The 144,179-nt window shown below is 32.5% G+C and overlaps 10 protein-coding genes across 10 annotated transcripts; 7 read left to right on the top strand and 3 right to left on the bottom strand.

Annotated features, from left to right (window-relative positions):
- Positions 1–3,539: 3,539 nt before the first annotated feature.
- LOTGIDRAFT_220842 (hypothetical protein) lies at positions 3,540–8,759 on the bottom strand (the record flags this gene model as incomplete). Its single annotated transcript, XM_009064880.1, has 10 exons — positions 8,654–8,759; positions 7,819–7,928; positions 7,230–7,308; positions 6,745–6,798; positions 5,989–6,079; positions 5,642–5,679; positions 5,372–5,417; positions 4,593–4,724; positions 4,305–4,352; positions 3,540–3,692 (listed from the first exon to the last, which is right to left on the bottom strand). The coding sequence occupies exons 2-10, from the start codon at positions 7,907–7,909 to the stop codon at positions 3,540–3,542; spliced, it is 732 nt and encodes a 243-aa protein (XP_009063128.1). The 5' UTR covers positions 7,910–7,928; positions 8,654–8,759.
- A 1,381-nt stretch (positions 8,760–10,140) lies between these two features.
- LOTGIDRAFT_129673 (hypothetical protein) lies at positions 10,141–11,962 on the top strand (the record flags this gene model as incomplete). Its single annotated transcript, XM_009064879.1, has 5 exons — positions 10,141–10,331; positions 10,586–10,649; positions 11,057–11,160; positions 11,536–11,630; positions 11,886–11,962. Coding segments are annotated over 5 exons (531 nt in total), but the record flags the coding sequence as incomplete, so codon positions are not given.
- Positions 11,963–13,872: 1,910 nt separating this feature from the next.
- LOTGIDRAFT_129614 (hypothetical protein) lies at positions 13,873–14,463 on the bottom strand (the record flags this gene model as incomplete). Its single annotated transcript, XM_009064878.1, has 2 exons — positions 13,873–13,999; positions 14,060–14,463. 2 exons carry the CDS (start codon positions 14,461–14,463, stop codon positions 13,873–13,875), a joined length of 531 nt encoding a protein of 176 aa, XP_009063126.1.
- A 14,653-nt stretch (positions 14,464–29,116) lies between these two features.
- LOTGIDRAFT_195282 (hypothetical protein) lies at positions 29,117–33,061 on the top strand. The gene is made up of 10 exons (XM_009064877.1): positions 29,117–29,240; positions 29,787–29,819; positions 29,989–30,042; positions 30,290–30,387; positions 30,544–30,604; positions 30,974–31,050; positions 31,388–31,438; positions 31,594–31,666; positions 32,025–32,082; positions 32,357–33,061. Exons 1-10 carry the CDS (start codon positions 29,181–29,183, stop codon positions 32,434–32,436), a joined length of 645 nt encoding a protein of 214 aa, XP_009063125.1. The 5' UTR covers positions 29,117–29,180; the 3' UTR covers positions 32,437–33,061.
- Positions 33,062–33,677: 616 nt separating this feature from the next.
- On the top strand, positions 33,678–40,710 carry LOTGIDRAFT_220834 (hypothetical protein; the record flags this gene model as incomplete). Its single annotated transcript, XM_009064876.1, has 13 exons — positions 33,678–33,882; positions 34,115–34,217; positions 34,595–34,708; positions 35,127–35,184; positions 37,169–37,214; positions 37,365–37,426; positions 37,572–37,653; positions 38,206–38,329; positions 38,744–38,898; positions 39,313–39,437; positions 39,707–39,804; positions 40,055–40,204; positions 40,661–40,710. The coding sequence occupies exons 1-13, from the start codon at positions 33,700–33,702 to the stop codon at positions 40,708–40,710; spliced, it is 1,350 nt and encodes a 449-aa protein (XP_009063124.1). The 5' UTR covers positions 33,678–33,699.
- Positions 40,711–47,023: 6,313 nt separating this feature from the next.
- On the top strand, positions 47,024–54,871 carry LOTGIDRAFT_167395 (hypothetical protein; the record flags this gene model as incomplete). Its single annotated transcript, XM_009064875.1, has 10 exons — positions 47,024–47,270; positions 49,114–49,664; positions 51,147–51,368; positions 51,864–51,989; positions 52,547–52,681; positions 52,959–53,082; positions 53,317–53,444; positions 54,233–54,313; positions 54,564–54,734; positions 54,845–54,871. The coding sequence occupies 10 exons, from the start codon at positions 47,024–47,026 to the stop codon at positions 54,869–54,871; spliced, it is 1,812 nt and encodes a 603-aa protein (XP_009063123.1).
- Positions 54,872–61,538: 6,667 nt separating this feature from the next.
- Positions 61,539–64,873, top strand: LOTGIDRAFT_129677 (hypothetical protein; the record flags this gene model as incomplete). The annotated part of the gene is made up of 8 exons (XM_009064874.1): positions 61,539–61,651; positions 61,990–62,087; positions 62,389–62,646; positions 62,913–63,032; positions 63,257–63,426; positions 63,609–63,749; positions 63,987–64,239; positions 64,398–64,873. 8 exons carry the CDS (start codon positions 61,539–61,541, stop codon positions 64,871–64,873), a joined length of 1,629 nt encoding a protein of 542 aa, XP_009063122.1.
- A 3,298-nt stretch (positions 64,874–68,171) lies between these two features.
- On the top strand, positions 68,172–75,983 carry LOTGIDRAFT_167393 (hypothetical protein; the record flags this gene model as incomplete). The annotated part of the gene is made up of 5 exons (XM_009064873.1): positions 68,172–68,282; positions 74,189–74,391; positions 74,807–74,962; positions 75,452–75,554; positions 75,855–75,983. The coding sequence occupies 5 exons, from the start codon at positions 68,172–68,174 to the stop codon at positions 75,981–75,983; spliced, it is 702 nt and encodes a 233-aa protein (XP_009063121.1).
- Positions 75,984–77,793: 1,810 nt separating this feature from the next.
- Positions 77,794–81,609, top strand: LOTGIDRAFT_235530 (hypothetical protein). Its single transcript, XM_009064872.1, has 5 exons — positions 77,794–77,940; positions 79,395–79,567; positions 80,020–80,166; positions 80,845–80,923; positions 81,381–81,609. The coding sequence occupies exons 1-5, from the start codon at positions 77,833–77,835 to the stop codon at positions 81,519–81,521; spliced, it is 648 nt and encodes a 215-aa protein (XP_009063120.1). The 5' UTR covers positions 77,794–77,832; the 3' UTR covers positions 81,522–81,609.
- A 5,282-nt stretch (positions 81,610–86,891) lies between these two features.
- LOTGIDRAFT_129690 (hypothetical protein) lies at positions 86,892–102,089 on the bottom strand (the record flags this gene model as incomplete). The annotated part of the gene is made up of 22 exons (XM_009064871.1): positions 86,892–87,127; positions 89,757–89,851; positions 90,211–90,449; positions 90,910–91,239; positions 91,393–91,595; positions 91,906–92,020; positions 92,245–92,417; positions 92,754–92,964; positions 93,705–93,902; positions 94,072–94,392; positions 94,680–94,827; positions 95,060–95,247; positions 95,703–95,865; positions 96,220–96,386; positions 97,547–97,861; positions 98,054–98,374; positions 98,786–99,112; positions 99,316–99,948; positions 100,178–100,364; positions 100,632–100,765; positions 101,163–101,495; positions 101,751–102,089. Coding segments are annotated over 22 exons (5,376 nt in total), but the record flags the coding sequence as incomplete, so codon positions are not given.
- Between the last annotated feature and the right edge of the window lie 42,090 nt (positions 102,090–144,179).

The raw sequence follows: 144,179 nt of genomic DNA, 5'->3' as shown, positions 1-144,179 counted from the left end.
CAGCTTCACAATAACAAATGTCCAACAAGATATTGATGGTGTTGAAAATCGTTCAGTGTGAGCTTGGCTTAACATATTTTTTTTTAATAATTCCTTTCCAACCACGAATCAAACTGTATCTGGTTTAATTTCTACACAGAAAACAATACAAACAGAAAAACAATAGATTGTTAATTGTTACCTTTGATTAATTTTTAGCTTTAATTGACGTGAAATCCAATAAGATGCCAATGTTAAGACAATAGAATTATCCTGGAAATATTCCACAATTCATGTCTGTTAAATGATCAATTTATGTTTTGTCTTGAAATATTGCAATAATTAGCACCCCGTTGACATTGTCTTGGAAAACGATTCAATTGACAGAAACTCTAATAGAAAACTTATTAATTAAAATATTGACGTATCTCAAAGGGTGCGTAGCCTATATCAAAGAAAAATTCAATTTTTTATTCGTTGTAAAACTTTGCTTTAGAGCGCCTCTACCGCTTTTATAACACGGTTTCCTGCTAAAATTTCTAGTTCAGAATGTGAAAGAAGTAAAGGGAGCGAATAATGAAACAATTTAATCCGTCTGCTTTTAAGAGATTCAATTGGATTGTAGAGAAATATAGACACAAAGACTGCTAACACTATGGCTTATCGTTTACAGACTTTCTGTCAAAGACTCTGATTTACAAACTTCTTTAATCAAGAAAGGTGGCTATTAGAAGCAGTTTGCAATAGCTTTAGGCAATTGAATTTTGTCACTAGGGTTGAAACAAGGATCAACCTTGCCATTGACGGCTATGAGAAATGAAAATATCCTAGTTTTTTATTCACCTATTTTTTTTTTACAATTTTAAAAAGTCAGATTTAATTCAATTTTTATTGCATTAAATAGCATAAACTAAAACAATTAACAGATCATAATATAATATTAAATGGAGATGACAAGAGAGTATAGTACAATGGTATTGGAGGATCAAAATTAAATTACAACCACCAAAAAACACAATTAAAATATTTGAATTAATTACATCTCTAATCATGTATTATGAAATACATAAATAATAATGAAAATTTTGCAATTATTTTACAGTGTAAGCACAAGGAAATACAGTCCAATTAATGTCATAGCAATGAATTGCATAGATCAAATCATAAATCACTATAATTCCACTTTCAGTGATGAATTTCTTATGAATGTTCTTTTTCTATAGATCATTTTTTTCCGCAGAATATTTAGTTAGAATATAAGTTATCCCATTAAACAGATCATTTCATCAATTCATAATCAATTTAGTAAAAGGGTAAAATAATATGTTTACAAGTTTTTAACAATTGACTAAGTTTTGGGGAAAAATAACCTGGAAAATAATTACTGCTGCAATTACAATTCTATTTTAATTGTAAAAGAGCTACATATCTGACTTACAATTTTAAATATGATATGTATTGCAGAAATTATACAAAAAATACCTTTAAAGTGACAGTATACGCCATTTTTTGACTAATCATACTTTAGTCTCAGAAAGGGGAATTTTTTACCTAAGCCAATCAGTAATACTGTTCACAGCTCACTGTTGAAATTTGAGCCTTTAAATCCATGTGTGTCCAGAATTATCTTAAGACACTGCCATATATAGAAAAGGCATCTATAGAAATAGGAAAATAAATCTTTGTTTGAGATATTTAGGAATTATGCGATATTTGTACATTTCCAGTATTTCTGAAGACTATTTACATATATTGAAGACTAAATCACCCCCTCAAAAATGGCGAATCATGTCCCTTTAAGACTTCATTTAGTTTATAGTGTTATCAGATCTATATTAACATATAAGGTTTTCTTAGTTATATATTAGCACTAAAATCAAGCACTTGTGATAGAGCTATAGACCAGATTTAATATGGAATCAATACAACAAACAACAAAAATATAGTTAACAACAATAAAACATTAAGTACCATAAACATCAATCAAAAATATCATATCTAAATTCTAGAATCTTTAGAAAGTTAAAAAATTCCTCAAAACAATAAAATTAAAGGGACAGATGCACCAATTTATTGACGAATCATACTTTAATCTCGGAAATGGGAATTTTTTAGCTAAACCAATCAATCAATAATTAATTTGTCAACATTGTTTTCGTTCCGAGTCTTTTTGAACTTTTCTTCATACCCCTTTAAACAAAACCCAAACCAAACAGTGATTCTTTAGCGAGTCTGTAAAAAAATGTTTGAAAACTGTCTAGATTTCTCTTTCCCTTGTGGAACTTATAGATAAATAGAATTGGAGGTTTTATTGTATTATAAGTATTCTATAAGGGTACACCCATATTTACATAATCATAACCCTAAGGTAAAAAATAATATTGTGAAAAGCTTAAAAATATAGAAAAATATGAAATTACTAGATCTATTTCTATCTAAAGATATCAAGAATTACATGTATTTCAATTCAGTGTAATCTAGAACTATTCCATTTCAAGAAACCAATAACTATTTTGCTTGCGGAGAAATGAAGAACAATTTCCATGTAATGAAATCAAGATCTTTTCCATTTAGAGAAAATCACGAACAATTTCCATTTAGAGAAATTAAGATCTTTCACCTTTTAGAGAAATTAAAATCTTTTACCTTTTAGAGAAATTAAAATCTTTTACCTTTTAGAGAAATTAAAAACTTTTACCTTTTAGAGAAATTAAAATCTTTTACCTTTTAGAGAAATTAAAATCTTTTACCTTTCTTGAAGAGAAAAAGATTCTGCATAAAAGCTGAGACATACCAGATCTCTGAGCATAATAAATCATGTGAGCAAAAAAGCTGTCATAACAAAACACACTTAAGACTGATGGAATGCGTTATGTCAGTTTGACACAAAAGTTAAGAACATTGCAACAAATTAATAAATATCAGAATATCAATGTAAAATATCAGCTGAGTTTAAGAAAACAGCTTTGATAGTTATAGAAATAGCAGTTATGTTTTAGAGAGTAAAGATCAAATGTTATGGTGAGGTTGATAATATAAGAGTTACTTCCCTTAATTGCATTAGCAAACAGAATAATTTGTACATAATTAAGGACTTTGAATGGCATTTAGCAATTGTGAGTACGATATATAGACACATTGTACATAATTATTCCTCCTTTAATTAAAAGGATTATAAAGAGGTTTTCTTAATTTTTTATGTGTAGAGCATTGATTTGCACCATTCCAATTCTCAGTTAGATTTCTTTGGTTCTTGCAATTATACTAATACTAAGTGATTTAAGACATCAATATTACAATAACTTCTATTGGTATATGGGGACCTTTGTGATAGTGAATGGTGTAAATGAATGCTAATTGCAAATCAAGTTTCCAAAGTCCCCTTTTATAAATTGCATTCTTTTTCAATTACAGAAGTACCTGAAGTTTGAATTAAAGTCTAAAAAGCACTACAGAAGGCTGAAATAATGTTATTTATACCTGATAAAGTTGATTTCTTAGGTGACACTATCCCTTAAATAAGTCTCAAATAACTAACCCAAAATGATTCCAGTTCTAATCTAGCGCCTTACATTACCCACAATGGATAAGATAAACAAAAAGAGGTTCACAACGTCTAGGTACAGATTAAGAGCTGCAAAGATATATTCTTCAGGTGATAACGAATACTTGTGTTTTCCTCCTAACATTAACTGTGTGTCAAAGACCAAATACTGAAAATAATAAAAAACTCACCAAATTAGATCTATTATCAGTAAGAAATTGCTAATATGAAAATAAAATCTGATTTCAAGTTGGCCTTATTGAGATAATGAAAATATTAGAGAGCTTGCCTGAGGAATAAAGAAACTGGTATCATTGGAATAAGTAGCTTTTAGGACAACAGACTCCAAGTCAAATCATTCTATAGCCCAACATTCCTGATAATACAAAATCTACATTTCTGGACTAACTACTTAAAGATAGCTTGACAGGCAAGGTAACATACGCCCACTACCAACCGATCTAAATCTTTACTGGCTTTATAATGAATTTTCAATTCCAATTTGCATCAAAACCTCAAAAACAGTCCATCCAATTATAATCTAATTCAAACATGAACAAAGTTCCATCAATGTAAAGATAAAGACTGAGATCTCATCAAGAAGATGAAGATAAAAACTGTAGTCTCTATCATGCCTACAAGACAAATTAGACAGTTGGAAATTAAAAACAAGTAGACCAATGCCTGACCAAAATTTCCCTCCTTGCACACTGCATGACGTTGTCAGTTTTCATTAACATAAAGGATGTAAAACTGAATTCATTTCATTTCAAATACTTACAAATGAGAAGAGAAGAGCACCAAGACATGAATAGACCATATTCACAATCTGAAATAATAACAAGTAGACTATAATAACTTGATAAAATTGGCAAGACAGATGTGGGAACTTTTCACTCAAAGGTAAAATATTGCTTGTGTGCAACTTCAAAAATACAATATGCATCTACCTGATCAACCTGAATTTGCTTCAAAAGGGTTAATAAAAGTGTTTAGTAAAATCAGACAACAATTATATAACATACCAAGTTTGGTTGAGTTGGCACTCTTTCACAATATCAAGACTTACTTTATTCTGGAAGATTAATGCCAGGATTCCAAAACAGAACAAAACTATCAGGAACACAAATAAAATTCCTCCCCACATGGTAAAATCCCATTTGGTTTGAAAAGCAAATATTGTTAAGCCAAGCACTACAATCTACAATAAGAAGACACATGTGTTAATACTCCACTGAATACTGACCATAGTGGTCTACCATCAGCCAAGCACAGTTCTCTATACTTCCTTGCCACTATAATGCATTTCAGATTTTCTGTGTATTTTTCTGGTATTGCAGCATTCAGTAATCCACAGCAGTTTCTGTAAAGCTGAATCTGTCTCTATACTAAATGGTAGATTTCATGGTGTCTTCTGGAGTGAGAGCTTTTACTTCTGGCAATTTGCAATGATTTGTCAAGTGACAGTTAATATCGTGACCTAAGTATAGTCCATAACTGTAGAGCCTTTTAGGGATTAAACTTCTATCAGTTGGCCACTGATACATTATATTATCAGTTTGAATCCATTTATTATGAATATTTTGTTTTCATTGTCTTTGTAGTCTAGAACGATCAGCCTCTGATGTATGAACTACCAGAATCATGAGATCACAAGACAACATAGAACTAGTTCAGGCAAACTATTGCTGCCACATTATCATTATGTTGAAGTGTGCCAGAGGAACTTTCATGGCAGACTGTCTTGTATTGTAGGTGGCTTTCATGTCACAGTTTGCCAGCCAGCTAGTAGGACAATATAGTTTCATATCTTCCCAAGAATACATATACAAAAAAAACACTACTTACTGCTGTAACCCCTACTGCAATTATAACTTCTACAGCTTCATAATGACTGTAAATATAAAGAATAAATCAATTTTGTTGTATGTGAAATTTGTGGTAAATATTGAGAAAAATTTCTCCTTAGAAATCAAAATTTAACATCATACTCATTTTTTTGATTGGGCTTTCAAAGACAGTGTGCAATAAGGGGAAATTTTCAAGGAAGGCAGTCAAGACAAATTATGGTAGGTAATAGGCAAGACTATGATAGCAATAGGAAACAAGACAACTTACCTAGCAACAGCTCCCAGTAATACACCTTCACAACATGTCTGCAACATAAAACATTAGTGAAATGTATCTAAACTGTAGAATAAAATAACTCAGTGAAAATAACAGGCTGAATACACAAGTTTTAGAATATGGCTAGCAAGTAGGTTTCTAATAAAAAATTAAATTCGTCTTTATCTTCAAATATGACAGGAACATTTCTGCCACTCTAAATTCACAAACTTCCGAAGAGTTTTTGTTTAAGTTAGCAGCACCTTTCTTCTAATTTTAACACTGCATGCTAAAATTTTATAAGGCAGCCCTTAACAATATTTTGAATAGGCAATAAACCAATCATGACTTATACTTACAAAAGCTCCAAGTAGTATCATATTAAGTGGATATTGCCTTCTGACATCAGAGCAACAAGCCAATACTATCAATATTATTATAGTTAATACCCTACATAATAAAAGTTTATTGAACAAAAGATTTTCTTTAATAATAGGGATAAACCTTTCAACATGTTTCATAATAAATCAATAACTTAAAAAAAATGTGTGGAGTTTCATAATATATTTAGGGGTGTCAATTGTCAATAAATTAAAAAATTTGGAAGTTTAGATCACTCTTATTTATTATGTGTTGTTGAATAAAAGGCAAACACATATCAGATTGTAATTATGAAAAGTAATACAGGTAGGTGAAATTCATCTTATACAACTGTCAAGGTGTTTCGAACTTTGTCATATACCTTGACTACAATGGCCACTGTTCTTGTATCATAGAACGCAATGATTTGATTGGATCGTATGCCAGAAAATACAACCAATTAGAGCCATCGACAGATAGACTGTATACATTTTAGCTTATTATTAACAGATGTACTGTCAAGGTCTGTATTTACTAGCAAACAATCCAATCCGATCACTGCAATTACAAACCTCTGTACAAGAAAGGTGGCTATTATAATCAAAGTATAAGACAAAGTTTGTCATAGCTTGACATTGTGAATATTGGTGAAAAATTGGGCTCTGTCATCCTCTATCAAAAGGCTTTTTGGAAAATCTCTCAATTAGTTCTGCACACAATATTTCCAACTGACTAAATATTTTGTAAAAACTTACATGGCAAGGTACCAGATCCAGGGATTGTGTTGAGAATAAATTCTGACGGGATCACTGTAATATAGAAGTCATTCATAATAACTACCCTTAGTCCAAACAATATAATATGGAACATTTCATACCTTTATTAATAAAACTTCAAATAAACATCAGATACCAGAATTTCAGGCTGTAAGTTTTAAGAGCCCAAGAATCTTTACATATAGTAGCTTGAATAGAGCAAATAGTGGCTGTGGGTTCTAATCTCAGTGAGCATGCAAAAGTCTGAACAGATATTATACATATTCAAGATTTCATTCCATTACACACAATTTTTAAGTACAGTTACAGTTACAAGTATTTGTTAATAATTTTCTTTAAATGTGAAATGACTTCCAAGGCCCACTGGTACTGGTCCTACTTATGAGAACAGTATTTATTATACTTCTATAATTTCTAAAAATGAGTTTTTCAAGTGAAACTGAAATTAATATAAGCTTACTTACATAAAAAGAAACAGAGACATAATACACATAGTTACACATAACTGAATACATAATATAGCATAGACTTTACGTATAAAACCTGCAATAACAACAATATACAAATATATAATTTAAAATTAAACATAATAATTTGCCAAAGAAAGGGTTTGTACACTACAGAAATAAAAAAGTTTGACATATTCTTTATAATTTTCATTGATAGTCTGTGAAAAATCATATAATAATAATGGCGCAGAACAAAAAGATTTGTCATGACCATATTCAATATTTCGGAGTTTCTGTTAGACAAGAGTGGCTAATACAAGGAAACTAATGGCCCAGGCCTTAAGTGAACTATACCTTAAATATATTTCCATATATATATATATATGGTCATTACTGATAGTGATATTAATGTGTTATCAGTTAAATCTGCCTGAGAAAATACTAATACCGGTAGGCGGTAAGTAATGACAATCTAAATTTTCAAAGAATATTTCTAGTTAATTTTAAGATTCCATACAGATAGCTTAAATAAACCTGTAATGGCTTAAATAGCAAATTTAAATATGATGCCTTTATCCTTCCATTATAAATAATTTCTACTTACCCAGCCGAACATTTTTATCATCAAATGCATTTAGATCAACAAAATCATTGGACTGTCCTCCTGTCTCTTCATCACCCTGTGCGTCATACATCTTGTACGTTCTCCTTTAACTAAAGAAAAATAGTTTTCCATTCTCACTAAAATAATTCAAGCTCATAGTTTGCCATTTTCAGAAGTACTAGAAATGCCATATTATAGCGATAATTGCACGATTCCTTCCAAAATACTTCAAACTAGGAATTTTACTTTCTGTTTTTATTCTCAACAGATACTTCTGGACACACAATGAATTAGAAGCTAAAGTTTTGACTGAGAGCTGTGAACACTATATTCTTACTTGTTTAGCAAAAAAAAATCATGTTTCTGAGACTAAAGAACATTTGATCAAATGGCTGACAAGTTTGTCCCTTAAGTCAGTGGGCAATAGGCCTATCTAGGGGCAACATTGGAAGGCTAGTTACATAATAAATTTGCTATTTGATTCAAACAAAGATACACATTTGATAAATTTGATCACCAGAAAACATTCAACATGCTGTTCTGATCAAATTACCAGGACCTAGTTGAAATTTTCATTGATTACAAATTCAGCAGTATTTGAGCAAGTTATCTATATCTTTCAAAAGATTAATATGACCATCAAATAATCCAAAAGATTTAATATTTAATTGAATTATTGCTATAAATTACTTGACGTGAGAATTTTCCAGAAAATGTAAACGTTGACTCAGATACACATCTGTCGACTTGTGAGTGTGACTTTTACCGTCACTGTCACGAATTGAATATTTGAACTGTATATTGAAAGGGGACCTAACATTAATAATTAATTAACCTGATTACTTATCAACCCCACAGTGAACCAAATTAACTCAAGAAAAAATACGGCTGACACTGATTCCACTAAGCTACCAAGTTCCTTATTTTAATTTCAAGAAGCGCCACCTCTGTCAATGAAACTGAAAGAATCACGAAATCACGGAAGAAATAGCCGTAATTCTATTTTTAAATATAGGCCTAGAAAGATAAGTGACGTCTTGTCATTTCATTTTCTTGTCAAAATCTCATCTTCATATTCTTATATGTTCAAAATGCCTTGTCGCATGAGCTTACAATGAGAATTGAAGAAATAATATGTCGATCACAATATTTCGTTTACTTGTTATAAGAATCCTGAAATTTAGTCAACTTCTGAACATGCTTAAGAAAGCGCATTCCTCTTAAGAAAAAAAGAATAAAATTAATAAAAGCAACTCATAGCATTCAAAATCAAACCTTTTCATTGGTGAATCTTTCTAATTTGTTTTATGCAAATATCAGTCGACAATTAAGTATCGGTCTTGTAGCCTCTATTCTTTAGGTTACGTTTATTCATTATGGTTACGTTTCTGTTAAACACGGCGAAAATAACAAAACAAGTGAAACTGTTGTAAATTGGAATTCGCTTGCATGTCGTAGATTATCAATGTTTCTGTATTTAAAATGATTTTAGCAATAATTTCATTCAATTTATATTCATAACCAGTTCATGGACCCATGCCCATAAATCAAAATTATTCTTTCATGCCTTTACGATATAAGTTCATTATAACGTAAGGCTAAAGCAAATATAACAAAACAATGGATGGGGGATTTCCATCTTTTGGAACCGGTATGACTCCGCAGCAGGTAAAGTATACATTATGTCGCTTGTTGATACACTTTCAACTTATTCGTATTATGTTGGCGATAATATAATTGATAATGATACAGTCATTTAGAAAACGATGGTCTGGGCTTAATGGAAGAGGATCAGCCGAGAGACTATATTCATGGAAGACATAATGTAGCAATTACCACCCAATGTCGCAATGACTTCTTAGATTTCAGAAGGTAAAGCCTTTATGTGTGTGACATCTCTCTGAAAATAAATTAAATTAAATAAAAGATGATCTGCTTTTTTTCAGAGTCCTTTGATGTCACCATCTTTGAGTACATTCATCGGTACGCCTAATCCTATACTTCCCCAGTCTAATGCTAGTATATATCCTCAGACCCCAACTCCTGGTGGACCCTTAACACCTTTCTCTCCAGCCACACCAGCATCAGAAGGTTCTGGTATTAAACCACAATTACAGTAAGTACTTTATCTATGTCTTCATATGACCGTATGTATATGAAATCTGTGCATATCTTGATGTTTTGTTTGGTGTTTTTCTATAGGTGACCCCATTTGACGAAACATTTAAATCAGAATGGTTAAAATGCCTCTAATTCAGTAAACTAATTAGTAAAAGGGTACTTGAGTTTTTGAAAGATTTTCATGCTTTTGTATACATTTTTTTGTCTTTCAGAAATATAGTATGTACTGTCAATTTAAATTGTAAATTAGATTTAAAGAAAATAGCTTTACATGCTAGAAATGCAGAATACAATCCTAAACGTTTTGCTGCGGTTATTATGAGAATTCGAGATCCCAGAACAACAGCTCTTATATTTAGTTCTGGTAAAATGGTCTGCACTGGTGCCAAAAGGTATGTATTTGTGATTGTATATGGGGGGTTAAAATTTTGTAAACCTTATGGAAAATTTTACAGTACAAAAACTGTTTTTGATCTCCATTACTATGATTTTTGACCTTAATGCAAGACAAGGAAATAAAATGGAAATGTCAACTTGTCATCAAAAAATAATTATTAAAATTTTTGTGATCTTGCAAGCCATATTCTATTCATTATGCCTGCTACTATTTAGCTTAAATGAATTTCTATAATCATTGTCATTTCAGTGAAGATCAAGCCAAGCTAGCAGCACGTAAATATGCCAGAATTGTACAGAAATTAGGTTTTCCTGTAAGTTAAGTCTTCTGTTGTTCTTATAATAACATACTAACAAAAAAAGTTCAAATGTTAAAATTATGTTTTTTTAACATTTACATCCATCACTCAGATTTTCATTCTTAGCTTGCTCTGAAAAAGAGCTGTACACATAATTGTCGAAAATTTGCATGACTGCTAGTGCTCAATTAAAATATAGCATTTGTTAGAATTTAAACCTAGCCCATGGATTGCCTTCAATTCAACAGAAACACACTGTTGATCTTAAGACTCTCATCATACCCCACAGGGAAATGTTATAACAACCAGGCATTCTAAACGTCCTCATTTTGTGGAAAAATAAAGACAAATTTGACATTAAACCATTGTAAAGAACTGCCTACATTTGAAATTAAAGTTTAATAAGTTTGTTAACCTTTCAGGCCAAATTTTTAGATTTTAAGATTCAGAATATGGTGGGAAGTTGTGATGTTAAATTTCCCATTAGATTAGAAGGTTTAGTTTTAACACATAGTCAGTTTTCAAGGTATGTGCAGTTTGTCATGACAAATTTCCTTTTTGAATTTATCTACCTGCAATGCATTAACAATGCTTTTACAATGCAGGAGATGATTTTTGAAATATATGAACAAAATATGTTCAATGAAAAAAAGCCTACATGTCCATTTTATTTATCATGATTGAATTGACACTATGGTTTGAAATGATTTCAACTTGTCCAATTTACTTACAATCATAGCAAAAATTTAATTTCTTAACCTAACTGTTGTTGAAAATATAGATGATTCATGTTTTGGTTGTCATTATACTCATCTGTAGTAAGCCATATCTGTAAACATATTTTTTTCGTACTTTATGGATGCAAATTTGAGTTCTGACACCATGATTTTGTATTTTTCAGTTATGAACCAGAGTTATTCCCTGGTTTAATATATAGAATGGTGAAACCTAAAATAGTCTTATTAATATTTGTTTCTGGTAAAGTTGTATTAACAGGTAATACTTTGAATCAAATTACAATATTCAAAAGTCTAGGATGGGATAAAATAACGAAGTGAAATTGACCAAAGATAAGGCTCAACCTTCTTTTCTTGCAATATTTCCTCCATTATTCACTGCATGGAATAGTGTGTTGTTGCCAAATAGGAAAAAATAGAGTTGGAAAATTCGTTTATAATTCTAAAATTTTCTGGGTTTTTTTCAATTGCTTATAGTTTTTATTTTAAGTCAAATTATGCAATTCATTTTCAGGAGCAAAGGTCAGAACAGAAATTTATGAAGCTTTTGATAATATTTACCCCATTTTGAAAGGTTTTAGGAAGACTTGAGTACTTCCAGATCAGTTGTAATCAAAATTGAGCTCAAAATGACAGAATATATGTGACAAGTCAATATTTTATGGCAAGGATCACAAAAATCATGTTGAAAAGTGCTGGAATTGATAGTGATTGTGCTATTAGTGTCTCAAAAATCCATTTTATTTTTTTATAAATCTTGAGTAAAATGTTAAAACTCATTGTTTGGATATAAAATCCTATGTAAAGCAAGTAAGGATGTATGAACTCTCAAGACAGTGAATAAGTTCTTAGTTTTGAAGTGCTACAAGACACTTTACTATAGCTTGTGAGTTATTTGGTTGTATTTGTCATGAAATGTAAGTGTTAATCAGACAGTGACTGATGACCAAAAGAACAATTCAAATCAAAATAGGCCGTGAAGATTTGAGGATCCATTTTTTTCTAGAAGAATATGGTATTAAAATCTTCAAGATAAGATGAGTTTCTGTGGATATTTGTTACCAAAGTTGGCATGGATAAGTGTTACCAAAATCGAAATTGATAAATGTATTTGAATTTGATATCAATTATTGATATTCAAATTTTCCAATCGGAATATTTTGAACAGAACTTTAATGCAAAATGGCTTCTATTTAAATGGCATAGCTATTAAAGTATGTTACCAAAAACAACCTGAGATGATAAAGGCTGATATTTGTTCAAGCAATACGGAGTAAAATCACCCAAATAAAAATGAAATATATTCATATAGGTTTTCCATTATGCAAAGACTTGTCTTGTGATTAACATAGTATTTGTATAGCTCTGTTCACTACCTTTTTGTTCATTGTTCATTCATACTGTATCATTCATGTTCAATTTGTATAGAAACTGTTAATAAAAAGTAAAGTCGTGTTCAGTATTATTATTTTTATTCAAACTAACAAATAAGTAGCACCATGTTATAAAAAAAACTGCAATAGAAAACTTAAATGTTTTCATGTAAAGTTACCATTTTTGCTACCAATTATTTATCATCCAATTTCACTTTTACACAAGATTTAGTACATAATAAAATTGTAATACTTAAATTAGCCCAAATTATACGTTTTTCTAATATGATATTTGACCAGATTTCTTTATGTGAATTAGAATATCAACTTCAACATAGTTATAACTTTTCACATATAGGCAACTGTTTTAGATGTATTATTTTTACATAAAGGCAAAATATTGGGAAATTCTTCAAAGCGAAGGGTGATTATTATCCAATGTAAGGAAATTTTATATCTCTACTAACACAATTTCATTCTAAGACTACCAATAGTATTTTGAATTTAAATTTAATTTCAAAAAGCAAAAGCAGTTGAGCGAGTTCAAATTGAGCTCTTTCAGCTGATTATTTAATTACACGACTAAATCATTATAAATACAGGTAAACAACAATACAGAATAAATTGTATTGCTCCACACACAGTTAACAAAAATAATTAGACAACTAGCATTCCACATCAAAATTTTTAAAAAATACGTGTCACTAGCAGTTCAGCTCAGTATTATTACTGCCAAACAATCATGCAAAAAATGACATTTACCTTGCTTGAAGGCTTGGTAGATAATAATACAGAACTTGCATTAATAAATTAACAATGTTATATCTATTTACATGTGAGTTAGGCAATAGTCAATACCTCAAAGACTTGTCAGATACCGAATGGTAATAAGTAAAGGCATCGCCCTTGTTTGAGAACTTGATCCCTTGGAAGAAATCAGTAGCTGTAAATTGAGTAAGTTCAGCAGTAAAGCCATATTATATCATGAAAAGTTTCACTATGCCATGCACCCATTGTAACAAATTTAGTGGACTCACACAACGAAAAAATGATACAATCATAAATTTGCAGGAAATCACACTTAAGTAACAGTCAAAAAAGGGACAATTCTTGAGTTGTAAAGGGGAATCAAAATAAAACATCCAGAATAATTTTCAAAATGCCAATTAATATGGTCATCCAGGGAGACTCATTTTCATCATTATCATTATTATAATTATTACTGTAGGTATTTTTATTTCGGGTATTATATTGTCTATCAGAACTACCTGCAGATCCATCTGACTCACTACTCCCAAATGGTTCATATTTTGACACATAAGATTCATAACTATTTTCTTCTTCAAAAATCATATGGTAAATATTCAGTTGAAAAGTAGAGTTTTCATAATTTGGGTGACCATAAATCCCAATGTACAAAGGTCGTTGAAAAGAACTGGGCACATCAACACTGTCCGTACCACATGTTGTGGATTTTAAGTCATAATTTTCAAAGTCTGGATATGTTGTTTTGTCAGATACATACAAATCTGCATCTCCTGTCAGGGACACAACATCAATCCTGTGACTTCCTGGTTTTGAAATTTGGAAGTAAGTGTAATTTTCAGCACCTATCACAGACTTTGAGGTGTGCCATAAAATACTAGATGTTACAAACTGGACACAATGGATGAAGACAAACAAGGAAGGGATGAGCTGGGAATTGGCAAGTTGACGCATTGATCTGAATAGTAACGTTAAACTGAAATGTAGAACAAAATTAATAATAAGATAAGAAATCAAAGATTAAGCTTATAAAACTTTTTACATATAGAGTGCAGGTTCAGATCAAAACTAGCACATTAGACCTTAGTTTTTATCTATATTATTTTTGTTGTATATCATGACATTCATGATTTTTGTGTTATGAAAACATCATTTTACATTAATAGTGCCTATAGCATTGTTGAATAAACAATACTAACATCTTGATCTAATATTGAATACTTTAGAATCTACTCATGGTCAGATACATGCTGATTCTCAATCTGCTATACTGACAGTTCTGAACATACAAAAAATATTTACCTGGCTGTATAAAAGTTAATAATCTCTTAAGATGGATTTGTCTGGAAAATTTTTCCACTTCAGATAAATAAAATTGGACTTCCGTGAGGAAAACGTCATCAGTACCGTGAACTCTAGCTGACACATCGGACATTCAAAGCAAACCATTTCGTAAGTTAAACGATAAATCGCCCAAACTAATGGATATTTTTTGCTTGAATCTGATATAACATTACAGAAAAAAACGGTAATGTGGGAAATTCAATAAAATTCAAGTTATACCCGAAAAGGAACCGGGCTGAACTTAGCATGTACATTCAACTAGCATACAGATTAGGGTAGAATCGGGTCGAATCGTCTCGGCATACACATTCGCGGCAAATCGACCCGATATGAAATCTGAATTATTTCTTACTTAAATATTGTTTAAATAACTTAATTTTTCCGCAAACACCTATATGTCTAACCCTCTTAGTCTTTGTACTGTGGCCCATTTAAAAGATAATTTTTTTTTTATGGAAGCTGAAAATTACCAAAGTTAAACAGCAAATTAAAAGGTTTAGCTCTTGATAACTTTTTGAAATTCATGTACCATACTATCTCACACTTGTCATTATTCGAAATATCAAATCACCAAATTGCTGTCTCCCTTACTTTTTGGGAGCCGCAGTGGCTCAGTGAGTTCTAAGACGCTTGCTCGCTAACCTGAAGGTCCAGGGTTCAATCCCTGCATAGGTCGAGATAATACCTTCGGATTTTTCAACCGGTTTCCCCCTGTCAGTGATGCAGGTAAGAGGGGCTGACATGGAAAAAGCGTCTAGTCGTTCGGATGGGACAAAAAAAACCGAGGCCCCGTGTGCTACAGGCTGTGCACGTTAAAGATCCCTCGACAGTTGGAAATCGAAAAAGAGCAGGCTAATGCCGCTGTCCTGGCAAAACTTCCCTCATGGCACCCTGCATGGCCTTGCCCGTCTTCATTAGCCCACAAGGTGCAGAAGAGTAGGACGTAAAACTCCATTCATTTAATTTCTCCCTTACTTTTTGTACGGAGGCCCATTGAAGACATGCACTAATTTAAATTACCATAATCAAATTTGATTTGATACCGGTACAGGATAAATGGTTTTTAGACCAAATCGAATCAGATTAACCCGGGATAAATTCGACTCTAAATCCTTCTGTGGTTACGTAAATCGTCTGATTGTCGTAGAAATCGTTTAGTCGTTCTCCCCGTGAAAGAAACTGAGCTTACAGAGAATTAATTTCTTCATTTCATCTCGATAGCCTATGCGAAAGTAACCAAATGACGTTTCGTGTCATGTCTTTTTCATTGCCTTTTGGATTTTCTCATTAGTGCGTATGTTGTCATTTTCATTGGTGAAAATAGCATAAAACTGTTGTATTTTAAGAAATAATATTTGTATTCAACGTTTCAACAATTTACATGGTCATTAATGGCGACAAGGTTAATTGTTAAAGCGCTATTAAATAAAACACATGGGTAGTAGGCCTATACCATAATATTGTGTTCAGTTATTTAATGTGATCTTACCCCAAAGTGTCGTTTGAGGATAATGTTTGGAAAAGTGTATCACCTAATACAACCCCTTCACCAAGCTCTTGAGCATTCCCCACGTTCTTCCTATGACGCTTCAAATGTGTCTGTTTTGCCAAATTTAATGTTTTGTACATCGGAAAATAAGGGTATTCAATTAATCTAGAGGGGAGAGAGATATCAAGACAACCTTTGTCTTTGTATTAATTTGTAAACCATTGTGGTGCAGCATGGACTAGATAGACACCTTAGTTGGCTCGACAGGCAATAATGAATAACATCTCATCGAGATCTGATGGGTGTAAAATTCCGAACTGTCCGAATTGGGTCAGAAAGACATAAAACGAGACTCAATTCTGTCAAAGGCCGTGCACAAATTTGGGAATGGCGACGAATGAATAATTCGAAACAATTTTGTATATCGTGTAGGGTCATTTTATTAAATGGGCGTAACCGAGATTTGGAAAAGGGACACAGAGCCCTCAATTGAAGTCTGGGCCTAAAATGTCGGTTTTTTGCTTTGAAAAGATAATACAGTAATACCCAAATCATTATTTTCCACATTGTTCCAATTTCGCTAACGTTGCAACCAGTCTAAACTACCACAGAGACTTCCCTTTGCATTTAGTTAAGCCAACTGAATATGGCTGTATGAAAACCTAACGGCCTAACACTGAGCCTGTAGTAAGATGCCTCTTGTTGAATGGCAAGCTACACAATTACAAAAGCCGTGGAGTAGGGGCGGGGGAATGGGTGAGGAATCCTGATAATGGGAACTGATAGAACTTCTAATATTGCTCTCACATCAATTGATTTTGCAGTGTTATTATAACTTAAAATTTGACGTCACCCTTTGATCTCGATGTACCATTATCCAACATTTAGTTCACTAACATAATTTACACTAATAAACATAAATATTATAAATGTGTTCTAAAATATTTGAGTCATTCTGCCCCTTAGCCTATTTATACCACTCGTCTCGATCGTAGCAAAATTTCGTGCAAACAACCCCCACGACCCCCTCCCCCCTCCCTTCCAACCCCCAAATAGGTCTTGAGCCCGTACGCCTATGTTGAAATTGGTATAGCTCTTTCAGTTTTCAAACGATTTTCGGAATTTTCGATTTTCGTACGACTTTGTATGTAGGCAGGCCTAAATGATCTAACAATGAGGATCTGGTTTCACCAACCGTATACCGAATATGGCCATATTTGAACCACTATCTTTAAATTTCCTGTGGTTTAATCTCTTCTATTGCAATCATATTTGTATCTTTTGCACTTTTTCGTCCCAGAATTTATTGCCACATTTATGTAGTCACAAAGTCAAAGCTTTTCAGTAAATTTTCTAATTATCTTCTTTGAGGGTAGCCTGATTTAGGCCTAAAACTTGAACAATGGTGAATTTTATTCTAACAGTAACGCTATATCCCTTTAAATTTCGGGGTAATATTTGGCGCGAATCTAGTCATCATGTTATTTGTTCTGTCAAGAATTAAAGGTCCCCTTCCGTGTAATTTTCCTCACAAACATGTGAATTTGGCAATTTTTTCTCTCGGTAACTTAACGAAATATACTTTATTCGTTGATCCAAAGAGTTTTGAACAGGTTTTAGACTTTACAAAGGATTTTTAAGTCCAGTACCTCTATTCAAAATTCTTTCAACCAGCCACTCTGAAATATTGGTGGATCTTTACCTTTAATAATTTATCAACTTTCACCAAATTGACGAGAAGGTGACAGATTAAAACCATCAGAAACCCAAAACAATTTTTTGGCGGAAAGAGTTGACACGTAGAGCACGTGGATGCAGAATTTTGGCTGCTGATTGGCTGAAATTCAAATTGTCAGTCAAAAAGTGGGAGGAGTTTAACGTAAAATCATCTTTTGCATATCCAAGGGTGCGCATTTCCGAGCGGGATTTCCGTCTTATCAGTTGTGACTTAAGACTTATGATATATTCTGTATTGGATTCTGGATGGTTTTGAATTATTTCTCAATATTCAGTGCTAAATCTTTGACTAATATCTGTGGATTTGGGTTTATTTGATACTATCTGTATTATTCTGGATGATTTTAGATTATTTTGTGATTTTTCTATAAAATAATGGATTCAACGATGACACTTTTGGAAGGAGTGACAAATATTGGACACTTATTCACAAGGTAAGCCATTTTCTTCATTCAAATTTTGATTGGAAACTTGTAAGAAATATAAACTGGTTTTCTAGAAATAGGGACACCGATAGCATCGATTTGTACCATTCCAATTTTCCGATTCCACTAAAATTAGACTTTTTATTACGTCACTATTGCCGAATCTGATAATAATATCTACAGTCTTTGTGAAATTGACCTTATCAAACGCACAGTTTTACTTCAGTGGAATTGCACAAAAACAGTTTATCAGAAGCATGAATACCTTGAATAGCTCATTTCATTTAGTTTTACCAAACGTTTTGTTAAAGAGATTGTAGAGAGATTTTCTAAATTTTTTATGTGTATAAGGAAAGGACACATTCCAATTTTCATTCAGACGTATATGACTCATGCAATTCCACTAAAACTCTATAATACTCGAGGTTTAAATATTATCGGTTAGTTTGGACTTTTCTCAATCTAGATTCTTACGCGCGTGACCTTGAAAATTTAGACTCTATGTCACGAGAATAAATATGACAAATATGAGATATTTCATGACTTCAAAATTAACATGGAATATATCAGGAGTATCATTATGGCCAACTTTTGTTTGTTTTTATATTTTGCACTGGTATTTAAATTACAATTCAAGAATCATTTAGTTTAATGATACTCTTCAGAACTTTTACATACCGTACTTCATACGTTAGAAAGTGCTATACAAAATTTTTAACTGCCGTGCAATTTAGGCCCATAAAGCAAAAGACTTATGCAAATAAAAAAAAGTAATTTGTACCCTTCAGAGATGAGGGTAGTCTGGTTTAGGATTAGGGGGTGGAGGTATTAAAAAGATGGTTGCTTATATTTGTTGTTTTAGAATATGGTATTAAGGTAGAGATGAGGATAGACAGGTTCACAATTAGGGGTTTGGTGTATGGTGTCCTATAATTGTTAGTTTATAATGAGAAATTAAGGTAGAGATGAGGGTAGACAGGTTTAGAATTAGGAGGTGGGGGTGTTAAAGGGATGGTGTCCTATAATTGTTAGTTTAGTGACATTAAGGTAGGGATGAGGGTAGACAGGTTTAGAAATAGGGGGCTGGGGGTATTAAAGGGATGGTGTCCTATAATTGTTAGTTTAGATCAAGATATTAAGGTAGGGGTGAGGGTAGACAGGTTTCGAATTAGGAGGTGGGGATGGTTAATAGGTCATATCTATGCAAGCTTCCTATTGTGAGAATTCCCATTTTTGTCTTGTGATTTATGAGAAAAGTCTGACAGCCCCATAAATACTTTCAATTTTACTTTTTGAAACAATTCACAACACAATGTTGTTAGTATTCTAAAAATTATTATTATTTTTACAGTGATGGCAGTTCAGACAAGTTATTAGTATGCAAAGTTTTAAATCACTTTTGACAAATAGATCTTGTTTTATATATGGTGAGTTTTTTTTATAATTAATTTTCTGGTTTTTCTGAAAACTACTTGAATTATTTCTCAGGTATTCCAACTGTTAGGCCTAGGTTTAAACAAGGGGGAATCTTGTGAATTTTTGTGAGGGGACTTTCTGTTACTGAAGGGATGTAGTCCGTTAATTGTTATATTCAGAGTCTGGTGCAAGTGAAAAAAAACTTTTTGACATGATTCAAATGCAGATGTTAATGTTAAGTTTCTTTTTTCTGCAGGTGAATCCACTAACCCTGATTTAACAAACTTCATCTATATTTGGTGATTGTGTTTAGAATGAATGACCATCCAGAGTTGTCACAATTTATGCTAACCAATCCAAAGTATTTTAAAAATTGTAAGACACTACATCTACTAGTCCATTTAAAACAATAGATACACTGCAATTCCTGACATACAGCAAGGAAATCTTATATGGTACACAATATTTGATACATACATTACCTACTGTGTATTAGTGGGTTGAATACTAAATGGCCCAGAACAGGGCATGAATAACAAATTTGTCAGATCTTGTATGCTAAGTGGAGTCACTTGCATAAAATAATTGGAAACATCCCTGCTTTTGCTATTTAATTTGAATAAATGATTTATTATAGGTATAAAATCTTCTCATCAGTTAGAAACTTGTTGGTCTATATATATTAAATTATGTTCCAGTGAGCTGCTAAATGGTGAGTCTTCTTTATTATTCAACAAACTACCTTGCCCTCCAAGATTTATAAGTGACCCTTTCTTTATTCGTGCCACCTTAAGGGATGACCCTTATGCCACAGGTTGTGCTCGCTTATTGAGGAAATTAACAATGAGGAAGCTAATGCTTCAATCGTCAAAAATTGCCCACATTGTACACTGCATACTGTGTTTGTTAACCCAATCAGGTACAGAAAAGTATGACTTAAAACCCCATTTCATATTATATATATATATACATACTGAAAGAGATGCAGTTCTATAATGGTTTTGTAGCGAAATATCCCTTTATTTTTTTTTAATTTAGTAAATTTTACATTCATTTTCTATTTCAGGTATTGAATGTTGTCAGTTTAATTATTGAAATACAACATTTGTTTCAACATCTTGATAATTGGTGAGTTTCTCTTAATTAAGTTGATATTTTTGTAAAATATTCCATTTGGAACAGACTCGCTGACAGTAACACCAATATTTTTACTTGTAAACACTAATTTTGTAGAGCTGAGCTCTTTATTCGGAATAGTGATAGGAATAGTTGACATTGATCTCTATCAGCTGGTTTAACAAATAGTTAGACAACTTGATCTTTTTAAAACATTTAACGTTCGCTACTATTGTCTGACACGTCTTGAGTCTCAAGAGTCATTTGTACGCATGATATTACCTCAAGATTTCACTTATTATTGCAGGTAGATCAATTCATGGCCTAGTTAGAGCAACCAGAAAACACAGACGGAGCTTTAAAAGTTATGTAAGTTATATTTTATTCTTGTGCATCATCCCATGTAGCAGGTAATGAAATTTGGTGTGATTTATATTAATGAGGTCTTGTTCAAGTTTGAAATTGACTATTTTGTGTTATTGCCCTTGACTTTGGAAAATGCGTCGAAATTCGTTTGTGAACATAATAGAGACTACGGTTTTTATCTGATTTTAATGAAATTTGGTGTGATCATTTATATTGATGAGATCTTGGTCTGGTTTGAATTTGACAATTTTTCGATGTTATTGCCATTTATTCGGCAATTTGTTTGTAAACATAAGAGAGACAACAGTTTTTCACTGATTTTCATGAAATTTGGTGTGATCATTAATATTGATGAGGTTTCGGTTAAGTTAAAATTTGACGATTTTTCAATGAACAGTTTTTGACCTAGGAAAAACTTGTTTGTGAACACAATAGAGAATATGGTTTTAATCTGATTTGAATGAAATTTAGTGTGATCATGTATATTGATGAGATCTTGGACAAGTTGAAATAGGAGAATCTTTCGATGATTGGATTTTGTGTTATTAAACTTGACTTACGAAAGATGTATGAAAATTTGTTCGTGAACGTAATACAGACTACAATTTGGTGTGACCATGTATATTGATCAGATCTTGGACAAGTTGGAATTTGACGATATTTCGATGATTGGTTTTTCAGTTATTAAACTTGACTTAGGAAAAATGCATCAAAATTTGTTCATGAACACAATAGAGACTACAGTTTTTACCTGTCAGGATAATTTATATTGATGAGGTCTTGCAAAAGCTGGAATCTGACGAATGGTTTTTGAGTTATTGCCCTTAACTTAAGAGAAATGCATCATAATTTGTTGTGAACTCTCTAGAGACTACAGTTTTCATCGTATTTAAATTAAATTTGGTGTGATCATCTATAACAGAGATTTTTCAATAAACTTAACTTGAGTTATTGCCGTTGACTTGGTAAAAATGCATGCAAAAATTGTTGGCTTCTGAACAAGATAGAGTTAACAGTTTATGTCAGAATTTTATCTGTTCGTCTAAAACTACAATATCTAGACAAGTTAGATTTTTGGAAGGATTTGACAGATTGGCGAACACCCTTGATATAATGAAAATATGGGCGTATCTTGCTAGAAATGTTATCCATTTTTTGACATACAAGCTAAGATTGTTGTTGTCAAAAGCAATGTTTGCTGGCTTGCTGTCTACCACATTTGTCATACTGAATTGCATCTGTTGGATGTTGAACCTTTTGCTGGGTATAAACCACATCTGTAGAAATGCCACTTTTGAAGATCATATCCAAATTTGTCACAGAGAGCCACCCCATATGCTGCATCTGTAGAAATGCCATATTTTGCTAATCATAGGCACATTCGTCGCACAGATACATTCGATGGGGTACCATGTTTGTTGGATGTTGGACACAAGCAGAAATAGAAGGACAGGGCCACTCTTTCTGGGAGTATGACACATTTTTCGACACAGCCATGCCTGATTGGCTTTTGATGGATAGTCACTTTTGTTGAGCATAAACCACAGTTGTTGAATTTTTCACATAAGTGTTAATTTTTAGGAAATCTCCCTTTCACAGTAGGGATAAATTGGGTATTGCCATTTGCTAAATTGGATGGTCGGTCAGTGTGGCACTCTGGAAGTGGTCATGCAGTAGGTGAGGGGACCACTTTGCTGCATGATCCTCGAAGGTGGTGTCATGTGTCCTACGGCAAATATTAGAAATGAAATATATCTGACATTATTCATTTTGTCAATACCTTGAGAGGGTTCAAATTTGATGAAAACATGACATGGTTGCTGAATTCGGGACAACATCTGTAGGCCATATGCTGCATCTGTAGAAATGCCATATTTTGCTAATCATAGGCACATTCGTAGCACAGCTACATTCGATGGGGTACCATGTTTGTTGGACGTTGGACACAAGCGGAAATAGGACAGGGCCACTCTTTCTGGGAGTATGACACCTTTTTCGACACAGCCATGCCTGATTGGCTTTTGATGGATAGTCACTTTTGTTGAGCATAAACCACAGTTGTTGAATTTTTCACATAAGTGTTAATTTTTAGGAAATCTCCCTTTCACAGTAGGGATAAATTGGGTATAGCCATTTGCTAAATTGGATGGTCGGTCAGTGTGGCACTCTGGAAGTGGTCATGCAGTAGGTGAGGGTACCACTTTGCTGCATGATCCTCGAAGGTGGTGTCATGTGTCCTACGGCAAATATTTGAAATGAAATATATCTGACATTATTCATTTTGTCAATACCTTGAGAGGGTTCAAATTTGATGAAAACATGACATGGTTGCTGAATTCGGGACAACATCTGTAGGCCATATGCTGCATCTGTAGAAATGCCATATTTTGCTAATCATAGGCACATTCGTAGCACAGCTACATTCGATGGGGTACCATGTTTGTTGGACACAAGTGGATATAGAAGGACAGGGCCACTCTTTCTGGGAGTAAGTCACATTGTTCAGACATAGTCATGTCCGATTGGCATTTTATGTAGTACCATTTATGTACCAAATCTTAAAAAATGACTCATTATAATCACACTCTATAGGAGAGACAAAGTAATGCTTTTTTGTAAATTGTAAACAAAGTAAAGAAATTTAAGTTGTGTGTATGGTTGTAAGTTTATTTCATCTGTGTTTATCAGGCCACTAATCTCTAATTTTCTTTTAACTAATTTTATCAGTTTCATTCTCTTTCAGGAATGATATTGTGATGACATTTGTATCTGAAATTGATGGTCTACTTTAGCTTTTTGCTATTTCAAGTAGCCTACTAGGTATTTTTCAACTGGTTGACATATCTTTTTTGATTGGCCACAATTTGATACAAATGTTAGTCCCGATATGGTCTTTGCGCGGTTTCTATAGGTACCAGACTACCAGTATGATGGTGCAATGGATGAGAGATGGTGGAGCAAAGACCGCTTTGACTATTTTGTGGCAGGTTTTTTTTATACTTCCTGTCCAATTTCGTCATTGTGGTTTATGCTTTTTTTTTTACAACGTTTTCAGCAGTAGTAGTAAAATCACAGACTGAGTTCAAATTGTGTTTTGGGAAAGTTCTGATTATCCTCTTTCAATATGGTTTATGTTTTTGGATGATCTTCACCAGTTTCAAAAGGCATGGTTCAACTGGTTAAAAGCTTTTAGATTGCAAGCAGAGTCCTATCCTTTGCAGGTTGGATACATTCACGACCAATTTGACTGTTTTGTGGTATATTTTTGTAATAATCTTATGCCCAATTTAGTCAAAGTGGTTACTCTATTATTTCTACAAGTTATTCAAAAGCTATAGACAGAGAGAGCAGTGGTAATAAGTTTTTTTGGCACTAGGATTGAAATATTCATCTATTTAGCAGTATCATTCACAAATTTCGAGTGTTTAGAAGTGGGGAGTTGTTGCTATTGTAAAGTTGTATATTTATAAAATCTTGTCTAAAATGAAAACAGGCAAATGATCTGTATGCTATGATTCTGTATAGAACTTTCTAAAACTTGAGTTGACCAAACGACCAAAGAAAACATGAAACGACAAGGAAACTACCAAAGAAATTGGGAAACGACCAAGAGCCAAGTCGAAATAAAATGGCCAGGAAACAACCTCAAACTATTTTGTAATGAATTCTAAGCATGCTAATCAGGCCAAATATGTACTTCATTTTTCAAAATCATACATAGTAGTCATCAAACACAGTTTTAGTGGAATTTCAGGAACAACAGACATCTGATTGAATGTTAAAACTTTGAAGATAAAATGTTACACTTTGTCTATTACACAGTTTTGCGATAGCATACTGTTGCCCTTGTGTTATGATACAAGTCTTAAAGTGGAATGATTGCCAAGCAGTGTAATATAATTGAGCACTAGATCACATTCTAAGGAGAGTTAGAGCCACAGACGTCTAAGGCCCATCTACACAGTAAAACAGGTTGTATACAACTTTTGTAATATATTCCTTGTAAGTTTACACAGTATATAAAGTTGCATGAATCACTCCCAATTTGTTTACATAAATTGCTGCCAAAATTGAGAATGACCTTTTAAGATTTAAACTTGTGCTCCCATTCGTCAGATATAAAAGTTGGATACAGCTTGCTGTACAGAATAGAACATGTGAAATATACTACTCCTGGAAGCTGTATTAATACTTGTACAGACAACACCCACACAAGGGTCACACTTGTCTATATGTTTTCATAATAATAATTTTTATTAGAATCATAGTTTCTTTGTCCAATATGACAATTTGACCTTAACATGTGTTTTAGGTAATGCTGCACATCAAGGTTTATGACCCTCGTTTAAGATCCTCAAAATCTTGATGCATGGAAGTAAAGGTAGGTTTATTCGAATCATCTGTCACCCTCTAGCAGTTTTGAATACACAGTGCTATGGAAAAAGTGCAGGCTAATGCTGCTGTCCTGACAAAATTTCCCTCATTGTACCCTGCATGGCATTGCCCGTGTTCAGTAGCCCAGATGGTGCAGAAAAGTAGGATGTAAAACCCCATTCATTTAATAAAATTCTGCTAATCACTGAATTATTTACATGCCTCAAACTACAAACAATTGGTAAGACTATGATTGTAAGGCTGAAAACATTGGTTGGAAAAACGCTCATATTATAATGAAAACCTTGTCTGTCCGTTCGCATTTTTATCCAATCTTGATGAAACTTGATATGGATGTATATATTGATGAGATCTCAGTTAATTTCCAAAATGGGTGATAATCAGATGAAAGGTTTCAGAGTCATTGTCGTTGTGTGTACAATGATGGGACTTTGTTCATGATTGAATTTGATTATAATTTGGATGAACTGTTTTTGAGGTTTTGCCTTGACTTTAAAATATTTTAAAGATTATTTGAAAATTCATTATAAATTCACTAATGACTTAGTTATCATTTCTGACAGCTGGTAGTGGGCGTATGTTTTGTAAATGTGACAGTTATGGACTATTTAATTGAGAAGATCGTCATGTTGTACTTCGTATTTGTTTTGCAGGTATTGGATACATTGCTACCAGAGAAATAGCTCGTATGGGAGGTCATGTTATTATATGGGTAAAGCCGATGCGGTAAGATTATTTTTTTGAGGGTACAGCCGCCCACCCTCGCAGCCCCAAAAGCAAGTTTTTTGGCAAAAATCTCTCAAATAGGTTAGAGATTCGGACGTAAACCTAGCTCTGCCACTGGTTCAGACGACTAAAGTTAAGGCATTTTAACTATCAGCAGGTCTTTTATTCGTCTGAACGCGAATGGTTAAACTTAATCTGCCTTAACTTGCTGTAGGATATTTTGACCTCCTATAGACCACTTTACAGATAGAGCGCGCCTGGTGGTTCGCGCATAAAATTGCGTTGCATTGTGGGATAGTAAGCGTCCTTAGAGTTCCGCCATAATGTAAACATAATACATAGAGTAGAGTAGAATAATGCAATAATGAGCGATAAGAAAGACGTAGCTGTGTTGAGCGAGATGAATTGGACGTTTTTCTTAAAGACCGGGGAATCCATTATGCCAGTAGAAATAAGGAAGATAGACATGTGCTAGCATCTATTGCCTAGAGCAGAAATATTCCGCTTAAAACTCCTGTTGAAGATGATCTCCAGAAAGTGATAGAAGAAAGAAAGAGTAAACTTATTTTGGAAGATGGTTTGATTAAGCTTCCCGATCCTGTAAAAATATTAGCTGGGTGGGAGAAAAACTACATAAATTTTCTGAATACATCAGTCTCAGATGTAGAAGATTATATAAAACAGTGTAAGTATTTATTACTATAGTAGGCCTACTGATATCAGACTCTGGAGACTGAGCCTAATTTCACAACCTTAAACCTAAACCTAAGATAAAATTGTTCCACTTCTATTCCTTCTGTATCCAGTATTATTATTTGATTCTATTCAATTAGAATAGACTTCACAATTATTTATATTTAAGTGAAAACAAAATGTATGAACTGGCAATTAACAAAACGTGTGTTGCTCCAAAGAGCACTCATGTGAGTTACATGATGCCTACAGTGTTTTGCTTACCTGATTAACATGATTGGGGACTGGGGTATTAAGCAATCAATCACTTCGGTAGATTGATTCACCTCGTATAAATAGGTCCCGCCTCTTGGCTTGTCTTGTGTGCAAACATATAAATAAAGAACAAAGCAGGTGTGTCTAGTTTACACTCATGCAAGTTCGTGATTTATTTCCTCAATAAACTACTCTAAGATGTATTATAGATGTATATGTATAAGCTGAATTAATTTTACAGGTGCTGAGAACCATAATGTTCCGACGAAAGGATCAAAATCAACAGGAGAAAGTTTATACTTATCTGGACATGTTACTGGAGTTGAATACCATCGAATCAGTCCAATTATATCTTACTGCTATGTAAAGGCTATTGTTGCTCGACAAAAGGCACACCATATAGTGTATGGACAGTCCTTCAGAAGAGAACGGGAAAAGTGGAAAGAGCTAACTGCAATTGTCCAGCAGGTCTACGAGGGTATTGCAAACATTGCGTTATCTTGTTGCACTTTATTGTTAGGCAAATAGAGTCGGGATGCAAGCATGTACATCCCAAACAAACCACATGTTCAAGGAAAAAGGGTTACACAACCTGACTTAAGAAACCTTGTTGTGAAAAAGGTTACAGGTAGGTTTGATACTTCACAAGAAGATTTTCAAACTCGTGGATAAAAGTCTCGCTTCACATTTGAACCCAGAGCATTCTGCTACTGCTAACACTATTAATATGTATTAATTGACTCATAGTTATAAAACATTATATAGGGTTGGTCAGGTAGGGTTGTGTTTTAATACCTCTAACTTTATATATATATATACAGTTGATTTTAAAGATGATAAATACATGCAAGTCAAAAATAGAAAAGTCAAATACATGTGTATATACTTTTGATTTTTACTTTATGCACTGTTGATGAAATTTGAAAATAAAATAGGTTTGTAGTTATATTATGTACATATAAAATTTATTATATTGTATTACCATATTCATTTCAACAGGTATATTAATATCTTATTCTAATTTCAAATTGATTCTTCTTGGTTTAGATTTAATTGATATTGTTTTAAATTGTACTTATTTTGTACTTTTGTGTCATTTAGTTGCAATATTGATGTCAATAAGATATGTTAAAAAAAAAGTAAGGGAGACAGCAATTTGGTGATTTGATATTTCGAATAATGACAAGTGTGAGATAGTATGGTACATGAATTTCAAAAAGTTCCTATGACGGTTAAGCCTTTTAATTTGCTGTTTAACTTTGGTAAGTTTCAGCTTCCATAAAAAAAAGTTATATTTTAAATGGGCCACAGTACAAAGACTAAGAGAGTTGGACACATAGGTGTTTGCGAAATTGAAAGAATTCTTATGTGTATTTGACATAAAAAAAAATTAAGTTATTTTAACAATATTTCAGTTAGAAATAATTCAGATTTCATATCGGGTCGATTTGCCCGGTCGAAAAGGATTACAAAATCGGATTTAAATAGTACACAATAACGCGATTTAGCTCTAGTAAATTAATGCTCGGGTGTCCTTATGATGTGGTCTACGTCATCAATTTTGATCTTTGTCTTTGATTATCCAGATAAATATTCTCGATTAAAAAGAAGTCAACTTTCAAGAATGGTCAGAAGTGAACAAAATATTTCACCTGACAAAAAGTTTCCAAAGAGAAATTAAAAAGCACATAGTCTTTGAAAAGAATCAAATGAAATTGATGGAATCCATAAGCTTTCCACCTATGCCAGACAATAATGATCAGTCGACGGTAGCAATCTTTTGTTTGCACACTTTGACTTTACAAGTTTACTTTTCCTGATGATGACTGATGTCGATGTGATAGTTCATACTGGTAGCCAACTTACTAGGCTAACTGAACTGGCATCTGTTTTGTTCTTCCTTCATGCCTGTCGTTTATCAGCATTAAACTGTTTCTTTATCCAAAGGCTCATAACTCCTGTTTCTGCTACAAAAAAAAAACTGTCATTGTGCCTATTAAGACATTGGTAAAGTGTAATTTCACTGTTCCTTGACTTCAAGACTTTACATTATTGGCAGCAATTACCATTATTGTCACACAACCTTTTAAGAGTTGATATTGAATTTGTCGGTGTTACCATGAAATGTTGACCCTTTGAGATGCTTTTTGACTTGTCCTATGACGGTACCAAAATGGGATGAAATAGATTAGGACCATTGCCATACATAGTAGAAATCATAATGAAAATGGACAGGTATCGCTCCTGCCTAATAGCCTTTGCTTACACTTTGAAAGCCATTTGATTTTGAATAAGCTTATTATTTTATTTTGTAGGACTGGGCCTATGCTATGAGAAGGGATATGCAGGTATGTTAACAGTTGGTACCAAGAACTATTTTTCATTTTTAAAGTAAACGTACTTAGTAATGTGCGTTATCTATTTCGAGTGTGCATATACTAGAAAACTATTTCAAATGAACTCTGATGTCTGCTTTATTAGATTTCAAATAATTATACTTGCAATTGATATTTTTAGGAAATAATTCCAGGGTTATATTTGGGACCATATAGTGCTGCTATGAAATCAAAGGCAAGTGGAAAACTCACAATAAGCTTATACATGTACCTTTCCTGCTATATGTACATGATTCTGTCTTTTGGCAAATGCATAGACATGTGAATGAAGTGACCAGAGATCTATTTTACAAGCAGACTTAATGTTTATGCAGACATAGTTATATGATTATTCATAATTTCAAATTTATAAAACTTTTGTTCAGTTCCTTTTCAGAGCTCTTTTCACAATTAAAGTTAATTTTTCTTTTGAAATATTTTAGCTTGGTGTTCTAATCAGTAAAAGAATAACACACATTGTTTGTATCAGACAAAATATCGAGGCACATTTTGTCCGTCCAAACTTTCTTGAACATTTTAGGTAAGTTATAGAATATTAGAACAGCAATCTCATAGCAAATTTAGGATAAAAATTTGGATTTCTTGACAAGTTGATTTGATTAAAATACAGTTCTCTTTATGTCGTTTTGTGTTTTTTCTTAGGGCTACTTCATTTGTAATCTAATTCACTTTTCAGGTATTTAGTGTTAGATATAGCTGATCTAGTGACAGAGAATATTATTCAACATTTTCCAAAGGTACAAGTTGAATCATTAAAAGTTGATCAGTATTATCATGGTTTCAATTATTAAATGGATCAAGAATCTTGCTTTTACATAAAACGTAACTAGAACAAATATGATATGATAGAAGTTGTCGGGCCAATGAAGCACTGAAGTTTACGATATGACCTGCATTGATGGGGAAAAAGGGATTAAAGCACCAAAGGCACTAAAACAATTTCTTCCAGAATTAAAGCCAGAACATAATGAGATAATGAGCAACAGGGCTTTGAACTAATGAAATTGTAATTATACCAGGATCAAAACCTGAACTGTTTAATTAATAAGCCACTCATCTCCCATCCAAAGAAATTGTTAAGATTGAATATGAATTTCATTTTTAAGGTTAAAGAATTTATAGATGACTGTTTACAAAATGGTGGTCAGGTTCTTGTACATGGAAATGCAGGCATTTCTAGAAGGTCAGTAATTAATTTGAGAATTTTTTCGAATTTGAGTGCATTGCAGCTATTAGAACAGTTGTTGCCCTTGTCTCAGAATACTTAAAATCTTTACTTGCTGAGGTTGATTTATCCTGTAACAGACAGTAAGCAAGTAGAAAAACTAGATGATTAATTTTGATTTTGAAAAGTGATACAGGTAGATTAATTCAAATCTTATAAGCTGTTGACATAAGTTATCTATTTAATATTGTCAAAAAACAAACACAAGGCATGACCCAATCCAGTCAAATTAACATCTTAGAGTAACTGCCTTTTTTCTGTCTTTCACACAATCTGTTTGACTTTATTATTTTAGTGCATCATTAGTCATAGCTTATATCATGGAAAAGTTTGGTGTAAATTATAGGTATGTATAGTATTTTATCATTTGAATAATCGTATACTGATCTAAATTATAAATTTTGGAATATTTGGGCCCATAACATTACAACTTTTTAATGTGCACAAAATTATAAAAGTTCTTCTGGAAACCAAACAACAATACTACCGTTATATTTTCAGAGAAGCATTTTTATTTGTTCAACAAAGAAGATTTTGCATTAATCCAAATGAAGGTTTTGCTCAACAATTAATTGTAAGTTTGCTTCATATATTTTAATCAGTTGTCACTATATTATAAAATGATATGTATACCAGTATAGTAACCTATGCCTTATTCATCAGTGAGTCTCATACACCACAACCCCATGATTTGAAGCAAAGATTAAAAGGTTGTCTTGTGTTACTATTGGAAATGACTGAGTTATTTTGGTTAAGTAGCCCAGGCCATTTTTTAGGTATTGCACAAAGGGTTAGCAGTTATCTATGTAACTGTCCCTCGCCTACATTTCACAATTTGTTATCCAGGATCTGTGTGTGTGAGAGCAGATATGTAAATGAGAGAATATTGAAACCAATTATATATAACAAAATTATCAAATGATTTTTTCCAGGAATATGAACCTATATATAAAGCTAAGTTATTTTTACCAAATGGATATAACAATATGGGTAAGCCACTTGTTTCAGATCCAATCTTTCATTAGTAACACAACTCTGATCTCAGATACATGTCCTTCTCAGAACTTTGAAAAGATCAAATGATGAGTACATTTGGTGGCCCCCAAAAATGATAACACTTTGAAAAAGCAGTATTTTTAAATTCATGGTCAACAAATGCAAAACCTAAAGTAATTATAGAATGGTGTAAGTGATAACTATGAGATGAGCATCCCTGATATTTATCAAATACTTCTATTTCATGCCTATAATTCTAATATTTCAGGAACATGTAAGAGGAAGTCAAGAGATGATGAGGAAGGTGAATCAATGTTAGCACCATGTCCTAAATACTTTCCAACTTGAAACATATCAAATCACCTCCTGATAGTTTGTAACTAGTGAAGTGACCACCGGTCACTGTGTGATGAATCAAATCAAAACCTGTTTATTTTGACTGTTTATTATTCTTATGAAAAAGACCATTAAATGTAAAGATATTTGCTTGCTTGTGTCAGATTGTTTCCTAGACACAATTAGCTTGGACTTTTGAAAGTGAACTGTTCTGTGAAGGTGCAGTAATTGTGGTGGACATTGTTTATATGTGTTTAAGTTTTTTTATTTTTTTTACAACAGTTTGGTTATAACTGACTGGCAAAATTAGTACTCTAAGAAATCAGTTTATTATATAAGTTAAAATTAGACTTCCAAGAAAATTTTACAAAATTACACAAATTAAAATTTACAGTATGTAACGTTAATGCATTACTATTCTTATTTCAAAATCTGTAACACTAAATGTATTGATTTAAAAGTCAGTAACATTAATGTTTTTATTTGTAAAACTGTAGGCCTAATGCATTCTCAAAATCAGTTGCTTTGCTAAAACTGAATTTAAAGATGAAAATATTTTTGATGAAATTCAGTCTGCTTTATCTGTTTTTGTTGATGACTGAAGAATGATGATTGATTAAATTTGTTTTTCAAAAGGAAATTTTCTCTTTTAATTCTATTGTTCAATAATAGATCAACTAAACATTTGTCAGTATATTGGGACCACAACTGCTTCAACTGTTTTGAGGGGAGTGAAGTAGTCCAGCAAGTCATTGGTTACCATGGACTAGCCCACTAGTCCATTGGTTGAAACAGTTTAAGATTATGAAGAAATGCCGCATGGATTATATCAATGATATACAATTTCAGCCCAGTATATTCCTAGATCAAATAATGCCCATAACCTGACAAAGACGTGTCATTAATGTTGAATGGATATCTCTTATATTTAATGAGATAGCAGTTTTCAATATTTTGGCAGTGTCCCTTTAAATTTTCTACTTGCAATTTATAAAGTTTTGGAAAAAACGATGGCCCGAATGAACATATTCCCGCCATAATTTACAGTGGTGCCAGAGTGTCCACATTGATTAATATTTCAGCATTGACAATCATGGGATTGTTTGCTTGATTATTATTGCTTTTCGTTTTCATTAAATATCATCCAAAGTGGAATAGTCATATGCTAATAATTTATTTCTCTTGGATTCTTTTTACAAGGGTTTTACATCCTGGCAACACGGTTGTATAGTTTAATTTCCGGTGTATATCGACAAGGTCCCTCGAAAGTCAAAAATGGCATCGCTCTCCGCTATACCTATCATAAATGGACAAAATGGGGATAGCCAGGCGAAGAAGCCTAAGTTATCTGATGATAATCGTGTAACTGTTGTGTTGGGAACTCAATGGGGCGATGAAGGTAAAGGTAAAGTTGTGGACTTGTTAGCTGCGAAAGCGGATGTAGTGTGCAGGTGCCAGGTAATTAAAAAATAAAACGTTTTTACTATTTTTTCGCATTTAAAGGGACATGTCGACTTATTCACTTTGCTTCAACAAGATTGTCACTTCTTTTGACTGGCCCCTATTTTTAAACCCAGTACTGGTTTTTAAATAAGATTTTTGATAGGGAAAAAGAATATTACTGCATGTATGTTGTAAAAATAGATTGTGTCAGTGATAGTGATGCCATGTTGGTAATTCTAATTTGTAGGGAGGTAATAATGCAGGCCATAGTGTTCACATTGGAGAGAAAGAATATGCTTTTCATTTGTTGCCAAGTGGTATAGTAAATCCAGACTGTACTGCTGTCATTGGTAAGTACATTAATCCATGAGAGTTGAGACAAATCAAGGACTAAGGAATAGTCATCATAATGAAATCATAATGTTCCTTTAATACAATGCATTGTATTGTGGGTCATGGAGTCAATTTGCCCTTGATTTTGGCGTTAAATGAATTTAGTAATTAACAACCAGGCCACTGTACTTATGATCATTAGTGTAGATGGCTATTGTTTTGTTTATTTAGCATTTTAACAACTTTATCAAAAATCTACTTAAAAGAAGCAATTGATATTCTCTCTAAAATAACAATCAGAATTACTCATCTTCATTCAATTATTATGCAACTTTGGAATGTTTGATGGCTAAATTACCGTATATATGCATAAAAAATATTACTTGTTTTTAAGGCAATGGGGTTGTTGTACATGTACCAAATCTTTATGAAGAGGTTAAAAAGAATGAAAAGCATGGATTGCCTGATTGGAAAAATCGACTTCTCATATCAAACAGAGCACATTTAGGTAAGATGGCACTGTCCTCTAGTGACAGCTATTTTAATCATTTCATTAATTATGCAGAAAAATTCAAGTAATTAAAAATAAATTTTTAATTTAGGACGGAATGAAACAAATAGCTGACATGAAAGATTTGGTTAGTTGAATTCTAAAATAAACTTTCAACAAAAGCATACCATTCCATGTTTTTTAGGGCAGACAAAAAAAGATTTTCTCTAAGTTACTTTGTATGTGCATAATCTTGATGTAAAGATGTTGTGGCAAATCCCCTCATTGCATACTGTGATGCATTTCTGATTTCCATCAGCTTATTAAAAATTCTTTTTTATTTCCCATATTTCAATTCCTTTTTTAGTTGAGAAACCATGTTCAACAAATTTCCGATTCAGCACAATTCTGTTATTTACCTTTATATTATTTCTAGTTTTTGATATGCATCAACAAGTGGATGGGTTACAGGAATCAGGAAGAGGCAAAAATTTGTGAGTTCTTATGTTAAAAATGTTTTAATTGCTAATATTGGTTCTTGCAATTCACTAAAACTGAAAAAATAATAAAGTATTTGCTTGTTTTTTGTCATTACTATCATGGGTAAAATTTGGCTCAAACCCATTAAGATAAGGCTGATATTTCCTTGTTATACCTGATTATGATGTTAGTATGTTTATAAGTAGGACAATAATAAGTACCAATACTGATACTAATAGATTACTAATGTATTAATTAGTGGTATTTTAGTAAATATGTGTCTATTATGTAAGTAAGAAGAGTAACACTTGGCAAGTTTCCAGCTAGTGGTTTTGTAATGCAAACAGTAGTTCAATTGGCATTGATACTATTATTAAAGGGATTGTAAGAGGTTTTCTAAACTTTTTTTGTGTATCAATATCACTGACAGTATTGATATGCACCATTTCAATAGTGATTCAATTTATGGCATCACTTAATGCTGATTATGATATCCAAGGGCTTTTATGATAGTGATGTTATAAAACAGAATTGAAAGAACCACAGATGTCTGACTGAATATTGGAATGGTTTATATTGATTCTATCAGTGTCCGTGATACACATAAAAATTACAATATTTATCAGATCAGGTATCAAACTAATCAAGCTATCAAAGGGGCTGAGTGGTAAATTGTATGTGAATTGCTACCAAATAAGCTTGGCATGAGCTAACTTTGTAAACAATCTGTTCAAAAAATGTGATTCACCAAAAGTCCAAAAATTGATGAATAGATAGTTATTGTACATTTTCAAGTTGAACAAAATGTTTAATAAAGGCAGATTTTGTCTTGGCTTGCCCTTTGATAGAAATTGACTGTATGCCAAGATGTCACTACATATCAACTAAATATGTGACTTTTTACTTTCAAAAAATCATAATGCCCCTTTAATATACCCTTGACTTTGAGTAATGTCATAAGAACAGGCTTTAAAAAATGCTATAAAAATCCCTGAAAATGCTAAAAATAAACCAACAATGCTCATGTAACAATAACAATGCATAAAATCAATCAAGTTTTCTATTGTAAAATGTATTGTGTTAATCAAAAAGATAAAAAGATTACATTTGATTTAGTTTTATTGATTTGTTTGTAATTCTGATAAAGCAACAAGCTGTTTATTAGTTACTAAACAATGTCTTTCTTCACTAGACTGGACTATTTAACCTGATATATAGTTAGATATCTTTAATGAGCTTAAAAGGATACTACCTCTTAGAATGGACATAAAATTTAAAGCCTCAAACTTGATCAACATAATGCATTCATCAGTTGTACTTACCAGGTACCATGACTAAAGAATAGAATCTCTATATAAGACTCACTTCTAAACATGTTTCAAAATTACTTAGTTGAATGAATTATTACTTAGTTTTATGGATTTATTGTGTTATAGTGCGATTCTTTTGTATAGTTATGACACTATGATGAACAAAGACGCATTTTAATTTAACCAAATTAAAAATTTCAATTTTTTGGTCATTCTTAAAGGTAGTATACCTTTAAAGTACAATTGTCTAAAATCTACAACCAAAATCAGTGTTCAAATGTCAAGTAACTCAATCAAGAGCATCGAAAAAAGCAACCCAGAGCAAGTTTGGCTTTATTGCTACCATAATTGTATGAAGTATTGTCCATTATAAACATAAAACAATGAGATAATATATAATTGTATTTTTTGTAGTTACAATTAACAATGGAGACCGTGTTCAGTAGAGCCTAAACATTATTTCTTCACTGTTGCTTTGGGCCTTGGTCTTACATTGCAATTCACAAGCTATTTTGATTCTTTAGAGTCAAACCTCGGATCACAGAAATCTATTCCATTATCAATTTGACCTTAAGTACAATGAAGATATCATAATCATGAGCTATCAGAATTGAGTTACTATTGTTGTTCCATTCCATTTACATTTATTAGTCCATAAGATTATTTGTTCATATTTTTTAAAACATAGGATTGGTACAACTAAAAAAGGCATTGGCCCGACTTATTCCTCTAAGGTAAATATTTTTGTCTTGACTCGTGTTTGTTCAAATTCCATTTAATTATTTAGGATCTGGATTTTGTAATATGAAAAAGCTAGAAAAGAATATAACAGTTTTGAAGATTAATACAAAATCAAAAGCATTGACATTCTATTGATGTTGTAGGTAACAAGAAATGGATTACGGATGTGTGACTTAGTTGGAGATTTTGAAATTTTCAAAGCGAAGTAAGTATATTGAGATTTTTGTTGTCCAATCTAAACTATATTTTGCATCTTGTTACCATGACAACACAGGTAAAGTGTGTTTTATTAGATTCCTAACACCCCATAAAGGGATGTCAGAACAACCTTTTCCTATATGTTATTACAGATTCCAAAATTTGGTTGATTACCATAAGAGAATTTTCCCAGATTTAAGTGTAGACGTGGAGTCTGAGTTAAAGAGATATGAAGTAAGTGTGTGACACATTTCACTGGAACTTGTAGTAATACACTGACCACAGATAGATAATTGCATTAGCAGATAGAACTTGATTTTGACTATCTTTAACTCTTTTCACAATAAAAAATATCAATATATGGTATGTCTACAACATGATAAAAGTGACAACAGTTTTAGCATCAAGTATTTTCATGAAATATTATCACTGATGAACAATCAGAAAATTTACACTGCCATCAATTCTGATATCACAATTTTAAACACAAAGTCAGATTTTCTGCCTCATCAGGAGATGTTCCTTTAATTTAAATGTTCTTGAATATGAATGTTCTTAAATTGGAATGTTCTTAAATCCATAGAAAATTTTAGTACCTGCGTATAATGTGTTCATACTTTGCCTTGAAATGTAGAGAAACTTTGAAGTATATAAGTGCACAATCTAATATTTGGATTCTTGATATTTCCACTTTGATTCTTGTATTTATCATTTATCTGATACAATATGAATAGAATTATATCTTGTTGCAACTGAAATTTGAATGAAAGTTATTGTTTGTTACAGGCCTATCGTAATGAAATCCAGCCATTAGTAACAGATACTATTAGTTATCTGTATACAGCTATACGAAATGGTAAAAATATATTGATAGAAGGTGCTCAGTCAGCCATATTAGATATTGATTTTGGTTAGCATTTATTATTCATTCTTCAGTATGGATTTTATCGGTTTTTGAAACAAAATGTTGTTTTGTTCTATCCAGAAATAAATAGTTAATAAAAAAAAAACATAAAGGCTAACAATGGTTGGTTGGTAGATGACAAGTTAAAATTAATGTCTATCAAAAACAAACCTGTTTTAAATAGCATGAAAAAACCCATCTGTTTCAAATGATTAGTTACTTTTTAAATTGTTTACATGATCTTTTCTGGACAAAAATATGATGATATATCATATCATGATAATTACAGATATTCACGATATTTTGTTAGTTTTAAATGAGGCGTTAATAAAAACGATATAAATATTATTATGATACCAGTATATCATCCATCTCTATCTGAAATGTTACAACAAACCTATGTATATTACTATATTACAGGCTTATATCCATATGTGACTTCCTCTAACTGTACAGCTGGTGGTGTATGTACTGGATTAGGTATACCACCAAGGAGTATAGGTGATATTTATGGTGTAGTTAAAGCTTATCTAACACGAGTTGGTACCGGTGGTTTCCCTACTGAACAGTCTAATGTGAGTCTTAATCATCCATATTTAAACACTTGCCTCCATCAGACACACGCTTGGAAGTATTGGCCTTGTCATCAGATTTTTTTCTTACCTTGAGAGAGAATTCTAACACAGGCAGACGACAACCTAACTGGCTTCCAACTGAGCAAATCCACTGCCACTTAGATTATGAGTGATTGATAAATTCAGAATATATCCCATGTTTTAGGGTATGAAATTTCCATTGTAGAAAGCATGGCTCTAAATATTCTTGGACACAAGAAATGTTATGGATTTGTTTGAAGTCCATGTGAAACAATCCATGAATGCAGAAAAGTGTCAATGAAACTGCTTCTGAATAAACCAGCATTATGTTAATAAGATACAGATATTACTTCCCTTGAAGATTAAGCATGTATTTTATTTCTATGTTTGTAGGAAATTGGTAATGTATTATTAACCAAAGGAGCAGAATTTGGTGTAACGACAGGTAGACCTAGAAGATGTGGCTGGTTAGATATGATGATGTTAAAATATGCTAATATGATCAATGGTTTCACAGCGTAGGTATTTGCGTTTATAACTCTGAATTATATCGTTATAATGAACAAACTTGTTTGCTTTAAACAAGGCAGTTTCAAGAGTAGTCGGAAATAGCATTTGAATGAATTTCAATAATTATCAAGGTTCTGCTTGACAGAAATGCAATGCACACAATTAAAAATACATGTACTAGGGTTAAATGAGAGTTTGTCCACCTGATGTCAAATAAAATAACTAAAGCCTATGGTCTTTAAAGATAGCAGTAAATTGAAACTTGGGTTTCTTTTAGGTTGGCAATAACAAAACTAGACATTTTAGATGATTTTAAAGAAATAAAGATTGGTGTATCATATCATATAGATGGGAAAAAAATAGAAACTTTTCCTGGTAAGTATTTAATGGATAATTGAATTAAGATTGAAATATTTTTTAATTAGAATTGAAACATTGAATATTATAGCATTATTATTGAATCTGTATTGAAATTTTATTGAATAAGACTTGAAATATTATTGAATTAGGATTGAAATATTATTGAATTAATATTGAATGACATATTATTGAATTAATATTGAATGACATATTATTGAATTAAGATTGACATATTTAATTTGATTTATTCCACTATGAATTGTAGCCTGTGATGAAGTATTACAGAAAGTGAAAGTAGAATATTTAACGTTACCAGGGTGGGAAACCAGTACAGAAAATATCAGAAAGTTTAATGATCTACCTCCTAATGCCCAGAGATACATTAAAACTATTGAAAGTCTGGTTGGCGTTCAAGGTATAGTGTTACTTCCATTTATATTAGATTTTAAGAAGAAAACTATAAGTTTGGCAGTGCTATGAATTCATATTTTCCTGTAGTCGACTATTTGACTTTTGGATATTACTAAACTGTGGGTCTAGGGCAATCCCTTGTCATAAGTTTTGCCTTGTCAGTGATGGAAGTCAGAAGCAGAAGGAGAAGCATGTGATCGTTCAGACAGAAAAATTAGCTGAGCTGTGCACATTCTACATCCCTCGACAGTTTAAAAAATTATTTAAGAAAAATTCCAATTATTTCATACTGCATTGAAATGCCTGTTTTCATTAGAATAAGCCCAAATTGCGTGCAGCAAAGTAGCAACCTGTACAATATATAACAATTCATCATCGTTGTCAACTTTTCTAAAGGATTCACCATCAGTGCAGTTGTGTTAAAATTGCTTTAATTTGAATTTTTCCTGAATTATTTCAGTACGATGGGTTGGTGTTGGTAAAGATAGACATTCTATGATAGAAATATAAACCAATGATACCAGTAACTGCTGACTAACTGTATTATATTAATACCATTTCTACATTCTTTTCACATACACATTTATCTAACATTGACTCTTTTTCAAGCATTTAGGCGAGGTAATCTACAATAACAGACTAGTAAATATTAAATGAACCTGGAGATTGATTATATTATATAATTTGTTCATTTAACACAATTTAGTATACAGTTTTATTAACATGTTTTAAAAAAACCAAGGGACTGACATGACAAATGATTTTGGAAGATTAGAAATTTGTAGATATACATGTAGTTAATACTGATGATGTTTGTCCAAGTAACTTAATTTGACACAGTTCACCAATCACAAAAATCATGACAATGAAATTATTCTTATAAATTTTATAAATTAGGTTCAATTAACAATTGATTGCCTTACCGAAATGATAAAAATAATTTGATCATGAACTTTTTTTATATTTTAAAATGAACTTGGTATTTACATGAATTGAGGGTAATTTTTCATCTTTCCTTTTCCATTGTTTCATTTGATTCCATATATTCCATGACATTGGCAGTTTTGCGATGGAGAATAGGCTACCCTTGTAGGCAATCTAATTAGAACTTCGTCTCATTATTATGTTTTTGTCGGTCTCCATTGTAATTTAACAAGCTTTAAACCAAGGTCACGTACTTGTGATGTTTCAAACTATTTATAGCACAACCACCAATCAGAATTACTTTTACAAGCGAGTATTGTAATCTCATAATCTCATAAATAACATCGCTCTACTTTGTGATTCGCTGTTCCACAATTCTTAGATTCACAGATTCTGCATGATGCATTATGATCGGTCAAAAGTAAGCAACCTTAGTTTAAATCTTTTCAAATTGCAATGGAAACTGACAGAAAGTAAAAAAACTGTAATCAAATTTTAATTAGATTGTCATTGTAGGTAGCTGTGAAATATCTGAGCGCCCCTGTCTTGCATTCTTCATACAAGTACTAATAAAGTTATCCTTCATACCTTATAGGAGCTTGCTACCAAACATAACTGTAAACTCTACCAGCTTTATGATCAGATGATCTGATTGGTTTTTTATATTGATAAACTCTACCAGATTTATGATCAGATGATCTGATTGGTTAGTTATATTGATAAACTCTACCAGCTTTATGATCAGATGATTTGATTGGTTAGTTATATTGATAAACTCTACCATCTTTATGATCAGATGATCTGATTGGTTAGTTATATTGATAAACTCTACCAGCTTTATGATCAGATGATCTGATTGGTTAGTTATATTGATAAACTCTACCATCTTTATGATCAGATGATCTGATTGGTTAGTTATATTGATAAACTCTACCAGCTTTATGATCAGATGATCTGATTGGTTAGTTATATCGATAAACTCTACCAGATTTATGATCAAATGATCTGATTGGTAAGTTATATTGAGAAAACCCTACCAGCTTTATGATCAGATGATCTGATTGGTTAGTTATATTGATAAACTCTACCAGCTTTATGATCAAATGGTCTGATTGGTTAGTTATTTTGATAACTAAAGATTGATTTATTTTGAAGAATCATATTTCAGATACATCAATTATAGTCAAGCAAAAATATTTGTGCACATTCAGTTCCGATTCGAAAATCACTCAGTCCACTAAGATTAAGGTATTTAAGTGGTCAAACAGTAAGTGTTTCTGGTAATGTTTTAAATCAGACCTATATGTTCGCAAATATTTTTGCTCGACTATAGCCCACTATTATTGCATTAAAGTTTTACTGAGAATTGGTTATCACAATTTTTCATGTTCATTGTGAAATATCCATTTGTAGTTTGAAGTGCTGGATAGTTTTAGTGTATATTATATTTTCAAACAGGTTTAAGGTTTTGCTTGCCTAACTCTATATTTTTATAGCAGGCCAAACTTGTGCACTCTTCAGAAGTAAAAAAATAATGAAATTTTGCTTAATGTCTTTGAAATTGTCAAAAAATCTTGTATTTTCATAACATACTTCAAAAGCGTGCTTATATTTTTTAAAATTAAAGCTAAATGTACATGTGATCAGATATAGAATTAGGCTAGAAATTGAATATACAGTATTTTTAAATGAACAGTATTCTTTCATTGTAAAATTGTCATGAAAGTTGAAATTCAGTAGGCCAATCTTTCATAACATGGTATTTTTAGAGGCACTTAGTAATTGGATAAATGAAAATGATTATTTATGCAAGTATTTAGAGTGATTATAACAGAAAAATTTGGCTTTGTCTGAAGTGGCATTCTATTGGGTATCTGTTTTTAAAGATATAGTCCTCCACTTATATGATTTGTTATCTATTGTATAAGCAAACAGTTGCAAACAATTTTGGATAAGGGGCATTAAAAATCTTAAAGGGTAAGCTTTAAAAATTTTTTTAAATGTATAAAGTAGAGAATTTCTAGTCTTTGTATGTGTATTAGAGACAGTTATAGCGTTTATTTGAACTGGTGCAATTATGACAATGGTTTTGAGATTGCAACTTCATAATCTGATTCAGCTGATCTACAATTACAGGCTTTGGACAGATAAAGGGAATAGTGCTTATAGAATCTATAATTGACCCTGATACACATACGAAAGCAAGAAAACCTTACTAAGGTTTCAAATTTTTGTTTAAAGTGGCAGCTACTAATACCATAATTTAGGCTATATTGGCAGCTCTTTATTTACACAAAATAATAATGTAATACATGTAATTTGATTTTTTTGATTTTACATCTATTTGATATGGAGCTATGTCATTTATGGTTCCAATTAATTTGGTCTGATTTTGATATGAAAGTCTAAGCAATATAATTGCTATTATTAATGGGCATATATATAATTGCTTTTAAACTGCAAATCATTATTTTTATCCCTTGCCTCTTTTATTATGATTCTCATGAGTTGTGTGCATTATTAGTTTACTTGTATATCAAATTTACTTTTTGTAAAAATGTATGATTTTTTTTTCAAGATGTGTATTTAACCTATTTATGGGCTTGTTTTGTCAATTTTAATTTTTTACTTGCAATTAGACCAATTCTGTGTGACCTTTAAAATTAATTCTTGCTAAGAAAATGATCTGATATACATACTCTATTGATTAGAACTTAATTATGAGAATTTCTGGGGTAATTCTTAAGGGTTTCAATTGTGTAATGGATCTCCAGTATCTCAATATATTTGGAATACAGAAACCACATGAGTTTTTCAGAATGGTGTAATGGTTAACATATTGTGTACAAGTATTCTTTTGAAACCTTGTACTGTACTTGCATTATTAGTTTTAAGGTTCTAATATATGCTTCATCAAGTAAAAACATTACTGTGTCAATCATAAAACTGTTCGCTTTAAAGGCTTAGATCACTATATTTTCATGCAAGTGAGGACTTGATTTCAGCATTCAAATATTTGAAAACACTGCCAGAATTCCAATCTTAAAGAACAGAATTGAGTCATCATGACTTAAGTCAAATTAACATGCAGTTGCAGGATAAGGGAATTCCATTATAATTCCTTTGGAATTCCAGGATTCTGACATGCTATTGTCATTGGGAAGAACTCAACTCGCTATTAACTTGGAATTTAGCCTGGCATTACCTTTCACTCTTATCAAACTATATATTTTGATATGTCTGTATTGATATTTTTACCTTGTAAATAAATGGATTTCTTTGGGAAAATTTTGATGTTCAGATTAATTCAACCTGTAGGTGTACCTCACTGTGCCCAATTTCTTTAAAAACTATAAAAATATTTACAACCCATTTGTATCCCCACTTTTCGACGAATTTAAATATATGATTTTGTATACGCTTTTTGCTCCAAAATATGTGCTAGAATGCACCAAATCAATCCCAATTTGTTTTGGAACCGACCGTGAGAGGCTTGCGGCCTGCCCCTTATTTGTACCCCAGTTACGGGAGGCGGTCTGTTTTATTTGCAGTTAAGTCAATCAATCAAGGTAGTAATATTAATTAGTGAAGATGATAACCTTATTAATACAGCGGCCATCGGCAGAGTGACGATTAAGTGATACGAGGCGACCGAATTTTCGCTAAGAGTTGAAACATTTCTTTCACATTTGATATGCGTGATAAATTTCCGTTTATATACCAAAAAAAAGCGAAAAAACAACATCTGCGTGTTCAATTTCAGTTATTCTTTCTTTCAACAGCTTGTCATTTTGAAAGCACCGTTGAGTCGGGTATATTTCTGTTTTTTTAAGTCTTAGTCTTACATTTCCACTCAACTGTAGGATCACTGTCTAGTCATAGCACTATTCAGCTTGCATCATATTAATGAATTGAAAATGTTCTGGTGGTAAGGTCCCAGCTTCTCGAGCTTGTGATGCCATTCCCCAATACACGATTCTGACTTCCTTGAGAATTGATATCAAAACGGACTCATATCTGGCTCAAACATAATTAATCATGTTAAGGCTTGTCTAAACAGACTAACTCATACACATTCTAAACAAACATACATACTCACGATACGCATACCAAGTCTTAATAGACTTACTCATACCTAGTCCAAACAGAATTTCTCAAACCCAATCAAAACAGACTGAGACCTAGTCCAAACCTAATTTACTCATACCCAGTTCAAACTGACTTATCCATACTTATTCCAAATATACTCACATCTAGTCAAAACATACTTACTAATACCTACTCCAAAAATACTTATCCATATTTACTCCAAATAAACTTACATCTAGTCCAAACATACTTACTAATACCTACTCCAAAATACTTATCCATACTTACTCCAAATAGATTTACATCTACTCCAAACATACTAATACCTACTCCAAAAATACTTATCCATATTTACTCCAAATAAACTTACATCTAGTCCAAACATACTTACTAATACCTACTCCAAAATACTTATCCATACTTACTCCAAATAGATTTACATCTACTCCAAACATACTAATATCTACTCCAAAAATACTTATCCATACTTACTCCAAATAGACTTACATCTTGTCCAAACATACTTACTAATACCTACTCCAAACATACTTATCCATACTTACTCCAAATAGACTTACATCTAGTCCAAACATACTTACTAATATCTAATCCAAAAATACTTATCCATACTTACTCCAAATAGACTTACATCTAGTCCAAACATACTTACTAATACCTACTCCAAAAATACTTATCCATACTTACTCCAAATAGACTTACATCTACTCCAAACATACTTACTAATATCTAATCCAAAAATACTTATCCATACTTACTCCAAATAGACTTACATCTACTCCAAACATACTTACTAATACCTACATCTAGTCCAAACATACTAATACCTACTCCAAACATACTTATCCATACTTACTCCAAATAGACTTACATCTACTCCAAACATACTAATATCTACTCCAAAAATACTTATCCATACTTACTCCAAATAGACTTACATCTACTCCAAACATACTTACTAATATCTACTCCAAAAATACTTATCCATACTTACTCCAAATAGACTTACATCTACTCCAAACATACTTACTAATATCTAATCCAAAAATACTTATCCATACTTACTCCAAATAGACTTACATCTACTCCAAACATACTTACTAATACCTACTCCAAAAATACTTATCCATACTTACTCCAAATAGACTTACATCTAGTCCAAACATACTTACTAATACCTAATCCAAAAATACTTATCCATACTTACTCCAAATAGACTTACATCTACACCAAACATACTTACTAATACCTAATCCAAAAATACTTATCCATACTTACTCCAAATAGACTTACATCTACTCCAGATATTTATTGATGCAAATAGAAGCTATCGGTGTCTCCGTTACAAAGGTCAGAAAACATTAACCGAAGTAAACCGAGGGGTAAATTATGTTCAGGCTTCACTGCACATCAATATTCGGTCCTGTTTGCGAAGTAGAGTGACCAGATATATGGCTCTATTGAGTTTACAGCCTACAGGTATAGCCTTTGCTCGAATCTACAAGTTTTTAAGTCTGGCTAGTAAACAAGTTCAGTCACTCAAATCAATAGATAGTTATATAGTGCATATAATATAGGACTAGGCCAACATATCGCATATTAGACTTAATGGGACGTATTGAAAAAATCAATTATTACCACATTTCCATTAAGAAGTGTGAAAAGCAGCGCAAAATTTCACAGGAACATCTCGGAATACGTCGTCTGGTGGTGTAAACGGTAACGATTTGAATGGATATAATTTGGCATTTGAAGGACAACAAAGTATTTACTAACGCCAAGCACACCAACAATGCCTGGTTCAATCGAATCATCTGATAACAACGAGGACGATATAACCAATATATACGATAATGAAGGAATTGAACAGGATTCTGACGTGCAAATGATTAATATCGCTGATGGTGATTTCGGGAATCCAAATAATGGTAGTGATGACGAACTGTTACTTACACCAGAAGAAGATACATCACGGAAAAACTTCAAAAAACCAATCTGGTTCTGTAGATTTGTTGCTGAATGGCCATCCGTTGCTTTTGGTAAGTTGCTTTAGAATGAAATTACTCCGTGCACAAGTGCACTAATTACGAGAGCCTTGGTATAGGTACATGTATACAAGCTCTACTCTTCAAGGGACAGGTGGGCTATTTTGGGGGGTTGTTTTTGATCTTGAGTATATGTAAATAGTCTCCAGTAGTCCAGTACTAGAAATGTACGCAAATCGCAAAATTCCTTTGAAAACACTTTAAACTAGGAATTTTACACACTTTTTCTATATATTATGACTTTTCTATATATCACAGAGTATCTGTGACAAATTGTCATTTTAACATTCAAACGCGGATAATTCTGAACACACATGGTTTTGAAGGCTCAAATTTCGACGGTGAGCTGTGAACACTATTACTGATTGGCTTAACTAAAAAAAATCCAGTTTCTGAGACTAAAGTACGATTGGTCAAAAACATTGGCGCGTATCTGTCCCTTTAAAGATATATATAGTCGTCTAGATATTTGCTTTACCATTTTGAGTTCCATTCGGTTGTGTATATCTTCTTAAATGTTGAAATTATACTCTGATATGAAATGAAACTATCTATGCACCTTCTTCTTCCAGAACAAAAAACTATAAGGGGCTACATCTCTTTTATTTGGAAATAACGATCTTTCAGCAAAAACAATTCCAACTTATTTAAAACAGTCCATAATTTCATCACCATGTCTAAACGTTTTGAGGCTTAACAGTGTGTGTTGCATGCCCCAAACCCCATTTTAAATATATGATATGATTCACGTTCCTTTAACGGCGGTAAATGGTGTCCATATCTAAACATGGACAGTGTTTTTACCGTTGCCGAAGGAACATGGATATAATTGAAATTCTTATCAATAAATCATACCAGTGGATAGACAATATCTCTTTCGTTGTTTATATTATATTATTATTATATTATTTCATGTACATACGCTCAATGTTTTATCATGAATACAACCGAGACGGATTTATATAAGCTCTGCTAGTTTCAGAATCGGTCGTCAGCATAATATGTAAATATACCATTTATGATATGAAAGGAAGAAATATTGTTTAAAACAAATATTAGCCTATAGGTTTTAAGGCCTCGACTACAATCGATTGCAATCGAACAAATTTATACAAATTCTACTTCAATACTTTACTTTTCTAGGATATATTAGGCCTGAATAAACATATCCATATTATAAGACGCTTTCAATTGATTTAAGTAGAGCGAAACGGGAGTTTTTATGACCTAAATCATTAATACTGACCTACTAATTTGACCCAGCTTATAATATTGATTATAGTTTCAAAAAAGTATGTAGGTCAAGATACAGTAGGCCAATCGATCAAAGCCGAGTATATAGGGGTCATTGACCTATGCAGAAGCTATGCTTGTGATTTTCATTACTATAGGGATTATATAAAACATTCTTCGTAGAAGTATATACATCAAAGCATACTACATGTATGTTGCCAATCGTTCAAAGCGCCTAGATAATCGTATAGAACAATAGTGGCTGTAGGAAGTGGGATATGCTACCCCAGCTCGATCCATGACTATCAATTTAAGAAATTGTTTAAACTGTTTAGAACTGGGGTATACACAATGGATTCACTGCCTAAAAAGCACACATATTTTAGAGCAAATATCACGAAATTAAAAAACTCTTATATTGAAATTTTCTATAAATAAAGTTGATAGACAAACTATTCTTCAAATTAATGTTCAACAATGCTCTTGTACCCCCACTCGACTCGCCTCTAATATCACTCGCTATGTACATCATTTTAATTTTTCTTCAGTATAATATTAAAACAAATTTTTTGCTTTCTATAAAATGAATCTATATATATTTCAGGACTTGGAATAGCAGGACATATATTCATAGTCGCCACAACTGTCACCCTTTTGCATCTAGGGTATGACGTATTCCCAACCAATTTTGAAGAATTGCCCGTGAATATGGAGAATCAGCCATGGATCAAGAGAGATTTAGCTTGGAGGCGAAGGGATTCTTATTCCCACAAATTAGTTGGTATAAAATTTCCAGTCGTTGCTACTGGTCAAGATTTTATGGAAATCGTGATCAGTGCCAAATCGGGAAATGTTTTGACGAAATCCATGATGGACGATATGAAAAAATTCGAATCGCAAATTACGTCACTAAAACATTATGATGATTACTGTCATATTCAGCCCTCGTCCAAAAAATGCATTCCACCAAACTCAATTCAAAGGCTTTTTGACGGATCTTTATCGAGTATAGATCCTATTTTCAACGATCCTAATTTTACGAAAATACCACAAGTTCTTTACACCGCTCTGCAAAACAACATAACAAATTTCCACGTGAAGTATGCATTACCTAAAGACACTAATATAACCCAGTCACACGCTTTTGCAGGAATGGTCAGAATGCTTTTGCCATTTGATCATTCAACATTAGTAGCGAAATATGATATGTATTTTCATGAAAGCTTGCATAACTTGACATTATTCTTAAGGGATAAAATAAAACCTTTTCTGGATAATTTTATAAATTCGAATGAACACTTGGAAATATCATATTTCAACAGGCTGTTGTTCACCAAAGTGGTTCAAGATCAAGTCTTTATCGACATAAAATTTACTTTTGGAAGTGTTGCTTTCATTTTCTGTTATATGTGGTTCCATACGGGTACATTATGGGTAACAATTTGGGCTGTGATCAGTATCTTATCAAGTTTTTTAGCCACCAATTTATTTTATAGATATATTTTGGGTTTTCGTTACTTCGGATTTTTTCATGTGCTGTCCTTATTTATTATACTCGGCATCGGTGCTGATGACTTGTTTGTTTTCTTTGATACCTGGAAATCATCAAGTACCACTACTTTTCCGTCTTTAGCACATAGACTGTCCACTACATACCGAAAGTCGGCAGTGAGCATGCTGGTTACGTCATTGACTACCATGGTGGCTTTTGCGTCTACTGCATCTTCGCATCTTTTGATAATGAAATCATTTGGAGTATTTTCTGCTGTGTTAATCATAATTGATTATATATCGGTCATTGTATTTTTTCCTACGGTTGTTATGTTCTATCATGTGAAAATACGAAAATGGTGGCATAGGTTGTGTTCCATTTTACCAAAGATCAGGAGAAATACAAGTAATTCAACCAACTGTTTACAATCAAGACATCAAATTACAGTGAACTTGTTCAAAAATCAGATTTTTTATTTCATTACCCATAAGAAAATAAAGTGGATCCTATTAGCCTTTTTTGGAAGTGTCGCTTTAGTCATGTCTGTGTTTTGTTCAAGACTGCAATCCAAAAGTGGCTACGTAAGTAGAACGGAATTCAATCACAAATTCGGTCGTCTCTTAGATAAGTCCGAATTCTCCTCATTCTAGATTCTGAGGATTTTACCAGGCAGATTTTTGCAGTATTAGCCTCCACCAACTTGATTATTGAAAGTGACACGACAACAGCTGAGTGACATAAAGGGGGGTTGTAAAGAGGTCTTCTAAATTTTTTATGTGTATCGGGAACACTGATAGCATCAATTTGCACCATTCCAATTTTTAATCAGATTCAATGTGATTCCTGCAATTCCACTAAAAGTGAGTGTTTGATGACGTCAAGAATCGCGAAGAGCCTTGTTTCATAACACGTCACTAATCGCAAAATAATTATGCTTTTTCAAGGCCCTTCGCGATTAGTGACGTTATCAAACACCTAGTTTTAGTGGAGTTGCAGGAACCACGGACCACGGAATGGTGCAATCAGTGTTCCCGATTTGTATTGTTTAGTAACTATTATATTATGATATTTCTTTTAGTAAACCAGCACACAAAATATATTTCTAAATCGCCAATCAACAATATTGGATTTTTGTCTTTTTTCAGATTAATTTGTTGAGATCTGATGAAGTTTTCACATCAACACTGGAACATAATTCAGTAGATTTTTCCGATTCCCCAATCACTCCGTGTGATATATTCCTAGTCTGGGGAATTAAAGAGCAAGATTTAAGTAATTGTTATTTCGGTGATTACAAGTGTAGAGGGATTCAGAGATATGATGATGATTTTAACCCAAATTCTCAAGAAGCACAGATATCTTTTCAGGTATTTAAAACTTATAGGGATTGTAAAAAGGTTTTATAAAGTTTTTATATGTATCGGAGACAATGATAACATTAATTTGCACCATTCCAATTTTCAATCTGACGTCTGTGGTTCCTGCAATTCAACTAAAATTGAGTGTTTTGATGACGTTACGAATCGCGAAGATCCTTGTATGATATTAAGTGGAATTGCAGAAACCACAGACGTCTGACTGAAATGTTATATGGTGTAAATTGATGCTATGAGTGTGTCCGATACATATAAAACTTTTAGAAAAAAATCTATTCAATCCTTTAAGTGACCCTGTCTTCGACCAGGCTCCAAAGGATAATTTGAAGACAGGAAAATAAAGGCAAGCAAGAAAACTATTTCATCAATGTAAACATCTGTTAGCAGAGCTGAAAATTTTTACAATGATTTACTTGAATATTTCATCTTTTTATCTGTTTGGTTATTAAAATTAATTTTCAACTTCATCCAGATACACTATTTCAGAAATTATGTAATAAGTTGTTTTCAATGACAACAGAAGAAATTAAAAAATATAGAATACAGATAGATCATAAAACTGGTTTGCCGAAGATAAAATGTTTTGCTCGAGATATTGACAAATATTTACAGGTGTAGTATTGTTTCGATATTTTTCGTTATTTTACCGCTCATCGCAATGACAATCCCCTAGTTTACAGCAGATGATAATGATCTGTCCGTAAATCAGTTAGTTTGACTGTACACAACCATACGATATTTTAAAACATCCACGATTCTGCAAATACTTTGAGCGTGTATTGCCATGATTTTCAATAATAATGTATTATGCTATTTTGATCATTAGGGTAATTCTTCAATATTTTTTCTTCTCATCGTCATGACCTTTAATTTGATTTGCACATCATGGCAATGGTCTGTCAATTATTAATGTGCTAATTTGTTGTTTATGACTTCGACCATTTCTTATTTAAATAAACGCATCCAAGATTAATCTGTGCGGATATTTTCATCGTCCATTACCTGACATTTTGACTGGTCACTATCTGTGATATTTTATTACGACCTTTACCTGATCTTACGGACATTTTGACCGTTCACTACATATTCGTACTTATATTCTAATTGTTCATTATCTGTTCGGTTTCCAAGTTGCTAATCATGATTCAACCAGATTTAACTCTTTGTAGCAAGCTGTTCCACCAACAGTTTTTGATGCACGTTTACCATGGGACCTGGAAAAAACTAAGAAGGTTATAGGGCATGTATTTCCTGAATATTATAATGTATTCAATATAACCCCATCTTATGATGAATATCTAAATGTAAGTTATATCAGGTTATTTCTCAGGTTATGTAACAATGTCAAGCTATACCGAAATTTGTCTTATACCTTGACTTCAATAGCAATCTTTCTTGAAAGGCTTTGCAGGAAACCATTACATATACAACCGGATCTCAGTGATGTATTTTATGTCATGAAAATTTTCCAAATCAGGCTATTTTAACCCGTATTAGACCATGTAAGAATCTAATATGGTAAAAATAATATAGATATTTAAATAAAGAATTGAATTCATATTTTAATATTATTTTTTTTAGGCTGCCTTCAATCTCTGGACACTGGGTAACTATGTCCAGAACAACACTGAGGTATTAAAAGGCTATGATACCTTGATAGGTCAGATGGAAAGTCCTTTCACAAAAACCATTGTATCTAATCCAGGTATGTTTTTTCTTCAACTTCTTCAGTCTTCTCCATAGAATTGATAACCTTCTTCCCTATTGTGATATGGAAGGCTCGAATGAAAAGGATATACTGAACTATTACGCGGAATTAATTTTTTAAAAGACACAAATTGACGAAAACGATCCCTTCATGACTTGTTTTAGCTGCGGAACCATGAGAATGAAAAGAACTTTCTGAGCCTCACTCTAGTCTGTCATATGTGTTTTACAGAAATAAAAGTTGGAAATAAGTTTAGATATGTAGCAATTTCTATCGAGACGGATATTAATGGTTTCTACATGGGATTTGAAGAAGGAATTCCACTAATAGAGGCTTGGGAGGGCTTTATGAAGGATCAGGTATGGTAAAACGTTCTAGATCGATAGATAGAATAGATAAAAGGGTCAGATATACAATCTGATCTAAATTTAGATCAAGATATTTTGTTTCACATTTTTCTGGAGGTTTCTTTATTCACAATCCATGATCAAATGCAGTGCTTCTTTGAACTATATTTATTCAAAATTTGACCCTATCGAGACCCTATTGAGTGTCACTCCCTTCGGGACATAAAAAATGCAAAATGTACACTACACCACGAATAATCCACAGGGCATTTGTTGAATGGTAAAATTATTTTAATGACACGAAACACTTTCGTCAGATCAGAGATGGCAGTTACAGTTCACTATAGGAAAAAAAACGAAACCATCTGGATCTGTATGTTAATCAGATTGTAACATATTGTACTATTTCTAAATCTATACATCATTAAATGTTTCACATCCTCGCACAGGTCCAATAAACATTGCAGCTGTCGCTAGCAAGAGAATGGGTATTCTGATTTTGTTCAATATACGTTTGGAATTTCCGCATGGTCTATAAACCTTTTCCCCGTTAATTTCACTTCTTCGCACTTTAGACTTGCTTTTCGTAACGGATGTCAATCCATTGAATTCAGAAGTTTGCCCCTGATTCAGATAACTTGAATGACATGTTGAGTAGCTAGAGTAGAGCTGAGCCCCCTTTAAAAAATGTTACCCCCACTCCCACCACTGAGACCATGAGCTAGCTACGGGCCTGATCATACATGTATTGTGCAAATAATAACAAGTTTAGTGCAAATATATGTTATTAATATTTTCAGTTGTCTACAATGCCTAAATCTCTCCAGAAAGGTTTTCAGATATCACCGTATGGGACCTGGAATTGGATCTACGCACAGAGGGTAGGTTCAGATATTGCATATTGTCTGTAAAGCTTAGAATACTATATAATAGTGATACATAATAAAACGCCTATGTCAAGTAAATACAATTTTATCCCAGTTCTTTTGGAATCAACTTGGGCTGGGGCATTAGATCAAGGCCAAGGACGGCTCGAATTTTTAGTACACTTGTACTTGTTTTTTTTTTATATAGATTAAAGGTAGTTAGATTTAATACGTTTATCGCTTATTATCTGCATAATAATTTCAGGAAATTCAAAGAAATGCTATCACAGGTGTAATATTGGGATTATGTTTAACAACTGTTATCTTAGTTATTTCAATACATAATATAATAACAAGCTTATTAGCTGCCTTAACTATCTGTATAGTAACTGTTTGTGTTATTGGAACGCTACCTATTATTGGTTGGAAACTTGGTGTAAGTTTACTTTGAATTTACAATCCTTCATTTCAATTGTCCCTTTCTAGGGACATCACAACCGACCTACCAACCAATTCAATTAATATTTTGTTTCGTTTCATTTTTAGAAAAAATCTCTGGTTTTATATTATTGACTTCACCAAAAATTACGCTGAATGAAATAGTTCCGTTTCGTAAAATGAAGATCTATGACCAAAAGTAATATTAGCGCATTTCCGGTTGGGAGGTTGAAAGGTTGTGATTTAAAACCCACCCTTACTGAATAACATAGTCGTCTTCGTCTACCAATACAGTATAGAACAATGCCAATAGGAATAGATGTCCATCAATGACGTATGCCTTACTTCCATTGTATTGGTAGGAGCAAGGCAAATAATGTTGACCATTAGGACATTCGATGGCACTTTGCACATTTTATTGCACAACAGTTCTGTTCTCCAGCACATAACACGGGTTCATAAAAAACGATATGAACCCGAAGCACAGGTTAATAACTATGCATATTAGGTCATGTCAAGCACTATGTAAACAGAACAACATGGCATTTTGCCAGACGACTCAGCTAAAATCGAAGGTCATGAAATTGTTCCAGGTAACATAATTTTGATTAAAAGTGCCAATTTAATAATCAGATGATTGTTTTTACCATTTTTTTTCTTACGCGCAAGGACATTTTGTAGAAAGGTATAAAAAGGCCGACCTGTATAGAAAAAGTGCAAGGAATTCATGGAAAATATGCGTTTATTGATAGTTGTGTTAGGGTGTATTGAGACGAGTCTCAATGAAAGCACTGGCCTAGGTCACAGAGCAATAGATAAGTCTATTGATTATGTGAAAATTAGTTAGTCATTAGTATGATTTTAGTTGAAAAGACACAAACACAAAAATACACTGCATGTTATATAATATACTGTATATAGCCATTGCACCAGTCCTGAAATAAGTATTCCCTGAAATCTAACTCAGAAATAGATTAATTTATTGATAGAACATGATACATTTATATTAACAAATCTATGCTCCTAGGATGAATGGACATTGTTCAATGGTTCAAGTCTACCGTGAAAGAGGAAATTGCTAAGATTTTGATTTCTTTTGTAAGCTACAACCAAACGTTTTGTGTATACATGGGGAAATTTGTTCTGAAGTTCCGAGTAATGGCGTTTGACTATTATGGAGGCTTTGGTAGCTGTAGAATCAAATGTCGTTATAAAGGGTATTATCTGGTTATCATGTTGAATGTTGAGTCCATTTGGCCTCGCAGTCTGCAGTTGATCGATCCAATAACTTTCGCGTTGTAGACGTCTAAGCTTAAGTTTCATGCTAGGTGATGTAGAAACTGTTTCTATAGGCATGATGAGAAGGTCATCAATGGAATGATCGGGAAGGTTGAAGTGATTCGCAATTGGTCTATCCTTGCCATGCACTATATCATAACGATGGCCACTGAATCGCGTGCGAAGCGCATTTTGAGTCTCGCCAACATATTGTACATCGCATTTTTTACAAGAAATTAGGTATATGATATTTTGATCTCCGCAAGAAATTAAGTTATTCATCGCAAACAATTTTCCGTTCTTGTTATTTTTGAAAAAATGGGTAACATGTATGTGTTCGCATGTGCGACAAGTAGGACCTCCACAGGGAAATGAACCGAATCCAATAAAAGGTGGAGGGGGGTCGTCTTTTCTCAAAATGTCTGAAAGCGTGTCATTCTTAATTTTTCGAAGAAACCTTTTGGAATAACCCCTCTCCCTTAATTTGTCAAAAACTAGTTTACAGGCGGATTCAAAATCAGCCTGCTGGGTGCAAATTCTATGAAATCTTAGAATTTGAGATTTAATTATTCCAGAAAATGTGTGCTTCGGGTGGAACGAGCTTTTGTATAAAAGTTGGTGGGTATCAGTTTCCTTAAAAAATTCTTTAACGTCTAATTTTTTAGAAGAAAGAAAGTTGTTGCCTTTGAACACCGTGGTGTCCAAAAAATCCATGCTGTTTTCGCTGATATTTGCTGTCAATTTCACAGAAGGGTGGTGGTTGTTTAAAATTTCGAAATATTTCCAGAAATGTTCTAGAGTATCGGACCAAATGATAAAAATATCGTCAAGAAACCGGCCATAAAATAAAGGTTTAAACGGTGAGATATTTTCTATCTCCCTCTCCCACTCGGCCATAAATATATTCGCACAACTAGGGGCAAATCGTTTGCCCATAGCAGTTCCAGATATTTGTAAATATATTTTTCCATTAAAAAAGAAGTCATTGCGCGTTAAACATAGTTTAAGTAAATCTTAAATCTCTGTATCAGGTCGATCAGAACATGGATATCGAACAAATGCCTTACGGACGGCGTCAAGACCAACATTGTTGTCAATGTTGGTATACATACTGGTTACGTCCAAAGAAATGAAATTTCTTCATTTTTTCAACAAAATCGGTTGTGTCTTTCAGATAAGAAGGGTGTTGGCATGCTAGTGGCAGTAAAAAGTAATCTATGTATTCTGAAACTCGGTATGATTCGCTAGAACAATCAGAAATGATTGGTCTACCTTTAGGAATTTTGTTGGCAACGGACCACTCAGTTTCGGGATTTTTATGAATTTTCGGAAGCGTGTAAATGTGTCGTTGGCGAGGCTCAGTGGACGCGGAAAGGTAGTTATATTGCTTTTCTGAAATAAATTTCTTTTTTACCAAATTTTGTAGAATATTGTTTATTTCTCGCGCAGTTTCCATAAAAATAGGTGTATCAAGTTGGCGATAGTGATTTGGATTGTTCAACTGTTTATCAATTTCAAAAATGTAGTCATCGCGATTTTGAATGACGCAGCAACTGCCTTTGTCACTTTTCCTGATGATAATGTTTTTGTCATTTTTTAGATTATTGAGAGATTTTTGTTCAAAATTGGTAAGATTGTTTTTCTCATTCACCAAAGGCAAATGAGAAATTTCTTCATATAAATTGTCGCAAATAGTTAAAATATCTTGGTCAATCGCATTATCTGGTGGATTCCAGCCAGATCTATCCGTAAATTTGATTCGTTTACCGCGGCCAAGTTTTTCGCGAAAGTAATAATATAATTTAAATGTTCTCTAAACTTCAGTTACCGGCGTCAAAATTGGTTCAATCGAAAATGGTTTATGGGTGGGTATGAAGGTTAACCCTTTGTCCAGAAGTCTTTCTTCAAGGGGAGAAAGTATTCGTGAACTTAAATTGACAACAGTTTGTCCTAATTTTGGAATATTTCCCCCCGCGTTTAGTTGAAATGGGAGACCCAATTTAAATATACAGATTTGGCAGTGGGGGCCGTCTAGTGGACGAGATCTAAATGGTTTACCTCGATCATTCCATTGAATCGCGGCATAGTCTTTGCAAACGGAGATGGCTTATGAAAAAGAAGGTCGTTGAATTTTCGTAAGTTGGCGGCTAAATTTGGTCTCTGGCGTTGGAGGATGGAAGAAACTGGTATCTGGGTGGCGAATACGTTGGCTGATGGGAATTTGGTTTTGGCGAGGGATAACAATTCCAGCATCTGTCTGTGGATGGATTCACCTGGTTCATTCTTGTTGTTGAGGCCAATATGGAGAAGGACTTTGGATGGTATTGATGTTGGATTAATCTTTGTAAGGATATCGATGATGTGGTTAATTTTGGCTCCGGGATAAGATTCAGCTTGGGTGTCCTGGTTGACCTCTGGTGATGAATCGAATTTCCGTGCTTATGTAATATGAATTTTATGAAATTCGTTGCCGGATTAAATATTTAATTTACAAAAGCACTCGTCTAAAATCCTCCAAATGTCAATAGGACTACATGAAACAAAACTAGATAATTTTGTATTTTATTCATATTTCAGACCTTGGTATCGATGAATATGTCTCTACTAGTTGGTATATCAGTAGACTACATTGTTCATTTGGCGGAAGGTTACACATTAAGTAGCAGCAAAGACCGGAAGTCACGCGTGCGTGATAGTTTAGAGTCCATGGGAATATCTGTGTTCGCTGGGGCTTGCACAACTATGGGAGCCTCCATATTCATATTTTTTGCTGAAATTTCTTTCTTTTTTCAATTCGGAGTATTTATGTTTATGACTATAAGTTTTTCAGTGGTTACTTCAATTTTTTTCTTTATGACTTTACTAGGTGTTGTGGGGCCGGAAAATGACACCGGGAACTTGATTAAATACATCAAAAGGATACTACAGTGCTTTATACGGAAAAGTTAAAACTGAATTGAAAATACTTAGAGATTGAAAAGTATTAAGATATGAACAAAAACAATAGTGACAATTCGCAGGGTAATTGTCCAGTAATGGGGTTTGGTATTAACTCTGAATCACCCACTCCGGAAGTAAAATGTGACATGTAAATTGGCATTACTAATTTTATGGATTTTTTAACACATAACACGCGAAAAATGAATTCGGAAAGATATTTGGTGGGTTTATAATTATGGAGAATTTGTGCTAATTTAATTATACACTACATAATAATACAGTATATGAATTAATAATACATTATATTCAATCGCTTTTAATTTGATTTTATTCTGATTTTATACCAAATCCATTAATATTTATTTATTCATGTTTTTAATACTAATTTATTTTTAATAGCGAGTAAATATTCCTTTGATTTTGAAATGACGATTGTTCTTTTACAGTTTTCAAAATATTTTTTTTCTTGAATGTTCCTATAGATATATGGTTTTGTGGGTAAAAATTTTTTTGAAAAGTCAATAAGAGTTAGCTCAGGAAAGGGTTTAATCCTGTTCAAAGATATGGTTTCTGCATATGAAACCCAACCCTAACCTAACCACTCATTAAAGCTAGGAATAAGCGTTAACCTTTTCCTGAGCTAACTCCAACCGTAACCCTAGGGTTAACTCTCACCAACCCTAGGTCTCGATGGCCTAGTAGTTTGCGCACTTGCCTGGCGACTTTGGGATCCCTATTTCGAGTCCCAGCTGAAGCTTTTTTAAAAATTCTTTTTTTGCTAAGTCAAACACCGTCTTTTCCAAAATTGTAAGTATACAAAAGAGGTCTGTGAAATCTAGAATGGCCTAACCCTAGGCTTAACCAAATCGTCCACTTTAACCCCTAAGGAATCACTGGTGTATAACTTGTTTCGGGCTCATTTAGACTAAACCCCTGTTTAATATATTTTTCCAGATAATGTGTATACAAAAGAGGTCTGTGAACTCTAGAATGGCGTAACCCTGGGCCTAACCAAATCGTCCACTTTAACCCTTTGGACCCACTGGAGTATAAATTGTTTCGGGTCCATTTCAACCACTGTGTTTAGAAGATGAGCAACAAAATGCTCTTTCATTTCCTAGGCTTAACCAAATCGTCCACTTTAACCCTTTTGGAGCCACTGGGTATAAATTGTTTCGGGTCCATTTAAACCCCTGTGTTATTTTTTTTTCCGGACCATTTTGTGTTGAGAGGATTCGCAACGAAGTGCTGTTTCATATCATTTGCGGATACCATAGCTTGGAATAAGCTTTAACTCTTTCCTGAGCTAACCCTAATTGGTTTTTCAAAACTAGGGTTAACCCTCGCAAACCCAAAATCTCGGTAGCCCGGTGGATTGCGCACTTGCCTGGCAACTTTTAGATCCCAGGTTCGAGTCCCTATCGAAGCTTTTTTTAAAAAAAGATTTTTATTGCCAAGTCGAACACGGTCTAAAGTATCATTGTAAGTATAAAAAATGAGGTCTGTGAACTCTAGAATGTCTGAAAACTAGCTGAAACCAAATCGGACACATTAACTCCTTCGGAACCACTGGGGTATAAATTGTTTCATTTAAGCCCTTGTGTTATTCTTTTTTCTGGACCATTTTGTGTTGAGAAGATGCGCGACGAAGTGCTCTTTCATTTCATGTGCGGAAACCATATCTTGAAACAAGACTTAACCCTTTCCTGAGCTAACCCTACTTGGTTTTTCTCAACTATGGTTAACTCCAGCTTAAACCTAGGGTTAACCCTCGCTAGCCCCAGGTCTCGATGGCCTGGCGGTTTGCGCATTTGCCTGACAACTTTGAGGTCCCAGGTTCCAGTCCCTATCGAAGCTATTTAAAAAAAATTTTTTTGTTAAGTGATACATCGTCTTTTCTATCATTTTAAGTATACACAAGAGGTCTGTGAAATATAGAATGGCCTAACCCTAGGCCTATCCAAAACGTCGACTTTAACCCCTTTAAAACCACTGAGGTATAAATTGTTTTGTTACTCTTTTTTTGACTATTTTGTGTTCAAGACTCCAGTCGTTAGACCCAATGATGAGTTATATAATTTATATAACTCTAATTTTAATTAGACTGCCATGACCTTTTTGTAGTATACATTGAAACCGTATCCTCTATAAACTATCTGAGATGTCACGTTAAAGAACTTTAAGGTAAGCATAGATGAAAATCAATACAAGCCAATGTATTATATATATTAGGTCTGTATCATTGATTAGTGTTATAGGTGAAAACGGATTAATATTTAATAAACAATCTGCTTACATAAGATTGTGGGGAATTTGCGTGTCATAAAATAACAATATTGACTTAAGATGACTTTTAGAACTGAAATGTTTTAAAGTTGAGATGGTGTATTTGACGGGCTATCAAGAACCATTTGGAATATTGCTGTAAATTAGTCTTTCGTGATTTTAAAGCAAAAGTGATTGTGTATAAGTGTATAAGAAAGACATTGTGCCTATGTTCTCAAAGGCAGTGGCCGTTCCTTCTGGTTCAGTTATCATGGAACAAGGTATGTTATTAGTATGTCTGGTTGCTATGTCGTCTGCTATGTTCCGAGACAAAACCGCTGAACTCATTCCATTAGATATAACAGACGAAACCAATGGTGTGGCTGTGACTGACATTGATAATGACGGTCATTTTGAATGGATTTTAGCTGGGTAAGTATTTGTGATTTTGAAATCCTTACAGGAAATATTTTATTTTATCAAAGAAATACTTGCTGTTACCTTTTATCGAGAACATCTTTAACAATACTTGGAGATAAAATTCTGTGAAAAGAGGCCTTCTTTGAATTTGATTTGGAGTTAACTTGTATCAAGGCAATAGTCAGAAACGTAGATGGGCATTATTTTCTGCCCTTTATTCTACTCTTTAAGGTCGTGGGTAGCTAAATTTGGTCCTTGCAGGTGTTAAGGAAATCATTATTATTTAATGCAGACCTACTGGGAAATCAAGCTAGGATCAAGTTGATTTTTATATTTTTATTATTCCACAGATATACTGGACCTAATCTGATACTAAAATTAGTAAATGGTACTTACCGAAATGTGGCAGAAGTTGGTTCACCCTATGAAAATCTCAGAGATCCTGATGGTAAGGTTACTTTCAGACATCCTGATGTCTGCTCATGTACATGGGACACAACTCTTTATGTTCTTATTATTACATGTATATATTAAATGAAATGCCTTGATATTGCACAAATCTGCATTAAACAGGGAACTATCATTATTTTAACCGTTATCACATGAGAATCAACATTCAAGTATATTTTCTTCTTCGCAATCAAATCACTTCGAGGGAATATTTCGTGATTACATAAATTTGGCACCAATCCTATCTTATATCATTGATAGTAAAAAATGAATGAGTGTCTCATTACTCCAAATTTTAGGTGCAGCTCGTGGTGTGTGTGCTTGTGATCTGAATGGTGATGGCAGAGAAGAAATTTATTTTGTCAATTCTAACCACCGTTATTCCGGTATAGAGTCCTATACAGATAGACTGTTTATATGGAGAGATGAGAAGTATATAGACCTCTTCCAAGACCCTATTAATAAACATATACCCATGTACCCAGGTACTGCTGTAGCGTGTCTTGATAGAGATGGTGATGGTCGTTATGGCTTTTTTGTTACTACCTATTCCGAAGGTCAGTTTGTTGGTAGCATAATCGAATCATAATCAGCATTTAAATTCCTTTCCATTCATCTTTTCATGTGAATTAACTATTGTTTTCTTTGACTGACTTTGACGTTTTTTTCTTATTACTTCGGACTTTCAATTTATGAGTAATGTATTGATTTGATTTTACAATGAAAAGGTGATAGGTGAACCCATCTGAAATGTATTCAACCGTGCATTATTTAAATATTATAAATTCGATTAGCTTTCACATTTGGTTATGATATCTTTCAGTTGGTCGAGGTAGACATCGTGTTATTGAAATGGATTCAGATCATCCTGATCATGACAGTGGTAGGGGTCACATTAAGCTGATTGATGTGGCTTTATCTACTGGTCTAGGTACAATGAATGGTAAGCTCAAAATTTATATATTAATCTCAATGTATTGAATTGCACAATCTGTTATAACGATTAACAAAAACATTTGATTGCAACACCACAATACTATAACGATGTTCAACAAATTTCCAAGATCTATTCTTAACAAATATTAGAAAATATTGTGTTACTGTCGCCAACTACTATTTTGAATACAATATACAATATTATATAAGTTGCATATGAACATATTTCAGGTGGTCAAGGTGTAGCTATAGGGCCTATATTTGGTGATAGCAGCAAATTAGATATCTTTATAACCAATGAAGGTAGTACCAGACTAGGTAATATTGGTAAGAACAACCTGTACCAGTATTTGCCCAATGGAACATACTTAGATGTAGCAACACCCGAAGGTAAGTTGAGAGTTCCCGTTCGTAAGGAAATTTGAAACGACCCCCATTCTATTTTAATCCTGTAAAATCTAAAATAACTAAGATTGACTAATTTTTTTTTATCTCAGACTCTTGATTAGTAGGGCAGTCATGTTCCCACTGGCAGTGAAGTGCCTTCATCAGAGTCTTTATCTTCTTTCATATCGAAGTTGAGGATACAACGGAAGATGGTCGAGGTATTTCTCTTGGTGATATAAATAATGATGGTTTGATAGATGTGGTTTATGGCAACTGGTTTGGGCCTCATCGTATCTTGTTACAGAAAACAGATAGCGTTGGTCGATCCACTTTTGAGGTATGCCAACACATTATGCAATTTTTGGTGTCAATCGTTCTATAACCGTTTGAGGTATGCCAACGCTACTAATTATGCAATATTTGATGTTATTCGTTCTATAACCGAAAGACACTCGGCTTCAGTGAGACCTATACCATCCTTCATTGCGTATCAAAACCACACGCCAGGCCGTAGTTTACATAATGTCACCCTATATCTATGTTACCTTTAACTTCTTTTGCTTTTTGTTTCAAGAATTTTGCAAGCCAAGAATTTTCAAGATCATCACCAGTCACGTCTGTTCTTGTGGAAGATTTTGATAATGATGGTGGTGTTGAGATCTTGCTTACTAATCAGTATAATGTACCAGGTTATTCCCATGAGGGCATGTTGATATCCAGCAACAGACTCTTCACTACCAGACCTAATCACCATGGTAACATCAGTTTAGTTAGTCTTGATATGGGTGATGCTATTGAAACTATGCTAAGTGGATCAGGTAAGATATGTTTTGATCGTTTACATCATGCGACCATCATAGCAAAAAATGCATTGTGCAGTAACTGCTGCGATTCAACGTACTTATTTTGTTGACTTATTCTACCCAATTTATATCTGGATGTCCGGATTTTGCTTATTAACACCACCTTTTGATTACAGGAGCAGCTGTAGGTGATATTGATGAAGATGGTGTTTTGGAGCTGGTAATCTGTCACAACAGTAAACATTCTTTACCGCACTCAGTCAGACTGTATCACGTGATTCAAGGGAGAAATAATAATTGGTTACGAGTGATTCCCTTCACACAATATGGCGCTCCCGCCAGAGGAGCTAAAGTGACCTTGACATTAAGTGACCTTTCCAAAATCACAAAAATTATTGATTTAGGATCGGGTTTCATGTCACAGATGGAGCCTGTTGCACATTTTGGACTGTCTGCAAATCTGGTGGAATTTGTGAAAGTGACGTGGCCTGACGGTCGCAGAATCAGACGTTCATTAACTGATGCTGATGTCAATATGACCCTATTTATAACATACAATGGAGTAATGACATCCAAATCTACACATCGACGTTTGGCGGAAATAACAATAGAGGTTAATGGTGGGTACATTATTCTTTTCCCATCATATTCAGCTTAAAAAGGGCTTTTATATATGAAAATATTTAATAGTATTACTTAACGTCTTCCCAAGATATCAAATTGAAATGACACGTCGTGTTATTTTAGTCAAAAAATCAATCTTTTATTTTCAGGTACTCTTAGATCCTGCCGCAGAAGTTATTACATTGTTATATACTTAATATTTATTTTGCATAACCTTTTGGTATACAAATTATAGCAAAATACTCAATATCAAATTAGTGATTACTATATGAACTTTTCATCAAGGGGTTGAAAATGAAATGAAATGAAGGTGACTCCAGCCTCTGATTATTCCAATGAGGACTGGCAACACCATGTATGGTAATGACAGACACCGTGTAAGGAAAATGACAGAAGTTTATTGCTGCATCTGGACCCGTTTTACAGAAAATCTTACTAAAATATTTTGTAGAATTTTACATTGAGAATACATTACTTTCGACAAAATGATCGTGAAACTGAACAAGTAACTTTTCGATATCATATATCTTCATAATGGAAGATCAAAATTTTCAATGACGATGCAGATTAAATTGGAACAGTCGGCATTTTCGGGAGGTGATTTTGGTCTTGAATTTATGTAAATGGTCTTCAGAAGTACTGGAGTGAAACCCCTTCCAACCTGTATAAAGGATCACCATAATGATGATGTGATTATCACCATAACTTTACTTGACTGTAGTTGATGTCATCTTTTCTCGCATGATATAATATAGATACGTAAAGAGAAAGTGAAAACGTTATATGACATGATGTATAATCCTTTAGAATAATAATTAGAAGGTTTAATAGATCTGTATTGATTTTTAGGGTGGTGTCTGTTTTTTTTTTTTTAAGAATTAACGATCCATGTACATGCTTAATTTGATCAGTTTCTCCTTTGTACTATTAAGTTACCTACTATCTGCAGAGGTTTGGTTATGTTCTGAAATGTTAACCATCTATCTACGACTGTCAGACATGTTCCTTTAGCAACGGTACGATGATTGTTCACATCCAGTTAGACGATCATTATCATCATCGTACCGTTAGCAACGGTAATGATCGTCTAGCTGGATGTGAGATGATGATAATGATCGTCTAACTGGATGTGAATAATCATCGTACCGTTACTAGAGGCAACCTATATAGCAATGCGTAACTAACATAGGGCCAAGTTATTATGTCTTGATGTTAAATTGGTAATGAATACAATAGAGGGTGCTTACAATTTCCATTCGTCATTTTATAAGATCTTGAGATCTCTGACTCCAAATTTTATGACGTTTTGGAACATAACATAGATTTTTCAACAGGAGTTCATAAATAGGCCCATACTTTATTTAGGAATTTTACAGCAAATGACATTGTTACCAGATATTTCGAAGGTTATTGGAGTTTAAAATCTACTTCAGTCACAAGATATTTATTGTGCAAACAACCAATGTTGTTTTCTGCGTTTGAAGAGTTCTTTAGAAACTGTTAACAATGTTGACAAAGCAAGCTTGAAGTATATCATTAATGTGGTAGGTAGCTGACTATAAATAGATCAGATGAGTACTGATTCCAACCAATGGAGCTGTGATCATCTGTATTTTTAATTTCGGGACATGACCACAATTTATACTGGTCTGAAAATCACGCCCTGAATTAATTTATACCATTATAAAAGTGCTGATAAATTAGGCCCCGAAGTCGTCACAATTAGTCGAAATCGTCAGTCGTATTTTATTCACCAATAAAACATGGTGCTCACTACTTGAAAGTTAATTTTAGCTTAGCTTTCTTGAAAGTCAAGTTTAAGGGTCCTATAGAGAAGGTGTCCTTTACTGATTTTGAATCAACAATCAAGCTTTTATCATGCATGGAATATATAGTATTAGACTATTAGTACCATTTCGCATCATATATCAAATGTATATCTTTGAAAGTTCTTTTATTGAATAGTTAGCTGAATACATCCACGTATGTTCTGTATTATATATGTAATATACATAAAATTGTATAGTTAATAACTGAATAGCACACTGATTTATTTACATAGCAGTTGAAAAAAATCAGTCACATTCTTTCCAACTAGTTACAAAAGTGAGTCATAATTTACTGGAGTCACGATGATGATGACATCTCTGCTCTACTTATCTGGAATCGATTTACAACACTGGTGTCTCTATTTACGAACTGACGTCACTGTGTAGGAGTGAGGAATCTGGTGTTTACGTTTTAAGTGGTAGATTAAAAGATTTACATGGTCAAATCTACCTTCTAACACTACCTTTACTCATTATAATCGATCTTCTAGACAGGTTTCATTACCAAACAAACAACACAGAGGAAACTGGATTGACTACTTTTAATTCTTCACGGGATTTTTCTCGTTAAAGTTACTGTTACTATCTTTTAAGCCATTTCAGGTGAAGTTCAAATGAAACTGTAGGAGCTTAGTATCCTGCTGTGTATAATATTGGGATATTGAACAGAGGATTCGTCATGACAAATGATTGAAGAGTAAAATTTTCGGTGACAGCGCAGTTAAATCTTTATCGTTTTGTCTTTCGCATTTTCTGATTTTTAGGTTCTTACAATACCAAAAGATCTGGCAAGGGACACATAGGAACGCTTTTAACGAATACGAAAGATGTTATCATATAACTGCCACAACGTCATGATATCATAGAATATCTGGGGTTTATAAATCTTGAAGAATATGTAAACGTCGACTTAATGTTCCAGTGGTTTAGATGTGCTAGAAAGTAAGCGCCTAAACAATCGGGAAAGAAACGATATTACCACTATATCAAATGTTTCCTTTCGCCTCGCCTATCCTAATTATCTCAGCTAGGTTTCATTTTCAAAATCGAGCCATTCATCAATTCATTCAGACGTACAGGAAAAGATATTTTTTTTAGAGATATATATTTTCATTTTAGATTTATTATTCGGGATGTTATGGTAAGCGGTAGTCGGGGTGTGTAACCATTTGAATAGTTTGTCACTAATGTCAGCATGTCGTCCAAATATAGCTCAAATTTATCCTTTTCAATGTAAATGTTTGAATAATAATAATAGTATAGAAAGTGGCTACAGAAGAATGTCATATCGTGTCATTGTCAACCCTAGGAAGATTTAATCATTCAGAGGATAGTAGTAGGCTGGCCGAACGAGTCATATTTACGTTGTGAGCCATTCAGGTGTGAGAGAAATACGGTTGGACCAGTATCCAAACATTGGCTAACTGAACGACACAGACTTTGCAGGTCGTCTGCTAATTTTTTTAACAGCAAATTAGAAACGTATTTTCCTAATGTTAAAAAATGGCTGCATTATTGGAATATGTGAAACAGTTTCTATTGCAGCGGGCTTTTATGTATGGATTAATATTGTTGGCTAGCTTTTTCGTTATTTCACCTTTAGGATCTTTACAGGTGAGTCATGTTATTGTAAAAGTTACGTTTAGTATGTCATGTAATTGAATAACGTGACATAACGGTATATGTTGTTAAACTCTAATGACAAGGGCTGGGTTGCTGTAAGGTATATTATACAGTGTATGATATTGTATATATAGACAGTAGGCTATTCTAATTTTTCAAAATTTTATCTCTTCACAATCTGAAGATCCAACATTCACTGATTTCATAAAATTAAAGAAAAAGATAGTTTACGAGAAGTAATGACATGAGATTTCTGTTATGGGGCTAAGCTGAAGTGATGTTGGCATAGTTCATTTTAAGCCTGTGAATTATTGGATCTGTTTCTCATGCATTCGACTTCTTTAACAAAGTTTGATGAGAAACGTCGAATATTATACTATGTTTATAGGCTCTATACATGTACTAGTAATTGTGTGCTGTTTAAATAGGTAATGTATTATATCAAGTAAAAGTTAAAAGTTCTGCTCGAATAAACATAGCATGTCTGTGGGTAGGATACTAACATTATACTAAAAATAACAAACAATTTAACTATTAGAATATATTTAGATATAAACAAATATACGTAGACCCTATAGTGTCCGATTACATAATAACATTCGAAAAAATGTCAATTTAATGGCATTCGTTATATTGGCAGCGCAATTAAAGGGTTGTAAAGTGATTTCTTAACTTTTTATATGTATCTAGGACACTAATAGCATTGATTTGCACCATTCTAATTCTACTAGAACTAATTGTTTTATATTCCATATATGGCACAGAGTTAAAGGAACAATAGTTGAAATTCATTTTGGTAAATAACCCTTGAAACATTTTGACTGTTCATAATTCTATATCAAATCAAATTGTAATATTCATGCTCTCCACTTGTAAGATATACATGCAAATTGGTAGATTCGTATCTAACGAATTTTTATACACAATTATTTCGTTTAAATCAGTTTTTCCCATTTAAAGTATACAAGAAAAGAGATATAATATCAAATTTTTACTTGCCCAGGGGTAAAATAGTTAGATATCGTCATTAGTAGACCTTGTAGAATGTTGCTATACATATTTTTCAAAAAGATAACATTTTAGTGAACATACGATAAAACGGGTTTCTTAAAACATGGGTTCATACAAGGTCATTCTGTGTGATTTAAATTGGTATACATGGTATCTGAATTCGGATCATGATTCATACTCATAAAACTAAATGAATTGAGAGCTGCGCCCAGGTGTAATACATGTTATGTTATCAATAAAGATGGGCCATAATATATACCCCCCCCCCACCGCCAAAATCACCTTATCGCCATTGGATCTAGAAAATCGTGTGAGTCGTTTAAGAGAAATAGCATCGTTGAACTTTGAGGTTAAATAAGTGGATGATAAAACATTGAATAAAATATAAAATGCTCTTTTTAAGTCGATAAAAACCATCTAAGTTATGTTAAAGACTGTGATATGAATTATGATCTAGTGATTAAATAATTTAAAAAAGATTGTCCTTTAATATGACATGTTGTCAGGTTCATACGAAAATTGACACATTTTATGTCACATGTCATTATACATAACGGTTTCAAAATAATGGTTATTAATGGGTAGGCCTATATGTAAATAGATAAGCAGGTTTATAAATGACTTCCTTGATGATAAGTATTAATCATTAAATAATTATTTACAACGTTTCAACATTTTACATGGACGTAACCATTGCAGTGAGATTGCCCGGGCGATTAAGTGCATTATACTTGAAATGTTCCAAAATGGTTATTAATTGGTGCAAAGAACTTTCTGATACTAGATGACTTTCTACTGAACATTTTTTCTTAATTCAAACTAAATATTGCACGACCGTTTGGATTGGTTTCAGAAGTTTTCTCATATAGCATTTATTCAAAGAATTTATCTGATCATGAAGCATTTTATATGTATTGCAAACCACAAATTTTGAATTCAATTATACAGATCTACACGAAATATCACTGACCACATAAAACTAAATTAAAAGATTTTCTCATATTTTTATTGACTGCAATAGCCACCTTTCTCGTCTCACGGAATACAGCGATTTCATTGGATTGTACGCCAACGAATACAGCCCATTATAGCCGCTGACAGACATTCTTTCAAGGACTCTGAAAGAGTACAATTAGAGTACAATCTAATCAAATCACTGCATTTATAGACTTCTGTGATACAAGAAAGGGTAAAAGACGAAATTCGTAATAGCTTGACATTGTGAAGTTGATTTCTGAGTGCAGTCCTCCCTCACAACACACATTATTTAAGCACAAATTGTATTATTGTAACAAAATAACAATGTTAACAAAGAATTACACCAATAGAGTTAATTTATACACAACCACGATGGAAAGGTCGAAATATATTTAGGTTTGGAGTATTTACTTTGATATAATTAATAGGGGCGTGACAAGGAAATCAAGTTCAACAAGTCAAATTATCTTGTTAATATTGTACATTTCACTATCTTTTATAAAGATACGGGAAGTTCATTCAATAACTTGATTTACAAGTACCACCAGGCCAAAATCAAATTAATAACAATAATTCATAGGTTTACATAAGTATAATTAATTTTATAATATACAATGTACAAAATTAAATTTAGAACCCAACTTTTTCATCCAATTGGTATTGGCTGAATTTTCTATTAAGTAGAAACTTAATGACGTGACATTTTAACTGACAGCTAGTTGGTTTTAAGTAAGTTCAGGAGTCAGTGAAGCAAAAATTTTACTTAATAATTATAGTCTTACGATTACATAGCTTATTATTTTTGCATGCTCTGGTGAGAGTTGAATTTCATGTGTGCAGTGAAATATACTAAGTTCAATGCGTGTATATATGAATATATATGAAGACGATAACGTCATGCAGTGCATTGATGCAAAAATTGTCAATTGAGGCATCATTTTTTTTTACCTTCTGATGTAGCGTTTTATAAATTTGAGTCCTGTGGTTTTCAAGCGTCGACTCCGGGGCCGCACTGGAGTTGCCGACTTCAGTCTTCACTAGGGTTGAACTCCAATTCGACCTGGGTTCTGCAGATGGCTACAACCACGTCATTGGTTGCCCAGAATTCACTGAAATTGCGACCTAGCAGACTAACTTCGTGTAAACACAAACAGACTTGAACCCGGAGTCAATCGGGGTCAGTAAATCCGCGGGTCCAATTCCAACTCGTGTAAAGGGCCTTTAAAGAGCTATCAAATCCTTAGCAGTTATCAATGGCATCCTCAAGTCATAGCACACTAAATATATCAGAGACGTCATGTATGGATCTGGATTGTAAATGTTGTTACCTTATATGGAGTAACACTTTGTTTGATCAAAACATGAAAGATTATGACAATTTATATTGAGTATTAAAATGACAAGTATATCTAACCATAATAAAATATGTAATAATATAGATAATAAAATGTAAACAACTCAGATATAAGATTGCTATTATGTAGGGTATAAATAAAACATTTATCACCTATCCTCCACTTTTATTAAATTACAGAACATGGCATCTTTTATCTGTTTTCAGCAAACTGACTTCACTCTAAAGATTTCTGTGAACAAGCATCGCAAGGACTTCTACTGATAACACTATAAAATACTTCTACTGACTACACTATATAGACTTCTACTGACAACACTGTAAAGACTTCTACTGACAACACTGTAAAGACTTCTACTGACAACACTATAAAATACTTCTACTGACTACACTGTAAAGACTTCTACTGACTACACTATATAGACTTCTACTGACAACACTGTAAAGACTTCTACTGACTACACTGTAAAGACTTCTACTGACTACACTATATAGACTTCTACTGACAGCACTGTAAAGACTTCTACTGACTACACTATATAGACTTCTACTGACTACACTATATAGACTTCTACTGACTACACTGTAAAGACCTCTACTGACTACACTATATAGACTTCTACTGACAACACTGTAAAGACTTCTATTGACAACACTGTAGATACTTCTACTGACTACACTATAAAGACTTCTACAGACAACACTAAAACATCTGACAACAAAAACTAAATTAGACACTAAAAAAGACAGTAGCTGTAGTGGATAATAATGAGTCTTATTTAAACTTAACAACTTGAATACTTCTTTCACTTGAACACTCATTTCAATATACATATTTTATAGTCTTAATACTCAACGATTACTTATATTTAGTATAATATTAAATGATCTATTTGCTCAAAGGTTTGTAACTTTAAGTACCTTTCTTTTGACCTCATTCTTGATCAAATTGTTAAACATTGTATGGTATGTGAAAGCTCACCGCCTCTATTGACTCGGGTTACAGATAATCTAGTCAAACTTTTCATGGATTAACATGACTTGATACATTCGATTGATATAATAGGATTCAGTCATTTTGATGATCTGTGTCCAATGTCTCCTATCGATTTAACCCTTGTAAGCGAAATTCTTATCTGTTTAAAGTACCCAGATAGCAATGAACAATATTTGAATTTTTTTTTTTTTTTTTTTTGCATTAAGGGACATGCTTAGATAAGATATGTCAATATAATTCAGGGAACAATTGTTTTCACGTCTGCTCTCTAGACTCATGTCGAGATGAAGCATATTCACTGTATTAAATTATTTTGGCAGATGACCTTTAAAAGGAAGAAAATATATTCAATGTTATTGCCAATATCGACTTTAATATTAAACATGTTCGATCAATACACTACTATTGTATAACAATAACCGTAAGGCCAAGATTATTTAAGTCGAGATTTTTATCTTTAAAAAATAGCTGAAAGTGGGATGTGGTTATCGTAATGGTGATGCCCAATGCAATTATGATATTTGAGTATGAGTTATTTATGGACCCTTTGCCTTGGAGTCATTTTTGAAACACCATTTGTTCATCTATTCACGTATTACGTGTACTTCAAATTAAATTCCGAAAGATTATTTTTGATAAGAAGTATTAGTTTGTTTCCCTCTTTGCAATTATAAAAATATATCCATTGATCACGTTAATAATAAAGTAATGAACTATGATTGGGGTAAGATTATAGGGAAGATACAAATAGAGCGGATTATAGTATCTATCCTTTTTTCAAAAAACAAATTCAACTGGGATTGCACCTTTAAAGTTGAACATAAGATACTGTCATACAATCATATCATTATACTATTGACCATACAATTACTATAACAATACTTACCTCTGTCAATATTTAGATATACCCATACGGTCATCTCCTTTGCCTTGCTATTTTCTTTATTGGTCTGTTTATTATCTGTTATCCCTTCATCCATCGAGGAATTCAACATTATTTGTCTTTTTTTTAGCGTGGTGCTCTCCCGAATTTCACTCTGGAGTCCAATTAAACGGGATTCAAATTATTTTTTGTTAGCTTTGATTAACAGCAACATTTATCATGAATGATATTTGCGAATGTGGCGCCTTAATCTGGAACCACAGACATCACAGGAACCACAGACATCAAGGAACAAGGAATAGTGCAAATATTAACTTAACAAAGTGCCCTTGATGCTTATTCAAAGGCCACAAGCATCCATTTTATGGGGGGGTGGGGCAGCCCCAAAGGCATGTTTTTCGGGAAACAATCTCATAACTATGTTAGACATTCGGGCAACCTCAGATATTTCGCCCCCCCCCCCCCCTCGGATGTAAACCTGGCTCAGTCACTGAGAGAAATGGGTACCTTTTTACCTTATAGTATTTTGAGGCTAATATTCAAACTAAATGGTTTACGTATACTTTCAATCCTTCAATCCTATCAATCATAAATTTTGATATTCTATTATTAATAACTGTTTATCATGAAAATATTTTTCCAATCTAAATTGTTTTGTTTATCATATTTTTCAGACCACCTTCAATGAACGTTGTATACTATATGCAGACTTTAAGTACACAACTGTAAACAAAACACATTATTTTGCTGTAAATTTTGGTGAAAGTTCAGTATGTGATTATGATTTAGCTGTTAGTGTTATATTCTGTATGTGTTATCCGGTTATTGGTATAGCAACTTATATTTTCCTATATTTTAGAGAAAAAGCAGACAAAAAGTAAGCTTTTGTGTTGAATTTTTACTGGCAATAATCAATTTGTTTGAAGCATTAATTAAAATCAATAACTTACATCTACGACGTGTACTTCCGGTTGAGCTAATATTGAGTTGGATGATGGCTCTGAAAACCGACGTGTATCTTAAAGAAAAGCTATAAATGACCGATCTTTAAGAACATTGGAAACATGTTTGTGACTCCACGTAGTCGATATTTGTCACCAACCAATGATATGCAAGAGAAGGATAGGATAGTATCGCCTGAAAGAGGTGCACCTAGAGCGTGGTAATTATTCAATACTAAGCTATATCTATTGCACTACATATCACTATTGTGAGACCTCATTAAACCAATACGATGTACAGCAGTGCGACTTAAAACCCCATGTCACTTTTGTTAATTTTTTTGTTTTCAGAGTAGATTTATCCCACTTATTGTTTATGGGTAACTGTATAGTAGATATTATTATAACAGTATTGGTATTAGTTGTAGCTTGTACCATTAGTACTGGTTTTACTCATCTCTGTAACCAGATTATGTCAGGAACCGAACAGGGTATTCGATTAACAGGGTACGTATTTGGTCTTATATGATTGGGCTGTTTGGACAAGGCATTGATGAGATTTTCTTTGATTTTTCTTTGCCATCAAGTTTTACTAAACAGCTTTAACAACGTTTTCCATATTCGTCAACCATATAAATATTTAACCTTGCTATTATATTTATGTGTATATTATGTTAGACAGGATACTTGCTTATCGTTCCTAAACGCCTGAAACAATGTTACGAATGAATTTTTAACTCAATGGAGTCAAATTGCAGCTAGTTATGTTTAGTGTTATTATCCTGTCTAAAACCATGATCACATGACTGGCACTAATCACGATTTTGGTGATTCAGATGTCAATTCTCATTATTTGTGTGATAATATGGAATATCTCTAGGAATTAAATATTGCTTTTTGGAAATTGGCAAATTACCTCAACAAAATAACCGTATATCACTTTTTCTCAGAGTATGTGCAATTTGAATTTGAATTTAATCTGTATTTCTCTTGTAGTTGCTCTGATGCTCAGAAATTTGAATCTTGGAGAATGTACCATGATTCAACGTATACTGTATATGACGGCACCAAATTCCACGTAGACTTATCAATAGCAACAGTAAGTATTTCTTATATTATTATATCATTATATTATGTACATTATGGTTCCAAACACACAATTGTTTTCTATAATACATGTTTTGTTCAGTTCCCGCCTTAAAGAAAAGTATAAGATTATGACCATTTTTCTATTGCGTGTTCCTACATTGTGCCCGTGTCCTTCATCTTTAAGTTATAAAGATATTTAAATGAGCTTCTCATCACCGGTAATACCAACATATAGGCCAGTTCTTTCATTGACACTCGTCTCAATACACACTCATACAATATCAAAATCTTTTCTCAATGTATTTTTCAGGCTGGAAGCTGGTTTGCGTTTATTTTCTGGTTTTTACAAGCTTTGTTTGGAACTTGGAAATTGTGGAGATTAAACATGCTACCAACATGTCCAGATAAATTCAAAATATTGTGTTGTAAAGACTCGTGAAATCGTTCAGAACTTAAATTTCATTCATCCATTTAATCTTATTCATAATCAATATAATTTACATCGTTGTTTAATTATATAATATATTTACATTACATGTCGTTAACTCGACTGCTTCAAATGGAGAAACACAGCTATTTTATCTGTATGACCATCGGTGAGAGTGTTGGTGATCAAAAGTTACCTTGTGAGGTCAAGGTGAGCTGAAGAGTGGCGGAGTACTGTTAATCGTTCCTTGACTTCGAAAGGATCCAATTGGAATTACTCGCAATTTGCGTATCTTTTTAAGCCATTGTACTGGACGGTTTAGATATAGGTTTAGTTGGATATATAAATATAAACATGTTCATATAGTCTATAAGAAAAGTTTAAAATGCAGCTATTGGTAAAAACTTTGGAAAATCGGACTGTTTTGACCAAATAGCAGAGTATCCCTCTTACTGTAGACGTCAATACAATTCATGTCACAATGTCATAAAAAACAAATGGAATAGTGTTCAATGAGAGAAGAATCATCTTGAAACTCTGTTATTTTCATGTTACAGTGTACCATTATTTGTTATCATTTGTAATATTCATTGTTATCTGTAGAATAAGTGAATGTAGCACCAACTTCTTGATGTATTTTGAAATAGAGACAATCAATAACGACTCATGACTCGTGTCAGAAGAGAAGAAGTCAACAATATAGGATTGTTGTTGAAGCATTTGAGATTTTGCCGATCGACAATTATACTCTTTATAGAACATATCAGTCGACCGGCAAATTCTCAAATACTTCACCAAAGCCTATCCGGTCCACAAGTACATCTGCATATAGGCTATGCATAATTTATTAGAGTGACTTTTAGTATAAGGATATCCAAAGTATAGCGATAAGATAGCCTTTTTGTGTCCAAATAAGATTCAGTGAGAAGTATCTTCTCTGCAATAAGACATTTGCCCATCCTATCCTCGAGCTTCGATCATTTGATGGAAAAGCTCATCAGTGCAGATCAGGAATTGCATAATGCTCGCTTACAAAACATACCGTCCATACCAACGATCACATCACAATCTGCCAGCTTGCTTGATATGAAAGCATTAAAAATTGAAGCATAGTTAGTCACTTACACCAACTAAAGCAATAACTCATACATATATACGAGATACTCCAGAACAAGTTATTTCCCTTTCTTTGAATTAGGTTATTATGAAGGTATTTAAAAACGTGAGGATGCAGGCGGAACCAACATAATTCACCTTATGGTAAGTGAAAAAGGTAGAATTGTTGTGGCCTTAATCCCCATCCGGAATTCCCCTTGAGTTCGATTCGCTTCCCCAATAAAGATGATACAAATGTCCCAGACTAGGCCTTTACAAAACCTATATCAGTTGAGTCAATTCGTGGGGATTCTTACCTGTATACCAAGAAACAATGCTTTTTACGTAGACAACTAAGCTAAGTAGTGCCATCAATATGTACTCACCTTTTTCTTAGTTAAGTAGTTCTGACCACTTTCCGATTAACAATTATCTAACTATCCTATCAAGCCAGAGATTGAACAGAGGGCTATTGAATATTATATTACAGCGTAGATTTATATTATAGTTCGTTATCTTCGTTAGACCTGTCAATTACAGTACGATAACATTTTGTGAGGCTTGGAACACTTTTTAACCTACCCTGCTACCTTGCTTCAATCGTTAATTACTTAGCTTTGTTATACGCGTTTAGTTCAGTGTGAAGATCAGGCTGTTGTTTGGATCGTGAAACAACACATTAAAATTAGTGGCCTTAATTTCAACATACTTGGTCGACAAGGATAATATCGGTAAAACTGAACGGTTACTGCGATTAACAGCCAAGATGGTGGCTCTACCAAGTACTGATGTGATTCTGCTTGTTAGAACAGTGTTATATGGAGCCATTTTCATACTGTCAATGTTCATTTTTGCCCCCATGGCCAACCAAATGGTAAGTATTAGGAAATATTTTCTGCTTTGTATGAAATCGTTTGTTTGGTTGGTCTGATTTCCCCCAAATACATTGAATGAAGTCAACCTTGACCTGTCCTGTAGGCCTAGTAATCGTACTAAGTGACTCACTCATGTAAATCATACGTATGAAATTATCTAGATTTTTAATCGATATTGTGGCCATTAATTTGAATTAGGTGAAAGGGATCAAGGCACATCAAACTAACCAATCTAAAGAAATATGTAGGTCACTATGACAGAAAGGATTTTTCAAATTAGACCTCATTTTGACATAGTTCAAGACAATGTCCATTTCCTTCGAAATATCCCTAAATTTTTAAATATTTGAATTAGACCTTGAAGAGACCACTTAAGGAAGAAGGCCCTATGGTAGAAGATAAGATAGTTGCCATGTGGATATATAGGTTTAACTCTGATTAAACATATAGAGTCCTATAATATATTTTAGACCAACCGGAAAATATATTATTTATGAGAATTCATGAATAAATGTTTCCTAAAGAAAATCAGCCATTATCAGCTGCCATTATGATACCAATCCTTGTAGGCCTACTTCTCATTAGGCTAATGTATAGGCCCTATGTGTTCTGAAATTCTTGATTCCAAAACTGAACTGTCATTGCTTCATGGTAGGGCCTATACGTGTAGCCTATTAATAAATTCTATCAGAAAACATATTGCTGAGAAGAAGCTTTGGCTTTAATAGTGTGTTCAGACGACTAAAGTTAAGGCAATAAAGTAGCCTACCAACTGCGTTCTTCAAGCTGTTTTTTTTTTTGTCTGAACATGACTGGTTAAACTGAAGCTGCCTTGACTTACACCTACTTTGGAGGTGGCTTCAAACCTGACTTGAATAGATGAGCTTATTTCAGTCATCTGAATGCTATTGACCAACCAATAAGCCTAAGAATTCTTATTCTTATTAGCTAATGCCTAAGCCGGTTTAACTTTAATGGCTGTCTGAATGTTCTCCAAAAAAACAGGCTCCAAGAACGTTTAATACGTTAAGCTTATTAACTTTTTTCCATCTTAAAGGAATACTACTTCTTAGAATAAACATAAAATTGTGACCAATTAGAGCATATTATATTCACCAGTAGATATACCTGGAGTCATAAATAACATAACAGGATCCTTATATAATCTGATAAATTCAAAAAACTTAGTAATTATACAATTAACCATTCAAAAACTCTTAATATTATGATTAAGCGTTTTTCAATAATTACTTAGTTATATGAGTTTTCCAATTTTCGAGATTTTACAGGGATTTTGTTGTAACTTTATGACCCCAGGTAAGTTCACTGATGAATATATTATACTTATATTTACCATTCTTGAGAATTAATTTTATGTTCATTCAAAGACGTGGTATCACTAAATCAAATAACAGAAATATATATTTAGGTGAATTTTTGTGATATCTTTCAGAATACCCATGATGGTTTATGTGTATTATATGGTGATGCAGAGGCAGTAGAGGGTTACAGTGAGAAAACAACTTGTAACTATACTATAGCTATTGGTGTATTATTTGGTTTTATATATGGAGGTATTATGACAGTTGTAGGAGTATTGTCCCTGCTAGGAAAATTAAAAAAGCCGTAAGTATATTGATAATAAGTTCTAAGGTCAGAATAAGACGCAGACACCAGTCTTTTATCCACAGACACCTGTCTTATTCCACTGACACCTATCATTTTTCCACAGACCTCTGTCTTTTCCATATATATCTTTATCATTCTTATCCAAATTTATTGATTTAGTATGGCTATTTTACTCATTTGGTTTGATATTTTTTTCCTCATTGGTTTTGTTGTGAACAATGCTTTTTTCCTAGTTCAGTGACTTTAATAGAACGTTCTTGGCTTGGTAAGTTTGAGGTTCCTTATTTTGTGCAAGAAAGAGAAAATATAACTTTGATCCAATTTGGACATTATCATGAATTTTATGTAATGCTTCAACTATTTTGGCAATCGCTGAACCATATTTGTGTTAGTAATGTTCCATAAAGCATTTCTTCAATCTTATAATACTAATAATTGGTTATTTTCAGGGAGAATTTCAGTGGTGTGTTATTTCTTATTAATGTTATACTGGACCTAATTTCCTTCATATTAGTTTTAATCACAGCATGTATGATCAGTGTTGGTTTTCAAGCATTATGTAATAGTTTGATATCTATATTACAAATCAAATCAGAGTAAGTATAAGTTTTGATTTGTTATGATAACTTATTAGACTAAAGAAATTGGAATCCCTTTTGGATGCTAATGTTATAGTATATTTTGTGAAGCTTCAATAGACAAATGACTTCTGGCAAGATTGTTGAAGAGGTCCACCTAAAATTAAAATCCTAGCTTAAAGGGACAAGTGTGCCATTTTGGGGGTTGATTTTAGTCTTGTATATATGTAAATAGTCATCAGACATACCAGAAATGTACGAAAATCACCTTATTCCTTCAAAATACCTCAATATCAATATATATGGCAGTTTCTCAAAAAGAAAAGACTAATTTTATTAAATTTCAAACAGGGATAATTCTGACACTAAGTTACGATTGGTTTAAAAAAAATGGCACATCTGTCCCTTAAATATTAGCTCGAGCTTTAATTATATGATTAATGTGAGGAATTTTGTAATAAGGCTGGTTATTCTCCCCCTTATAGAACATCTGATTGTATTCTGCATTGGATTGTCTACCAAACCTCTCTTTCAAAGAATTTGCTAAACCATGTAGTGACTACTGTGTCTTTCCCAAACGTCATCTTCAAAGACCAACTTCACTGAAGAGGTTATCATTGTTTAAACTGTGTGTTTCTCATTTCTTTTTTAAGGAAATTGATGTAAAATATGTGTATTTGTTTTTTTTTATTTTAGCTCATGCCAACAAGTCTATTTAAAAATACCTAGTACTGGTGAACGTGATGAATTTTATACTCCTTTAGCTGTTGCAGAGGTATGTAGAACTATTGTAGGACTGGGTGATATTGCTTTAAGTGGATATAACAATATTTATCATTAATATATCATGATTTGGGTACACAATATATATACAAATCATTTCTTTAACTTTCAAACTCGGATAATTCTGGACACATGGGTTTGAAGACTCAAATTTTTATGGTGAGCTATGAACACTATTATTGATTAGCTTAGCTAAAAATTTCCTTTCGGTAGGTACAATTGGTTAAACGGATGGCAAACCTGTCGTTTAAGTATGGTTTTTTTACTAGTATTATTTGATCTCATCTGGCAGTATATCCTGATGATTATTATACATCACGGTGTGGCTATATTCCATTATTTTGAAATGAGATGATATAACTAACGATATAAATTGCTATACCAGTATATATCATGATACCAGTGTATCACCAAGCCCAGATATCTACAGTTATCTTTCTTTCTTACAGGCTGGAGCATGGATATCGTTTGTTATTTGGATGTTACAAGTAGTGATAGGAGTGTTTTTGTTATGGAGAAACAATATGATTCCTTGTATTAAGAATAACTCAGCAGCATCTACTACAGCAACTACTGATGATAGATATTAGTTGTGGAACTTTATGAATTGATAAGTCAGCTAAACCATTAGTATTGTGACTCTTATTTGCTTCAGTCATTCAAGCTATCACATTCTTAAGATTATGTTTAAGCATTAAAAGTGCCAAGCCAATCTTTTGAAATAAATTGCTTACTCCCTTTTGATTCATCATATTTTGATCTACTGGCTAATATGTGTTTGATATACATTTAAAGGAAGACTACCTCTTAGAATGGACATAAAATTTAAAGTTTCAAACTTGGTCAATAAGTGTACATATTCATCAGTTGAATTTACCAGGTGCCATGACTAAAGAATAAAATCTCTATATAAGACGCGAAAAACCATTAAACTAAAAAATTACTTAGTTTAATGAATTATTACTATTAGTGTTACGGATTTATTGGATTATAGATTGAATTCTGTTGTATAGTTATGACACACTAAGTCCACTGATGAATAAAGACTCATTTGGGCCATCCTTAGAGGAATTATACCTTTAAGTTCACTGTTATTCATGTAGAAACACTATGGCAAACATTGTTTTTTTTACTTTCATATAAAGATCATTTAATATTTTCTGTGTCAAACTTGTTATTTTTATAAAGAATGTTATTAGGTATGCAATTTCACACTTATCTTAATGTTTAAGTCTTTTGTGCCTTTCAAGAATGAGATTATCTGATTCAATGGACTATTTCTGTAAGGCTTTAATATATCTGTTTCATGCTTTTAAAATTTATTTCTTTGAATTGCTGATTTCCATGAGCCATGTTGGATCTGATAAAGCTGTCTTGTGTCTATTTAATGCCGTATAAGACTGAATCAAATACTAAATGTTGTATATGTAATAATATATCAATCATCAATCATTATGTAAATCATATTAGATATTGTTATTGTATCTAAAAATACGGGTTATGATCAATGTCATATTAACCTGTATATTAAACTAAACCTATTAGGGTTCTGGCCCACAAGAGGTCTTGGTCAGAGACTTTTGTCGCTGATTAGAGTCTTGTCACGGGCACACGAGGAGACAAAAATCTCCAATCGGTCGTTTTCCACCTTGTCGATAATCACGTGTGGAGCATGCAATTGAAAGGAAAATAAATCTGGTTGGATGATGATGGTCTGTCTTGCAGTTGCAGTCAATAAAACTATCGAAGACAATTATCAAACTTTTTTGATATTATAAATCCTGTTTCAGATGCGATTTGTCGTGGAAGCTCAGGTACAAAATTTTTCTCCAGACTCTCCGATAAAGGCCGCTCGTGTGCCCGCACCTTTAGACGGAAACAAGGTAGAACTCACTTTGGCCTTTAGGATATTGCTTATGTAAACAAAACACAAAATGTTGGAGAAAGGAGGTAAAATATTGAAAAAAGTTGTTAAAAGTCATTAGAATCTGAAAGAGGAGACATACCATCAATATGCAGATATATTTGAAGTATCAGGTGTTACTCTTTTTTACCTGTTAATTTTATACAATTTAAATCTTTGGATCTGATTTGGTTAGATGAAAGTTCCTAGAAATTTTTATACTAATTTGGATTAAGTATATATCAGATTTAAGAATATTTGTTCACCTCAGTCTTAAGGAAGTTATTACTATAATGTATAGTGGTTTGATAACAATGGAACATTATATCATTCAGTGTGTTATCAGTGTGTATTGAATTAATACAATAACACTGTATTCACTGTTGAAATAATATATTAATATAATAGAGTGATATAGAAATATTTAGAATTATAATGTATTTATATATTGATTGTTGTAGGTGTTATATTGATGTGTAATAGTGTATAGGCCTTATATATTCATTGTTCACTTTTTACTCCAGATATGTTAGGTCCGAATTTCCCAATCTTTTTCAGGTAGCGTTCCAATTCCAGAAACCGGCACCAAGGTCGCGACCCCTCAAAGTAAAAACTAAGTCTTATGTTTTACTCAATTTCATTGTAATACATCGTTATCATTTATACTACATTGTCCTTGAATATTTGACCATACATTATTGAACTATGTGATGGTTGCTCCTGTTTTTCAACAACAATGCATGACTCAACACTACTCATGTCCTTCGTTATTTGTAATGTTATGTACCATATCAATTTCAAAAAGTTTTCAGACTAGTTTGCGACCCCCAGAAAAGTGCTTCATGACCAGCGTTGGGGTCGCGACACAGAGGTTGGGAACCTAGGTTTTAAGGAAGTAGTGATGAACTGTTTAGAACACCATTTTTAAACAAACCAGACTGAAAATTGACATTGACAAATGTCCTCTTTTTATAACTTGAATGATTTTCCTGGGCGCCATTTTGGACCAGTCAAGATCATTGAAATAAGTTAAATGTAATTCTCTATATTGTTCACCATTTGTTTTTGATATAATTTACTCTTGTTTTTTAATGCTCAACATTTGTAATAATCTGTTAATTTCAGGAAATGGGGGCTGTTGTCAGATCCTCTAGACTTTTTAAGTTATACCAATCCAAACCACAAAACGAAAAAACCAATCAGAACTCTTGGTATTTACAATTATCTTGAAGTTTCCAGGTTACTGACATTTTTTATGTTTATTTTTAAATGATACTTTTGTTGATTATTCTGATCAAGTTTTACTAGTCGAGCAAAATATGAACAGAGTTGTCCAACTTTATTTTTAGGCTTTTAAACTAGTTTTCATTGTGCATGTTGTTTAAATAACTGTTTATTCTACCTTATAAAATAAAGTGGACTGTGCAAGTTTATGTGTTGAATAAAACCTGGGTGTGCAACCAATGTAGTGTGCAATGAGGGAAATTTAGTCAGGATAGTAGTATTAACCTATTTTTTTTTTTAGATTTCCAACTGTCCAGATATCTACGGTCTGTGGCACACCGATCCACAGTCCTAACAATGTCATTCAGAGAGTCAGTGGTAAATGTTTTCTAAGACAGAGTTCCACCCTTGCTTTTAAAAATCAGTTCCTTTAACATGGAATATCTATGAGAAGAGTCCTGAAAATTCCTTGATCCTGGAACTTGATGCAAAATTAGAATAATGCTTCTGTTATATTCAGAGCAAAATAACTACAAGCACAAATATACAAGTAAGAACAAACTACACATGTATTGTTTACTTTAATAACCTTGTGTAAAGTAATAATAATTCATTATGCACCAATAATATTAATATCAATTAATATAAGAGTAAACAAATAAAATAATAATGCACACAGTATATTGAAAATATAATAGAACTATTGTTTGTAGACATTCTTGCATATATTATAATAAAATATGATAATTCTATCTTTTATTAGTATATCATAATATTATGTTGGAGACAAAACCCTACTTTTTTTTTAGTACGTTCACTTTGCTTATATTATATATAACTAGTTCAAAAAGATATTAACAAAAACCTCAAAAAATTATTTAAATTTGTTTGTTAAAGTTTCATGCACTCTATTGTTGGATTATCTCTTAATCCTAATTCTAATCCCACTACAAAAACATATTACTCAAAAACCAGTAATTTATTTCTAAGCTAACCTATTTGGGTTGTAAAATATATAGACAAAAAAAGTATTTTTCCTATTTGGAAAAGTGGTATTCATCTTTGATATATTATTTCATTAAAAAAGTAAATAGAAAATTATTATATCATGCAGACAAGAATTTATCTCTTGTGTAAAGTTAATATAAGCACTCCTTATGCAAATTTAAATATACAAAAGATATAAGTAAGAAAATATACAATAAGATGCTATATAATTTATACAAAAGTACAAAAAATTATTATAATATTGGATTAAATCAAGCACAATTTTTCAAAATAAAATTTCATTGCAAATACAAAGTATTGAGTAGCTAAATTCATTAAAAAAACAAAGATTTTTATATTTCATATGCACGCAACATAAAATTATTATGCCTGTCAATATTTAAATATTATTGGTAGATATGAGTATGTATATTGGTACTAACAGAAGATTAAGCTAGCTAATTGTCTTATAAGCTTCATACTTTCGGTCTAGTTTAAAAAAAAATATATAAATCCGAAGAAAATTAGCACCTAAACAGCTAAGCCTATTATTTCATAATCTATACAGTTGTAATTCAACAATTTTCACTGATTAATCTTTGTATATAAAATCAGCCTATATCCAGTAAACTAAGCTTCACCATAATAAGTACAATCAAATTCTTCAATGATTGAAATGTAAACCACACTGTGAAGATCTTTTTTTTTCTGGCGATTATGCTACCAGATTTACACCCTCAAAATTAAATTAATCAATTAAAAATGGAAGCAGCATAATTATTTTTGGTAAATTAGGATATTACATAACATTTTATTAACAATATCAGTACATGTTCATTGTTCATGAATTTGTCTTCAATTCACATCTTTGTGCAAAATTAGTACAAAAATAGTGTTTAAGGTAGTTATTTACAAAGGTCAATGGAGAGCACAAAACAGATTACATGCTGATACAATGCTCTTTATGAATGATGTACAAGGGTAATTTTAATCAAAAGTTAGTTTGAAAGTGGTTTTTCACTAAATGTGGTCTTAAATCTTCAGATATAATCCTTGAGGTTTTGTAAACATTATAAACATAAACCAATTGAGGCTTATATTGATATATCATATTTATTTTGCTTCTTTTTAAACATACAAAAAACAAAATCATATCATAATTGCAAACATTCATATGAACAATTAATTATTTGTTACATACATGATGTATATATATTGGAATGTGTCTGATTCTAAAGAGAACAAAACAAGGACGGAACATGACAGATCTACACGAAAACAATGTTTATACCATAACATCAACAGGTCCATTATAAGTGTATCAACAATCAGGAATTGTTACTCAGGAGTTTTATAAATGTGACCCCACCATTGATTTTTTTAAATAATTTGTGCAATGGATTTTAAATCTGGCAACATTTTGTGGATGATTTTTCTGTTCAGTGTTGTTATCTTTGACAATTATATCAGATATATATTTTAACATTTACTTCATTTCCACCAGTAACCATGGCAATTTCTCCATATTTACTCCTTAATATAGTCTTTTGACAATTTGAATTAAAATATTTCTGAAGATTCCCATATCAAGGCCTTTTTTTCAAGGCTTTGATATTAACTTATTAAAATTATTGCATCTTCCTTCATCTGCAGTAGCTACTTTTTTGATAACTTTATAAATTTTTTACCTGTGCTTGAGAGTGATGTGTTGATCAGGTCAAGGTTCGTGGTTTATTTTGATGAAGACCGTCTAGAAATTCTTTTAGAATGGTGTTGATTTCTCATGAATATAAAATGCACCAATGATATATAAGAATTATGTCCATATACTATTAAATTATAAATACTATGTTGGAGGAGAACCATTTATATAGCGTAACATTAAATTAAAACTATTAGATATAGTACATGAATAGTCTTCTTCACATAGTGGTACTAAACATGCCAAACCTAGTAATAGTAACATTAATAACTGGAATGGTAAAGCTGCTCGCAGGACACGGGAACAAAATGGAGTGGCACAAATTAAACTTGCGTCTTCTTCATGTGAAACGATACTTAATCTGAAATAAATACAAAATTCTTTGATTTCACTTCATATTGTGGTATAAAATAATTTCTAATGATAACATGACAACACGGAAATTTTGTTAGTAAAATGAATTCATTAGTAATTTAAATGAATATATAAATATTGAAAACATTTAAAAACAGTTGAATATGACTTATTTATCAAATTTACACAATAAATTATAAATATTATCCCATTCCAAGATCTAACCTAAGTTTAAGCAACCAACATGCATGCAAACTTACAAAAACAAATAAAAAAACTAACAATGTCATACCCCATCCATATAAACATGCAACAATTATAAAAAAAATAAAAAACCTAAAGCTTTAACAACATTTATAAACCAAATAAGGGACAAAAGCGAACAAAATATGCAAACAACTGTGAACATGATAAAAAAAATTTGAACATCCATCCATCTTTTTCTTTACACAAAGGAACCTTGATGGATTTCAAATTGACCAAAATTACGATAATGAGTTGGAATGTGATCCTCCATGACTATATCGTGTTTTTGATTCCCTGATATATGTTTTACTATATTTTATATTACAGGGAATGATGTAAAACAAAACCTTATGACCCAAAAGGTTTCTGTAAGAAGCTGAAGATCATTGCTGTTCAGTAGTTGATTAGGATCCAATTGCAACCAAGGACTGTACTTTATGAGGAGTGAGGAAAATGCCTAACATTTACACAATGATCACATTTTATTTTCCAATCTGCTTGATGAAAAGAAATCAAAAGCACCAAACTGATCAAATTCATCATATCCCAATAATTCAAATTCTTCTTAACTTTTCAATGATATAAAAAGATTAATGTATTAATTGTATTTGAGTTGCCCATTTCCAAGTTAATATTTAATATTAGTTATTTATCAGTAACATGCCTTATTCTTGTTGTTTTAAAATATTATCTGAATTAATTTTTTGACTCTGAAAGTTGATTCTTTAATATTTCAATATACTTTTTCATTATATTTAAACCTAATAAATTGTCAAAATCTTTCTAGGCATATCTAGAAAATGCCTAAGGTGGGGGCCAAAATTGATTTCAGATGGCCTCAATTTTGAACATTTAGAGGGCTCAATTTCACTTAAAAAATAAGACTTTTCACAGGCCTAAAGGAGAAGCCATGGCCTCATGGCCCACCCCCTAAATATGTCACTGAATATAAGGATATATTCTGGTATATTGAGAAATTATTACAAATTAATCATTGGAATACAATATAGTCTTTGCCTAAGTTTTGAAGCAATATGCACTAAATTTGAGAAGCTGGCCAAAATAATGATGCCTTAAATTAAATTACAGCTGTTAAAAGCCTTTGACTATTTCTAAGTCATTAAATACATTAGTTTTAGTTTGAAGTCAAAGGAAACTTATTTGTAATATCTTTTTTTGACAGCAATTCAAATCTGCTATTATTCTAGAAGCCTCAAGGATGGTTCTTTTAAGATTTACAAGCATAATTTATGTATGATTCAAATATATTGAAATACTAAATTACTAAATATTTGAACTAACTAAATATGTCAGAACTGTGCTAAATATTAAATAAGCTGTTGATTCTAAAACAAAATAAATTTTGTGTTTATGTAAATAACTAACTGATTGTTTATATGTGTTTTTCAAGCATTATAGTAACATAAACTTGACTTGAAATAGAAAATGAAAGAAAGCAAAGATTGCTGAGAAGCAAAAGCCTAAAGATTAAATTTAAGCGATATACAGTCTATTCTCTTTACCAGTTGATGAAACTATAGTTATAACGATTTCATTTATAGCAGGCATAATGCTAATGCTCTGAGAAATTCTAGTCTTCCATTCAATTCAAGTGTTACTATTTCTGCTAGTAATTTTTTCTTGGAAAGTTGACAAATTGGGACACAGAGAGACCTATTTTGAAAATATCTGTTCCTTTTGAGATGAACAGAAATTCCAATATAGGTCTTTTATGATAATCAGAGCTTGAAAATCAATAGTCAATCAGTTAGTTGTGACTAAAAAAAATAAATTGATGCAGTAACTAAGCAGTGGGCCCCAAACTGATTGTCAGAGTTTAGACATGCTGAAAAATGGGCAACATGTCGCGCTAGATTGCGACACAATCACCCTTAAATAGGAAATTACTTAGGACTGTCTTCTACACTGGCCTGTAATAAGGGTCTGGTGTCTCCAAATACAAGCTGTGAAAAGCAACACACAATAAATGGGATTATAGAATGATAGAATACAGTAGACACACTAGCTTTAATATTTCACAAAGAATCATTTAAAAGAGAATGATCAGCCTTATAAATATTTTCGTGGTTGGACTTGTTTCCAACTACCATGGTTATAATAGAAAATTACAATTCATTTTAGATATTTAGAATCAAGTCCAACCAGCTATGAAAATTTCAGACAAAGATTGGCTTTCATTGAATCAAAATAACTTTATCTTTATTAAGATTTTACAATTAACATATTTATATCCAAGTGATTTTGATATTTTTAGATATATTGATAATTAAATTTCTATGGAAACTAAAGATCAGAATAAGTTGAAGAAAGCATGATTTCAAAGTTAATACACAATATTTACCTGTCGTGAAACAGCAAAAGGGGATCTATTTCTAGTTCGGACTAGACTTCCTGGTGGATGTGTTTGGTGGTAATAAGGTGAACCTTGGCGTGATGTTCTGGAACTACCTAAACCTGACAATACTCTGTCACACTCATCAAGACTTACAGCCTACAGTAGATATTTAAAACTTTAATCTTATTTCAACTTAATATATAATTTGACAAGCATCAAAGAACACCCTTAATTTTACAAATAAGCTCTTCCAAAGAAACATACAGTTTTATGTTGATAGAAAGAATGCATGTGTGGAAGAGTTCAATAGGAAGTTGAGGGATTTCGGGTACATAACTGGCATAACATATCCAGCCTATTTTTAAACTTAGGTTCCTCCACATTAGCAGTTGACACATCAGAATCTTGATTTAGCTCCAAACTCCAAATCTGATAGGTCCACAGATTTTATGATTTAAACGTGGTTTCAGGATGTGCAAATGATAATAAAATAACAAAAATAGCTACTAGAGATATAGGCAAAGAATACTTACCCCAGGTCTTCGACTAAGATCTAATCTACCTTCTAAACTAGAGATATAAGAATTTGAAAGTCGTAGTAAAGCTCGTAGTCTATTAACTATAATACACGTCTTGTCTTTAGCGTTGACCATTTCCGTAGAGTCTGTATTTAACAATAGTTGATCTGCTGTCTCTTTTAATGTTAAGGCTTTGTCTTGTTTTTTTTCCAAGTCACCCTGGATATCCTAAAAGAATAAAAAAAAAAATACAAATGAAATAAATTTTTATATAAATAAAATATGTAATTTAGAATTTAGAAACTCTGGCAACAGTCATTTTGGTGTGTATACATAGTTTGTCAAATTTGGTTTCTAGTCAGGAAAATGCCAAATTCCGTTCTGAAGTAACCAAGTAATTATGATTGTTTCATGCCAAATAACTTTCAAATGATAAGATTTTCAAACCGGCAAGCCACTTATCACCAGAGAACAAAGTCAACATGGTATTGACTGAGTCTGATGACTGATCCCTACTTTCAAATATATAAGGTAAATTATTGTCCATTGGCATCTATTTCAATACCCACCTCCCTATCCAACTCTCCTTCCATTTTATCAAAAACAAAGCAATAAAAAAGTTCTTAGAGAACAATTAAGCCATTGCTTTCCCCCCAAATCTAGTACCTATATAACAAGCAAATCCTACCTTTAATGAATTATATTTTTCCCACAAAACAGCATCAGTAGCTTCAACATTAATAGGTTCACATCGTTGTAGTCTAGTTTCTATGTTTTCTAACCATAATAGTAAATCATGCACTGTATGGTGAAATTCTGAACTATCTGTTAACGCTGACTGTAGTTCTTGTTGAATGTCATTAACACGAGCACATACATTCTCATAGCGTCTGTTCATCACATGTAATTTATCACGGAGTTCTCTCCCTTCCTGAGTTTTATCATCAATATAGTTCCTACTGATCAAATTTATTGATGTCACTCGCATTTTCTTGGATTCTAACTGAACCAACAAATCCTGAAAGAGAAAGAAGTAACGTTCAATCTGCCACAGATGATTATTGAAAAATGGACAGCATCTGCAAATGTCTGCTGCTTGTAATTTAGAACAGGAGACTATAACATTATCTTGCCTTTTGGATCAATTTTTGTGAAAATTTCTCATACTGACCTTAAATTGTCTTATAACTCTCTCTAACTCTATCATGTTGCTAGGCAATGGTTGAAATGATGATAATAGTGCTTCAGTCTCTTCTAACCAGTCTAACATACTATCCATATCATTTATAAATTGAATATGGTCTGGACGTTCAGAACGATGTATTTGTGTCGTGACATTGCCTTCTTGTAACCTTTCCCATCTCTCGGTTAAAACTGTCATCAAGGAAAATAAGGATTAATTTATATATAGGTAAAAGTATATACATTGATAGCATGACAAAGTAGTCCTTCAAAATTCAAAAATACTCATTCATATGCCTAAAAAAGAATTCTTAATTATCTTGTCAAAAAAGTAGCAGTATTAATGGATCATTTTCTCCTTTTATGCTTGAACTTTACTCAACAAGTGATCAATTAATCATTTGCTATGTGATTAAGTGAGGGTAGTTGGAAGCGTATCTGTAAGAATTTTTTGTATGATTTTGATGCAAAAGTCAATGCTTTAAAAATATAATTTTCTTACTTCTAATATGAGAATCAGCACTAGCTATGGTGTTTAAACCAGATTCAGTTTTTATCAATCTATCTAATGTGTTTATTTTATTCATCCCTTCTTTACATTCATCCAAATAATAAATCTGAAATTAAAATAGGAATTTGATGACATTACAGCTATGTTAGGCAATTCATATCATTTTACTTACTGAAAACAGAGAAAATTTTACATCAAAAAGGTTGGGAGAAAATTTTTTCTATTAAGCTAAGCTTCTTTCATTGTATACATATCCATTATCACTCTTAACAAAATGTGAAGATTTGACAAATGGAATTTCTTGAAAAACTATCTGAAAAGAGTACTCACAAATCTTTCAGTTTTGTCAACTTGGCCTAGAGCCTGACTAGTCTGTAATTCTTGTTCAGCAGCAGATAATTTATTAGCTGTATCATCTATTGTGTCTGCTAGATTTTCTAACAGAGCTTCAACTTTACTGTTTCTGCTTCTATGCTCAGTCTTTTGTCTTCTTTCTTCTGAAGCTAGAATTGTTAATAAAAAATATTGTGGGTTGTACATTCAGTCAGCATGTGAAAGTCTGGTGATCTTAAATTAGTCCTCTTTCCTCAATATTTCAATCAATCCAGATGTAAATGGATAAATAATTTAGAAATTCTATAAGATTTGGCTAAGAACCAGCGAGTAAAAATGAACCATGTGATCCTGAAATTTTACCTTTGACAATGTAAGTAATGATTTTGTGACAGGGGTCCTGAGTGAAATATATATGTTGATAGCACATTGTCATCAATATCTTTACTGATATTACTTAAACAACCTTAGTTGTATTCTTTACGTCATAATAAAAACTTTCTTACCATTAGGACTATCACTATGTTTAGCCCATCTTGATGGAGACCTTGCTGATTTGGGAGTCCGTCTACCTGGTATTCTACGTCTTTTTGGACTCTCTGGTGGAGAGCTTCTCAAATACTCCTCAGTCTCTGTTGTATCCCATTCTATTGTACCTTGTTCTGACTGTTGAATAAGTGTAGTGTGTCTCTCAGTTGTCATATATTCAACAGTTTCCTATGATAGTAAGTCGACATACTTGACATTAGAATCAATTGACTTGACATATCTTGACATCTTAACTCAATCAGAATAGGGTGTCTAATGATTACAAAATTTTTTTTCACTCAGATACAGAAATGATTTTGAAAAAAAAGTTTGATAGAATTGCCTGAGGCAGGATGAAATTGACCATTAAAGATAACAATCTGGTTATTAACATATTTTGTTATCCCAACCATAACATTAACTGAAAGTGTCCTTTTTAACTTGATTTAAATTGATTCTGATAAAAAAAATTGACAAAAGAAATTGAGAAGGGGATTTATATAATGATCACTAGCTTCTTGATATTGCTGATCAAATTAGCTTTAATTAATTAATTAGCTTCGATCAACTACAGAATTATGTAAATAATTATGAATACATACCCCTTCTATTTCTATAGTTTGTTGTTTTTCAGCTATAGTTCTTGTTCTGTCTTCTATTTCCTATAATAAAATAATTATTTCAATATTGATGAATCAAAGGGTTTTCTGATGTATAGAGAAAATTGAACAGTGAAATCTTTTTATCAATGAGGCCTTTGGATCTCAATCATATATACCTTTTACATCAAAATCATCCAATACTTAACTCAAAAAGATTTGCAAGAGGTTTTGAAACTTGTGAGACAATTTTCACTGAGATCCACAAATCCCAAAAGCACCAGATTGCAACATATATTCATTTCAAAGATACGAAAAATTCATCTTTACCATGTTGATATTGTGCTGTAGTTGTTTTCTGTAAGATTTGATTCTATCATTGATATCTCTGTAATAATCTCTATATTCTTCTAACTCAGTTTGTATTAATGTCACTTGTTGACTATCTCCATTCAGCCGTAACAGAGCTGCTAAATCTTCTAATCTTGAATTATCCCCCTTTCTATTCTCTATCTCACTCTCAAGTTGCTAAAGTTAAGAAAATTAGATTAAGTCAAAGTCAAGACTTGGAACGGACGGAGCCTGTTCAGAACTCTCAAATAATGGACCATAGAATGATAATGGGCCTACTGCTGTACACCTTACTTAGCTACCGATATTGTCAAAGAAATTTCAAAAATTTTACATCATACAATACCTTAATTTCTTCTAATTTAGTGGACTCATCAAGATCTGAGAGATGTTCTAGATCTGTAACTCGTAATTCAGTTTCACGTAACCATGACACCAATCTTAGTCTCAATGTATTATATTCATCTTTAGTCCCTGTGGACTGTCGTAATTCTTTAGCAGTAGCTGATGATTTCTGCTGCAATCTATCCCATCGTGAGTTGACATCTGTCATCAATGATTTTAACATGCCCTTGGTATCAGTCAAACCTGTCTTAGCCATTTGACGGTACTGTTTGTTGATGTTCTCTAAATGGGTGATTTGTGATCTGATATTCTTTTCTAATGTCTGCAATGTAGAGAATGTTGACATAGAAATTTTGGAGATTCCAATTATTAGTAACTTCAACTTCATGTCATTTTGTATCACTGACTTATTTCACTCAAATTTCCAGAGCCAGATCTTGGACTATTTGGTTTATAATAACTTAGACTCCATAATTATAAACTCATTTCTTTTACTATTTGTCATAGTTTGTGTTATAGAATATGCCAAAATCCTCAGTTCATGTATATGGGTATCATTAGTTCTTAAAGATATGATTAGCTCGCCAAATACATTTAACACCTACTTACCTCATATTTATCAATCTCTTCTCTACTAGTTAATGACATTGGATTAGCTTCACGTCTTCTGATCTCAGACTCAGCTAAATCTAACCAATCAGTGAAATCATCTGTAGATTGACGAAATTTCTCCCATATCTTCCAAGTTTCTTCAATCCTAAAATCAGAGATGAAGTATCTGGTAAAACATAAGTTTCCTATCTCTTTAGCTGGTAAAATATTAAAAGCATGTCCCATGATGTCATTAATGGCCTCCTTTGATACGCTAGCTTTCACTCAAGAAGACACCCACTAGAAATTTGACAGGTGGAAGCAATATAGATGTACCTCGTAGTAGGACATGCATAGGGGGTTAAGCCATCTGACCTTCTGCCACAATAAAATATTACCTGATTCTTTTCTCAGGGGATTGTTGACAAATATTACTCCATCTTTTTTCTAAACTCTCCATTGTCGTCTGCAGAGTATTAAACTCTACCTCTGTAGGACAGGCATCTGTATCATGTAACAAGACTTGACAGAGATTTAATACAGAGGCCACACCAGCACTGTGTCTCTCTATATCTCTTTGTAGATCCTGAAATTGAGGAATGAATGTCCTGTAGGATAAAATGATAACATGCTTCTTCCACAATTCCTTCGTCTTAAAAAGGTTGTCTAGCTTTTTTGTGATCATCTTTTAGCATCATTTAAATTTTCTGTCAGATATCTGTGGTTCCTGTAATTATTGAACTACATAACCCTACATCACATCACTATCACAAAAGATGCCCATAATTCATCATAACATGTTAAGTGTTAGTGGAATTGGAAGATCCACAGATGTCGGAATTAAACTTGGAATGGAACAAATTGATGGTGTCTCCAATACACATAATTACAAAACCTTTGAATGCAAATGAAATAAAACATCTTATATCCTGAACTCAAAGTAATAAAACTTAAAGTGAATGAAGTTAACGTTATGTGACTTCACTTAGATTGTAGTATGTACTCATAATCTTTAAGAAGTGGAAAATATAGCTTACTAACCTGATGATGTTCTAGATGTTTCTGTATTTGTCCTATATCACAACTCTGATATATAATAGGTGTATTTAATTCAAGCTCAATATTTCCTAGCCATTTCTCTAAATTTTTAGTACTATTATCCAACTGTTTAACAGCTAGTAATGTCTCTTGTAACTTTCTCTCTCTATAAAATACACAATCATCACATGATATGAGTTTACATTAGATTTTGCTCTTGGATTTTTAAACTGCACAGCCCCAAACACTTAGGTTCCCAAATTTTCTTACATCCAAATGATTAGACACTTTTTCTATGACAGCTCTTCTGAACTGCATAACTGATAAGGGGAAAATGGATTGAATTGAAAGATAGCATCAGGATCAAAATTGTTCAGCCCTTTTTGGATCAAAAACTACATCATTTTTGTTTAAGGTGTGAATGGCAACTCTTAATGAGGCTAAACCAGGTATTTAGTTATATATGAAAAATATAGTAAAATTTATGGTCAAGAAACATGTACTTTTTTTTTAAACTTACCTGAAGTTGACAACTTGACAAAGATGTTGCCATTTATTTTCTACTCGTTCTGTTTTACTATTAATATCACTAGCTCTAATATAACTGCTACTATTACTTAATATCTTTCCTTCTTCAATTAATTCATTCTTTATCTTTTCTTTCTCTCTCATTTCTTCTTTAATTTCCTACAATTACCACATTCAAATTTTACTTCTTGCCACAAAAAACCTGTGCCAGTTCTTTGTTTTGGACAATTACCTTTACATCAAAACTCTTGCAAAGACTTTCACAGTTAAATATTAATATATTTTTTCACTTTTATACCAAAATATGCTTCTAAAACAAGTTAAAATTTGGTACAACTTCAAATTTTCAAAAAACCATATTGCTCTAAAAGGACCCAGCAAAAGTTAATGAACTGGCATCTTTGATTTCCTATCTTTTAACAAAGTAATAAATTTAAAGTTATTAGAAATATATTCACAGAACTTAAAGACCATGTTTTTAAAAATTCTAAACTTGACTTTGGTTTATCGGTTTAATATGTCTATCAAAATTCTTACCCCTTCCATTTTCACAAGAATAAAAATAATTATCACATACAGAGAAATGTCCTTCATTCAAACTATCATTGACTTAATACCACCCAAAAACATTCATAACACAATGTAAATCCCAAAATACATCACAATTTCTATTAATAGTCCAGGGATTATGCTAGTAAACGTGACCACACCCACTTAAGATTCCAGTATTACAATCATATGGTTACTATAAATAAACACTATTAGTCTGGACTGTTTATACTGGTTGTTATGACAACACAGATGTGATACAGGTGTACCAGACGGTCTGTTGTCAAAATTCAAATTTTCATATTTGACGAGTTTAATTTAAAATTTGAAATTCAGGACAGCATGTTTGAACGTAATTATCATGGCATTCAAATGTTTTGTGTAAATAAAATAATTTGTGGTGTATTTTCTGAATTTTGTTAAAATTGGTGAGATAAAAACATTTTAAAGAAGAAAGGTTAAAGGGTAAGGCATTAGTGTTCTAAATATATGTTTTTAAAAGATTTGAGAACTTGATTCAGGCCATCCTTATCACCTTTCAGAATTGAAACCTTATGTTCTGTTCCATTGAAAGTATAGCTTGAGCCAGGGTGAACTACAATCATTTTCTTCAAGAATATGGAGAAAAATATAATGCACTTGTGAAAAATTGATGATGACCAAATTTAACAAAAAGTTTGTATTGAAAAATCAATGTTTTGAACCCTTCCCAAATGTGCAGCAAAAACACATGAGAAAATTCAAATCGTAAGAAAATTTCTAAAACTTACTGTGTCTAGTTTATGGATGTGATCTTCAACATGTATATCTCTACCACCAATACATTTCTCTTCCATTTTATTCATCCATTCAATAAACCATCTTACTCTCTCAGAGAAGGCTGTCCATTTTCCAGTATTGTCATCCAATCTTGTCACTCTTAATGACATCTGTCTTGATAGCTCCTCCCACTGTTTATTCATTAATCTGATTCGTTGATGAAGGATATTCATGTCTTCTGATTGGATAAATGTACTTAGATTTGCTTCTCTTGCTAGAAGTCTCTGGCGTTTGTCTTCAGATCTGATGAACACATCTTCGATGTCCTAAAATTCAAAGTCACAGACGTGTCTCATAAACAGCTTACAATGTGTTACAATTTAGCTTTAAGACATTACTTTTGTTTTTTCTATAGTGCCTGAAATTTACATACAGAAATTTTGAACTTAACAAAGATTTTCCTGGAAGAGTTCTAATCTGAATAATTGTCCTAGAATAATTAAGAATTAATACAGTACCTTGCATCTATTTATTTCTCTTTGAATATCATCATAATTGTCAGGCACATCTCTTTCAAGAATAGCTCTAGGCTCTTTCAACCAGGCCAAAATTTCATCTATGTCTTCCTCACAATCATGCCATTGTTTGAAGAGATCTTCCAGTCTTACACGATGTTCTTCTAGTTGACTGTAGACCTGGTACCAGCTATGTTCTAATTGGGCCAGACAAACCTTGATCTCCTTACAGGCTGTCAGATCAGCTTGTTCTAATAGTATATTACCCATATTATTAACTTTCTTAAACTCATTTTCTTTTAATTTGAAGTGTTCTTTTGTCGTCTGCAATTCAAAAGAAAATGCATTTAGTGGGGAACAAATTTGGCAAGTCATTTTTACAATTGTCTTTAAGTAAAAACAAACAAACTTCTGTAATCATAATGTAATATCCCTTCAAAAAAATTAGTAGATAACAAAGCAGGTTAATGACTAATTAGCTAAGGTATATGACTAATTGGCTATCTAGAGGCAATAATTAAGACCTTAAAGAATAGTAGAATTCGGGGTCCACGGAAAAGGTTAGAAATAGGTTTTAATTTCTATAATAAATAAGGTAGCATTACTAAGAAATGAAACAGGTTATCCATCCCACTGTTCAGTGACTTATATGTTAATCAACACAATAAGAGAAATTTTGTGAAATATCTTATTAAAGATAATCAATATGGAAAGTCTGTTATGAAATATACTTACATTAATATCCTGAAGTTGATTTTTAACTTGTAACATTGTAATATTATGATAGTCTATTCTTTGTAAACTGTGATCTTTATCACTCAACCAATTTCTTAACTTCTCACTCAAATCATTGAACATCTGCCATTGGGTGATATGATTATCAATGATATCTTTACGTCTGTTGGCACGACGAACTACTGTCTGCCACTGTTCTGCCAGAAGATGTAGTTTCTGTTGGAACTGTTCAGCATCATCAACTTCTCCAGTTCTCAATAACTGTTGACCATCGCTCAATATTCCATGTAATACTTGTTCACGACTGTATTTCTCAGCATTGAATTTCTGAAAGACAAAAGAGATGCATGCAGTTGCCAAATTCTTTGGACTTCTTTGATTGGATTTTTGGCTTTAAAACTGAGAAGAAGAGTCACAAATTCTATCATTAAAGTAAAACAATTTAGGAGTTCTGGCTGGTCGAAACTGTTAAACATGTCCATATCAGAAACAATGTTACAGAAGGAGATTTAAAAAATAGCTAGTCATACCTCACAGTTTATCTGTTGTTCAATAAGATCAGCTAAATTTCCAGCAGACTCCAAAGATAAATCTTGTTCAGTTTGTGCTAGGAAACTCATCCAACTTTCACATTTAGCTGTAAAATCTTGATGAACCACAACATTTCCTTGTAACATCTTACACCTCATACTGGTCTCTGAGAGCAGACGGTACCATTTATGGTTAAGCTCTTGCATACGGCTTGCATCAAACGGTTTCAGTGCCAGTCTGTAACCAAGGTTGTTGACAGTGTCCAGGTCGATCATGTGGTCATTGAATTGCATCTGAAGAACTTTCAACTGATCAAGTCTGCTCTCCAGTCTGAAACTGTCTGCCGACTTCTGAGGATCTTCTGCTGCTAATATTGATTCAGCATGAGACAGGAAGGTTTTGATGACATCATATGCATCATGGAAGTTGTTGAGTTGTGATGTATCTTCAGAAAGAGATTCAATATGATGTGAGAGTTGTTGACGTAATCTTATCAATCTTTGATCAAGTAGCGTCTGTCTGGATGACAATACTGAGATTGTTGATTGGTCCATGTGTTTGGTGAGGTCATCACTTAGCTGATAGAGGTCAGCAAGCTTCACTTGGATGTCATCTAGCTCCAATTGAAAGTTCTGATAAGAAAAATAAATTGTTAAATGAAACACAATGAGAACTAAAAGTTCAACTCGCAATTGGAATCCATGAATTAGGTTATTCAGCTGACATCTGCTAAAATTATTTCCATACTTGGACAAGTCAATACACAATTGTCTTATCTATATATATATATATATATACAAATTGTCAAACCAAAATGCCTTATCTATATATAATGTCTATATAAATATAATAATTAAGTACCTTGCATCTTTCTAAATAGATAGGACTCGACTCGTCTTGTGTAGATTTTAAATGGCTAACTTCTCGTTCTTTTTCATCCAACATGTTACGTAACTTAATATACTGATCATCATATTTCTGCCATTGTTTTAGTCTGGCTTCAAAAATCATACGTCTGTCGCGAACCTCACTGCTTAACTTCTGCCACCTGAAAATTTCATATCACATCAGCCTACAATTTCTCTATATAACTCTGCAGTTCGGAATACACAAACATCTAGTTCATTCAAAATAGAAGAGCATAGCAATTGTGCAAAATAGTCACTTTCAAAATTGATTACTTGTCACTGAATGACATGTGGAATAACATCATTGACTGTAAACTGAACTGATTTGAGATGTCTGAAATAAACATTAAATTCAAATTTGACTTTTGCCCAAAATATAAAATTTGAGGAAGAGCTACTGATCTTACCTATCTTGAATATCTTTAGCAGTTTTCTTTAAATCTTTCTTAACATTAGCTTCACAATTCTTACAGTGTTCTTTACTTAGTGATAGGAAGGCGTCTAATTGTGGTTTATTGTGTAAAAGTTCACTTTCTCTTGTCTGAAGTAAAAAGTAGCGGTACAAAAGACATCGCAAGATGAGAGTGGCTCAGTGTTGCATCCATACATAAGATATCACCTTAAGCAGGGTTAAAAAAGCAAGTTTTGTCCACTGTAACATATAGCTAATAGGCTATGGTCATACTAGTATGTTTTAACTAGTATATGGCATGAGACACTGAAAACCAGAGAGGGTAGGACATTTTACTATTTCACATAAGCAATGATGTAAAACTGGATGGCAATACCAATGGGTGGTTAAATATTTTGAATTTTATACTTGAGAGCATTATGTCAATTCACATTTTGTTTTCAGAATTGCTCCTTCAGTTGGTAAATATGTTACTGTCAAAGATGATCACTTAAATGTATCTGCACGAAATATTCCATAAACCCACCTTTAATTTGTCCACTTGATTTCTAAGAGTAGCTACATCACCTCCTATTAGCTGATAGTTATTGAGACAGTATTCAGTTTCAGATAGTAGTGTATGTATAGCTTGTAGTTCTGACTGGTATCTACTCCATATTCCAGTTCTACTTTCTACCATATTGTCCAGATCTACTAGTCTCTTTTCTAGATTAACCAGTTCCTGATTAATAGTACCAACATGAGATTGGACACTACGTTGTATGCCTGGTGAATCATGACATAGTTCCATCAATCTGTCACCTTGATCTTTAAATTTACTGATTTCTCCTTCTTTAAAACTTAATGCTTGTCTGATAGCCTATATCATACAAATATATAAAAAAAAAACCTTTTTGATACAAATCAATGAAAGAGATCTTCCCAATAAAACAAAACTTTATACTCATATGCCTAAAAGATGAAGCCTACAATTTACATGAAGTAATTAAAATGTTCAATTAGTTCATAGATAACACAAAGATGATCCTGGCAGTTTATTGAATGAAAAAATATCAAAATTATACAAAGAAGTATTGAAAAAGTGCAGATAGAGAATGAAAAGTATTGAGCCAACCTTAATGTCAGTTCTAGTTTCCAAAGCACCAACTTCTCTTCCAGATTCCAAATAAACATTTAATTTTCTGTTCTGTTCCACAAACCATTTCTCTATTGCAGTAAAATTATGTTCAAATCTTCCCCATTGAGCTTGAAGTTGTTCAAGGAAATCTAAACGTTTGTTTACATTACTAGACACGATCTGCCACTGGTTGTTCAAGTCTCCAAGTTTCTCAGCAAAGGCAACTTTTTCTGTCTGTTCTTCTTCTTTTTGTGGTTGTAAGATGGACTGGTTGACAAAATCTATTGTGATTTGTTTACTAGCTAACTCCACTTTATAATCCTGTAATTTAGATATTCAATATTTTGTATAAATTGAATTCCCTAAATAAGAAATTATTTTGATATATAAGGACATACATCATTGGCCAAAAACAAATGAAATATTTCCATGTTCATTAATTTGCATCAGTTACTATGGAATTATCATATGTTTAACATGAAATAACTGTATTTACCTTGTACTTTCTGAGCATCATGTCAACGTCAGACACAGTTTTGATAGTTTTATGGGGATCATCACGTAAAGACTGTTTGATTTCCTCCAACCAATCCTCTAATTCTTGAAGAGCTTGTCTTGATGGCATTCTAGCCATCTGTTCTTTATGGAGGTATTTTTCAGCCTCACTGATATCATTTTGAAGAGCTTCCCAATCGTTCTCAAATTTCTTCAATTTTTCACTCAGTCCAGTTGTATTGTAGCTTTTGTTACTTAATAATTCATGACCTGATTCCAAAACTTTGTTTTTGAAAGGGATTTGGTTCTCAACCTCTTTTTGGAATTCCTGCAAAAGAGTCAGAAAACACCTGTGCTTAGGTTTCATATGAAATTTCTTGGAAGTAAATATGAATACCGAAATATTCATGGAAGGATCTAGCATACTTAGTTTTTTGTGAATTCCATGCAAACAATAACATCTATTCTTCAAAAAAAATATATAAGCTCTGGAAAAACACTTGGATACTAGAAACTAGAATATTTTTTAGTCTATAGAGGGTCTTACCAGAAGTTTTTCAACCTTGCCTCTCACTCCAGCAATACTCTTCTTTTCTTTCTTAGTCAGTTTCTTCAGACTCATAACCTTAGTATTAGCTGTAGCTAACCAGGAGGCCAGTATAGATGCTTCAGCTTCAAATCTTTGTAGCTCATCCCCTAAAGTTTCAGTTCTAAAACAGGAAGATTAACAATAAGATTTCAAGATGGCATATGACCCATGTACAGGGATATACTCGTATGAATATTTGCTTTGGTGATGAATTCATAATAATAGAAACTACTTCAACCTAGAATGTTATTAGCAGTGTTATGATGACAGCTAAACTTCTACAGCCCTATACGCTGCTTTTATCTTTGAAAGAAAATGCCGACTTGCTTTAGATCCCCGGTTGCCAACCTGGGATGTCAGGGGTGTGGCCAACTTGTGTAGGAGAATAATTTGTTTTGAATTGAGAGAGCACCTCAACACATGTTGGAAATATGGATGAAACAATGTTGAGTGAAATGTCCAGGTGATTGCTTCAAAGGTGTGTAGGCTGAGAAAGGTTGGGAACCACTATATTAGATCCAACATTGCCACTGAATTTGCTCCAAGCTCCTTGGAACCAGAAATCATGCCACATTGCTATTGCATTTTTGTTGGTACCAGTCAGTACCATTAGCATACAACTTAATTGATATGTATAATACCAGACCTACCTCTTGAGTTCATGAGATAATGAAGTATTTAAATCCACCCATTTATCAGCTAAATCAGCTATAGAGGTTTCTAGTTGAGGACAAGTTACACTATGTAATAACTGTTTACCAAGATCCACCACATGAAACACTGCAGACTTTTCATTGGACAGTTCTTTCTGCAGACGCATTAATGTAGCTAATTTTTGTTCAATGGTCTTTAATGAGTCGCCATTAGCAACAGGTTTTGGAATGTCATGTTCAATTCTAGACAAAGATCTCTTTACAGTGGCATATTTTTCATCAAGTTCTGACCACTGTTTATTAAGTCTATCTAGTTTTTGACCATGTAAACTGGCTTGGTCCACAATAACATGGGTAGAGTTTGTAAGTCTGGAATGTTCCTGTCTATGTTTATCTTGAACTGTTTTACTACACTGATCAGCTAAATGATCCAGCATTGCTTTATGGCTTTCAAGACCGCTGAAGAAATCCTGAAAAGAAGAAAATTGTAATTTGAAAAAAGATTCTTCTTCATTTTCAATACCACAATGACAGACAATCTCAGTCATCAAGAAATTTCAGCAAATTTAGACAAGTAATTGAAAAACATTCATGATAAAAGAAAATATACTCACCCTATTAGCAGTAAATTGTTGTCTTAAATGATGTAAATCGGTAGCTGATAAACAAGTTGTTTTTAATTTACTTTCAGCTGTTTGTAAATATTCACTATAATCATCTAATAAACTTTCATATTGTTCTTGTTTAGATGAGAATTGTTGTAGTTCAGATTTTCTCGCTGTTAGCTGAAAGCAGGAACCAAAATTTCGGTTAAAATAAATTTCTAAAACTGCACCACAATATTTCATCAATGTACCTTGTCATCATCCGGAATGTACATTGTCATCATCGGTGTCAGTCATCCGGAATGTACATTGTCATCATCAGGAATGTACATTGTCATCATCAGGAATGTACATTGTCATCATCAGGAATGTACATTAGAGAGAAAACACAAATCTAAATATTTGATCTACCAGCTGATGGATCACAATTTCAGCTATACATATCACTCTTAAAAATTAAGATGCAAATTTTATGATATTTTATGGTACTCCTACAATGAAAACCAAAGTACCAAAGTATTTATTTGAAACTCATCTGTCCTAGCCATGTATTCTCAAAAAGATCTTAGCACTAAGATATCATAGAAAGCGTGTTAGAGACTTCCCTAGGACATCCTACTGCTATGATGGTTTTGAGAATACGCAGCCTGGTGATGTATATGATACCCAATACATAGTGGCCACATAATTACACAACATATACGCGAGCAGCCAGTAAACCCGCTGTTATCATTTAATGACGTCACAGAACATTAACGTCATACACTTTAACTTATATATTACTTCAGGGTATATGACGAACCTTTCTTTGTATATCCATATAACTGATCTGTAGACTGTTGAGTTCTGATGGAAAAACACCATGAGGAAAACTACTAGCTAAGTCTTTTTCTTGGTGTTTTAAGTCATTCATTTGTTTCTCACAAGATTCTAGATCAGATTCTACTCTCTATAATAAAAATAAACATAACATTTTGATGGAGCAAGTTTTGTATGAGGATATTGAACAATTTTGTGCAAGGTTATATTGGCATACATTCTGGACGTCCTAAACAATTATATTTTGCCAACGTAGAATCAAACATCATATAAAACTAGGTTAAGTACTAAGGAAAGAAATGGCATTAACTTAAAACTGATGAAAATTTGCAAATGGCAAACTAACTCCACGTTAGATCACAACTACTCTATGAAATTTGCCAAATAAAAAACAGCCAATGAGGTTCAGAATAACAGACAACTTACCTGTATTTGAGCAGCCAGATCATCAACAGACCAGGATGGTGAATGATGGGAAATCAATGTTTGTGTGTCTGCTAATTGTTTCTGACACTTCTCTACACCAGTCTGGAATTTAAAAAAGAAAATGAAATCCTTCTTCCTGCTCTTCACTAAAGATATATAATAATTAGAAACATTTATCTTACTTTCTACATCTAATTTGGCTACTAATTACTGACAATGTTTTGCCTTGAGTTTAAGGGTTCCAGAGATAAGACCTTTAAAATTTCGGGTTTCCCAACTGTCTGTGGATCACAAGGTCAATGTTTATCGGATCATCAGAAAACATTTTCAGAGAACTTTTGTAGCATGACAGGATAACCTTATTCTTTAACAATGCTAAGGCCCAGATTGTACTATCTTTTTAATGTCAACAAAAGAAATGTGATTCTTCGCAGTACAAAACTAGCAAAGTCCTGGACTTAAAAACAGACAATCAGAATTGATATGATATCTTCAGACACTGTATAATGACATCATGTAAAACACATTTAACTCTTGATACATTTTAACAATAAAATCCACAAACCTGATATAGCTTCCATTTTTGATTGACTTCCTGTAATTCTGTGGCCTGATTTTGAGCATGTGATTCCAGTGTTTCAACTCGATTATGTAAATTAGATAAACTCTTTTTAATCAGAGAACCATGTTGAACATTGGAAACAGACAGCAGATCTTGAGCTTGTCTATTCATTGTGACTATTTCTTTCTGTAAGGACTGAATTTCTGATTGGAGAGCCTACAAAGATAAAAAGATTTCATGGTACATAAATACATTATTTCATCCCATAATCACTTTACACAAAATCAACAAATGTCACGTATGTTGAAAAAAATTAGATTCAACATACCGCATTTTCCTTGATCTGTTCTTCCGTTGATTTGGTCAAATCAGCAGAGAATAATTTCTGTTCAGCAGAATCTAACCAACCAGATATACTCAAAATGGCATTCTGGTACAACTGCTGGAAAGCTATGGCTTGGTCCAGACGTAGCTGTTTATCATCGGTTTGTCTGTTTAACTCTGACCAACTTGTATTCAGATCCGCTATTATCCTTTGTACATCTGCAAGTTGGGTATCTGATGCCACATCTTGGGTGTACGTCCATGGTCGATACTGGACACTTGACCTTCTGACTTCCTGAAATTCCAAAAGTTTAAACTTCAGTAATATTTCTGCAAATCCTGGCATTTTAAAAATATTAGTTGAATCTGTGGTTAATGAATCTTTAAACTTTCAATGTAAACCAGTCAATGTTTACTTTCACAAATAATTTCTATTAATTAGGGAATGTAGCTAGGATAGTATTCAAACTAATGAATTTATTAATTAGGTAAAAGACATAGATTAGTATAATCCTCAGATTATGTCACCTTAATCCAATCAATTAGAGACTTTATTAGGTCTGTATTGGTATTTCTGTCTAAATAAATGGGTCAATCCTTAGAGGATTATTACACTAAAATATAAGACAGTAGGATATATCTATAGGGTATCTCAGCTTGGAATTGTTATATTTATGTGCTTGAAGTCCTTATAAAAGGGACTAATACACCATTACTTACTTAAATTGGTGTAATAATTGATGGTGAACATATTTTAAACACTACTCAGTAGAGTGAACTGAATTCAACACTCAAATTGATGTAATAATTGATAGTGAATAGATTTTAAACACTACTCAGTAGAGTGAACTGAATTCACTACTCAAATTGATGTCATATTTGATTGTGAGCAGATTTTAAAAACTACTCTGTAGAGTGAACTGAATTCAACACTCAAATTGATGTCATAATTAATAGTGAACAGATTTTAAACACTACTCTGTAGAGTGAACTGAATTCAACACTCAAATTGATGTCATAATTAATAGTGAACAGATTTTAAACACTACTCTGTAGAGTGAACTGAATTCAACACTCAAATTGATGTAATAATTGATAGTGAACAGATTTTAAACACTACTCAGTAGAGTGAACTGAATTCACTACTTAAATTGGTGTAATAATTGATAGTGAACATATTTTAAACACTACTCAGTAGAGTGAACTGAATTCACTACTCAATTTGGTGTCATAATTGATGGTGAACAGATTTTAAACACTACTCAGTAGAGTGAACTGTGTTAGAACTGAATACACTACTTAAATTGGTGTAATAATTGATAGTGAACGGATTTTAAACACTACTCAGTATAGTGAACTGAATTCACTACTTAAATTGATGTAATATTTGATGGTGAACAGATTTTAAACACTACTCAGTAGAGTGAACAGAATTCACTACTTAAATTGGTGTAATAATTGATGGTGAACAGATTCTAAACACTACTCAGTAGAGTGAACTGTGTTAGAACTGAATTCACCACTTAAATTGTTGTAATAATTGATAGTGAACAGATTTTAAACACTACTCTGTAGAGTGAACTGTGTTAGAACTGAATTCAACACTCAAATTGTTGTAATAATTGATAGTGAATAGATTTTAAAAACTACTCAGTAGAGTGAACTGAATTCACTACTTAAATTGTTGTAATAATTGATGGTGAACAGATTTTAAACACTACTCAGTAGAGTGAACTGTGTTAGAACTGAATTCACCACTTAAATTGTTGTAATAATTGATAGTGAACAGATTTTAAACACTACTCTGTAGAGTGAACTGTGTTAGAACTGAATTCAACACTCAAATTGTTGTAATAATTGATAGTGAACAGATTTTCAAAACTACTCAGTAGAGTGAACTGAATTCACTACTTAAATTGTTGTAATAATTGATGGTGAACAGATTTTAAACACTACTCAGTAGAGTGAACTGTGTTAGAACTGAATACACTACTTAAATTGTTGTAATAATTGATAGTGAACAGATTTTAAACACTACTCTGTAGAGTGAACTGTGTTAGAACTGAATACACTACTTAAATTGTTGTAATAATTGATAGTGAACAGATTTTAAACACTACTCAGTAGAGTGAACTGTGTTAGAACTGAATTCAACACTCAATTGGTGTAATAATTGATGGTGGACAGATCTTAAATACTACTCAGTAGAGTGAACTGAATTCAACACTCAAATTGGTGTAATAATTGATAGTGAACAGATTTTAAACACTACTCAGTAGAGTGAACTGAAGTCAACACTCAAATTGGTGTCATAATTGATAGTGAACAGATTTTAAACACTACTCAGTAGAGAGAACTGAATTCACTACTCAAATTAATGTAATAATTGATAGTGAACAGATTTTAAACACTACTCAGTAGAGTTAACCGAATTCACCAGTCAAATTGGTGTCATAATTGATAGTGAACAGATTTTAAACACTACTCAGTAGAGTGAACTGAATTCAACACTCAAATTGTTGTAATAATTGATAGTGAACAGATTTTAAACACTACTCAGTAGAGTGAACTGAATTCAACACTCAAATTGTTGTAATAATTGATAGTGAACAGATTTTAAACACTACTCAGTAGAGTTAACCGAATTCACCACTCAAATTGGTGTCATAATTGATAGTGAACAGATTTTAAACACTACTCAGTAGAGTGAACTGAATTCAACACTCAAATTGTTGTAATAATTGATAGTGAACAGATTTTAAACACTACTCAGTAGAGTGAACTGAATTCAACACTCAAATTGTTGTAATAATTGATAGTGAACAGATTTTAAACACTACTCAGTAGAGTGAACTGAATTCAACACTCGAATTGGTGTAATAATTGATAGTGAACAGATTTTAAACACTACTCAGTAGAGTGAACTGAATTCACTACTTAAATTGATGTCATAATTAATAGTGAGTAAATTTTAAACACTATTAATTATGACATCAATTTAGTAGAGTGAACCTTGTTAGAGCATAATTATAGATTTCAACTTACTCTTTCCTTATTTTGAATGCTGTCTTCCAAATTGCGTTTCTTTAATTCCAAATCTCTCTGCAGGTTATCCCAGGATGTTTGAAGTTCTTCAGTCTTGTCAATTGGATCTGCAGATTCCTGGAAGTTTTCTTGTATTTTCTGTCCACTCTCAGAAATATCAGTTAATAATAGTTTATGTTCTGTAATATCTGAGACTAAATCCTGGAATTAAAAAAGTGATATTTTAAGAAATTTCTGATAAAATGAAGATCGTGGATGGCAGCTATGGAAATTTTGCTCCTGTTAGAAAAATGAATGCTATTTTCCAATTAGAAGGAAACTTAACTCTCTCTCAAAATTAGAAAAACATACTGGAATAGCCTCCAATTTTCTGAATTTTCGTTTGAACTCAATTCTTTCCTCTACCCAATTTGATCCAATTTTCTTCCATTTAATAGAACTTGCAGGATATTCCATTTTCTCCCTTTTCAATTATGGTTTAGAATTTCCCCATTGATACAGCCAATTGAAGAATATTCCCTCAATATTTATAAGACTTTACAGCCACACGGACATATCACAAGCACAAAGGCATGAGAATAATTACAAAATTCAATGAAATTGACTCATTCTTACCTAAGATGCTATGAGTATTTATATGTTCAATAGGAGGGGAGTAGATAACCTTTTAACTTTGACTCCAACAATGACCCTGACAGAAATGAAGAGTATGTGTAGCCACACCTCTAATTTAAACAATGTTTGTCCAGTGGAGGTAATAGTACTATGACAGTGGATACATTTACGTCAAATGTCTAAAATAGTTTGCTGGCCTACACATAAGATGTCTAATTTAGATTCATTCATGACTTTCTTTACTCTTGAAATAAATATTGACCTCATCATTCACATGCAGAGGTTTCCGTCTGATAGAAAAGATAAACCAAAAGTAAGGGTCTATATAAATTCATGTACTTGAGGAGAACATCATGTTCTGTTTTTGAAATGGGTAATTTTTTTCAGTTGTTTTTTTTTCTTGAATGTTGAATGGGTGGAAGAAATTTTCTATTTCAATCGTTTTTTTTTTTTGTAAAAGACATCTGTCATTCACTTTACATTGAAATGTCTAAGAGTCATTGAGTCAGATGCTGAACTGAGACCCTGTGAGCACTGGGAATTTTAAAGATCTATCTAAAAAAAATAGAAAGGTCATACTTTTGCAGCTAATCAGGTAATGTTTCTCTAATTGAAAACTGCTTGGCTTTGTCCATCTGCACCAGTTAGGCCAAAATGTTATCTTCAAGAACTACTTACCTTCTGTAACTGTACTTGTTGTGGTATTAAAGCAGTTATTTGTGCAATTTCTTCTGAAGGTAGAGTCATTTGTTTGGAATCTGTCATCCATTGTTGGATATGTTTCATATTTTTATTATATTCAGACATTTCTCGCTCCCGTTTCTCAACTTCCTTAATCATCTGGCGTAAGTTGGATTGTTTTTCAATTGTAGAGAGTTTAAATTCTGTGAGTTGTTGTTGTAATAAAGCAAGCTGACTACGTAATTTCTCTGCTGTAATGGGAGGTTCCATGGTACACAATCTATCACATTGGACAGCTAGATCAGATAGCTGGTGTAGTTTGTCATTGATCTCTTCTTGTAGTCCCTGAATGTAATAAAAAATTATCTCTCTGTTGTCAAATTACATGTACATAAAACATCTTATAATTTCAATAAGCTAGATATCTTTATTTACTGTCACTATTCACATTTCTGTGCAAACTACATCATGTAAATTATTTCGAATTTAGCACCTTTACCAAGTTTATCACGTCATAACTTAAGTTAAGTAATACAAGTCATGAGGAAAAAATATACAGACATGAACAAAATTATTTTTTCTTTGAAATTTTTAAAGTTGAAGGCAATTTAAGATAACAGATGGATGGTAATCTTAAGAGTAATTGCTTACCTCATTTTGGAGTAATTGTTGTTGTAGATTAGTAATTGTATCAGTAGGTAATGGTGATTCACTGTGTTCTACTATCATATCACCATACCAATTATCTAACCTAGATATCTGCTCTTTATAGTTCTCTAATTCTACTTTATGATTAGACATATCTCTTACAGCATTCTTCAAAGACAAAAATTCAATTAATCTACTTTGGAGGTAGAGCAACAACCTGCTATTGCATAAGAAGCAACAGTTGTAATAATTCTAAACCTGCTATTGTAACATTTTTAGCAAATATGATTTATAAACCAAAATCAAAAAACCTTACTGATTTTGAGTTTCAATAAATACAACAAATCGAAAGTAGTTAACAAGGCAAGATATGCTTTATCTTCCATATTACCTCTGTGTTAAATATGGTATTTTACATTGAGAAATAAAATTGGTAATAACCCTTTTTGTGAAATCAGACCCACCACTCCTGTTGAAGAGTCTGCATTGCTTATAGCTTACACACCCAACAATTCAAGATGAAAACAATTGAAAACAAAATATATACCTGAAGTTCTACGTTTTTATTCTCGGCTATATCTTGTAAATGTTGTATTTTTTCAGTTAATATATTCAATGTTGACTTAATAGTTTTATAGCCTTCAGGATCTGATTCTTCACTTCGGCCATATTGTTTTACTTTCTCTAGATCAGTCTTGATACTATTTATATCTTCTAGTATGAGCTGAAATAAATCCCCAAATATAATTAGCAAAACCTAGTACAGTCATAGGTATCATAGCAAGTGTTCCACCATAAAATTCTATTTTGGGCTCTTGCTAGTTAAATTCTTAATGGCAGGTTCATTTTAAGATAAACATGCTCATGCAGCCCCATCGTTAGGGTGAGAATTAAGCACCAGCAAAATCTTCTTCAGTTCAGCAGAGTTTGATTCATTTACAGTGTCTTGGTACAAAATCAAAAACATATAGATTTTGATACATTTTTGGCACCACAGAATTGTCAGAAAGGAGTTCTCTGGGCCTGTAATTCTTCAAATTAGTACAAAATCTGAGCCCCAGCACCAATTCATTCCTGGCAATGGGGCTGTGCCCATGCCCCTCAGGATTTATTGTAAGAATATATAAGGTTTCATGGCTTCACCATGAGTACTCTGAGATCAGTACAAAAACAATATCTTCTGTTCTGCTAACAAGAAACACTGAGAAAAAGGATGGATGAAAGAGAACAACAGCAACAATCATCATAAAACCACAGTGAGTATGGCAGGACAAACAAATCATGCTTTGACAAACAAAACTTTTCTCTTACCTGATGTTCTGTGACTTGATCATCCAGACTGTCTAAATAGTTAACTTGGTGATTAAAGAGGTAAGACTGTATATGTTCCATCTTGTTAGTAATATCCTGTACTGATTTCTGGTAAGATTCCTGGTTAGACAGAGCTACTAGTAATGCTTTCTCTTTGGCATCAGCCTGCAAAACATACAATTACACCATTGGTCTTAAATACATGAAACAAGAATCTCACAATCCTGGAAAATCAGCTAGAACATATCTAGAATATCTGCCATGAACAGGAAAAATAATGATATACCATACAGAAAACTAAGATTATTGTCTTGTTTTTAAATAGAAAATACAGTTCTTTTAAAGAATATATCATATAATACTTCATTACATCAAAAAAAAAAACCACACCACATGGAGCTATCAATATTTATCCAAACTCATTATTTTATCAAATTGCATGGCTGTTTCTGGTACTACTGGTGACATTTCCAATAAAACATGATCTCCAATTTAATCCAAACACTGATTTCAATTCTTGAGAGCTAATTTCAATGATGTTTCATTTTCAAAAATGTTCACAAAAATTCTATAGCAAAAACTCAAATTTTCTCACTTAAAATTATGAATGTATGTCTTAGTTGCTTGGCACATGAATTGTACTACTGGTAATGTCTACAAAATATCCATGGCACATAAACAGGTTTGAGCAGTAAGGAAGTTTGACAAAATGGCCTCTTGAGATCAAATGTTATGATCATGAATAAAAGAAATATGTATATAATAAACTTTTATATCTATCATATATCATAATACAATTATATTCTAATGGAAATCCATAACCTGTCAAATGAATGAAGTCATTGTTAACCCTTTATATCCCATTGAACCCTTGGAGCTTTAACCCTACAAGACTAAAATATCATACAAATAGGATCAAATCTAAGAGTTGAACGATTAACTAACAATATCCTATAATAATGATCAATAAAGTGGAATGCTTTTACACAATTCTCTAACTATTTATGTGTTGTTTTGAACAGGGGTTATAAGAACTTCATTGAAAACCTCTAAGGTCAGAACAAATGATCTTTGAGGGCCAAAATATATCAATAATAGTTATAATATTTTATAGTGCACTCTTATTCTCCAAAATATCCAGCAATGCAGATAGATTTTTAACTAACCTACTAGTAGGCTACAACCTAGGAAGAACATTTTTTTTGAGAAAGTTAATAAATACATATTTGATTCAGTTACAAATATTTTACCTACTAGAAAAAATAAAGAAAACCACTTTACAATCCCTTTAATAGAGAGTTGGAAACACTTAGTTAGCCATTGAAATTCACTTGCCTTTCACTACATGCGAAAATAAGGCACAAAAGAAATTTGACTACACTACAGATGAACTATTAACTGACCTGTTTTTGTAAGTTATTCCAAGATTTATTTAATTCCAGTAGTTGATTATCATCCAGTGCTTTATTTTCACTGGATAACTCTTCTACTGATAGACTTGTAGTGGAATGTGATCTAGGCAGTTCAGGTCCAGGTGGTATCTGCAAATTACGTGCAAAAAATATGTAAATACTTTCAGGTGTTTTTTTTTTTCAATACGATTCACAAGCACTATACTTACTTTTAAATTTGTTAAGTTATAATTTAAGTTAAAATTCTATAATTCCAAGCATTTGATTTTCTATAAAGCTCTAATATTGGATATATTATATGAATATACAAGTTACAAAATGAACTGTGAGTGGTTAGTAAACACATACAACAATATAACTGACAAAATTACCACTTAGATGCAAAAATAGAATTTAACAAGTGCGAAAGTTCATAATAAGATTCTTGTGAATATATTTTAACACAACCATAAATGTAAAGAGCCAAAGGTGATGGTTGATGCTACAGTTATCTCCCATTACATCAAAAACAAAAAAACATAAATTTACTTTCTAAACTAACTTTTTGTTCTTTTCAAACTATGATGTTCTATTTCTAAGTGGTTATTTTTAACAGAAACCAGAGAAAGTTTGTTAGATATCAACAATTGAGTTCATTGTTATAGGGCAAAGCAACAAGAGAGTAAACATTATTGCAGACACAACATGGTAGTAAGCATAAAGCAAAATATTGCACTCTAAACAACTTAAGGTCCCATACAAGCAAAAAGCCGAGCTTTTACAAAGCATTTGTTACACACACAAGCACAACTGGATACATCATGCAAGCCCCATCACCAAAACCTTTACCCACCCTTCCTTCTGAATCCCATAGTTTCTTTCTCATGCCACTTATTCTTTCCGTCATGGCCTCTTTCTTCTTATTAGAAGCAGAAACAGGCGTTGAGCACACAAAAGAAGAGTTTGGATTAGTCAATTTGGAATGATCTAAAGATGATAAACTGTTAGACTTTTGGTTATTTTCCAGACAAGCTGACTTTTGGTTATTTTTGAAAGAAGCTGACTTTTGGTTATTTTCTAAAGAAGCTGACTTTTGGTTATTTTCTAAAGAAGCTGTTAATGATTTCTTCATGAAGTTGGAGGTGAAAGATGGAGACTTCTGAAGTTCTTCACCAATGGCTTTTACCTTTGATCTACCAGCTGTTTTTGAGTAAATACGTTCTGATTGGGGTCGCTGATAATCTGACACATCAGATCTGTCAGTCAAAATTAGTGGTGGTACAATGTAATTTTGAGATTTGGAGTCCACTTCATCTGATGCTGCACTGAACAAATTTGGGACACTTTCACCAGTAATGTTATCATTTGATGGTATGGCACTTTCACTTTGAGATAATTTTGACAAGTTGCCACTTTTGACAGTATTTGTTGATCTGTCAGACCAAGAAAGTTCTGGTTGCACAGATGCATCTGAATATCGTGAAGATGTAAATCCAGCACTATCAACGCCACTATCAAAATGTGATATTAATGGAAGACTTCCATAAGTTGGAGAATTGTAAGCAGATATCAAACTTTGTCCACTTGAGTCTGGGAAAAAGCGTCTACGAATAAACATAGGGTAATGATGGCGACTCCTCTCTGCAAGTTGTCTGCTCTTTTCATTGACACTGTTTATTCTCTCTTGATAGCTCTTGATTTGATTAGCTAGGGCCTGAAAGCAAGCATATTATCATGCATCTACATATATATTAAATTACAACAGTTACCAAGCTAGACTAAAAATACAAAGCAATGAATTCAGATGTATGTTTCAAAAAAAATCATGAGTTTTTTCATGCAATACTAAGTTGAGTAAATTCCATTATTTTTCACTAATATCGGAAAGATTCCCCCATTTCCAAACCATCTGTCTTGATGGTTTGTTTCAAGTCTCATTTGATTTTTTCCATCTGAATTCAATACATTTGTATTTCAAAGCTCTAAAATAAGAATATTATTTCTTATGAAGACTTATCCAAGATAATAAGGCCCATGCAGGCTATAACTCTTAAACCATGTATGTTAAAAAAAGAAAAAAAAGAAAAAAAAAGAACCACATTACCAAATACATGCATCATGCCTGTGTACCATATTCCCATGCATATTAACATTTATATCATTTATACAACAAATAACAGAACGTAACGTATCACAAATATTTCAGGTAACATCAAGTTTTAATATTATAATTAGATTAAATCAAATTTAAAATTAAACTTAGATGATACCTTTAATAATTTTGTGCAAAACTAAACAACACATTTGTAATCGTTACAAATTCTTCTACAAAATTTAATTTACACAGAATATTTGTAATGCATTTGAATCACAATTCTGTCAGGTCATAGCAGTCTGTAAACAGATTCTTACAACAGATTTAAACACCAGGTACATAAGCTGTATACAAAGAAAGTGTCCAGTAAATGTAAACATTCTGTATATAATTGAACTTTCTTACAGTTACCATGTGCAGTGGACAACAGAAACAACCATGAAAACAAAGCAAAAACCTATTACTTTTGAACTGGATTGACCCTTAAAGTTTAATTCAAAATCTACCCCTATCTCCACCTGAAAACATGTTGACTTATGTTGTCTGGAGGGTTAGGAGAATATGAAAACATTAGAAATGAAGGTACCTCTGTGTTACTTTAAATCATGTAAAAGAATTTGTAACGTATTGTGCATGTAAAAACCAACAGATATTAGTGAAACAATGTTAATTTTGACATGAACAATGTAACAGGGTCATTAAGCTATTTCAACCACTTTACTTTCTTTATTTTTTAGAATAAGTATGGTAATTCTATGTTAATTTGCCATGCTTGCAAATGGTAATGGGTAATTGGTGGCAGAAAAATGGTTGAAACTAAACAATGACTTCTTAAATGTGCAGATTAGTTAACTGGTACATAAAGTACATACATCATGTTCTGCTATCTGTAATTTCAATGCCTCAACACTTGAAGCCATCACTGGTGAAGCTAACAACTTCTGCTGAGCTTCTAGAACAGCAGTATTCAAGTCAGATAACTCTGTCTGATACTGTTCTTGTTCATCAACTGCAGTCTGTAATTGTTCAACTCGATCACTGACTTCTGCTTCCAGTTGACAAATTTCTCTTGACACTTTTGAACCATGAGCCGGGAACACATCAACATCTAATTCTTTATATTTCTGTATCACAGATTCTGCTTTCTCTTTGTTGGTGGTAGCATCTTTCAGCAGTTTCTATAAAAATCAATTTTAGGAAATGTGACGATATGCATAAAATCTCAAAAAGATAGATGCACCTCTACATCTCTTAGCTGGGAGTATGCATCCATTAAATCAGTGTATTAAGAAATTATAAGCCCCTATCTACATGTATATAAAACTCTAATAGATTTCCAATTGAATATTACAGTGAAAAAATCAATGAAAAATCAACAAATAATTTTGTCAACATAAAAAGTTTTTCTTAACAAAAAGATGGTTTATACTCTTCTTTTAATTTGAGATACTCATTGAAATGATCATATATCAATGAAATGATAATACTAAATTCTAAACTAAATTTTTATCAAATTAGACCCAAATTCTTATCATTTTCTGTTAATTCGTATATTTATTATTGCCACTTCAGAGTAGAGTCTAACCACTGGACTCTTGAACACAGTAACCTTTTGGTTTTAACCAATCAAATTTACGCCTTCTCCAGCATTAGCATTTTGTGAGAGATTGAAGGAATTTGATTGGTTAAAGTAGATGTCATTAGATAAGGTAAAGGTTGTTTTGACGAATGTTCAAGAGTTCGGTCGTTTAACTCTACCCTGAAGTGGTTATACTAAAAATAAAAACAAATAAAAAAACGAAACGAAAGTTCGGTCTAATCTTAATTAAACCAACATAAGAATTAAAATAATATGGTGCCTACCTGACTCAAATGTAGCTCTTCTTTCAAATCATGAGATATATCCCTGGCCGATAAAACATTTTTAGCATGGTCAAGCCATCTTGTGACGTCTGCCATGTCCCTCTCGTACGCATCCACCTGTTTATTGACATCCTGTATTGTGGATAACTTAGTTGTGGTCTGATTCTGTAAATCATCTAGTTGTTGTGTGAGAGTTGTCATGGTTTTATTAATGTCGTCTGGTTCTATTAGATGGTTTAACTGTTTTACCACAGGATTCAAACTTTTTAGTTTTTCTTTGTTTTGGTTGATATCTTTGGATACCCTCTACAATGAAATACATGGAAAACATGACAATTCAGTAGATGCACCAAAGCATGCATTTACGCCCAAAACTTTAAAAGGATTGATTCTAGTAATTCAAAACTTTTGTCACAAAAACAAGATTTATATAGTAATTTATCACAAAATACAGCTCTATATCTAATTCTAAAAAAAATGATTTCACACAATCATGTCAATATTGCATCAAAAATCTTTCCAAATCCTAATATAGACAAATGATCACTGTTCACCATTAATCCATTATTGTACAATCCATTACAAAAACACAAGCTAATCTAATCAAGATCAAACAAACTTTGATAAAAATACACGGAAAAAACAAATATCCGTTTTTAAATCTTAATTCATTCAATTTATTTACGTCAAGTCAGTGAAGTTCAAATATTTTCTAAGATAAAAAGTTTAATAACATATATTATATATCATATTCCATATCCTAATCTCTTCTTCTTTCTACTTATATCTTAAAGTGATAGGGCTTAAAGTCTTAAAGAGAGCTTGTCTAAAATCATTTTTCAAGTAGGAACTGTCTATCAAAATTAACATTCACAAATCTTCCACATTCAAAACATAGATTTCAATGCCAAGTCTAAATACTCAGATTGAGCAGGCTGATAGCGTATTTCCTGAACGCTAGTGTTTGTCAAGTTTTGATTTCACATGAAAAAATTTGGTGATCCTAAAATATACAAACTTTAGTGAAGTCACTTATCATATTATAGACACTTTCACAAGAAAGAGGAAAACAGATGAAGCTTGGGTCATACTTTTCTACAAAAACCCAAATGACAATACCATCTATATCCACATGTTCATATTGAGAGAAACAAATCAAGCATGTATGTCCATACAAGAGAATAACAATAACTTATTGAAGAGTCGAGTGTTGACCACCATATTAGTCTATGATATATCACAATAAGTGTAGATCCCTTTATTCAGAGTAAGACAGCCAAAATTTGGTGTTAAAAAGAGTGACCATAATGAGTAAAAAGAGGCCAGAGTAGTGGAAAAATCTCTGAATCAGCCTGGTACAATACTATCTTTTGCTATTTTACTACATGAGTCTTATGTCATCCAGCATATCAACAAAATTTTTAGGCTGCACCCAAGAACATTGAACGTGTCTTCCAAATCTATTTATCACAAAACATCAACAGATGTCTATATTGAATAGTCAGTCACCATTTTTAGTTAGCAGCTTTCAAGATCCAGAATAATAACAACTAACTGGGATAGGTTCATCATCCGTTGACCAATCATACTGGAATTGTTAAGTTTAGCCAATCAGCTCACCGCCAAAATTTGAGCCTTCAAATCAATATGTGTCTAGAATTACCTGTGTTTGATAGTAAAATGCTATTTTCGTGCAGTTCTTGTACTTCTGAAGACTATTTCAATATATCAAAGATCCAAATCAATCCCTGATAAAGGCCTTGAAACTTACTTGAGTGTTCCTCAAATCATCCCGTACATCCTCAAACTCAGACCAATTGACATCTTGACCAATCTCTACAGCAGCAGAATCCACCCATTCTTTAATATTCACTGTAGATTCTTCAAATGTCGTCTGTAACTCTAAAGCTTCATTCAATTTACGAGTTTTCTCAGCTATTTTTGACTGTACAGAATTCCACTGTCTGTTGACATCTGAGAGATTTTTCGGTATTGTCTGTTTCTCTGAGGTATCACTGGTATGTTTGACTATATCACCTCCTTTCTGTCGTAATTTATCCAAATCACCTTTAAAACTCTCTAGGTTTGATATCAACGCCTGCAAATACAAGACAAGTCAACACCATTAAAAATTCTGAATCTGCAAACACAAGATTTTAGATACACTGAAATTGACTTTTGGTAGCTTTATAATTGTAGAGTGTATGGAAATAATAAAGAATTCATAAATTATCAATATTTTGTAAACTGATTTTTAATACTCGTAAATAACATTAATTTTCATAGCTCTCTTTTATGCAGTCAGTGTTTGATGTTTAAAAATAACATAAGAACTTTCACCATTGCAGACATGACACCCTAATAAGTGCACGATGTATAAAATACTACACTTTCTTAAGTCAGCAGAATACATTGAATGCAAACAGTCTGCATATAGTACAATTACATATTATATGCAATATTTACTATGCATTATACTCTCAGTTTGAGTCCAGATCATTTTGACCCTAAAAAACCCTAGTATAAAAACTGGTAAAAACCATGATGGGCCCTTTACCTTTAAAAACCCATAAAAAGAAAGAAAGTGATTTCATATCAAGCTAATAAACCTTGGGTAAATTTGAATAATAATAATATACATATACTTATCAGTTATCAATCCATTTTTATTAAAGATTTGGTAAACAATAAGTACTACAAGTCCTAACAAGACAATTGATAAAAAATAACCTGATTTTTAGATCCCATGATTTTTTAATAAATTTGTTATTAATGTACTACAAAATCTCCATTTTTGCGTAAGTCAGTGTTATGCTATTATACTAATCATGTTTGGTTTTGATCAAGGCAATATAATGAGATTTCTGCTTGACAAAAGATATTTCCCGCCTTTGGCAAATTGTCAAATCCTTATGACCTCTAGTGTGTAAAAAGATCTTGAATGGGAATTACCTACATATATAGTTATTGTTAGCTAATATATCAGGTTTCATGTAAACTTTACAATGAGTTGATCTCCATGTAAATATTCATGTTCACCTAATTAATGCTGAATATGTGCTCCATCTTTAAATTATTCATTGAATTACAAAGAATTGAAATGAGAATTTACACAATTATGATTGAAATGTATGAATTAGACTTAAATTATAAAAGTTTTTAAATAACCTTACTCATATAATGTGAGTTTTGCCTGTGAAGTGCAAATAAGAGGTTGTTTAGTAATCAAATCTTGCTACCACATCTTGGTTGGGTTATAAATTAATTCACAAGCAGTGCTGGGTTTTACATTGTTCAATGCTTTCTGGGTTCTACATGTTCAATACACTCTGGGGTTTGCATGTTCAATGCTTACTGATTTTTTCATGTTCAATGCTTTCTGGTTCTGGTTTTTTCATATTCAATGCTATCTGATTTTTTCATGTTCAATGCTATCCGATTTTTTCATGTTCAATGCTTTCTGGCTTTCTCATGTTCAATGCTATCTGATTTTTTCATGTTCAATGCTTTCTGTTTTTTTTTCATGTTCAATGCTTTCTGATTTTTTCATGTTCAATGCTTTCTGATTTTTTCATGTTCAATGCTTTCTGATTTTTTCATGTTCAATGCTTTCTGGGTTTTACATGTTCAATGCTTTCTGGGTTTTACATGTTCAATGCTTTCTGGGTTTTACATGTTCAATGCTTTCTGAGTTTACATATTCAATCCTTTTTGGGTCAATGAGTAAAATGAATGAAATGAAGCCTTCACTGGATACTAGACCACCTATAATGGCCAATGTTTATACTGTTTGAATAAAAGATTTGAATAAGTAGTAAGTTAAGTGGGCCAATAAATTATTGCGTATTTAATAAAGATAAGATTTCAATTTATAACCTCTAAAAGGATCTAATATTTTATGTTATAAAATAACTGATATTTACATTTGCTATTAAGTCCTGATCTATTGGCGATGTTAATTAGTTAAATAGATCAAAGTGAAAGAAGAATATGCAGACAAAAAGTTTTGAAAATATAACTATGGAAGAGGAAATAATATGTATTCTTTGTATATTCATTGATTGGTAAATTTAGATATGTATTTTAATAAATTTTGAAAAAAGGCATTGTGATTTTAAACCTGTGGAATTATGAAAGCTGAAATTTTGTTTCAGAGGCAAGGGCTTAGATCCCCAAAAAGCACTAGCCAAGCACCTCATCATCATGCAGACAACAATTCTCCTAAGCCACCCTTAGAAGTTTTGGTAATATAGTAAAAAGACAATAATTTGGAGGTATAGTCCAGATCAATAAGTCTATTTCATTAAACAAATAATATCACCATGGTTACGTCATGTAGCAGAATACATGATCTCTAATTGGCTAGTCTAGATTAATTGGGCAGTTTCGATTTCTGTACTATTCATCTTAAACATCATCTTCAATTAATGGGGAAATACACAACCGACCATAAAGTATTATTAAAGCCAGAAGTGTGGCATTAACCTCTCTCTATTTGATATCCAACCATGAAAGAGAGAACAGAGATGGGAAAACCTTTAAGATACCATGATAACTGCTGGTGGATAGAAACCTTTTCTTACTACTTACATCTCTCCTCTGACCTGCATCACTGATAAGACATATCACCCTAATTTTTTGGCCCAAAAAATGTCTCATCTCTTATATAAAGCAGTGGTTCACAACCTATTTCAGCCTTCACACCCCTGGAGCAATCATTTAGACCTTTCACACCCCCAAAAATTTGTATCATCCACATATTTTCAGCATGTGATGATGTGATGTGCTCTCTCAATTCAAAATGAATTATTCTCCTACACCAGTTGGCCACACCCCTGACACCCTAGTCCCACACCCCCAGGGGGTGAAAACACCCCAGGATGGGAAATGGGGATGTAAAGGGACCCAAATACTTGTGATTTGATTTATTTGTGACTATTCTGAAAAACTAAGTCCTTCAAAGAGCTATGTGTTGATGTCACATTGTAAATGGTTTTGTAAACTAGGTGTTCTGATAATGTATTTGGTATAAAGCTCTCTAATAATATTTTTCATTAAACTAGTTTGAAAATCATTTATACAGTTCATGGTCAAAAGCATATGAGATGTATGTTAGGAACATATAAAGAATTTTTCTAATTGGGGATCATTTTAAGATTTTCGATATCAAATGTGCTTACCTTATGGACAGCCATACTTTCTGTGATGTTCTTGATAGGTTTTTGGAGTTCAGTTTCTGCATTAGTCAACCAGATAGTAACTTGTGATAAGTTCTCAGTAAATGTGACACGATCCTCTTTCAGATGTAGCAACAATTCTGACGTTTGCTTTAAATGGTCTCGTACTTCATTTTCTGTGTCTTTAAGACTGGAGAGTTGAATCAACATGTCTTCTGGCAGTTCTCTCCCTTGTGCCTTGTATTTCGTTTCCTGTGATTGCTCTAGTTTCTTGGCTTCCATGATCTTCATATTGATTTCTTGTTCATGGTTCTAAAATTAGACATATATCTTTCTATTCTTTAATTCATTTTTATTTTTTGTTATTTTAACAGACTGATGAAGATTGTAGACATCTAGACATGCTTATTTCAGCAGTTGGTCATAAAAAACTAAAACATTCAACAAGGACATACAACATTTTCAATACATCTGAATTGAAAAGTCTTAACATGAAAATCTCATTGGGATTATAAACAAACATGTATCTTAAGTGAATTGTAAAATTACCCAAACTGCCTCGTCAATAGTTGGTAGACTTGGTCATGAATATATTGGATATAAGACAATTACCTTGATGTGTGAGAGAATCTCTACTGGTTGTAATGAAGAAGATATAGATGATATTTGTGATCTAGTTACAGTCAACCAATCTAGAATACTCTGTATATCTGTTTTAAATGATTCTCTATCTTCTAACTCATCTTGTACTGTCTGTAGCTGTTCTTTAGCTTCAGATGATATTCTGAACGAAATTATGAAACTTGATATCAATATCATTTCAAAGAAATCATAATGACAGAATGTCTCAAGTTTGATCGCTACTTGGTGTGTGCTGCCTGTAAGAAGGTATTGCTCACCTTTATGGACCACCTGATGCTATTCTGTAACTGACTTTGTCAACTCATATACTATGTGTACAATTACTTTATTTTGGATTTAAATTGTTACTTTAACTCTAAAATCATTAACCCTGTGCGAATGGTTTCTAGTTAGTTGGGACTGATCTTCCATAGTAATAAGACTGGACATGTTTGTTAACAGATAAACAACAATGACATTTGAAATGAAATATGGTCAATCATACTGTAACGTTTCTCAATTAAATGAATCTCAAAAATATCAAAATTGAAAATAATTCAACAAAGAATAATAGATACCTTTCATATTTTTCAAGTAGAGCTATAGATGTATCTTGCGAATGTATTTTAGACTCTGCTGTAGGTAATGTTTTCTGTAAGTTTTCACTTGATTTCTTCATGATATTAATCTGTGGTTCTACTTCATTTAATAATTCACTAACCTCCTACAATATTTATTAATCAGAATTCAGAATTGAAAAAAAGGTCTTCAAAAATAGAATTGTGGTTTTCTTTTCAACATATCATTCATTTGCTGCAACCACGTCAATGACTTTTCTCGAAAGGAAGATTTGACCTTTGCAAAAAAAATACATACTGACAAAGGGCAACTGCCAATCAATCAGTATGGCAATAACCTTGAATCCAGCAGATTGTTCAAAGTATAAATTTCTAAAACAAGCATGACTGTATTGAGGGGAGAGTAAGTCAACATCCAGAAGGCTACTACCATGGTATCACAAACTATTTTTGATTTCAGACAAATTCCAATCTAAAATTTAGCAGACGACAATCCAACTCTCTACCAACTGAGTTATACTATGTTTAACATTATACCTTACCTGTAGTGTATTAACTTGTTCTATTAATTCAGTATATGTTATCAGATCTATATTTACTGTTGACAACTTGACTTCTGCTTCGCGTAAAATATCTTCTACAGTACTCATTGTTCCACTGAATCCTTCCCATTGAGACGATATTTCCTGAAAAGCATCATATCTTATTTGTACTTTCATTCAAATGTTCTCTTTTTTGTTCACCTCTAAACAATATCTTTCAGATTTAGTAAATATATCTCTTTTTTCATTATTTTTGGACAAACATGGTTCAATTCTGCAATATATTCACCTTTAAATTAGTTTGTTTTGCTTCTGCCTGTGTAACCAATGACGACCATCTATGATTGACATTTGTCATTAACCCATTGATAATATTTCTACTGTTAACATTTCCAGATCTTTCTAAATTACGTGACTTATCATTTAATTCACCAATCATAGGTCTCTTTTCTTCAATCTTCTCCAGGAATTCCTGAAACAGGCAGTTTCAAAATTAGAAAACAATGATTCAAATGCTCTAAATTTAATAAACAAATGTTGAAGATTTAAGTGTTATCTTAGAGATATTTTTCTTAAAAGTCAAATTACATTCTTAGCAGACTTCAGCAGCAGATTCAGAAACGTGAAATTCTAAAAGTATACCTGAGTTGACTGTAACTGTGTTTGGACCATGCTTGGATCATTCACTGAACCACATTCTAGTATTTCCCATTCACTTTCTAAATTATCCATAATTTCATTCATTTCTGATACATTTCCCTGCAAATTTACAAGTTTAATTATAGTTTGAATTTCAATACTTATTGAATTAAATAAGTTTAGGTATGATAACATTTTCAGAGTATTTATGTCTTAGATTTAAAGGAGCACCTTCACTATCTGTTCGACCAATCATACCTTAGTTTCAGAAACAGGAATTTTATTAGCTTACATAATCAGTAATAGTGTTCACAGCTCATCGTCAAATTTGAGCCTTCAAATCCATATGTATCCATAATTATTCGCATTTGAAAGTTAAAAATTAGGCTTGCATTTTAGTGAGACTATGCCATGTATAGAAAACACATAATAGACAGTGAAATTTTGAGGTATTTTTGAAGGGGTTAAAGAAATTTACATGCAATTTAGTACTTTTTAAGACCATTAAAACACAATAAAGACACAAATCAAATTCATTCATGTTTATAAATGGGTAGGGACAATCCAGGAAAGATTATCGGTAGAGTGGTAAGCAAAGGAACAACTAGTCTGAAGCTGGAGAAAGTATACTCTATTATTATAAATTCAAATGAAGAGATATTGGCTAATATTTCTTTCATTTTGACCTATCTATTTCCATGGAAATTTAATTAAAAAAAATTAACATTTTATTGATAATGGAGAAACTTACCAAGAAAATCTTCCATTCTGAAGACTTTGATTCAAGTACTTCCTGTTTATTTGGTGAATTAACCAGAATAGTTGATAGTCTCTGATTAATATTAGTTATAGATTGATTCAATGTTTCTTTATCATTTACATCTAATGTTGGCAGCAATTTCTCTGATAATTCTGTGATTTGTTCCACTTCATCCTGGCAAAGACTAGCTTCAGTAAAATAATCCTGAAAATGGTTGAAGTTTCAATCTGGTTACCTTAATGATTTCATTGTATAGTAGCTAGACATATATTTTGAGTTTTTACTCATTTTCACAAAATAGGGAATTTTAAAACATATACACCATTTTTTAATCAAATTGCTGGCAAAATTCATGAAATTATGTTATTCCACTTCTCAGTGAACCACATCTCCAGTCATATTGTTGTTCTGAAGTCCCAAACAGAAAGAATGAAAATCTCACAAGATTTCCAAAAACAAACAAGATTTCTGAATTACTCACTGTATATTCACTAAGCGTCTGGTCTAATGTATCATAATCTATCCCATCGTACCCCGAGTCTAACAAATCTTCTGCTCCATGTATCCATTCCATTATTTGACTTACAGAATTCTTATATTTTTCTCTGTCTTTTATACCTTCTTTTAGGTACTCTTCTTTTCTATTTATAGCTCCCTGAAATTTTCAGAAATTTTGCATATGATTAATTTCTTACTTTGATGTGATTAGAATATGATATGTATACATAGACAAAGATTTTGAAATGAGTGAACATACTCAGTAGATATTTGTTAACCAGTCAACTTCCAAAAAATCTGTTTCAAAAAATAAATTCAGTACCACAAGATATGCCTAAGATGGCTGACGGGAATCGCTGTGTCCTTGTACCAACCTTTTGATTCCTGATCTCGAGGAATAGACTGGATTACAATATAGAAATATACAAAGACCTACTTTACTGGTTTCATAATAATCATTCAGCCCAATACTATATAAAATATTTTCAATCTATTACGTTCTTAACCGTGTGACATAAGTTCCATTCAATGGAAGACTTACTTTGTGAGTTAGGTTTAGTTAGGATCAAATGGTCTACGTGGTACCATCAGGTCGTTTCTCATTCATGCAAGCCCCAATCTTAGAGTTTGAAGAATAACTTACCAATATGTTAGTCTGTAGAGTCTCAATCTGTTGATGGCTTGTTTTAACTTCACTAGATAATGGTTCCTGTAGTTCTTCATAGTGTAATTTCTCTTTTTCTGTTAAAGACTGCATGACCTGAATCTTTTCTTCAGCTTTCTGAGAAAGTTTCTGAAAATTGAACAAAAGCTGATAGTCAATTGGTACCATACAAGTAAGATCCGAGCAGAATGATAAATTTTTGCCTTAATAAGTAAACCCTTTTTCCAGAAATGCACATTCTTTTAAGATTAATCCATGATATAAAATGGCTTTCTGCTGTTATTTGTAAAGATTTGCATACTTTGCTCATGAATCCAAATATTGTGGCATAGAAAATGTGTTTCCAACTTAATAAAAAATACCAAATATGATAATTAATTGTCCATGAAAGGGATATTAATTAACCAATGTGTATAAAACAAGCACCTGGTGTTTCTTGAGAACAGATGAGACTTTTTCAGGATCTAAATCTAGACTTCCCAATGAAGCTAAGACATCATGTTTTTCATCCAACCATGCCACATTCTTATCAATTTCATTTTTAAAATCCTCATTTTCCTTCTGCAGAGATTTATACTGAGTTGTCTTCTCTTCAACTGAACTCTTCATTGATTCCAGTTTTAGTTTGATTGTTTCAACCATTTTCAGATGCTCACTATCTTCAGTTGATTGGTCAATTTTTAGCTGCTGTGCTTTATCAAGAGCTATGAAAACGTCTGGTTGTGTTGATGTGAGCTTTTCAGTGATCACCTAATTTGAGAGGAACGAAAATACAAACCAAATGGTACATCGAGCGAGGAAAAAAAGTCATGGCAATGAAAATCTTGCCTCGAAATATTAATTAGGATAGGAAAATATTTTAAGAGGTTTGACTGCCTATGTGTATGGCTTCACACCGTTACAAGTTAGGCCAAAAATATTGTGTCCAATCCCTTTATGGCCATGATACATTGTATATATACAATAATATTGACCAAAGTAAAGTGGTATCAGAAAGTTTTCAGAAAGTAACAGATGCATTGTTTCCAAACCTGCTATGAAAAACTTACCTTATATCTTTCAAGTCTCTCTGACAATGACAATTCAGTTTCATTAACACTCATCATTTCATCTTCACATTGTTTTAAAGATGTTTCTAATGTTGTTGTTTGCTCCTGAAATTGTTGTCTTATAAACATAGTCTGTTGACAATTATTTTCATACTGGCTAATTTGGTCTATAAACTGTTCATACTGGTTATTCAGAGATAAAATGGCCTCTACGTTGTGTATTTGACCAGAAGAACGTAAACTGTCTAATTGAATGTGAAGTTCATCTACTTTTGGTTTATATTCTGCTACCTTCTTTTCCAAATCCTACAAGATAAAGCAAAACTTTAACCACTTGACTTTATTTACTGCTTTATTGTTCCTGAGGATGATTTGGTTGTTCTTTGCAAGGCTTTCTCGTATTAATTTCCCTTTTGAAAACAACAGACTGAACAGTTACTGCCCACAGGCTCAACAGTTTCTGTCCACAGGCTCAACAGTTACTGTCCACAGGCTCAACAGTTACTGCCCATAGGTTCAACAGTTACTGTCCACAGGCTCAACAGTTACTGTCCACAGGCTCAACAACAGTTACTGCCCACAGGCTCAACAGTTACTGTCCACAGGCTCAACAGTTACTGCCCACAGGCTCAACAGTTACTGCTCACAGGCTCAACAGTTACTGCCCACAGGCTCAACAGTTACTGCCCACAGGCTCAACAGTTACTGCTCACAGGCTCAACAGTTACTGCCCACAGGCTCAACAGTTACTGCTCACAGGCTCAACAGTTACTGCCCACAGGCTCAACAGTTACTGTCCACAGGCTCAACTGAAACTGTGAGAACCATATTGTACACTCTTCAATCTTTTGTTCCAAAATATATCTCTCTTCCACTTTACTTTCTAAATCTTTAATTTCAGTATTAATTGCACTAGTAGCCCTTGAATTAAGAAAAAAAAGAGTCAAAATCACATTCACATATTGAAAAACATTCTCCTTCAATATGGGCTACTTTTGAAATTCTTGTCAGCCATCTTTGTCAGTTATTTGAAGAAAATGTGCTCAAAGTATGATTTGCCCATAACTGTATATAAATGAAACTAATTTTGAATAATGATTGATGTTCTCTTATCAGGAAACTGATTGCCATAGAACTACCTGTTGTATCTGTCTTGTAGATCATCAAGTTGTTGTTGTAAGACTGGTATATCACTGTCTACTAAACCTTCTTTTAATGATTCACCTGTTGCTAAGGTATTCTTTACTAATTCATCTATATCTTCTGTCATATTGCTTAAATTCTGAATTACCAAATACAAATATATGAACGTGAAATAAATTACTTGATAATAAAAATACGAAATAAAATGGGCTAAATTGGATGGACAAAGCAAAATACTTTGATTTGGTAATAATGCTTTGATTTTGCATTAGTTCCTTTCGCTACTGTTTTTGGCATCTTTTTTTCTTTCATGCATTGAGTAGTGATGGTTCACTTAAGTTCATAATAAGCTGTAGTCATATAAGTTGGAAAGCTGATCAAGCCAAAGCCTAAGGAAGCCACATCCATAGCTATATCAAATTCAATATCATTTTTACACGAATTGCAATCCAACTGTCATGTGATTACAACAACTTTACCTTGTATTGCTTGTGTTTTTCTTCCACTAGTTCTATTGCACAATCTAGAGGTGGTTTGTCATCACATATTGTCTCAGTTTCATCGCACCATTTCTCAATTTTACGACAATCTCCTTCAAACAATTTCCGGGCAGTGATATTTTCTCTAAATGCTGTCTTTTGATTTTCTAATGATTGCACAAAATCATCAAATCTTTTTCTTAGATCTGGAAATATGTATGAAGATTAACATTTGTACAAAATCAAAAAATTACAAATGCTTTAGTTTCAGTTTCTTAAGAGTTACAATTTATTACAAAAACACACAACCTTTAATCTTTAATGATAATGCAAATTGGTATATAAAAAGAAATCAAGCTGAATTTCATTAACATACTGTATATATGTACTTTCTTGCAACGCATTGACATGAAATAAATTTTCTTACCAGAAACAATCAAATTTATCTCAGATTGAGATTCTTCATTGCACTCTTCCTTTATACTTCCTGCCGTCTGCTCAATTTCAACAATATGGCTTGTATGACTCTTTACTTTAGAGACAAATTTCTGTAAACAAAAAATTGATCCATTCAAGACATAATCTGAACACTTTCCTGCACAATATATCAGATGGTCTTTGAGGAAAGTTGAACCATCTTCAGGATTTCTGCATCTTGATGGAGAGTTAATCATAATGATACATAATATCTATATAGTAATGTATTTTAAATAGAAATCATTTTTTTACAAAGACAACATTATTATTAAGAAAGATACTCACTTTATATTTGTCAAGTTGTTTTTGAACATTAGATGAAAGCAGACGTAAAGTCTCCATTTTCTTGCTGGTTATTTCTCTATCTTCTAACCATTCTGTTTCTTTTTTGATTTCTGCTAAGAACTCTTCACGTACTGCTAAAGCTGTCTGAAGTCCTTCACACTTTCCAGTGGCTAAGGAATATACAGCATTATGCTGAGATTGTACCATAGCAACCAGTTGCTCCATAGAATCCCTTTCTTTTGAAGGGAGATCACTCAAACCCTGTGATTTTTCGATAATACCATTGAGAATTTGCTGTTTTTGGTCTAAATCGTTTAGAATCATCTGAAAAACAAAAGAGAATGAGATTCACAATAATAAGGTCTTGTTTGTTAAAATAAGTGTCAACTACACCTCTAGTACTTGAATAATACAAAGTCAAGTACCTATAACTGATACTTTAAAAGTCATAAAAGATGTTGATAGCTCCAACATTGTCATATGATCAATAATAAATATTCAAGAATATTTAAGGATATTTGAGAGGAAAAAAAAGAAAGCAAGATAACAGACGCCTATTGATGATCTATGGACAAAGCATGTAACAACTAATCTACCAGTATATGGCCTTTCAAGGATCATTTTGGATCCAACACAGCTATGACTATAAGGTTTACTTTGTTGCAAAATGGCCTACCTGTGTTTCTTCAAGAATAATGTCCACCTCTCGTGGTTGAAAACTAAGAGCAGTTTCTGTTTTAATTTGGACTTCTGCTTCATCCAACCATTCCAAATATTTCTGAGCCTCATTTTGGATATCTTCCAACCTACCACCAAGATTACCAACATTTTCTTGAAATTTGCCGATCTTCAGTTTCAAATCAGTGAAACATTTCTCAGTAGTTCTGAAAGTTTACATGCCATAATGAAAACATTGTATACTAGCCATAATTATCAAGTTTGTTGCATGAAATAGACTTTCATTCCAGGATATTGTATGATCTTTGCACAGCTTCATTTCTCATGAAGAAGATGGACGCCATTGTTGAAGATGTTATTCTCTACTTGGACTGTAAAGCACAGTGGATGCTTACAGCCAACACTTGGATTAATTCTTTTTGTTTGATTGTCTTTATTGTTGTGGTGTTTCTTAACATGTATGTATATGGTATGGTATGTGTGTAAGTGTGTGTGAAAAAAAGGTGAAGTTACCTGAATTGTTCATGAACCAGGTCACCATCTTGTGGACTGATTTTAGTCTGTAAGTCTGCTGACTGTTGTCTTAGATCTTCTAATAAACCATATTTCTCTTCTAATTCATTGGATATTCCCTGAAATTAAATATGTAGTGTTCTGAATGGACTGTTGATTTTGTATTATGTAATGGACAATTGATCTTAACACCTTATATGTTGCAAAATCTTTGTTAGTCAAAATAAGGACATGTAGATCTATATACCTCATATATATTTGCTAGAAAACTAACATTTTGAAGCTATACAGGTGTTTAAATATAACAAGGTAATAAATGACTAGTAACCATCTGAATCTAAATCCAAAATTCAAAGTACATAAGCTGTCAAAATGAGGTAGACATGAAAGGGGTCGAATATCATTCTTGGATTATTTAAGATGAAAATAAATGAAAGGGCCAAGCATCTATTGAAAGAGTAAATTTCACATGCATCATCATAATACATTTAACCAATGCATTCCACTCTTGATGGTATTACTCATACTGTATTCAATAATTGGACAAACACAAAAAAGATTCAACACCAATTAATACCAATATGTTTTATCTCAATTTCAAAATTAATTGATGCTTAGCTGTTGAGCATCAAGTTAAAAACTTTGTATTACCTCGAAACATTATTTAATTAATAGAATAGGCTGAAAATATGTCAATTGTCTGAAGATCTCATAGCGTGAAACTGTGAGAATCCACATGTTTCATTTCTGTTTTGATATTTTTAGATTTAATCTGATGTAGACTGCAGATGCAAATTAATGGTCTTCTTGAACAATGTGAATGAAATGAAATGCATGGAATTTAAGGTCCTACTTTTCTGCACTAAGGGTTGTGGAATATCAAGTAACAGTTAACCAATGAAAACATGCCATAAACTATTCCTAACATGATTGACTGGATTGACAGGTAGGGGTGTGGCCTTTTTATTAAGTAATAATTATTGCTCTTGTATCAAATGCTTTATAAATTGTGACTTGGGTAGATCATATTCATATAGCCACAGATTTGTTGAAGCTTACAGATTATATTAAAGATAGCTTGCCAGACAAGGTAATATACCTCCACTAGCAGCTTCGATTTGAAATAAAAATATTTGGCAGTACAGTAACAATTACGAAAGTATGAAATATTCAACCTTCAGACATACACTTCTTTTGAACTCTTTAACGCAGTGCTAAATAATATTACCTAAGTTACCTCAAAATTTGTGAAGAATTGAGCCTTCTAAGGTGTTTACAGTTTTCAAGTACAAGGGCAATAACTCTTCTGATTTTTGATAGGGTTCATCCTTGGGTGATTAAATACATTCACACCAATGTTCAAGACTTTGTATATGTCAAAATGCCATATTGTGTTATCACAGATAGATACTCCCCTATCTTTGAGAAACCAAAAATTTAAATTGTTATGTCTTCAAGGGAATATTGATGAACAGTGATAAATTTTAAATAGTGGCAATGAAAAAAAAATTGGACCTTATCAGACATCGTTGCCTCTCTCTCTCTCCATTTCATCAAAGACATTTCAGTTAGAGTTTTGAATAATGGGTAAATATATGATAATATGGAGTAAAATATATTACCCAAGTGAAAAGTATACACAGGTAGAGTAGATAAATTACACCTGGTCTCCAAATTCACTGAGTGATTTATTTATAAATCAGGTAGTTTCATACATGTGGTCACAAAAGTGACTTCCACATCAAACAACTGATTTCCACCAACTGATTTCCATATCAAACAACTGATTTCCACATTCAGCAACTGATTTCCAGATCAAACAACTGATTTCCAGATCAAACAAGCAGTTTCTAGATCGAACAAGTAGTTTCCAGATCGAACAACAACTAATTTCCAGATCAAACAACTGATTTCCAGATCAAACAAGTAGTTTTTAGATCGAACAAGTAGTACGAGTAGTTTCTAGATCGAACGAGTAGTTTCTACATCAAACAAGTAGTTTCTACATCAAACAAGTAGTTTCTACATCAAACAAGTAGTTTCCAGATGAAAAAATAGTATTCAGATCTTTCTAGTGAGATCATACAAATGGGTTCCAGATCATACTAGTGATTTCCAGTGTTGTAAATATGGATTGGAAAATGAAATGAAATGAATGGAGTTTTACGTCCTACTTTTCTGCACCATGTGGGCGAATGAAAACGGGAACGCCATGCAGGGTGTGATGAGGGAAATTTTGCCGGGACAGTGGCATTAGCCTGCTCTTTTTCGATTTCCAACTGTCGAAGGATCTTTAACGTGCACAGCCTGTAGCACACGGGGACAATAAACTATTTAGACGTCAAATTTTGTTTCATGGTAGAAAAGATCACATGTGTTACTTTTATTATCATGTGTGATTTTGTCAAGAGAAAAATAGAGAGACTTAGCCTACTTTTAATAACCCACGGCCTTATATCAAAGGCCTCTTGGTGTCTGAGTAGCATAATCTAATAATCTAATACTCTGATACCGTTTAATGACATCTTCCATATTGCTCTTCAAAATTACTCAGGAATAACAAAATAATGAAGTTATAAGAATTAATTTCATGCTGAATAATTCATCTGAATTAATAAAAAATTAATTAAACATTAAAAATGTTCTCATAATATGTTATAGACAGTGCAGTTCAACAATTCTGACCCTGTTACTCGGATGTGATATATATATAGGGTCGGACTCAAAATGTCACATTTTATGGGAGTTGCTCCAATTCATTTTTGGAACGCCAGCTTTTGAGAATTTTCACCAATTATCTAAAAATAATATAGTACTCAGACCTTTGGTCCTCATCCAAAGACCATTATTAGACTGAATGACAAGCTTTCGACCATTAACTTTTATTTAATAGAATTTCTCACAGATATATAAGACACACATTGTTTCCTTGTGTAAGCTTTCTTTGTTTAGGTATAAACAAATTGTTTTCTTTAGTATGAATCTTCAGATACTGCCAAACAAAAAAAAAAGCACATTCAATAGCATTCAAGCAGAGATTTTTCATGTAAGATTAAATAACATGGCTCATCTTATCTCATCTATAAATCAAAGTTTAATGCCAATTAAAATTTAACACAGATATAAAAAGAAGAAAATTTCAGTAGAATTTCATTCAACAATAAACAACCAAGATGAGTATATTAACAACTTCATTATTTTTGATAGTATTTATCAGTAAGCTGAACTTCAGTACTGAGTTCCATATTGAAAATCAACACAAACTTGATCATCCACAGCAATATAGGATTCGAAGAGGCCTTCTTAATAATCTTCCTGTAGTTGGTGATGTTACTAAAAATCTTCCTGTAGTTGGTGATGCTACTGATAATATTCCTGTAGTTGGTGATGCTACTGATAATATTCCTGTAGTTGGTGATGCTACTGATAATCTTCCTGTAGTTGGTGATGCTACTGATAATCTTCCTGTAGTTGGTGATGCTACTAGTAATAGTCCTGAAGTTGATTCTAATGAATCAAAGGGAGCTGCTGGAGGCAAGAGCCAAATAGACATCAGTGCAGGTGATATTATTGAACCTGTATTTGGTAATACCAGTGAGGATTCTGAGAATGTAAGTGTTTTTAAAACAGTAAAATATATCTTTACTAGTTGGAAATTTTTTCATATATAGCTGATCTATTCCTTCTGAAAATGGTTGGCTTTTTGAAACCTAAATCAATATTCAACTATTTGAAAAGTCTTATTTGTAATTGCGATTCTTGTATCTAAATATTTTGCTATGAGCTAAAAGTGCTTGATTTCTGTATTACTTTTTATAATAAATATCAGACATTTTTACCTTTTTTTCAGATTACTTTAATCAACAAGTAAGAAAAGAAGTGGCCAGAAATAATACAACACACAGAAACAGAATAATAAAATATTATGATAAAACATTGTTTTTTAATTTACACCATACTGGCCATCTACCTTCAAAATGATCATTACTATTACTGTCTACAGGATAGTGTCTCCATTTCCAACTGTCAAGGGCTATTAAAGTACACAGCTTGTAGCACACAGGGCCTTATTTGATCATCATATCTGAATGTGAGACAATTTTCCATGTAAGTCCCTCCAACCAGCTGCATTACTGACAGTGAAGCCTGATCGCACATCTCTTCTCAACTTATCATCTTGACATATGCCAGGGTATAACTCTGGACCTTTAGGATACCAACGAAATTTGAGCCTTCAAATCCATGTGTGTCCAGAATTATCCATGTTTGAAAGTTAAAAAGATGCTTTTCTTGAGACACTGCCATATATACAAAAACCTCTATAGAAATTCATAGTTTGAGATATTTTTAAAGGATTGTGCGATTTTCATACATTTCTAATACTTCTGAAGACTATTTCACATAAGCAAGACTCCAAATCAACCCCTCAACATTGCACACCTGGCCTTTTAATGTTTCTGTATGTATTTCTATGGACAGTTATGATGGTGCTGAAGTATGTGAACTAGTTGGACTTTTCTTATCAAACACTAGTGCTGGGTATCGCTAATCAAGTCACAATACGTATCCCAATGCGATACAAGGCGCGACAAGGAGTTAAGAGATAAAAATTAACATTCATCTTCAAAGTTTCATATTAATTTATAACTTTGTTACTATGATATTTGATAATGTAGTTAATAGGAGTGATTAATGTTTACTGTCACTGTCAAATTTTTGTAGAATGAGAGGTATCCTCAAGATCAATACATGACCATGCTAAATGATGTGTATGGTGGCATGTCGTATTGTGATACATTGATTCATCGATACTACTATTAACCACATTTGCTAAAAATTTGAAAAATCCAACATTGGCTTATACAGAGATAATGTAGCCTTCACAAACATCTCTGGTGTCAAAAGCTTAAAAAAGAAATCACAAAACATTTTCTTGAAAAAGGTCTGAGAATCGCCATTGAATTCAACCCCATCATAGTTAATTTTTCACACATAACTTTGAATTTTAACACTGACAAATATTATCCTTACAGCAAACCAAACCAGTCTATATCCATGATCACTCAAACCAACAACCAAATATAGTCAAAAATCTTCCAAAATCTACGCTAATATCAGGCATATCATATGATGAAGAAATTCTTCAACAATCTGCTCCCCACTGTGAAAAATCGTTAAAATCAAGCGTTTTTCCTAAAGTTATCAAATATCAACAGATTTAAATCAATTCTGACCAAACAAAATAGAAAATATAATATAACCTGGTTGAACTTTACATCAAAACTATTCCCCACAAATCAAAACTTCATAAAATTTTCAATAAAAACATAGTAAAGGTGAGTAATAGTTGGTAACTATGATAAAATCTTATAATAAGAATTTATCTGAAGCTAATGACAAAATTAAATCTAAACCATGTAACTGTAGGAAGAAAGAGATATGTCCATTAAATGGTGAATGCCAACCAAGGTTACAAACAATGACAGAAATGAACATATCTGGGACTGACTGAACACACATTTAATCAAAGATTTTACAATTGTATTGACAACTATTTTAAGAGTGAGAATTATTTTGTAATTACACTTATATTGATATCAAATACCTATACACTATAAATAGGTATATACCTATAGGTATGAGAAGAACCAGATTTGTTGTGCTATAATATGCCTGCCTGTAACACATGGGACCTTAGTTAATTACATAATATCATTCAAATCAAAGGTCTCTCGGTGTCTGAGTAGCATAATCTACAAAGATTTAAACATTTAGAAGCAGACAGACAAAAAAAAAAAAAACAATGGAATATATTTTGGTATAACACACTTTTTTAAAAACAAAGTATATTTTCAACACAATTTCTAAAAGTTTACTCCATTACATGCAACTGCTTTGCCACCTATAATGGTGTAACCTCCTACCTCCCACCTTGTTAGTTTGATAAGAAAAAGGAACAGAGAATACACCATGGTATAAGTACATAAAGTTTCAACATAATTTATATGTGTCGTCATCAGATGAAATGAAAAAGGGGGGAGTAAACCTGAGAAAATATATAAAAAAGGGGGAAAGCCATGAAATAGTAAAGCAGGTAATAACAACAATGTAGCTTATCAAATAACAATGAATGAAACAATAAAACAATGATGAAACAATAAAACAATGAATGAAACAATAAAACAATGAATAAAACAATAGATAAAACAATGAATGAAACAATAGACATAAATACAATGAATGAAACAATAACAAGAATAAAACAATGAATGAAACAATAAATAAAACAATGAATGAAACAATAAAACAATGAATGAAACAATAAAACAATGAATAAAACAATACATAAAACAATGAATGAACCAATAAATAAAACAATGAATGAAACAATAAAGCAATGAATGAAACAATAAAACAATGATGAAACAATAAATAAAACAATAATGAAACAATAAAACAATGATGAAACAATAAATAAAACAATGATGAAACAATAAAACAATGATGAAACAATAAAACAATGATGAAACAATAAATAAAACAATGATGAAACAATAAATAAAACAATGATGAAACAGTAAAACAATGATAAAACAATAAAACAATGATGAAACAATAAATAAAACAATGATGAAACAATAAATAAAACAATGATGAAACAATAATTAAAACAATGATGAAAGAGGGTTAACAGATGAAAGAGAGTTAATAGATGTCAAAAAAGTGTAAAATAAGTTAATGAAGTCATATTTTAGAGATGTATGTCCAGTATCACGATTTAATTCAGCTTAGCGACAGTTTATTTCTAAGGCTTAACGCATTCTTATTTGTTTATTTTCAATCATGTTTTTGGCAGGGATAGATATTTGGTTTTTTAATAGTTTGATACTGTCTAGTGATATCTCATTATCTCTCCTCAAAATTCTCAGGAATAACAAAATAATGAAGCAATTGGGTGTTATTAGAAATTATCTGAAATAATAAAAGCTGATGCAGGCTAGTTAATATTAAAAATGTGTTAATATGTTACAGACAGGGCTGCTGATTTGGCTAAAATTTGCCAGTCAGGTCTGTTTAAGCTTCAAGTACAATAAACATCAATGTAGATCTACAAGATGTCAATGTAATGTTTGGTAGTTATTATTATGTTGTAAATTTTTTATACCTTATTTCTCTAACTTTGTTCATAATAGACCACATCTGAGTTTATAAAGTACATGAAAACTTTGTCTCCAATAACCAGGCATTTCTGACCTTTAGTCCATTTTTTCATATTTTCAATAATTATTTATAAACCACAACTCTGTATTTCAAGTCTACCCCATCGACTGTACAGGCACAGGCACATAACAAATGACTTCATCAGGAAAATGGTCCTATTGCCATGATGATATTTAAAAATATCATTCTAAGACAGTATGATACAGATATTCGAAACAACATTCTATGACAGTGAGATTCAGATATTTCAATATAACATTCTATGACAGTGAAATTCAGATATTTCGAAACAACATTCTATGACAGTGTGATTCAAATATATCAACATAACATTCTATATATTTAATAGAGTTCATTGTTTGCTAATAAGACATGATTTTCACTAAATTTCATTCAAGAATCATTCCTTATAAAGTGTTAATGTCAAACCAACATACATGGGTTATGCCAAGTTCATGTGGGTGTATAAAACAAAACACATTCCAACATCATTCAAACAGAGATTAGACATCAATATTTTTGTAACACTCATCTAATCTCACCCATTTATCAGAGTTTTATGCAAATTGAAACATTATTATAACTATAAAAGTCAGGAAATTTCAGTAGAATTTCATTCAACAATCAACAATCAAGATGAGTATATTAACAACTTCATTATTTTTGATAGTATTTATCAGTAAGCTGAACTTCAGTACTGAGTTCCATATTGAAAATCAACACAAACTTGATCATCCACACCAAAATAGGATTCGAAGAGCCTTTCTGGATGATATTCCTGTAGTTGGTGATGCTACTGATAATCTTCCTGTAGTTGGTGATGTTACTAATAATCTTCCTGTTGGTGATGTAACTGGTAATCTTCCTGGAAGTGATGTAGTTCGTGAGGCTACTGATAACCTTCCTGAAGGTGATGCTGTTGGTGATGCTACTGGTAATCTTCCTGAAGGTGATGTTGGTGATGTTACTGGTAATCTTCCTGGAGGTGATATAGTTCGTGATGCTACTGATAATCTTCCTGGGGGTGATCTCGGTGATGCTACTAGTAATCTTCCTGAAGGTGATGTTGTTGATGATGCTACTAGTAATCTTCCTGAAGGTGATGTTGTTGGTGATGATGCTACTGGAAATCTTCCTGGAAGTGATGTAGTTCGTGATGCTACTGATAACCTTCCTGGAGGTGAGGCTGTTGGTGATGCTACTGGTAATCTTCCTGGAGATAATGTAGTTCGTGATGCTACTGATAATCTTCCTGGAGGTGATCTCGGTGATGCTACTGGTAATATTCCTGGAGGTGATGTAGTTGGTGATTTTACTAGTAATCTTCCTGAAGGTGATGTAGTTCATGATGCTACTGGTAATCTTCCTGGAGGTGATGTAGTTCGTGACGCTACTGATAACCTTCCTGGAGGCGATGTAGTTGGTGATGCTATTGGTAATCTTCCTGGAGGTGAGGTAGCTGGTGAAGCTACTGGTAATCTTCCTGGAGGTGATGTAGTTGGTAATCTCCCCTGAATAGTACAGATGTTGATTCAGAGTCTGTGAGTATATCTATATATCTTTGGATATTTGTCACAGACAATCTATTTTTTCGGAAAATGGTTGGCTTTCAATCAACATTATTTTGTGTACAAGTTTTAGGATGTATTGTATTTGTAATTTGACAGTAGAATAAAAGATGTGGTTTTGGTATATAAATATTTTGTGATGAGCTAAAAGTGCTTGATTTCTGTATTACTTTTTATAATAAATATCATATAAATATTATTACATTAAGCAACAAATTCCATCTTTTGCTGTGATAAATATTCTCTATATATATTCTCAAAGTTAACTGTTTTATTTCAGACTACTGTAACCATTTAGTAGGAAAAGAAATAATACAAAACACAGAAACAGAATAATAATAATATTATAATAAAACATTGTTTCTAATTTACACCATACTGGCCACATACCTTCAAAATGATCATTACTGACTTCAGGATACTGTCAGTAGCCTACTCTTCTCCATTTCCAACTGTCAAGGGCTATTAAAGCAAACAGCTTGGAGCATACTGGGCCTTATTTGATCATCATATCTGAATGTGAGACAATTTTTCCTGGTCAGGCTGTCAGGCCTACATCACAGACAGGACAAGTGGGTTGTCAACCTATGCCCAGAATGAGCCCTTAACCTTCAGGTTAGTGAGCTAGCCTCTAACTCACTCAGCCACTGCAGCTGCCATCTTATATGAAACAAAACAACTAAAAATGAAGATAGTCCATTATCTTCATACAGAATCAAATTACAAATTATAACACATCAAACAAGTGGTTGTCTAGCAAGATACAACAACTAGCCTTATAAATTTTCAGAATATCTAGGGCGGTTGTCAAAATTTGTGTCAAATCCTACCAAAAATCTTACATGTCCAAGATATTGATTTAATCCTACACACAAAAGTTTGACATAAACTGTTACCTCTATCACTTTCACAAGAAACATTTAACATAATAGAAGTGTATCAAGGGTTGAAACTCTGCTATCATTTGTAGAATCCTATTGGCTAGACACCAAATGTCATAAAATTCTGACAAAAATCTCTATTGCATGCACAAGCCACATCTAAAATAATTTTAGTGTATCAATGGTTGAAACTCTGTTATCTTTATAAAAATGTCTGATTGAGAAGAAAAAAATATCAAAAGCCCTACTGAAGACTGAGCAAATTTTATGGTTCAAGGGAAGTAAGTGATGAATATATTATTTGTAATAATGTAGACTCAGACATCTTCAACATTTTAAGCACATAACTGTATACAGCTCCCGAAATCTAATTGTTGTTAACAATTCAAGGGAGGTTACTGATGAAAATAAAATAAAATGTTAATAATTCAAGATACAAGAGACCTGCTGAACACTGATCGATGAAAATATGACTTAGATATTTCAAATAATCATTCTATGAAAGTGTGATTCAGATTAAATAGTTTGATTAATTTGACACTAAGAATAAGGAAACCCATCTTTAAAGGCAGCATACAACCAATGGTACATTTGAGAAAGGTATAAAATTACAAAATTTACAAGATTAAACGAAAGGTGGATATTTCTTATTTATGATAATACATGGTCATAATTCATAGGGAAAGTGTTATATCTATTTATAAAATACAATGTACTAATAGAACATGATGAAAACTATCATAAAGACTCCAATAAAATTCACAGAAAATTGTATATAGAATAGATAATATAGTACACTATAGATTGTATAACACAGAATATTTAATGCATATTGAACACGGAATATAAAGTACATTATATTGTGAAAAAAAGTATATATAATAAAATGAAAATGTGAAATGAGAGTAAAATAACTTAAATAAGCATTTTAATTTTAATTTCCTTTTCTCAAAACAAGAATAGATATAACTGCAGACCATCCTTACATTTGTTTCTGATGGATTTAACATAGACAACAGGGTTAGGGGGATAAGCACAATCACAAACCATTCCGTTCCTTTTCATAAACTAAACAATGAAGGATGAAATGTTCCTTTCTAATTTCATTAGAATCAGCATTTTGCAAATTCTGTCCTTTAATGGAATGTTACTATATCGACCGCATATGATAGAGAGATAATGAGAACTGAGGCAGAGAGATATTAAGGCTACCTTATGGTATTTGTTTTTTATGCTTTTTAAATAGATTGGGAATTCGTTAAAGTATTCTTAACTTTTCCATAGGTTTGTAATTTATGTGCATAGACTGTTCTGTCATAGATTTGATTGGATGCTGAGCCACATTACTCCATAAGCTGGTGAAATGTTGTTGCCCATAAAAGGAAAATTAACGATTGGAAAATAAAAATCAAACTTCTTTATTAACAAAATAAACAACAACACAACATGATTTCTAAAAGTAGAATCTGCAAACCCATGGAAAACATTTTCCTGAATTGAAACATGATAATGCAGACTACATCTCTAAAATACAGCTTCATTAATTACATTATTCAACCCTCTTTCATTGATTTGTTAACCATCTTATATCTGTTAATCCTTTATCCCTCTGTCATCACAGCACAATGTGTTTTTTCATTCTTATATTTATTGTTTCATTTATTGTTATCAAATTAACTTCATCATCATTCTGTTTCACCCATTTTGTTATTTATTCTCATTTTTACCTCTCTTCTTGATTTCTTCTGATGATGACACGTGTAAATTGTGTTGAAATGTTATTTTTAGTCATGTTTATGACAAGGATGTATTTTATTCAGATATTCTGAGAATTTTTTAATAGTTTGATATCGTCCATTGACATCTCATTATCTCTCTTCAAATTTTTTCACAAATGACAAAATAATGATATTTATTCTATGTTGAATAGTTATTTTGAAATACTAATATCTGAAGCATGCTAGTTCACATTACAAATGAGTTCATATGTTACAGACAGGACTACTGATTGGGCTGTATTTGCCAGTCAAATACAATATAACATGAAAACAATGTAGCTATAAATGTCTGTCTACTGTAATGTTTGTTGTTAATATTATGGTGTAAAAGTGTTTATAATTTATGGCTCTAACTTTCTTTATAAAAGACCAAATCTGATCTCACTCTGGTTGAAATGTGTAGGAAATCAGATTTTTAAAAAAAACATTCTTTGAAAATGTGATTCAGATATTGAAATAAACACAAACCATGACAAAATCACACCTTAGTATCCTTTCCAAGGTATGGGTAAGGCCAGATTTGTCATGCTACCAAGTACTTAGTCCGAAACATCTGCAACTATTCCAGCCTTTGATGGATATTTTGAAGGTTGTCAGCTGAAGTAGAGTCAGAAAAAATATACCTTGTTTATAGGGGATTTATCACACCTTCAAATATGCTTTTTTATTGACATAATACTACATAACCTTTACGATGACAGTAAATTAGTGTTGGGCATCACCATATATTTTGTTTGTTTGCAGCAAGTGACT

This window comes from Lottia gigantea, assembly GCF_000327385.1.
Source record: "Lottia gigantea unplaced genomic scaffold LOTGIsca_66, whole genome shotgun sequence".
Taxonomy (NCBI): domain Eukaryota; kingdom Metazoa; phylum Mollusca; class Gastropoda; family Lottiidae; genus Lottia; species Lottia gigantea.
The sequence above is the reverse complement of the archived record's forward strand: the minus strand, read 5'-3'. Positions and strand labels throughout refer to the sequence as shown.

Coding starts and splice junctions, on each gene's coding strand:
- LOTGIDRAFT_235530 (XM_009064872.1), top strand. CDS start 77,833: ATGGTGGCTCTACCAAGTACTGATGTGATTCTGCTTGTTAGAACAGTG. Junction 77,941..79,394: donor CCCCCATGGCCAACCAAATG/GTAAGTATTAGG, acceptor GATATCTTTCAG/AATACCCATGATGGTTTATG. Junction 79,568..80,019: donor CTAGGAAAATTAAAAAAGCC/GTAAGTATATTG, acceptor GGTTATTTTCAG/GGAGAATTTCAGTGGTGTGT.
- LOTGIDRAFT_195282 (XM_009064877.1), top strand. CDS start 29,181: ATGAAATTGATGGAATCCATAAGCTTTCCACCTATGCCAGACAATAAT. Junction 30,605..30,973: donor TTATTCAACATTTTCCAAAG/GTACAAGTTGAA, acceptor TTCATTTTTAAG/GTTAAAGAATTTATAGATGA. Junction 31,051..31,387: donor AATGCAGGCATTTCTAGAAG/GTCAGTAATTAA, acceptor TTATTATTTTAG/TGCATCATTAGTCATAGCTT.